Source organism: Dendrobates tinctorius, unplaced genomic scaffold (assembly GCF_039654945.1).
Source record: "Dendrobates tinctorius isolate UK_male_01 unplaced genomic scaffold, ASM3965494v1 ptg000192l, whole genome shotgun sequence".
Taxonomy (NCBI): Eukaryota; Metazoa; Chordata; class Amphibia; order Anura; family Dendrobatidae; genus Dendrobates; species Dendrobates tinctorius.
This window is the reverse complement of record NW_027361859.1, coordinates 12,822,691-12,966,869: the sequence shown is the minus strand read 5'-3', so window position 1 is coordinate 12,966,869 and position 144,179 is coordinate 12,822,691. Positions and strand designations below refer to the sequence as shown.

Sequence of the window (144,179 nt, the reverse complement as noted above, 5' to 3'; positions counted from 1 at the left end):
GGGGCATAATCTATGGAGCATCTTATGGGGCAGCATATAGGGGCATAATCCATGGAGCATCTTATGGTCGCAGCATATGGGGGAATAATCTATGGAGCATCTTATGGGGCAGCATATGGGGGAATAATCTATGGAGTATCTTATGGTGGCATAATCTATGGAACATCTTATGGGGCCATATCCTATATGGAGCATCTTATGGGGTCATTATTAACCTTTGTGCAGCATTATATGGGGTGTATTTTGTATGGAGCATCTTATGGGGCTATCATGAACTGTATGGAGCATTATATGGGGCTCCTGATTCAATATGGATATTCAAAAACATTTATCCTACTGATGGCTCAATTAATTTTACTTTTATTGGTATCTATTTTTATTTTTTAAATTCACAAGTAGCTGCTGCATTTTCCACCCTAGGCTTATACTCGAGTCAATAAGTTTTCCCAGTTCTTTGTGGCAAAATTAGGGGAGTCAGCTTATACTCGAGTATATACAGTATATAATTTCTCGATGGGGTGTAGTTTCCAAAATGTCGTCAATTTTGGGCGATTTCCTCCGTTTAGGCACATTAGGGGCTCTGCAAACACGACATGACGCCCACAGACCATTACATCAAAGTCTGCAAACCAAAACGTCACTCCTTCCCTTCCGAGCCCTGCCGTGCGCCCAAACAGTGGTTTTCCTCCACATATGCGGTATCAGCGTACTCAGGAGAAATTCCACAACAACTTTAGTGGTCCATTTTGTCCTTTAACCCTTGTGAAAATAAAAAAAAATTGTTGCTGAAAGATCATTTATAGGGAAAAAATGTGATTTTTTATTTTCACAGCTCTAAGTTCTAAAGTTCTGTGAAGCACCTTAAAGGGTCTAGTTTCCAAAATGGGGTCACTTGTTGGGGTGGTTAAATGTTTAGGCACATCAGAGGCTCTGCAAACGCGTCATGATGCCTGCAGGACATTGCATCAAATCTGCAATCCAAAACATCACTCTTTCCTTTCCTAGCCATGCCGTGCATTGAAACAGTAGTTTTCCTCCACACATGGGGTATCCGCAAACGCATGAGAAATTGCTCAACAACTTTAGAAGTACATTTTCTCCTTTAACCCTTGGGAAAATAAAAAAAATAATTGTAAAAGATCATTTTTGGGGAAAAAATGGGATTTTTTTATTTTTACGGCTCTACTATATACACTTCTGTGAAGCACCTGGGGGTTCAAAGTGCTCACCACACAACTAGATAAGTTCCTTGAAGGGTCTAGCTTCCATAATGGGGTCACATATGGGGCTTTTCCAATGTTTAGGCACATCAGAGGCTTTTCAAACGCAATATGGCGTCTGCCATCAATTCAAGCCAATTGTGCGTTCCAAAAGTCAAAAGGTGCTCCTTCCCTTCCGATCCCTGCCGTGCACCCAAACAATAGTTTTCCCTCACATATGGAGTATGGGCATACCCAGGAGAAATTGCACAACAACTTTAGTGGTCCATTTTCTCCTTTTACCCTTGTGAAAATAAATCGCTGCTAAAAAATCATTTTGGGGGAAAAAAAAGTGATTTTTTTATTTTCACGGCTCTACGTTATAAACTTCTGTGAAGCACCTGGGGGCTCAAAGTGCTCACCACACAGCTAGATAAGTTTCTTGAAGGGTCTAGTTTCCAAAATGGGGTTTCTTGCGGAGGTTTTCCAATGTATAAGCACATCAGGGACTCTTCAAATGCGACATGGCGTCCGCTCTCAATTCCAGCCAATTTTGCGTTCAAAAAGTAAAAAGGTACTCCTTCCCTTCCTAGCCCTGCCGTGTGCTCAAACAGTGGTTTTCCCCCACATATGGGGTATTAGCGTACTCAGGAGAAATTGCGCAACATCTTTTATAGTCCATTTTTTCCTTTTACCCTTGTAAAAATTAACAAAATCGGGGCTGAAAGATCATTTTTGTGACTAAAATGATAAATGTTCATTTTTTCTTTCCACGTTGCTTCAGGTCCTCTGAAGCACCTGAAGGGTTAATAAGCTTCTTGAATGTGGTTTTGAGCACGGTGCAGTTTTTAGAATGGTGTCACTTTTGGGTACCTTCTATCGTACAGAACCCTCAAAATGCGCCCAAACAGTGGTTTTCCCCCACATATGGGGTATCGGCATATTCAGGAGAAATTGCACAACTTTAGCGGTCCATTTTCTCCTTTCACACTTATGAAAATAAAAAAAAAATCACTGCTACAAGATAGGTTTTTGTGGAAAAATGTGATTTTTTATTTTTTTTATTTTCACGACTCTACGTTATAAACTTCTGTGAAGAACCTGAGGGTTCAAAGTGCTCACCACACAGCTAGATATGTTCCTTGAATAGAATAGTTTCCAAAATGGTGTCAATTGTGTGGATTTTCCAATGTCTAGGCACATCAGGGGCCCTCCAAACGCAACGTGGCGTCCTCTGTCAATCCCAGCCAATTTTGCGTTCAAAAAGTCAAAAGGTGCTCTTTCCCTTCTGAGCCATGCCGTGCCCGCAAACAGTGGTTTTTCCCCACATAGAGGGTATCAGTGTACTCAGGAGAAATTGTGCAACATATTTTATAGTCCATTTTTCCTTTTAGGCTGAGTTCACACGTGGCGTTTTTTTCGCGTTTCCGCGGTGGTTTTAACCGCGCGATTTTGCCACGAAAAATAAGCATCCCATGCATTCCTATGGGATTCCGCAATGCTGTGCTAATGCTGCGGTTTTAACCGCGGCGGAATCGCTTCGCGGTAAAAAACGCAGCATGCTCATTAATTCGCGGAATCGCGGCGATCCCGCACCCATAGGAATGCATTGTTCCGCTTACTTCCCGCATGTGGCTGTGCACACCATGCGGAAAGTAAGCAGAACATTTGCGGATGGTACCCACGGTCCGGAGGAGAGGAGACTGTCCTCCGGGCTTTGGGTACCACATCCCTGTAAAAAATAGAATTTAAAATAAAAAATATTGTTATTCTTACCTTCCGGCGTCCCGCGCAGCATTCCCGCATCGCTCCACGCTCCCGGTCCCAGTAAGCCTTTGCGAAAATGCCCACGATGGCGTCCGTTCTCGCAGGATCGCGAAGTCTCGCGGTCATTCGCGCGACGTCATCGCGAATAACCGCGAGACATCGCGAACCCGCGAGAACGGACGTCATCGCGGGCATTTTCGCAAAGGATTACTGGGAACGGATGCGTGGGACGCCGGAAGGTGAGAATAACACCATTTTTTTTTTTTTTTTTACATTCTATCTTTTACTACTGATGCCGCACAGGCGGCCTCAGTAGTAAAAAGTTGGTCACACTCGTCAAACACTATGTTTGACGAGTGTGACCAACCTGTCAATCAGTTCTCCAAGCGATGCTACAGATCGCTTGGAAAACGCTAGCATTTTGCAAGCTAAATACGCTTGCAAAATGCTAGTTTTTCCGTGGGAAAATCGCGGGAATTTAAAATGCGATTTTCCTGCGGAATGGAATTCCGGAATTCTCGCAGTAATTTCCGTGAGAGTTCCGGTACGTGTGCACTTAGCCTTACCCTTGTGATAATGAAAAAAAATGTGGCTGAAAAATCATTTTTGTGACTAAAAAGTTAAATGTTCATTTTTTCTTTCCACGTTGCTTCAGCTCCTGTGAAGCAGCTGAAGGGTTAATAAACTTCTTGAATGCGCTTTTGAGCACCTTAAGGGGTGCAGTTTTTAGAACGGTGTCACTTTTGGGTATCTTTTATCATATATACCCCTCATAGTGATTTCAAATGTATTGTGCTCCCTAAAAAAAATGGTTTTGTAAAAATTTGTTGAAAAATTGCTGGTCAATAGTGATGGGCGGGCACTAAAATGCTCGGGTGCTCGGGTCGAGTAAATTGGAATGGTCAGGTGCTCAACCCAAGCAACAAGCCCAATGTAAGTCTATGGGAAACCTGAGCATTTTTGGCGCGACCGCCCCCAAGGGTCTTTTTAGGGTCTAAAACCGTTGGAAATCGATGGGAAAAGTACTCAAATGACATGGGAACATCATTGGGAAGACCCCTGGAAGCATTTCTGACTCCTAGGTCACTGCTGTGAACAATGTTGTCAGAGTGTTATGCCACTTTTACAGGCGCACACTAAAACCAAAACAAAACCAAAATGGATTTTCCTGGGAAATATGTTCAGGAACATCCTTTCCAGGGTAATGATTTGTATGTAAGGCAAAATAAACAACCCAAAACGAAAATGTATCTCCGCCACTTGGGCTATGTTCACACATAGCGTTTTTGATGTGTTTTTCAACTTTAACATTGCTTTCAACCTATACAAACAAATGCATTCACTGGAAAATGTAATTTTAACATTTAACAACCTTATCTGGCCATGTGGTGTGTGACACATCATCTGATACATCCTGTTTCATTTATGAAGGAGGGACTCTGAAAGTCACAAAGCCTATTTTTATAGGGCCAACAGTTGTCCCTCACTATTCTTAGAGAGCCACCAGCCGGCTATGCTTTGTTGTTCCCATTATTGAAGAGTGGATGTCTTACATTGTTATTGCGTATGCAGTGAGTGGCAGGGCTGCCCAAAATGTGGAGTCACCACAATAACCCATTGAATAGATGCCCTGTATGGCCACATGAAACCAAAGTTCCAATTATTTATTTGGTACTGCCATACTGTTTTCCTATGCATTGAATGCAAGGCCTGGCCTGTCCCAAAGTTACACGCACCCAAATAACCCTTTTAACCGACGTACTGGATGGCTACATGAAACCAAAGTTCCCATTATTAGGAAGTTGGTACTCCCATACTGTTTGACTATGTAGTGAATTGCAGTGGTGAAGAACCTGCATTGGAGCATTGCAGTGTTGAGGTTAAAGAACACCTGGCAGTGGAGAATTGCAGTGTTGAGGCTAAAGAACACCTGGCAGTTTAAGACTGTTAAGCCCCTCATGACACCACCTTCTCTGCAAAGCCCCTCATCATGTGCCCCTTCTCCACACAGCCCCACTCAAGTAACATCAACTTATTGCAAAATACATCCTCAAGCCCCCTTGTGGCACCCCAGGAGTCCGGTTTCCACAATGGCATTGCCTCCCTCACGGGGTGATGTTAAGCCTGAAGCAAGGAGGGATCTCCTGGTCAGGTATACACAGCATGCAACACAGTTCCTGCTCCTGACCAGCATAGGGAGCTCTGAACCCGACTTGAGGGGAGCAGCTCTCTCTGGTCAGGAGGAGGAAGTTAGTTAGAGTTTCAGTCAGTGCTGGGAGACTGGACGATTGAGGAACTTGTCCCCAGACTGGAGTGCATTCTGAGTCAGAGGAAGAGAAAAGTATACGGAAGCTTGGGAAGAGGAGCTGTGACCACGCTCATCTCAGAGCTCAACACGAGAAATGGACACCGGAGTCCGTGGCTGCAGAGCACTACAGTCTCAGCAGCTAAATCCGGAGGGCAGAAGATTGCAGGTCTTCTGGCCCCATAACACACCTGAAGGCACAGCAGCAGGTTAGAGCCTGGAGACGCCATGAGGAGCGACACCTGTGAAAGGCTCAAGCTGCCTGCCATGCGGGTAACATTTTCTGACAGACATTGAGAGTAACAGAGGACTGAGCAGAGTTTTAGGCAGGAAGGACCTCAAATAGAGCAGCGCCGTAAGGAGGCCTCTAACCCACCTGGCTGAGTGGATCCTGAGTTGCTTCAGGCTGCCCGGACCTCCATTGTCAGTTGTAACCAGTGCTCCGGTCTGCACCTCTATACATCAAGTAAAGGTAAAGTAAACTACAACCCCGCTGTGTCCTCAGATTTGCTTGCTATACCACCTGACCTGCACTACAGCCACCATCATCATTTTATCACTTACACAAACAGTTGCCCTGAGGCCCAGCTTTACCTGTGGAGAGCTGTAACAACTCTGCTGCATTACCATCTACCCCAGCGGACTCTGAAGCAGCATCGGCTAACACCTTATTTGCCAAATACCACAGGTGGCGTCACAAACTAATTCCCTTTTAAATCATCCTCTATAAACTTTATTCAACATTTTCATTGGACGCACAAGACCATGGGCCGGGTCACCGCTGTAGTGACACTTCCCCTTTAAGAACTGCCCGGTACCGAGTACCCCACGGCCCTGGTGGGTGCTCCATCCTTAGTCCACAATGCTCCCCTTCTCCACAAAGCCCCCCATCGTGTCGCCCATGTTAAAAAAGACCCTCATCATGCCACCATCTCAAAGACCCTCATCGTGCCCCATTCTCCACAAAGCCCCTCACCGTGCCGCTAATATCCAAAAAGCCCCTCATCATGCCACCTTCTCCGCAGAGCCCCACTCTAGTAACATCAACTTATTGCAAAATACATCCTCGAGCACTCACACTGAGTCCTATTTCCCATCTATACACGGACCATAGTATTTCCCTCCTTTCCAGCAGCCTCAGCACAACGCTGCTTCCCACCATTGTGCCTTCACTGGGCTGAAGGAGGCCCCGCCCCTTCCAGTGGCATCATTACCTCAAGAAATCAACTCCGTTCTCATCGCTACCCAGCACCTTCAATTTAGTCACTTCAGTACTGCACCGACTACATCGAAGTTGTTAAAATGAGGATCACAAAAAATCAGCTCCGATCTAGATGCAACCCATGTATGGCTATTCTGTGTGCAAAGGACCTGTGATGAGGTCATAGAATCAGAATGGTAGAGTTGGAAGAGACCTCCTGGGTCATTTGGTCCAACCCCCTGCTCAAAGCAGGATTCACTAAATGATCCCAGACAGATGTCTGTCCACCCTGTGTTTGAAGACTTCTATTTAAGGAGAACTCACCACCTCTCCTGGCAGCCTGTTCCACTCATTGATCACACTCACTGTGAAGAAGTTTTTGACAAATATCTCAAGGGCTGACACATTGTAGAAGGATCATCTTTATTCTCATTTGCACAAGGAAAGACTAGAAGCAATGGGATGAAACTGAATGGGAGGAGACAAAGATTAGATATTAGAAAAAACTTTATGACAGTTAGAGTGATCAATGAGTGGAACAGGCTGCCACGAGAAGTGGTGAGTTCTCCTTCAATGGAAGTCTTCAAACAGAGGCTGGACAGACATCTGACTGGGATGATTTAGTGAATCATGCTTTGAGTAGGGGGTTGGACCAGATGGCCCAGGAGGTCCCTTCCATCTCTACGATTCTATGATTCTATCCTTTTAAGAAAAAAAACCCCACGGTGACTGGAGAGGTGGAAGGTCGTATAAGTGCCTTACCCGGACTCTGGAAGGGGTTAAATAAATGAGATTTTGTTATTTTAGCTCCTGGTCTGGAGTCGATAGCACAATCATATGCCGCCATATAGTAGCCGTCCGGTAACTGGTGATAATTCCCTCATGTGTGGGGTCTATTTGTCCCCAGAGAAATCACACGTTACGTTCCACACATAACACTGTGTAGAAAAGGCGGCGCGGGGTAATTGTGCCAGTAGTGAGGGGGAATAATGGCGGGAATGTCACTGACTGAGGAGAAGTCTCCATGTAGCGTCTGCACTCCGGATATCATGTGACCCCTGACTCCTCCCCTCCTGTGACCTCATCACTGGTCCAGTGCGCACAGAGCAGCCATATATGTGGAGTGCGGCTCTGCGGGTGGAGGTAGGTGCTGGAGACTCCCCATTACTGGGTGCGGGGGACATTAACCCCTTCAGCACTGAGACGCTTTTGGGGTCTTTGTTTATAAGAATCATAATGTTTCTGTTCTGTTTCCTGTAATAGATACATACGACCCAACTATGGAGACAGGAAGGGAGAAACGGATTGTTCTCATAGTACAGGACCCCATTCTTGGCCCCACACAGTGTAATGCCCCCATTATGCCCCTTATGCAGTATATAGGATGCCCCCCACACAGTGTAACGCCCCCATTATGCCCCTTATGCAGTATATAGGATGCCCCCCACACAGTGTAATGCTCCCATTTTGCCCCTGTAAGCAGGTGACCGGATGCAACACACAGACAAGCCGGAAGTAACCGATATAATTATTTATTTCCCCGATAATGGGAATTGTGATCACTATGGCAACAGTGAATAATGCAAAACAGGGTGATTACGAGGTGAAATCTACAATATCAGATAGACAATGAATTCTCCGGCTCACTCTCACTGTAATAACAGCCTGTAACCATATGTTACTTTAGCTATTGACAAGGGTGATTTTTCTGATACACATGGTGGACAGCACTGTCTCTTCTGTGAACACAGGCCATAGCGGGGTCTCCGCCTTTTCCCGTTAGGCCATAAGTCCTCCTAACAAAGTCTATCCTTCACTTCAACCAGCTTTCACCCTGTCTGTTGTACTACCCTGGACCAACACCTGTACTGACATCAGTGCTGGAAGCAATGGTCTGGCTCACTCGCTCCTCCTGCTCTTCACTGCAGGCGTATACTACTGAGCGGAATCCCCTCACAGATCATTGGCACATCCGTCACTTGAACCAGAAGTAGTAAAAGCTGGGACTCTGCTCTTCCCTGGCATAGCCTGAACTCTGAGTCTTGACCAGCGTAGGACTTGTTCTTGGGCCTTGGCTGGCGTAGTCTCCACTCTGGGACTCGTCTGATGCTGCCTGGGTTCCGCCACCACAACCAGCTGCCTCGGGCACTTTACCATTGCCTGGTACCTCAGATTCTTCACTGGCACCTGTTTTTTTTTGCTTGGCGTCAAATCTGTTCTGGCCTTGGAGCTATGGCCCTTATAATAACAGTAAACTGCGTCATCAAGGTCATTTGACCTGGTGTAGCATCTAGACTCTTCCTGGAACTCTCCCTCTTCCCAGTGATTCCATAGAGTCCCATTTGGACGGCATATGGCAGTCTTTTTGTACAAATGCCGCACAGCTCTGAGGATTCATCCTTATGACACACCTTTGTACACCCCTTATGCAGTGTATATGATGCTCCTCACACTGTATAAAGTTTCTACAGTACTGGCATCTCTCACACAAAAGATATTTCCACAATGTCGCTATACCCCCACACATAGTATAATCATCTCACAGTACCACTATCCCACCCCACACAGTATAATCTTCTTACAGTAGCGCCATTCTCTATACACAGTATGTTGTTTCCATAGTATCATCATCCCACCACACACAGTGTAATGTTCCCAAAGTACCACCATCCCCCTACAGAGTATAATGTTCCCACAATAGCAGCTTCCCATTCACACAGGATAATGTTTCCACAGGACTGGCATCCCCCTCACACACAGTATAATGTTTCAACAGTACTGCCTTCCCCCCACTTTCTAATGTTCCCACAGTACTGCCCTCTACATGCACAATATGGTACCATCCACCCCACCGACAACCTCACAGCTAATTAAGAAATACTCAGCCTCATTCTTGGTACAGATACTAATGAACCCAGGATCTATGAGATATTTACCATATGATAGTTGGATAGACAGAAGCATATCATCCATAAAGGCAGCCCACTCAGTCGCTATGATGCTCATGAATTGAGAGGGCTTGTGGGGTTTGGTATTGGTCACCCTCTCCTTTCCATCATAACAATTTCAGAGATATCCACATTCCCATGACGGTGAACAGAATAGTAAATCAGAGAGTCAAAAGCTCCTGATCCAACATTCAGCCTTTACCTGTTAGTCTGACACTTTGTGCACTGCAGGCACAATGACGTCACTACATCACTCCTGTAGTACGGAGCCTCAGTACTCACACTGCACAGACTGGAGCAGCGCACCTCGGGAACAGGGTTAGGTGAGTAGTGTGTGCTTATTTTTAAATATCAGGCATTGTTGGAGCATCATAATAAGAGAAGAGCTGATTGTCTCTCATACTGAGTGTATGGCTGGTAGGAGCCATTAGACTGAGTAAGGGGCTGTGGTGGTCTGTTAATGCCTCCATACTTAGTGGCGGTCCTTATTTTCTGTAGCAGGTTGTGGTGGCCATAATACTGTGTGAGGTGCTGTGGAGGCCATCATACTGTGTGGGAGACCTCATTCTGAGCTACACAGGAGAACAAATTCCTTGAAAGCAAAGATATAATGGCAGTGAGAATCTGGATTGCAGGCAGAGACAATAGTGGAAACAAAAAGCAGGGCGAGGTTTTTAGCTCAGGTTTGCTAGACTATTTGGCTTATAACAAAAGTTATGTAGCGCCACATGTCACTGGAAAGTTTCTGACTCTGCATAATGCAGAACAAGCATTCATAAAGTGTTATGCCTGCTGTCTGATGTACAGTGGGTACGGAAAGTATTCAGACCCCTTTAAATTTTTCACTCTTTTTCATTGCAGCCATTTGGTAAATTCAAAATAGTTAATTTTTTTCCCTCATTAATGTGCACTCTGCACCCCATTTTGACTGAAAAAAACAGAAATGTAGAAATTTTTGCAAATTTATTAAAAAAGAAAAACTAAAATATCACATACACATATCACATATGTATATACAGTGGGAACGGAAAGTATTCAGACCCCTTCAAATTTTTCACTCTTTGTTTCATTTCAGCCATTTGGTAAATTTAAAAAAAAGTTCATTTTTTTTCCTCATTAATGTACACTCTGCAACCCATCTTGACTGAAAAAAAGCAGAAATGTAGAAATTTTTGCAAATTTATTAAAAAAGAAAAACTGAAATATCACATGGTCATAAGTATTCAGACCCTTTGCTCAGACACTCATATTTACGTCACATGCAGTCCATTTTCTTGTGATCCTCCTTGAGATGGTTCTGCTCCTTCATTGGAGTCCAGCTGTGTTTAATTAAACTGATAGGACTTGATTTGTAAAGGTACACAACTTTCTATATAAGACCTCACATTTCACAGTGCATGTCAGGCCAAATGAGAATCATGAAGTCAAAGGAACTGGCCAAGGAGCTCAGAGACAGAAAGAATTGTGGCAAGGCACAGATCTGGCCAAGGTTACAAAAGAATTTCTGCTGTTCTCAAGGTTCCTAAGAGCACAGTGGCCTCCATAATCCTTAAATGGAAGAAGCTCGGGACCACCAGAAGTTTTACTAGACCTTGCCATCCAGCAAAACTGAGCAATCGTGGGAGAAGAGCCTTGGTGAGAGAGGTAAAGAAGAATCCCAAGATCAATGAGTCGGGAAGGAATTTTTTCCCCAATGTGAAGCTTACTGTTTGCCACATGGGTTTTTTTGCCTTCTTCTGGATCAACATGTTAGGGCAAGTTAGGCTAGGTGTCACGCCCACCACCGATACTCACCTGCAAGGTCCTGTGCACACCTCCCGGCGCGCACCCGCTCCCCGGCGCGTCCCCTCTCCTGACCTCCGGCCTCCCCTACGTCGGTTCCACGCTCCTGTGGCCGGCGCTCTGACCACACCATGTGACGCGGTGGCTCCGCCCCCAACATGGCGGCGCCCATCGTCTATTTCTGGCCGGCGTCTCCCCAGGTAAGACGCCTGTGTATCGTTCCGGGTCGCTGTCCTTTTGGCCAGCGCTCAGTACGCTCTCAGGCCCTGCATATTCCCTTTGCATTGCTTTGTTAGTGTTTCTGCTGTCTCTCTCTGTGTGCACCATCCCGGCGGTCCTGTTTCCCCCTCGCCTCTGGTACCTTCACCTCTCTTTGTCCCTGCCGTCATTTCTGTGTGCTTGCTCCCCTGTGACCCTCTTGTCCGTGTACTCTCTTACCCCTTTTCTCTCTTGCAGCCTCCAGCCACTACCAGCTCCGAACCCTCCAAGTCTCTGCGTTTCTCTGGCTCCTTCCCGCTGTCTCCCGTACCGCTGCTCCGCTGACTCTCCACCCTAGTTCCCCTGGTGCTCACCCAGTCGCCCCTTTGGCTCTGGCTGTCACGGTTCCATCCCTTGTGGGCCTGCCCCTAACACTCCCTGTATAGGAGGTGGCTCCACCTGGTCCAGCTCGCCCGCAGGGGCTCTGGAGCCATGACCCAGAGGGTCCACTCCGGGTTACTCTCTTTATTTTGCCATCCTAAGCACATTCCGTAACACTAGGATATAGGTTGAACTAGATGGGCTTAAAGTCTTTCTTCAACCTTAATAACTATGTTACTGTGGCTGAGCTCCACAGATGCAGTACGGAGATGGGAGAAAGTTCCACAAAGTCAACTATCACTGCAGCCCTCCACCAGTTGGGCCTTTATGGCAGAGTGGCACAATGTTTGCCTCTCCTCAGTGCAAAACATATGAAAGCCCGCATAGAGTTTGCTAAAAAACACATGACGAACTCGCAGACTATGAGAAATAAGATTCTCTGGTCTGATGAGATGAAGATAGACCTTTTTGGTGATAATTCTAAGTGGAATGTGTGAAGAAAACCAGGCACTGCTCATCACCTGCCCAAAACAATCCCAACAGTGAAACATGGTGGTTGCAGCATCATGCTATGAAGGTGTTTTTCAGCTGCAGGGACAGGACAAATGGTTGCAATTGAAGGAAACATGAATGCGGCCAAGTACAGAGATATCCTGGATGAAAACCTATTGCAGAGTGCTCTGGACCTCAGACTTGGCCGAACCTTCCAACAAGACAATGACCCTAAGCACACAGCTAAAATAGCAAAGGAGTGGCTTCAGAAGAACTCTGTGACCATTCTTGACTGGCTCAGGCAGAGCCCTGACCTAAACCCAATTGAGCATTTCTGGAAAGACCTGAAAATGGTTGTCCACCAACGTTCATCATCCAACCTGATGGAACTGGAGAGGATCCCCAAATCCAGGTGTGAAAAACTTATTGCATCATTCCCAAGGAGACTCATAGCTGTACTAGCTCAAAGGGATACTTCTACTCAATACCGAGCAAAGTGTCTGAATACTTATGACCTTGTGATATTTCAGTATTTCTTTTGTAATAAATTTGCAAAAATTTCAACATGTTTTTTTCAGTCAAGATGGGGTGCAGAGTGTACATTAATGAGAAAAAATGAACTTTTTTGAATTTACCAAATGGCTCCAATGAAACAGTGAAAAATGTAAAAGGGTCTGAATACTTTCCATACCCACTGTGTGTGTGTGTGTATATATATATATATACTGTATATATATATATATATATATATATATATATATATATATATGTATTATCTATTCTATTCTAACATGTCAGTGTAATTTTACTGTATGCAGCACATGAATTGCCAGCTTTTCATGGTCCGAGTGCTGTGCGATTTTTTTTTTTTTTCTCGCACCCATAGGATTGCATTGGCGAGTCTCGGCCGAGTCACGATGACAATCACAGCATGCTGCGATTTTACGCGCACGCCGAATACGGCTGAGAAAATAAATGCTGATGGGAGCTTGTCCCATAGATTAACTCTTGATATAACTTCCCTTTACACAGTTATTGAGCATGAAAAGGGATGTAAATCTGCGGAATTTTTTATGTCAAGAGCCAATATTTTACCTAGTGATCAAATCACTTTTATTATTGATTGTATTGATTTTATACTCACTCACAATTATTTTCGGTATGGAGCGAACTACTACTCCCAGCAGTGGGGGACTGCAATGGGTACCAGGTTCGTGCCCAGTTATGCAAATTTGTATGTTGGCATGTGGGAGCATGAAACCATCTTCCCTGATGGCAATCTGCTCGCGAATCTGGTTCTATGGCACCGCTTCATAGACGATGTTGTTTTTATTTGGTCTGGGGGCCCCACCCTTCTTATGGATTTTATTAATGAATTAAATAAAAATTGTTATTTTTTAAAATTTAATGCGACTACTAGTCCTACGGAAATTAATTTTTTGGATTTGAGGATTTTCATTAAGGATGACTCCATTCAGATGAAATTATTCCATAAACCTACTGACTCGAACAATTATATTTCACTAGAAAGTTGTCATCTTCCCAGTTGGCTTCTGAACATTCCGAAGAGCCAATTTGTACGGGCTCACAGGAACTGTTCCAGGCCACAAGATTATATTACTGAGGTGGACACCCTTATTAATAAATTTGGCCAAAAAGGGTACGATATCCAATCTTTGAGAGAAACTACAGAATGTATTGGGAATATACCACGGGGACAACTCCTTAGACATAAAATAAAAAATAAGGAAAATTCTATCATGGAGGAAGTTCCCATTGTGACTCAGTATAATTCTAATAGTCAAATCCTCAAAAAAATTGTGAACAGGTACTGGAGAATTCTGAGGAATGACAAGGTTATTGGTACAGTTTTGCCAGCACGCCCAAGATTTGTCTTTAGAAGGGCAAATAACTTGGGGAATTTAATAGCCCCCTCCATCTCGAGACCTATAACGGGGGATAATCTTCAGTCACAACAGCAGTTAAAAGGTTTTTTTCCTTGCAGAAAGTGTGCACCTTGTAGGAAATTAGGCATTAGGAAACAATTTACAATCATGAATAAATCTACAGAGATTCAAATTCATGATTTTATTACGCGTGACACGAAGGGTGTGATATATGGCATCACGTGTCCCTGTGGCAAATTATATATAGGAAGAACAATACGTCCATTAAATGTCCGGATCAGTGAACACCAACGTAATATCTGCAAAACATTTACAGGTCACCCCCTTTCTAATCATTATTTGATACATCATGGGGGTTCGATAAAGAACACTATAATTACATTCAAGTAATTAAAAAGAGTTGGAGGAAGGGAAATTTTTTTCATCAAATGTCCAGGACCGAAAGTAAATGGATTTTTGTACTAGACACTCTGATTCCCAATGGTCTCAATAGTGTTGTAGAAATTTATATGGGTAGATTTACCCCTGTGCGTACTGTGGCCTGCCCAAATTAGACAGAGTCTTATTGAGCGCTCAACTGGAAGAAAAGAACTGTACACAGAGACAGCAATCGATTCTTTCAATGCTCTGTAGATTTATTAAGCATACTTATATTTATGGATACATGTAGGAAAGGGAGGTTATCTGATTAACATAAAGGCTGAACTGCAACTCTTTTGTGCTGCCAGTAAACTGACATAAGCTTAACACATACATCCTCCACTGGAGCCAACCCTGAAGAAGGAATCCGAGAATTCCGTAACGCGTAGGATTTTTGCCTGTTTCTGGCTCTCACAGTGCTCCATAGCTATCTGCTGCCTGTCACGTGATACATCACGTGACTGTGACGTCACGCAAGGTCCTGTAGCGTTTTTGGACCTTGCAGGCTTGCCCCTTATGCGGCATCTAGTAGCTGAATAGATCGGCGCTTCACATCTCCAGCTGCACGCTAGTCTCCGGCCGGGACAGCGAGATGCAGGGAGAGTAGACCCTCTTGCTTTTCATCAGAGATAATTGTTCATCTCAGAGTGACGGACTATAAGTGGAAAGGACCTTTTCCTTGAATTTGCTTCTGAAGATTCTCTTCCTCGGTATTACTCCTCGCTTGCCAACCAAAGTTTTATACAAGGTAACTCGCCCTCTCATTGGAATATTGGACTAATTTTAAAAAATAGCATGAGGTCCCCCCATTTTTGACAACCAGCCTTGGGGGCTGGAATTCTCAGGCTGGTAAGGGGTCATGGATATTGGCCCCCCCAGCCTAAAAATAGCAGCCAGCAGCCACCCAGAAAAGGCAGATCTATTAGATGCGCCAATTCTGGCACTTTGCCTGGCTCTTCCCACTTGCCCTGTAGTGGTGGCAATTGGGGTTCATATTTGTGGGGTTGATATCACCTTTGTATTGTCAGGTGACATCAAGCCCACGGCTTAGTAATTTAGAAGTGTCTATAAGACACTCATCCATTACTAATCCTATAGTTGTATGGGAAATAAAGACACAGCCAGAATAAAGTCCTTTATTAGAAATAAAACAAAACACAGTTTTTCATTTTATTTAAAAAATAACAAACGCAGTTATACTCACCTAGCGCCTATTCCACCGAAACCCTCATTCTCCTACAATAAAACTAAAATAAAAAAACAAATATACCATACCTGACCGTCCTGTCCCATGCTGTAATCTATGCCTGGGGGATTAATAGTTTTCAGCCTGGATGGTGCCAAGATGCGACCGTCCAGGCTGAGAACCACTGGTGAATGAGCTGCTGCGAGCGCAGCCTCAGTGACTAGCGGTGACGTCATCGAGGTTACGTCCGGTCACTGAGGCTGCATTCCCAGCAGGGCTGAACTGCCGTGACCTCTGCACCATGGGAAAAAGTCAGTGATGAGGTTACCACAGTTCAATCTCAGTGACATCACCGCAGATTACGGTGAGAAATTCTAACGGTGATCTGCTGTGAAGCCACTGAGCTTGAACTAAGGTGAACTCAGTAACTTTTTCCCACGGTGCTAGAGGGGATCTTACTGAGGTCACAGCAGTTAGCCCAGCTAGGAACGCTGCATCAGTGACTGGCCGTAACCTCTATGACCTCACCGCCAGTCACTGAGGCTGCAGTTTATTCCCTAGTGGTTCTCAGCCTGGACGGTCGCATCTTGGCACCGTCCAGGTTGAAAACTATTAATCCACCTGACATGGATTACGGTGTGGGACAGAACGATGGACAGGTGAGGGATATTGTTGTTTTATATTTTTGTTTTATTACAGTAGACGAGGGATTCAGTGGAATTAGGCACTACGTGAGTATACCTGTGTTTGTTATTTTTAAATAAGATGGAAAACTGTGTTTTATTTTATTTCTAATAAAGGACTTTAGTCTGGCCGTGTCTTTATCTCCCATACAACTATAGGATTAGTAATGGATAAGTGTCTTATAGATGCCTTTCCATTACTAATCCCTGGGCTTGATGTCACCTGACAATACAAAGATGACATCAATCCCACAAATATGAACCCCACTTGCCATTGCTACAAGGCAAGTGGGAAAAGCCAGGCGAAGTGCCAGAATTGATAGATGTGCCTTTTCTGGGCAGCTGCGGGCTGCTATTTTTAGGCTGGGGGGGCAATATCCATGGCTTCTTAAAGTGTGCGATCCTGGTGATTGGCAGACAGTAGTAATATTTCTGGGACTAATCGCCTGTGTATTCGGTGAGTGGTGGCAGCGTGTATGAAGCGTGGTGTGTTGTCTGTGTCGGGGTGTGATTTCTGCTCCCGTTACAGCATAGGGCAGAGGTTGAATGCTGGACTGAGTGAGAGGAGATAGATTAACACTTGCAGGCGCAACCCCAAGTGACGTGCTGAGAAGTGGGTATGTGACAATTAATATCAATACATGATAATTATATTATTAATTGTATCACTTAATATTGAGCAGAATTAAGTATGCTGACATTCTCCTAAATATCGTTTGAACCTAAGTACAGCCCCTTCTGTATATCATATGAGCCTCCCCTTATATACTGCAAGAGCCCCCACACAGCCTCCCTACATATACTGCATCAGCCCCACACATCCTCCCTATATATACACTGCAAGAGCCCCACACAGCCTCCCTATATAGAGCATGAGCCCCACACAGCCTCCCTTTATATACTGCATGAGTCCCACACAGCCTCCATATATATATTGCATGAGCCCCACAGCCTCCCCATATACTGCATGAGCCCCACACACAGCCTCTCTATATAGAGCATGAGCCCCACACACAGCCTCCCTATATACGCTACATGAGCCCCACACAGCCTCTCTATATACGCTGCATGAGCCCCACACAGCCTCCCTATGTACGATGCACAAACCCCACACAGCCTTCCTATATACGCTGCATGAGCCCCACACAGCCTCCCTATATACGCTGCATGAGCCCCACACAGCTTCTGTATATATGCTGCACGAGCCCCACAAAGCCTCCATATATATATATATATATATATTTATATATACACACATGCACCCCACAGTCTCCCTATATATACTGCATGTGTAGGGAGATGGTCCAGGCTAGTGGTACCCCTCTCGTATCAGGACCGGAACTATTGGAGCTGTCACCATGGTTGCCGGGGGAGGACTTTCTGACCTGGACAAACCTTTGCACTTGATTACAGGGGACGGGTTTGTTATAAAAGGTAGGGAGCTTGCCAAAACGCTCTCTTTGGCGGGAAGACAGCCTGAGCAGCAGGAGAAGGTTGACTCGCTCCCCACAGCCCGACACCAGGAGACCAGACCGCTTTGCCGACGGACAACACGCGCAGCCAGACTGTGAGCAGCCCGTGACTGTGGGCTCTTTCACCTCCGACACTGGGGAGATGTCCCTTACCATACCACTCCCTGATGATGGTGCGCGCTGTAGGCCTGACCGGGGTAAACGCGCAGAGACTGCCAGGATATTCCCGGTCCCCACCACTGATCTCCATCCTTCTGCACCAGCGCCACAGACGCCTCCTCCACGGTCACTTTGCCCTGGTACCACAAGATTATGCCTAGGAGAGCCAGGATACGTAATGGCTGTCAGGAGACAGTACCTGACATTCCTCCGGGACCAAGCGAGAGACTTCACGCCTCTCCTACGATGCCACCACGAGATCCCAAGCCTCCATCCTCTGGAAACATCAGACTGATAAGTTTACCCATTATATCAACACTTGTTCTCTTGATGAACCGTAACCCCCATACCTCCCTTATTCTCTCCCTGCGTGGCGTATTCTCTGTATTAAACACCGGTTAACTCTTGATCTGCCTCCTGCTCATCACTGCATCCCGCGTTCCTGCTGTACCTTACACTTGGCATAGTCGGCAGGATGCAGTCTAACAGCACAGAGGCGGCAGATCAAGCAGTTGGGGGCGGCTCTAGGTCCAGTATTTCCCTGGGGGAAATGTTGAACAATCTCCCTAAGTTCGTGGGGAACAATACCATGTTATGGAGCTGCACTGAACGCATAAGGGAGATGATGAGAATGCTCCCCATGACCCCTGCATTAGAAGCCGAGGTGGCCATAATGGCGTTAGATGGAGAAGCTAGAGTCTCAGTTCTGCTACTACCCCCCCAGAGAACGGGACACCTTTAATAAGGTGCTGCAAATTTTGGAAGAGACCCATGGGGACCCCACGGACGTAGGGGATCTGTTGATGCATCTGTTTAGTTGAATGCAGAGGGAGGGGGGAGACTATAACACAGTATATGAATGCTCTTCAGGAGTTACACACTGCCATTGTTAGAAAAGATGGTATAGGCATAGGCCCTACTGACGTAATGCTGCAGGATCAGTTGGTGATGGGCTTGCGGGACGTACTGATGAAACAGGCCCTATGGGAGCGCTTGCGGGTGAACCCGCCCCTGGCTTTTTCTGAGGTGGGAAGTGAAGCCCACACACGGGAACAAGAGCAGGGGGTGACAGTCCCGGTAGGAGGTATCTGTAAACAAGATCACCGAACCCCAAAGGGTGGAAGAATTGCGGAGAGAACTTCAAGATATTAGAGGGGAGTTGGCTGAGGTAAAGAAGTCTGGGGGAGCCCAAAATCCGCCAGGTGGCAGACATGACCCGGACCTTTGACGGGAATCCAGAATGTTCCACAGACAGAGGCCCCTCACCTGCTTTAATTGTGGAGAGACTGGACATTTGACTAGAGTGTCCATGTAGAGGGAGACCCAAGCCACGCTAAACTAGAAGGCTCCGAGCCTGGGGGACGCCGCCTGGAGCCTGAACAGTCACGAAGGAGTAGTAGAAGTCCCACAAATCTAGTCTCAACGTGCCCTTTGGTCTGGGCTGAAATGGACGGACATGCGGTATGTTTCCTGGTGAATACTGGCTCGCAGGTGACTGCGATGCCTGAAACCTATTTCCAGCGACATTTTCCTGTAGTAGTGCGGCCTGAGAGGGGTCTGATGATAAAGTTGACAGCTGCCAATCACTTGCCCATTCCGGTCTCAGGAGTGGTGTGGATGCATATAACCCTTTCTGGCATGGAACTGGGGCCCAAGAGTGTGGTGCTGACCCATAGAGAAGTAGGTAGTGGGCATGCTGTCACCCTGGGGATGAATGTCCTAAAGGAGTACGGGAGCCTGCTAATCAGTGAGCCCTCTGATGCAATTCTGAAGCAGTGGAGCCCGCACACCCCCCAGAGGAGGGTGTTCCAACAGTTGATCTGTGTAGCTCAGGTTCAAGAGTCCAGTGACGGGGGTACGTTGGGAAAAGTGATCGTTCCAGCCTCAACTAAACTTGTTCTGCCACCAGGGCAGACTGTGCTTACCCTGCCCATCCGGGTTCGCACACCGATTAAAGGGGTAGATATCCAAATTGAGCCTTCTATTCTGGAGCAACTACCTCCCAGGCTCCTGGTGGCCCATTCGCTAGCTATTGTTCATGATGGAATGGTCCAAGTGCGCTGTATCAACTTAGGAGAGCAAGACATCAGGAGTGAAGTATTTCGGATTAGGGGTATGCCCGAAGAAGTGATACCACCTCAGACTGTGCAACTGACGGTAAAGCAGGGAGATCCTTGGACAGTGGTGGTGGATTCTTCTCTGGCACCAGAGCCCCAGCATATACGGGAAGTACGGCAGATATTAGAACAGATGCGGACTGTGCTATCCGATCTTACTTCATCGCAGGTCCAGAAGGTGGAGGCTCTACTAGGACGATATCGGGACGAATTTGCCCGTCATGAGGATGATTTTGGCTGCACTACTGCCATCGCACATGAGATACCTACAGGAAACACTGCACCCATAAGAGAGCAATACTGTCAAATTCCTCCACAACTGTACCAAGAGGTGAAAAGTATTCTTAGCCAGATGCTGCAGAAGGGTGTCATAAGGGAGAATCAGAGTCTGTGGGCTGCCCCTATAGTGCTAGTGAAGAAAAAGGGTGGCATACTACGTTTTTGTGTGGATTATTGTAAGCTTAATGCCTGCACTGTGAAAGATGCGTATCCGCTTGTCATGATCCCAGTGCAGGTTTTTGAGCTGCACGTCAGGGGTTAATGTCTGGCGCTCAGTGCAGGTTTTGACCTGCACACATGGGGTTAATGATGGTGGCCTCTTTCTGGTTCTGGGAGAGCTTTTTAAACCCCTGGGAAGCTTCAATCCCTGCCAGTTATACTTTTGCCTTTGGCCTAGTGTGCTGACCTCTGTGTGCCTGTGCCTGTTTGTTGTTATAGCTTGTTTATATGGTTCTGACCCGGTTCTGTTTCCCGTTGTGTTTGCCTGTTGATTCTGTACTGCGTTATTATCTCTGTGTATGACTCATTGCCTGTGACCTGACTACTCTCTGCTCGCCCCTCTTGTACCTTGCAGCTATCTCTGTGTGTGACTCATTGGCTATGTCCTGACTATTCTCCCTGTCTATGCCCCTTGGTAACTTTGTCTCGCAGTTACCCTGCTAGGAGTTCTCTTGCTGCTCCTAGCTTCCTGGAGTTTAGGCCATGCCCCTAGCAGTCACGTGCTTCAGGTCCTGCTGTTCTGAAGTACGCACCTATTTGGCTGCTGCCCGCTCCACAGGTATCATTGAGCACAGTTCGTTTTACTCAGGACACGTGCACTGGCTCAGTGAGCAAGTTCAGTGCGGTATTCCTGACACCGCTACCCAGAATTGAGGAATCTTTGTCGGCGTTGGGGAAAGCCAAATTCTTTTCAGCGTTGGACATGGCCAACGGATACTGGCAAGTGCCAATGTCAGAGCAGGATTGGCCCAAGACAGGCTTTATACTCCCAATGGGCCTGTATGAATTCAAAAAATAAAGTATCCAGCTCACCTGCTTTCTTGGCTAATAGTGGTGCGTGGAAGCTCAGATATTCGTAAAGCCACACGCGGAGTAGATCAAAAAAGAAAAAGTTTCCAGCTTCCAAATACGCAAAAAATGTATTCAAGGCATAAGAACAGAGATAAACGGACATGCCCCATCATAGCGGAAAGACAAAGCAACGCGTTTCGAACAATACGTTCTTTTTCAAGCTGCTTTAGGGTGAACATCATGGGAGATATATACTACCGCCCACAAATCAAATTACAACACACATGGTGTATAATCACAATAAAATTACATACCAAAAAACAAGAAATTAAAAACAATTCAATACAAGATGTATTACCAGATATGACAAAATATATACATAAACAATTCCAATGTACAACAAAGAGAGAAAAAATTATACATATCAATACTGAAACATAATCTCTTTGCGTGCATTCAATCCATTTGTAACACAGGTTTTAAGCTGAAACATCCAGAAAGCTTCTCTCATCATAAGGCTAGGATGTGATGTTATTTCTTTGTACACATCCATACCGCAACATATCATGATTGAGGCCGTTCAATTTGATCTGGATAAATATAGTGATTATTCCAAGGATTTAAGTGACTATATCATTTTGGCAATTTGTTTTATTTCAAAGCACAATTATTTTTTGTTCAATCATCATTATTGTCTCCAGTGTAAGGGAGTATCAATGGGGGGAAAACACTCACCTTCCATCGTCAGTTTGGTTATGGCATATTGGGAAGAAAGATTTTTATACACTGTAGAGAATGTTTGTGCCCGACATTTTCTGGTATGGCAGATACATTGATGACGCCCTCTTTATTTGGGGGGACGATGTGTCTGCCATACCGGAATTTGTTGGGTATTTAAACAATAATGATTGTAACTTGCGCTTTACTTATCAGTTAGATTCCACGTGTATTTCATTTTTAGATTTGAAATTAAAAAGTATTCCAGGCTCTCCCATCATTACTTCTACACATTGTAAGCCACTTCTGGGGAATAATATTTTACATGCCAGGAGTGGTCATCCCCAGCACACTATATAAGCAATTCCGGTGGGGGAGCTCACGAGAATTACCCGAAACTGTAGTGACACACTGATGCTGACACAAGAAATTCATTCTTGTTGTAATAGACTCAAAAAAAGAGGTTATCCTCATTGGGCATTGGATCGGGCTAAAAAAATTGTGATCAATAAAAACGGAGAGGATTTATTGAATTTGCAAAAAATATTTGGTCACAATAGTATGGATAATTCAAAAAATAAAAAATTGGTGTGTTCCATTAATTTTAGTCCACAATTTAATGCCATCAAACGAATTATTTGTAAAAATATAGGAATTTTACATGAGGATGATACCCTGTCAGCTATTTTGTCAGAGGGTTGCCATATAGTGGCTAAAAAAGCAGCCACATTAGGTGATGTAATTTTTCCCAGTTTTTCAGACTTCCAAAGTAATAAACGCACCTGGCTACAACATGAAGGATTTTACCGATGTGGTGAAGCCAGATGCAGGACCTGTACACATTCTCAGGTAATGAAATTTTTTTCAGACAGTAAAAATGTGCAGCAATTTAAAATTCGTCAGTTTATCAACTGCAATACTAAGGCTACTTTCAAACTTGCGTTTTTTTGCGCTGCGCACCATGCGCAGTGCAAACGCACATAAAAGCGCATCATGCGTTTTTTGCGGTTTTGCTCACGCGTTTTTTTTTTTAAAAAAGCACATGCTTTTTTGCGCTGACGTGCGCATTAACATGTGCACGTCAGCGCACCCATAGACTAAAATGGGTGGTTGGGTGAAAAAAAACCGCATTGCATGCGCATGCGTTTTTTGGGGGGCAAGTCGGACGCTCAAAAAATGCAACAGAATGCATTTTGTGCGCCCGAGTGCACACTACAAAAAAAGCATGTGTATGCATACCCATGTTAAGAATAGGAAAAAAAACTCATGCGTTTTTTTGCGCAAAAAAAGCACAAAAAAACGTAAGTGTGAAACCAGCCTAAGAATGTTGTATATATGATCATGTGCACAGATTGCAAACTGAATTATGTGGGTTGTACCACGAGAAAGTTAAAAATAAGAATCTCGGAACACATAACTGACATAATTTTTCTTGGCAGCTCCAATCGGAATATGTCTTTTGCCTCCAAACATTTTATTTTCCAACATCAAAAAAATATATCTTCGTTTCAAGTGATGGGAATTGAGAAAGTATGTGTTCCGTCGAGAGGCGGTGATCTTAAAAGACGCCTTATGATGAGAGAAGCTTTCTGGATGTTTCAACTTAAAACCTGTGTTCCAAATGGATTGAATGCACGCAAAGAGATTATGTTTCAGTATTGATATGTATAATTTTTTCTCTCTTTGTTGTACATTGGAATTGTTTATGTATATATTTTGTCATATCTAGTAATACATCTTGTATTGAATTGTTTTTAATTGCTTGTTTTTTGGTATGTAATTTTATTGTGATTATACACCGTGTGTTGTAATTTGATTGGTGGGCGGTAGTATATATCTCCCATGATGTTCACCCTAAAGCAGCTTGAAAAAGAACGCATTGTTCGAAACGCGTTGCTTTGTCTTTCTGCTATGATGGGGCATGTCTGTTTATCTCTGTTCTTATGACTTGAATAAAAAATTTTTGTACATTTGGAAGCTGGAAACTTTTTCTTTTTTGATCTGTATGAATTCAACTGGACGCCATTTGGGTTAGCCACTGCCCCTGGAACATTCCAACAGTTAATGAAAAGGTGTTTAGGTGACTTAAATTTCAAAGCCACGCTCATCTATCTGGATGACATTATCATTTATGCCGCTTCTTTCGAGGACCATCTACAAAGAATGCAACAGGTGCTACGCTGCCTTCAGAGACACGGACTAAAGGTGAAACCTCAGAAATGTCATTTGTTCCGCACCAAATTGAGTACATGAGCCATGTTGTCTCTGCTGAAAGAGTAAAGCCATCCCAAGAAAAAATTGCTGTGGTGCAGGACTGGCCCACACTGGAGGCGGTGAAAGACGTCCGAGCCTTCTTGGGACTGACCGGGAATTACCAGCGTTTCATGAAAAATTTTGCCCGCATAGTGAACCCTCTGCTGGAACTCTTGAAAGGAGTGCCCTCAGGTGCAAAGAATCAAACCATCTGTTGGGGAGAAAAACAGGAAAAAGCCTTTCAGGATCTGAAGAGGGCACTGACAGAGGCCCCGGTATTGGCCTACGTGGACTTTTCTCAACCGTTGATTCTCCACACTGACGGGTGCCTACATGGGCTTGGGGCTGTGTTGTCTCAGTTAAAGGATGGGAGAGAGAAGGTGATCACTTATGCAAGTCGGTCCCTTCATGATTCCGAATGAAATCCGGACAATTACAGTTCCTTTAAAATAGAGCTGCTGGCGTTGGTGTGGGCTATGACGGAGAGGTTCGCGGAGTACTTGTCTGGGTCTGAAGTATTGGTGCGTACTGGAAACAACCCACTGGCACATCTGGAAAATGCGAAGCTGGGAGCTCTGGCACAACGTTGGGTCTCTAGAATGGCAACGTTTCGGTATAACATCGCCTACAAACGAGGAGCTGAGAATACTCATGCTGACGCCTTATCCAGGGTGAAACATGCAAAACCTGGTCGAAGTAGGGATGAGGAATTAGAAGGCGAGGAAACACCCAAATACCAGGATTATGTCAGGACGGTGGTGGCTACGCAGGAACAGGTGAAAGTACTGGCTCAAAAAGGTATCTTGGGGCGAACTTGTGATGAGTGGGTCCTTTTACAACATGAAAATGGAGAAATAGCCCTAATGAGACAGTGGGTGACATCAAAGAGACTTGCTAGTCTATAAAAAAGAAATGCTCTCAACGGATTCTTCGGCAGTGGGAACGTCTCCAGATGAAGAATGGCTTGTTGTACAGAAAAGTTAAATTACAGAAAGAGTTAGGAGTCACCTGGCAGGTGGTAATTCCCTAGACACTACTGCTAAAGGTGGCCACCCATGAAAGGGGAGCAAATTTTGGTCAGGAGAAGAAGACCTTCCAGTGATTGCAACGGTTTGTTTACCATCTGTGGCTAAAGGTTGTAGTGGAAGAGACTTGTTGGCTCTGCAGAACTTGTGAGCTAGCCAAACCACCGGAACAGAGAGCCCCCATACAAACTATAGTGTCATCTGCCCCTCTGGAACTATTAATGATAGACTATCTGACCATCAGGCCAGCTCATCAGGGGTACGAATATTGTCTGGTAATGGTGGACCACTTCACAAAGTTGCCGTCATGACCCCGACTCAAGATCAAACTGTGGAATCTGCCGCACATGCCATCTGCAAAAACGTCATTCAGGTCTATGGGTGTCCGAAGCATATCCATTCGGACCAGGGGGCCTGCTTCCTAGGGAAAATGATGGAAGATCTCCACTGAATGTACCAAATTGAGAAGTATCGCACCACGCCGTACCACCCTAAGGGTAATGGAGCCTGTGATCGGTTCAACCACACGTTAATTCAGATGCTGGGGACTTTGGAGGAAGGCCCGGTGGCCTGAGTACATAGCCGAATTAGTCTGGGTGTACAACAACCGGGTACACTGGACCACTGGGTTTACTCCATATACTTTGCTGTTTGGTCATGCAGGAAAAGAGATCACCAGTTGGAGTTGGACCCAGAGGAGACTACCCACAGACGGGGGGGTGTCTACCTGGATCCGAGAACATCATCATCGTTTACAGACTTTGCATCGCCTAGTGCAGACCAAACTTCAACAGATAGAGCATGCAGAATGAGCTCAGCTACAGGAGACAGATCTCCAAGTTGGTGACCATATATTAGTGCAAGAAAAACGCCCCGGCGATAAACTGGAGAACTGGTGGGAGACAAATCTGTATCGGATAAAACAGTGAATCGATTCTGAAGGTCCTGTGTATGAAATTCAGCCCGAGGGAGGGGAGGGTCTCGCTACTCGGGGGTCCACCGGAATATGCTTAGTGTCTGTCTGTTCAACAGGAAGGGATTCCAGGTGCTCCTGAAATATCCCCACTAGGTGTAGTAGAATATGAAAAGGAAGATGACTCTGAACAGCCACCTGAAGATTTACGGGAGGAACAAGCTCCTGAAGTTCTCGAAGAAATTGCTCCGGTAGGAGCCAACACCTCATCACCCGCTCTTATGCAATCGGACTCGACCACTCTAGGGGACTCAACTGTAATGTGCTGCTGCAGTGCAGTATAGCGCAACCTCCACCAGGGGGTGCTGGTGAGGGAAGAGAGGTTACACAGACACACACAGCATAGTAACAGAGCAGCAGCACAGGTAACTAAAGAGTGGTCAGACAAGCCAAAGTCAGCAAAAAAAGATGAAGTAACAGAGGTAACAGAAAAGTACGTAGTCAGGGACAAGCAAGAAGTCAGAGCCTAGCGGGAATGTAGTATCCAAAGCGTAAGACGTAAGACGTAGTCGGGGTACAAGCCAGAGTCAAAGCCAGTCGGGGAGCGTGGTATCAGAGACAGAAAACAAGAGGCGGAGTCTAGAGATCAGGTCGAGTCACACACAGATGTACAGGTAGTCCAAGGCAGAAGGATCTCTAAGGTATACAGGTCAGCGGCTCTAGCCTGGAAGCTTGGACTATAGCTGACACTGGCCCGGAGGCTGCAGAGGACTGAAATAGCCCAGCCAACTCCAAAATGAGGCAGAGGGGATTTAACCCCCACATGACCAGTCCTGACAGCAGAAAACAAACTCTGGACTGGATTGTGACAGTACCCCCCTCTCAATGGGGGGCCACCGAACTCCCAGGCTTCCCTGGATAGCGAGAGTGAAAGGCCCGGACCAACCGATCCGCATGGACCAAACGAGCCGGCACCCACGACCAGTCCTCTGGACCATAACCTTTCCAATGGACCAAGTACTGCAGTGAACAGCAGAGCATACGAGAATCCACCACCCGTTCCACTTCATACTCGGTCTGGCCATCCACCAAAACAGGCGGCGGGTGCAAGGGAGACCCCTGAGGAAGGCACCAATGGCTTCAGAAGCACCTTATGGAATAAATTGGGGATCCGCAATGATGGACTTAAGCGCAGGCGAAAGGCCACAGGATTAACCACCTCTAAAATTTCATAAGGGCCAATAAACTTGGGACCCAACTTAGCAGAGGGAATCCGCAATCTAATATTCTTGGCGGATAACCGTACCTTATCTCCCACACCTGGTAAGCTGGCCCCACAGAACGTCGTTTATCCGCAAAAAATTTATACTTACCCTAAGCCTCGTCAATGTTTCTCTTAACCTCCCTCCAGATCTCCCCAAACCACAGAAAGGCAGAGTCAGCCCTTGGACATCCCAAATCCAGCCGAGAAAACTCACCAAAGTGATGGTGAAACCCATAGTTGCAGAAGAATGGGCAAGTACCAGTGGACTGATTGACATGCTTATTGAAAGCAAATTCTGCCATGGGTACCACAGAGAACCAAACATCCTGTGGTCGTAATATGACACCGCAATATCTGCTCCAAAGACTGATTAGTCCTTTCAGTCTGACAGTTCTTCTCAGGATGGTAGGCCAAAGAAAAGATCAGACTGATACACAGCCTTTTACAAAAGGCCCTCCAGAATTTTGCCACAAATTACACCCCTCTATCAGACACCACACTGACAGGCACACCATGCAAGCAGACCACATGCTTAATGAACAGTTTTGATAGAGTCTCAGCATTACGCAGACCTGGCAATGGTACAAATGCGCCTGTTTACTGAACCTATCAACAACTACCCAGATAATGGTTTTGCCATTAGAGGGGGGGGGCAGATCGGTGATAAAATCCATGGACAGATGAGTCCACGATCTATTTGGAATTGGCAGTGGCACCAATTCGCCGGCCGGCCACGGGAGGTCTTAGCGTGAGCACAAGTTTCACAGGAAGACACAAATCCAGTGACGTCAGAAGCCAACGAAGGCCACCAAAACAGCCTAGTGATGGCTTTACACATGGCCGAGATTCCAGGATGCCTACTCAGAGCCGAGTCATGGAACTCCCAAAGCACCCTTAACCGATAATGAACAGGCACAAAGAGCTTATTATCAGGTATGGACGAAGATGCAAGAGATTGGGCCTCACAAATCTCTCCTTCCAATGCCGAGGACACCGCAGCCACCACGACTCCGCGCTGAAGAATAGAGGAAGAAGGTTCAGGAGGTGAAACTGGATCCAGGCTACGAGATAAAGCATCCGCCTTCACATTCGTGGACACTGGTCTGAAAGTAACAGAAAACTGAAATCTGGAAAAAAAAGTGACCACTTTGCCTGTCTCGGAGTCAAACATTTGGCTGACTTGATGTAAGACAGGTTCTTGTGATCCGTAATGACAGTGATATGATGGGCAGCCCCCTCTAAAAAATGCCTCCATTCTTCAAATGTCAATTAAATGGCCAATAGCTCCCGGTTACCCACATCATAATTCTTCTCAGCAGAGGAAAATTTTCTCGAAATGAAAGCACAGGGTCTTAAGTTCATCAATGTGGTGGGCCCCTGAGACAGCACACCCCCCACTCCCACCTCCAAGCCATCCACCTCTACAATAAATGGTTTAGAAAAATCAGCTTGAAGCAGTACAGGAGCAGTCATGAAGCAGTTCTTCAAAGAAGAAAACACCGCCAAAACTTGAGATCAGCCCCCTTAAGAGTTAAATCCGTGAGGAGTTTGACCACCTGAGAAAACCCCTTAATGAATTTTCTATAATAATCGTTGAAGCCCAGAAAACGCTGAAGACCCTTGAGATCTCTGGGTTGCACCCAATCCACAATAGCCTGTAGCTTCCTAGGGTCCATACGAAACCCCTTAGCAGACAAAATGACCCCTAGAAAGGACAATTCCTGACCAAAAAATGAACACATCTCTGGTTTAGCAAATAGTGAGTTCTCCCTAAGCCTCAGAAGAGCTGCATAGAGGTAGACTCATGTGACTCTGTTTAGCAGAAGAATATATGAGGATGTCAACCAAATAAATTACCATGAAATGCCCAATAAAATCTGAGAAAACATGATTCATGAAATTCTGAAATACTGCTGGCGCGTTAGCTAGGCCAAAGGGCATAACTAAATTCTCAAACAGATCCTCAGATGTGAGAAATGCAGTTTTCCACTCATCCCCCTCCTCATACGGATGAGATCGTATGTCCCCCTGAGCTTCAACTTAGTGAACTACCTGGCCCCCAACATTTGACTGTACAAATCGGGTATAAGTGGCATGGGTGTAAACCACCATCCTTTTTCTTCATGAAAAGAACCCTGCCGTAACGGGAGAGACAGATGGCCAATGTGTCCTTTACAGAGGCTATCAGAGATAAACTCATTCATAGTGGTCCGCTAAGGGGCGGAAAGATTGTATAGACGGGCTTTGGGCAATTTGGCACCGGGAACAAGATCAACAGCACAATCGAATGGGCGGTGTGGGGGCAGAACCTCAGCCTCCTTTTTGGAGAACACATCCTCAAAGTCCTTCAGGTACTCCGGAATACCCTCCAGACTGACGGATGACACAGATAAAGTAACAAGACATCTCTTAGAACAATTATGACCCCATTTAACAATGTCCCAAGATTCCCAGTTTATCACAGGATTATGTAATTGCAACCAAGGGAACCCCAACACCAGTCCCGCAGGTAGATTGTCCGTAACAAAACATGAAATATGTTCCTGGTGGAAGGAACTCACTTTAAGGAGGAACTCCTCTGAAAACCTTTTGATGACATTCTTAGCCAGTGGTGTCTTGTCAAAGGCAACAACATGAATAGGAGTCTCCAGCCTAACTATCCCTAACTTACACCTGGACATCAAGTCAGAGTTAATAAAATTCATGGACGACCCCCAATCTACGAAGACAGAAGTGGATATGGAGCCACTCCCACAACAAAGTTCCACTTCAAACAAAGTTTTCGAAAATGCAGAAAAAGCTACCTGAGAGTCTGGATGACTTCCATGACAATCACCCAGACTCAGCAGCTTGTTGGTCGGTGGACAGGAGGAGCAGTCTTTTTTCCAATGTCCGGGATCTCGGCAGTAAAAACACAACTTTCCTTCACACCGCCATCTCCTCTCCTTATCGAGGTTGGCGTCCCCTACCTCCATAGGATCAGACGGAGAGGCGAAACAACAGGACAAGCAGAGCGCAAAGGAACCTCTCGCTGTGCTACCCCTCTCTCCCGCAACCTCTGATCCTTGCGGATAGCCGGAGTTATAGCTTCATCAAATATGCTGGGGGGTGGATGGAGAGTCAGAGTGTCCTTCAGGTAATCTGCCAGTCGACTCCTGAATTGACATCTCAGCGCAGAATCATCCCAGGACACTTCAGCGGACCATCGATGGAACTCTGAGCTATACCACTCGGCTGGGCGCTTCTCCTGAACCAGACCCATAATAGTGTCCTCAGCCAACCTGACACCATCCGGTTTGTCATAGATAAGTCCTAGTGCCTCAAAGAACCTATCTACCGACATCCGTTCAGGAGCAGTGGGGTGCAGCGAGAAAGCCCAAAATTGGGGACCCTCCCTAAGTAAGGAGATAATAATCCCTACCCGCTGAGTCTCATTCCCAATTGATCAAAGTATAAGAAAAAACAATAATTTACAACTCTCCCTGAACGTACAAAATTTATCTTTTTCGCCAGAAAAGGTGTGAGCGAGCTTATCCGAGGGTTTGGGAGAGTGAAAACCACCATCTACTGAATCACCAGGTCGACTAACAGCATGAGGGGTAGTTCCCTGCACGGTTTTAACAGTCTCCGTCAGCTTTTTTTTGTAAGTGAGCATGAGACGTGGCAAGAGCCTGATGTTCCATCAAAAAATCCCGCATCATCTGTGTCAAACTGGACACTTCATCCGCCAGGTTACAAAGCGGTTCCATGACCAGAGGAAAAAAATGCAAAATCCCCTTCAAATGTGTGGGTCAGCTATAATGTAATTTGCTGCTGCAGTGCAGTATAGCGCAACCTCCACCAGGGGGTGCTGGTGAAGGAAGAGAGGTTACACACACACACACAGCGTAGTAACACAGAGCAGCAGCACAGGTGTCACAGGTAACGAAAGAGTGGTCAGACAAGCCGAAGTCAGCAACAAACAGGAAGACGAAGTACCAGAGGCAACAGCAAAGCACGTAGTCAGGGACAAGCAAGAAGTCAAAGCCTACCAGGAACATGGTATCCAAAACGTAAGACGTATTCGGGGTACAAACCAGAGTCAAAGTCAGTCGGGGAGAGTGGTATCAGAGACGGCAAACAAGAGGCGGAGTCCAGAGATCAGGTCAAGTCATACACAAGTACTACAGGTATTTAACAAAAAGTGGCAACAAATTATTGTATCAACCATAGAATCATAGAATCATAGAATTGTAGAGTTGGAAGGGACCTCCTGGGCCATCTGGTCCAAACCCCTGCTCAAAAGCAGGATTCGCTAAATCATCCCAGACAGATGTCTGTCCAGCCTCTGTTTGAAGACTTCTATTGAAGGAGAACTCACCACCTCTCGTGGCAGCCTGTTCCACGCATTGATCACTCTGTCAAAAAGTTTTTTCTAATATCTAATCTGTGTCTCCTCCCATTCAGTTTCATCCCATTGCTTCTAGTCATTCCTTGTGCAAATGAGAATAAAGATAATCCTTCTACAATGTGACAGCCCTTGAGATATTTGTAGACAGCTATTAAGTCTCCTCTCAGTCTTCTCTTCTGCAAGCTAAACATTCCCAAATCCTGCAACCTTTCCTCATAAGGTAGGGTTTGCAGACCGGTCACCATTCTGGTCGCTCTTTTCTGAACTTGCTCCAGTTTGTTGATGTCTTTTTTAAAATGTGGCGCCCAAAACTGGACACAGTATTCCAGATGAGGTCTGACCAAAGAGGAGTAGAGGGCAATAATGACTTCACGTGATCTAGACTGTATGCTTCTGTTAATACATCCTAGAATTGCATTTGCCTTTTTTGCAGCTGCATCACACTGTTGACTCATATTCAGTCTGTGATCAATTAGTATACCCAAGTCTTTTTCACATGTGCTGTTGCTTAGCCCTATTCCTCCCATTTTGTATATGATTTTTTCATTTTTATTGCCCAGATGTAGTACTTTGCATTTCTCCCTGTTAAAAACTATTCTGTTAGTTGCTGCCCACTGCTCCAGTTTATTTATATCTTTTTGAATCCTCTCTCTCTTCTCTAGTATTATCTATCCCTCCTAGCTTTGTGTCATCTGCAAATTTAATCAGTTTACCCTCAATTCCTTCATTTAAATCATTGATAAAGATGTTGAACAATACAGGGCCCAGGACAGAGCCCTGTGGTACCCCACTTGAGACATTCTTCCAACTGGATGTGCAGCCATTTTACGACCACTCTTTGGGTCAGATCACTAAGCCAGTTATGAATCCACCTAACAGTTGCCTTGTCCATTCCATACTTAGCCATTTTTTCAATAAGGATTGTGTGAGATACTTTGTCAAATGCTTTGCTGAATTCAAGATATACTACTGTATATCTACAGCATTTCCCTGATCCAGTGATTCAGTGATCCAGTGATCTACAGTGGTTCTGTCATAGAAGGAAATTAAGTCAGTCTAACATGACTTATTAGTTACAAACCCATGCTGACTCTGTTTAATCACTTCATTCTTGTCCAGGTACTTACATACATGTTGTTTAATAATTTGTTCAAAGATCTTTCCTGGTATAGAAGTCAAACTCACTGGCCTATAGTTCCCTGGGTCTACCTTCTTCCCCTTTTTGAAGCTAGGAACAACATTTGCTCTTTTCCAGTCTTCTGGGACTTCTCCTGTTCTCCAAGAATTTTCAAAGATTATGGAGAGGGGTTCAAAAATTTCTTCTGCTATCTCCTTCAGAACTCTGGGGTATAATTCATCTGGACCTGGAGACTTGAATTCATTTAGGTTAGCTAAGTGTTCCCTCACTAACTTTCTGTTTATAGATATCCTGGATTCTTCTATTCCCTTAATAGGACAGTGAAGAACCGTTGATGTTACATTTCCTTTCTGGGAGAAAACAGATGCAAAATAGAAATTTAAAAGTTCAGCCTTCATAACATCCTGTCTTACTATTTCATCATTTTCATCCTGTAAAAATCCTATAGCATCTTTGACTTTTCTTTTACTTTTGACATATCCCCAAAATCCTTTGTTATTGCTTTTGACATCTCTTGCAAGCCTCAATTCATTGTCAGCTTTAGATAATCTGATTTGTGCCCTGCAGGTTCTGCAGACAGCATTATATTCTTCTTTAGATATGCCTCCCTCTTTCCATTTTATAAACATTTCTTTATTCCTTTTTAGCATGTGCTTAAGTTCTGTGTTCATCCATCCTGGTTTCCTTAAACACTTCCTATTCTTCCCTCTTTTCGAAATTGTTAACGATTGTGCTTTGAGAATTTCATTTTTCAAGATTTCCCATCCTTCCTGGACATTTTTGTCCTTAAGGATATCCAGCCATTGGATCCCTCCAATTCTCTTTCTGAATCCCTTAAAATCTGCCTTTCTGAAATCTAACCTTGACGTCTGAGTCTTCACAGGTCTTCCTCCTCTAGTTATCCAAAATTCTAAAATAGCATGGTCGCTTCCTCCTAGGGTCCCCAGCAACTTTTACCTCCTCAACCATTTCCTCCCTGTTTATAAGGATTAGATCCAAGGTAGCAGTTCCCCTTGTTTTCTCCCCTACCTTTTGGAAGATAAAGTTGTCAGCAAGAGAGGATAAGAATTTCCTTGACCTGTTAGTTTTGCCTGAGAGAGATTCCCAACAAATGTCGGGATAGTTGAAATCTCCCATGACAACTATGTCATATTTTTTGGAGATCTTGGCTATTTGATGCATAAAGAGTTCATCCTTAAGCTCGCACAGGCGGCCTGTAGTAAATGCCTACAATGGTGTCCTTTCCATTGTTCTGTCCTTGTATTCTTACCCAAACAGTTTCCACAGAACTCCCAGTCTCTGAAGCTTCATTCTCCGTGCAGATATACGCGTTTCTAACATACAATGCGACACCTCATCCTCGTTTATCAAGTCTGTTTCTTGCAAATAAGTTGTATCCATCTAGCCTTGTATTCCAATCATGTGTATTGTCCCACCAAGTTTCAGTGATTCCAATGATATCATATTTCTTTTCCTGTGTTAGTAGTTCCAATTCTCCTTGTTTGTTGCCCATGCTTTGTGCATTAGTATAGAAACATTTTAGAAACCACCATTTTAGAAACCACAAGGAAGCGAACCAATTTAATATTTAAAATGTTTATTGAAAAAATTAGCATAAATTTAAAATGACCACATATACATAGATCCATAGAAAATTAACCCACAAGAGGGCAGCAGACCACTTCAAATAATTGTTTGCTCAGAGATATAATTAATGTTTAATCAGTCCATACTAGTAAATTTGTATTATGTGCAAAAAAGAGCATCATATAAGCAAACAGCACCCTAAAAAATAGTTTTTATACTAATGCCCTAAACACTTAGCAAAACGCATATTAAAGAATGCCTATGCAAAATTATGCGGGCGGAAAAAATCCTGCTCTTAGTCAGACCGCAGCATTCTATTAGCAAATCGCATGTGAAAAAATGCCTATGCAAAATCAAGCGGGCGGAAATAATCCTGCTCCTAATCAGACTGCAGCATTCTATTAGACAGCTGACCAAGACAAGAGAGGGCATAAAAAGTGTTTACCTAATAAGGTGCTGACAATCCGTGCTCCGTTGCTGACCCCTGACTAGGAGCAGGATTTTTTCCGCCCGCATAATTTTGCATAGGCATTCTTTAATATTTGCTAAGTGTTTAGGGCATTAGTATAAAAACTATTTTTTAGGGTGCTGTTTGCTTATATGATGCTCTTTTTTGCACATAATACAGATTTACTAGTATGGACTGATTAAACATTAATTTAATGTTTAGAAGGATCAACTTTATTCTCATTTGCACAAGGAAAGACTAGAAGCAATGGGATGAAGCTGAATGGGAGGAGACACAGATTAGATATTAGAAAAAACTTTTTGACAGTTAGAGTGATCAATGAGTGGAACAGGCTGCCACGAGAAGTGGTGAGTTCTCCTTCAATGGAAGTCTTCAAACAGAGCCTGGACAGACATCTAACTGGGATGATTTAGCGAATCCTGCTTTGAGCAGGGGGTTGGACCAGATGGCCCAGGAGGTCCCTTCCAACTCTACGATTCTATGATTCTAATTATATCTCTGTTTGAGCAAACAATTATTTGAAGTGGTCTGCTGCTGCCCTCTTGTGGGTTAATTTTCTATGGATATACAGTGGGGAAAAAAAGTATTTAGTCAGTCAGCAATAGTGCAAGTTCCACCACTTAAAAAGATGAGAGGCGTCTGTAATTTACATCATAGGTAGACCTCAACTATGGGAGACAAACTGAGAAAAAAAAATCCAGAAAATCACATTGTCTGTTTTTTTTTCATTTTATTTGCATATTATGGTGGAAAATAAGTATTTGGTCAGAAACAAGCAATCAAGATTTCTGGCTCTCACAGACCTGTAACTTCTTCTTTAAGAGTCTCCTCTTTCCTCCACTCATTACCTGTAGTAATGGCACCTGTTTAAACTTGTTATCAGTATAAAAAGACACCTGTGCACACCCTCAAACAGTCTGACTCCAAACTCCACTATGGTGAAGACCAAAGAGCTGTCAAAGGACACCAGAAACAAAATTGTAGCCCTGCACCAGGCTGGGAAGACTGAATCTGCAATAGCCAACCAGCTTGGAGTGAAGAAATCAACTGTGGGAGCAATAATTAGAAAATGGAAGACATACAAGACCACTGATAATCTCCCTCGATCTGGTGCTCCACGCAAAATCCCACCCCGTGGGGTCAGAATGATCACAAGAACGGTGAGCAAAAATCCCAGAACCACGCGGGGGGACCTAGTGAATGAACTGCAGAGAGCTGGGACCAATGTAACAAGGCCTACCATAAGTAACACACTACGCCACCATGGACTCAGATCCTGCAGTGCCAGACGTGTCCCACTGCTCAAGCCTGTACATGTCCGGGCCCGTCTGAAGTTTGCTAGAGAGCATTTGGATGATCCAGAGGAGTTTTGGGAGAATGTCCTATAGTCTGATGAAACCAAACTGGAACTGTTTGGTAGAAACACAACTTGTCGTGTTTGGAGGAAAAAGAATACTGAGTTGCATCCATCAAACACCATACCTACTGTAAAGCATGGTGGTGGAAACATCATGCTTTGGGGCTGTTTCTCTGCAAAGGGGCCAGGACGACTGATCCGGGTACATGAAAGAATGAATGGGGCCATGTATCGTGAGATTTTGAGTGCAAACCTCCTTCCATCAGCAAGGGCATTAAAGATGAAACGTGGCTGAGTCTTTCAACATGACAATGATCCAAAGCACACCACCAGGGCAATGAAGGAGTGGCTTCGTAAGAAGCATTTCAAGGTCCTGGAGTGGCCTAGCCAGTCTCCAGATCTCAACCCTATAGAAAACCTTTGGAGGGAGTTGAAAGTCCGTGTTGCCAAGCGAAAAGCCAAAAACATCACTGCTCTAGAGGAGATCTGCATGGAGGAATGGGCCAACATACCAACAACAGTGTGTGGCAACCTTGTGAAGACTTACAGAAAACGTTTGACCTCTGTCATTGCCAACAAAGGATATATCACAAAGTATTGAGATGAAATTTTGTTTCTGACCAAATACTTATTTTCCACCATAATATGCAAATAAAATGAAAAAAAAACAGACAATGTGATTTTCTGGATTTTTTTTTCTCAGTTTGTCTCCCATAGTTGAGGTCTACCTATGATGTAAATTACAGACGCCTCTCATCTTTTTAAGTGGTGGAACTTGCACTATTGCTGACTGACTAAATACTTTTTTGCCCCACTGTATGTATATGTGGTCATTTTAAATATATATTAATTTTTTTAATAAAAAGAATATTTTAAATCTATTAAATTGGTTCACTTCCTTGTGGTTGATACAATAATTTGTTGCCACTTTTTGTTAACTATCTATATTGAAGTGCCATATAGCAGTGGTCCCCAACCTTTTATACACCAGGGACCGGTTTCAAGCAAGACCATTCTTCCATGGCCCGGCAGGGCGAGGATGGAGGTGTGTCAGGGGCGGGGCTTTGGTCATAAGGGGGCGTGGCTATGGACGCGGTTGTAGTGTAGCAGTGCATACTTATAATTAAATAACATTTATAATGTGACTCAACTCACCATAGGTTTTGAATGAGTGCTCCATCACCCCCATCCTTGCCTGCTCCATCACCCCATTCTTGCCTGCTCCATCACCCCATCACTCCCTTCTCCCCATCACTGCCATCTCTCCATCAGTGCCTTCACCCCATCACTGCTGTCTCTCCATCATTGCCTTCACGCCATCACTCCCTTCTCCCCATCATTGCCTTCACCCCATCACTGATGTCTCTCCATCACTCCCATCAATGCCTTCTCTCCATCACCCCCATCATAATGGGAGAATTACCCCCTCATGGCCTTCTCCCATCACCCCAGGCATCATGGCCTTCTCTCCTCATCACGGTCTTCTCCTCATGTCCCCATCTCCTCCAGGGCCAGGCTCCACCTACACAAACAAACACAGACAAACACACACACACACACACAGACATACATGTACACACACAGACAGACATACATACACACACCACCTCTCTCCTCTCACCTGTCGCAGCATCGCCCGCGCTTCCTCGCTCTGACACAGCAGCGGCGCGCTCCTCTCTGTCAGTCAGAGACAGGCAGCGCGGGCGGCAGGCAGGAAGCTGGACGGGTCCTTGCAGCTCCGCTCCTGCTATTCCCTATTGCAGGCAGCGGAGCTGCTTGGATCGCTCCCTGGCCGCTACACATGAGGGCAGTTTATGAATTGCTGCGCGAAGCCCCTGCCTCCGCTACGCCACTGACCGCCCCTGGCTCCCCTTGTGTCCGCGGACCGGCAAGGGCACTGCAGCGGCCCGGTGCTGGGCCGCGGACCGGCGGTTGGGGACCCCTGCCATATAGCATTATTTGGACACATGTAAATAAGTACTACAGGTAGTCAGAAGCAGAAGGATCACTTAGGTATACAGGTTAGCGGCTCTAGCCTGGAAGCTTGGACTATAGCTGACACTGGCAGGCTGCAGAGGACTGAAATAGCCCAGCGAGCTCCAAAGCGAGGCAGAGGGGATTTAACCCCCGCATGACCAGTCCAGAGAGAAGACAGCAGAAAACAAACTCTGGGCTGGATCGTGACATCAACTACTTCTGACTTACGACGCTCTGAGCGGGCCACAGCTGGAATACCCCCCAATCTTTACAATCAGGATAAATTTGTTTGGCAGCAGACTGTCCAAAAAGAAAAAGAAAATCAGAGTTATTTTTACCATAACACTCGCCCGTGGAATGGCGAGCAAAAGGAGAGGCGGAGTGTAGGGAGATGGACCAGACTAGTGGTACCCCTCTCATATCAGGGCCGGAACTATTGGGGCTGTCACTATTGTTGGTGGGGGGAGGACTTTGTGACCTGGACAGATCTTTGCACTTGACTACAGGGGGCGGGTCCATTATAAAAGGTACGGAGCGCACCAAAACCCTCTCTTTGGCGGGAAGACAGCGTATGCAGCAGGAGAAGGTTGACTCTCCACAGCGTGACGCCAGGAGACCAGGCCGCTTTGACAACAGACTACACACGTGCAGCCAGACTGCGAGCAGTGCATGACTATTGGCTCTCATCTCCGACACCGGGGAGACATCCCATACCGCTGCCTGACAACGCACTGTAGGCCTGACTGGGGTAAACACGCAGAGACTGCCAGGATATTCCCGGTCCCCACTGCTGATCTCCATTCTTCTGCAGCGGCGCCACAGATGCCTGCTCCATGGACACTTTGCCCCAGTACCGCAAGACTACGCCTAGGAGAGCCAGGATACGTCGTGGCTGTCAGGAGACAGTGCCTCATATTCCTCCGGGACCAGGCCAGAGACTTCACACATCTCCTACGACGCCACCGCGGGATCTCCATGCCTCCATCCTCTGGAAATATCAGACTGATAAGTTTACCCGTTATTTGAAAACTTGTTCTCTTCCTGAACCGTAACCCCCCATACCTCTCCTATTTTCTCCCTGCATGGAGTATTCCCTATATTAAACACCGGTTAATTCTTGATCTGCCTCCTGCTCATCACTGCATCCTGTGTTCCTGCTGTACGTTACGCATGAGCCCCACACAGCCTCCCTGTATACAGCACGAGCCCCACACAGCCTCCCTGTATACAGCACGAGCCGCACACAGCCTCCCCATATACTGCACAAGCCCCCACAGCCTCCCAGTGTGCCGCAGGAGGCCCCCATAGCCTCCCCTTGTGGAGCATGACACCCCTATAGCCTCCCCTTGTAAAGCTCAATACTCCCACAGCCTCCCCTTGTAAAGTTCAACACTCCCATAACCTCCCCTTGTAAAGCTCAACACTCCCATAGCCTCCCCTTGTAAAGCTCAACACCGCATAGCCTCCTTTTGTAAAGCTCAAAACCCCCATAGCCTCCGCTTGTAAAGCTCAACACCTTCATAGCATCCCCATACCCACCCAAACATCCCATACACATGAAAAGAAATGAACACCACATACCTTGGTCCCGTTCCCTGGCGCTCTGCTTGTCTCTGTCTCCAGTGCGCTGACTCTACACACCGCAGCACACAGCTGACGCGAAGAAATGACGTCATCGCGTCAGCTGTTTCACATGCTGACTGGTGGAGGAAGTGGCCAGAGGCCCCTCCTCCATCACTGCAGTCAGCGGCGCCTATGGAGACAGCGAGCAGGCAGGCACGGTGTGGCCCATGGACCACAGGTTTCCAGCCCCTTGGCTGTCTCGGTCCACGGGCTGGACTGAGACAGCGAAAGGGCCGGATGTGGCCCGTGAGTCGCACTTTGCCCAGGTCTGCTATATGTGGTAGTATTGGTCTTGGTATAGTGGAGTGTGTTGTGTATGGCGGTCATCTGTTTTCTCTGATATTAATTAGGAGATTCTTTATTTCCATTAGAGAATAGATACTTGGATCACTGTGTCAGAGATGCACTTAAATGATTTCTCCTGTGAAAAAAGTAATAACCTCTCCACAGGATTAGTGATAACTAGTGTTGAGCATTCCGATACCGCAAGTATCGGGTATCGGCCGATACTTGCTGTATCGGAATTCCGATACGACATCCGATATTTTTTCAATATCGGGCATCGGAATCAGAAGTTCAAAGTTGATTGACAGCCGAAATGACGTCATCATGATGCGCGGTGTGTGCGCATCATGATGCGCCGTCATTTTGGGCCTTCCGGGGGTCTCTGCCGGCCTGCCGGGGGGCTGTGCCGGCCTGCCGGGGGGCTGTGCCGGCCTGCCGGTGGTCTGTGCACCCTGTGGGGGTCTGTACCGGCCTGCCGGGGGGCTGTACCGGCCTGCCGGGGGGCTGTGCACCCTGTGGGGGTCTGTACCGGCCTGCCGGGGGGCTGTGCCAGCCTGCCAGGGGGCTGTGCACCCTGTGGGGGTCTGTACCGGCCTGCCGGGGAGCTGTGCCGGCCTGCCGGGGGCTGTGCTGATGTCCGGGGGTCTGTGCAGGCATCGTCCGATGGGACTACAAGTCCCATCTGGCGATGCCTGCTACCATGACAGTGATTGACACATTAGCCAATGATGGGACAGTAGTAGTCCCATCATCCGGCTAATGTGTTAAATGTTAAAAAAAAAAAAAAAATACTACATACATACTACATGCATGCTACATACATACTACATGCTACATACATACTACATACATACTACATATATACTACATGCATGCTACATACATACTACATGCTACATACATACTACATATATACTACATGCATGCTACATACATACTACATGCTACATACATACTACATACATGCTACATGCATGCTACATACATACTACATGCTACATACATACTACATATATACTACATGCATGCTACATACATACTACATACATACTACATGCATGCTACATACATACTACATGCTACATATATACTACATACATACTACATATATATATACTACATGCATGCTACATACATACTACATATATACTACATACATACTACATATATACTACATGCATGCTACATACATACTACATGCTACATACATACTACATATATACTACATGCATGCTACATACATACTACATGCTACATACATACTACATACATACTACATATATACTACATGCATGCTACATACATACTACATGCTACATACATACTACATGCTACATACATACTACATATATACTACATACATACTACATGCATGCTACATATATACTACATGCTACATACATACTACATACATGCTACATACATACTACATGCATGATACATACAATACATTCATACAATACATACATAGACATACAGTACATATAACAGAGTAACATACTTACCAATACTTGTCACATTGTTCCCCGAAGCCATTGTCTTTTACGGAATAAATATTAACATAACAAACCACAAAAATACTCACCCATGATCCGAAACAGTCCACGAGTGTGTCCCATGACGATCTTGGGTAGAGAACTGCAGCATCAGCTGATGCTGCCGCTCTCTACGGGCTGCAGGAATCCAATGACGGAAGGTAGGTATCCTTCTGCACTGTATTCCTCCGCCACTTAAAAAAAAAAGTCCCTAGTCTCACTTTATGGTAAATTCCCACACAGCTTTTACCATAAAGTGAGACTAGGGACTTTTTTTTAAAGTGGCGGAGGAATACAGTGCGGAAGGATACCTACCTTCCATCATTGGATTCCTGCAGCCCGTAGAGAGCGGCAGCATCAGCTGATGCTGCAGTTCTCTACCCAAGATCGTCGTGGGACACACTCGTGGACTGCTTCGGATCATGGGTGAGTATTTTTGTGGTTTGTTATGTTAATATTTATTCCGTAAAAGACAATGGCTTCGGGGAACAATGTGACAAGTATTGGTAAGTATGTTACTCTATGTTATATGTACTGTATGTCTATGTATGTATTGTATGAATGTATTGTATGTAGCATGTATGTAGTATGTATGTAGCATGTATGTAGTATGTATGTAGCATGTAGTATGTATGTAGCATGTAGTATATATGTAGCATGCATGTAGTATATATGTAGTATGTATGTAGCATGTAGTATGTATGTAGCATGCATGTAGTATATATGTAGTATGTATGTAGTATATATGTAGCATGTAGTATGTATGTAGCATGCATGTAGTATATACAGTATGTAGTATGTATGTAGTATATATGTAGCATGTAGTATGTATGTAGCATGCATGTAGTATATATGTAGTATGTATGTAGTATATATGTAGCATGTAGTATGTATGTAGCATGCATGTAGTATATATGTAGTATGTATGTAGTATGTATGTAGCATGTAGTATGTATGTAGCATGCATGTAGTATATATGTAGTATGTATGTAGCATGCATGTAGTATGTATGTAGTATATATGTGGTATGTATGTAGCATGCATGTAGTATGTATGTAGTATATATGTGGTATGTATGTAGCATGTAGTATGTATGTAGCATGCATGTAGTATATATGTAGTATGTATGTAGCATGTATGTAGCATGCATGTAGTATGTATGTAGTATGTATGTAGCATGTATGTAGCATGTAGTATATATGTAGTATGTATGTAGCATGCATGTAGTATGTATGTAGTATGTATGTAGCATGCATGTAGTATGTATGTAGCATGTAGTATGCATGTAGTATGTATGTAACATGTATGTATGTAGTATGTATGTAGTATGTATGTAGCATGTAGTATGTATGTAGCATGCATGTAGTATATATGTAGTATGTATGTAGCATGCATGTAGTATATATGTAGTATGTATGTAGTATATATGTAGCATGTAGTATGTATGTAGCATGCATGTAGTATATATGTAGTATGTATGTAGCATGCATGTAGTATGTATGTAGTATATATGTGGTATGTATGTAGCATGCATGTAGTATGTATGTAGTATATATGTGGTATGTATGTAGCATGCATGTAGTATGTATGTAGTATATATGTGGTATGTATGTAGCATGTAGTATGTATGTAGCATGCATGTAGTATATATGTATGTATGTAGCATGTAGTATGTATGTAGCATGCATGTAGTATGTATGTAGTATGTATGTAGCATGTATGTAGCATGTAGTATATATGTAGTATGTATGTAGCATGCATGTAGTATGTATGTAGCATGTATGTAGCATGTAGTATATATGTAGTATGTATGTAGCATGCATGTAGTATGTATGTAGTATGTATGTAGCATGTATGTAGCATGTAGTATATATGTAGTATGTATGTAGCATGCATGTAGTATGTATGTAGCATGTAGTATATATGTAGTATGTATGTAGCATGCATGTAGTATGTATGTAGTATGTATGTAGCATGTATGTAGTATGTATGTAGCATGTAGTATGAATGTAGTATGTATGTAGCATGTAATATGTATGTAGTATGTATGTAGTATGTATGTAGCATGTAGTATGTATGTAGCATGCATGTAGCATGTATGTATGTAGTATTTTTTTTTTTTTACATTTAACACATTAGCCGGATGATGGGACTACTACTGTCCCATCATTGGCTAATGTGTCAATCACTGTCATGGTAGCAGGCATAGCCCGATGGGACTTGTAGTCCCATTAGACGATGCCTGCACAGACCCCCGGACATCAGCACAGCCCCCCGGCAGGCCGGTACAGACCCCCACAGGGTGCACAGACCACCGGCAGGCCAGCACAGCTCCCCGGCAGGCCGGTACAGACCCCCACAGGGTGCACAGCCCCCCGGCAGGCCGGCACAGCCCCCCGGCAGGCCGGTACAGACCTCCACAGGGTGCACAGACCACCGGCAGGCCGGCACAGCCCCCCGGCAGGCCGGTACAGACCCCGGGCAGTCCGCACAGCCCACCGGCAGGCCGGCACAGCCCCCCGGCAGGCCGGCAGAGACCCCCGGAAGGCCCGTACAGACCCCCGAGAGGCTGTACAAGGGCAGGAAAGGGTTTTTCCAATTCCGATACCGGAAGTCTCATAGACTTGAATGGGACTTCCGGTATCGGCGATACCGATACTTTTTTTAAAGATCGGCCGATCCATTCCGATCCGATATTTTGAAGTATCGGACGGTATCGCTCAACTCTAGTGATAACATATTGATTGGTGGGGGTCTGACTGCTGGGACCCAGTTGGCAGAATGTGGAATTTTTATCCTCATTAAACTGGAGCTGTATGTCCGATGACCACTGATCCATTCATTCACTCTGTGGCTGCGAGCGCTGCTCTTGTTTTTTTCTGGAAGCCCCAAAGAGAATGACTGGAGCTGCGGTCAGACATCTGAACTGCTGCTGCATTTTAAAATGGGGATAAGTGTCCTGTCATGGATAAAAATTCCCCAAAATTCCAAAATTTCTAATGGTCGGCCCGAAGTGATCACCTATCCTGTGGGGCCCATGGATCGACGGTGATAACTTGTTTTAACCATAGAACTTTTAATGTAAAATACCGTAAATGTACATCCCAGTTATGGGGGCGCACAGGAGATGTGCAGGAGCCGCCTGTGTTTTACAGTCGATGCCCCACTATAATGGGGATAATGGGGATGACTGACAGATATTTGCATATAGCTGTAGGGTGGGCCCCTAGAGTCCATTCCCCTGGTGGGCCCCAGAAACCCCAGTATGACCCTGTACACAGGGCTCTGCTCAATACACCTCATACACGCGTGGCTCCGCTCAGTACATCTCATACACGCATGGCTCCGCTCCATACACACACGGCTCTGCTCCGTACACCTCGTACACACGCGGCTCTGCTCCATACACCTCGTACACACGGCTCCGCTCCGTACACCTCGTACACACAGGGCTCCGTACACCTCGTACACACGCGGCTCCATACAGCTCGTACACACGGCTCCGCTCCGTACACCTCGTACACACAGGGCTCTGCTCCGTACACCTCGTACACACAGGGCTCCGCTCTGTACATACACTGCTTCGCTCCGTACACACACTGCTCCGCACACCTCGTACACACACGGCTCCGCTCCGTACATCTCGTACACACACGGCTCCGCTCCGTACATCTCGTACACACACGGCTCCGCTCCGTACATCTCATACACACACGGCTCCGCTCCGTACATCTCGTACACACACTGCTCCGCTCCGTACACCTTGTACACACACAACTCCGCTCTGTATACCTTGTAGGCATAACCGACATTGCCGGCAAACCTCTTCTACGACGGACTCCTCCAACCGGGGGCAGTACACGTGCCGCTGCAACCACTGGTAGGTCTTTGTGGACCCGAAGTGGGCTCCGAATTCGTGGGCATCTTTAGCCACTTCTTGGGCCTCCTGGGATGACCACCTGCCACCTTACTTCAGTATCTTTTGGCTGTTGCCTCTTGCGATATAGCACCGATTCTCGTACCTCTAGCCTATCCCACTGGTGTAAGACACTCTTCATCTCAGCGTCCAGACTATCTCTCTCTTGTTTGCCTGGCTTCCACTTCTGCGCTACCCAGCATTTCATCTGTCTCAGCCCTCTGTCTTCATCTTGAACATTTCCCCACTCTTCATTGGTTCTCCCCAGAGATCGGGGTAGTGCGCAGGCCCCCTACTCGACTGGACTGAAATCACTGGGGTCTTGAATTTACGGAAGTCTGGGGTTTCTTCCTCTTCGAGTTGTTCATTGAGATCCCCCACTGGAGTTTCCACCGTCACTTGTGACAGGCCATCGGCATTTGCATTTTCAGTAGCAGAGCGATAACGGATGGTAAAGTCAAACTTGGCCAGGCGAGCCACCCACCGTTGTTCTAAGGCCCCTAATTTGGCATTCTCAAGATGGGCCAGGGGATTATTGTCCATTCGAACTTGAATCTTGGTCCCTGCCAGGAAGCCCGCAAACTTCTCTGTCATGGCCCACACGAGAGCCAAGACCTCTAACCGGAAAGAGCTGTAATTTTGGGGGTTTCTTTCACTGTCTCGCAGGCATCTAGTGGCATACCCGATGACTCTCTCTTGTCCATCCTGTATTTGGGAAAGTACTGCACCGAGTCCATGAAGGCTACCCTCTGTGTACAACAGGAGCGGTTGATTGAAATCTGCGTAGGCCAAAATCAGGGCTGAATAGCATTCTTTATAGCCTGGAAGGCCTCATCTCACCTCTGGTCCCAGGGGATGCACTGGGTCTTCGGCACTCCGGCGGTCCCCCTCAGCAGTTCATTCAGAGGACCCGCCACCTTTTGCGAAATCTTTGACAAACTGTCGGTAGTACCCGGTGAGTCCAAGGAAGGCCTGGAGTTCCCGCACGGTGCGAGGGACTGGCCACTTCTGGATAGCGGCCACTTTTTCTGGTGAAGGCAGAACTCCATCTTGACACTATGTGGCCCAGGTACTCGATCTCTCTTGAAGAGGTGGCACTTCTTTGGCTTCACCTTCAGGTTATGAGCCTGCAATCTTCCGAGTACCTGTCCAAGCCGGGCAAGATGGTTTTCGAATGAGGCAGAGAACACAATGATGTCATCCAGGTAGATCAGGGTAGCCTCAAAGGTTGTCTCCCAAACACTTTTCCATCAGCCGTTGAAACGTGCCTGGAGCATTGGAGAGGCCGAAGGGCATCCGGTTAAACTCAAACAATCCCATAGGGAGGATGAAGGCAGTTTTTTCCTCGTCTTTCTCGGCCACGGCCACTTGCCAGTATCCGCTTGCTAGGTCCAAGGTGGAGAAGTACTTGGCTGTCCCTAACGCTGTCAAGGATTACTCGATGTGGGGTAACGGATATGAGTCTTGCACAGTGCAGGCATTGAGTTTCCTGTAATCTACACAGAACCGGATGGTCCCATCCTTCTTGACGAGCACCACCGTTGCCGCCCAAGGGCTCTGACTACTCTGCACTACTCCTGAATCCAGCATCTGCCTCAGTCTTCACCTCTTGGTACATCTTGGGTGGGATTTGCCGGTATCGTTCTCGAATTGGATGAGCGTCCCCGGTCGGTATTTCGTGTGTGATCGCTTCGGGTGCAGGCAAAATCTTCGGTGTGACGGGCGAATGCGGCCTGACTTTCCCACAGCATAGCTTCTATCGCCCGCACACGCTCAGGACCAAGAGCCATCACATCCACTTCCATTTGGTCAAGGATGATTCGCCCATTCCACTCTGGGGATGGCTTCTCTTCGGACCCTGCAGCGACTGCAAGGGTCCACCCCGTACCTTCGATCGGCAATAAAGACATCTCTTTCTGACTCACTTCACCCTTGTGTAGGTACACCGGGGCCAGATCTGTCCCCTGCGGCAAGGTGACTTTCCCAGGGCCCACGTTTAAAGCTTGTATGGGGACGTGTCCTCACTGGACCACAGCTATCGTACGAGCTGTCATGACTTCTTGGTCCACTCCTCCGCCTACCACAGGCTGAACTATCACCTCCAGCCCATCAAGGTTGCAATGAGTCCTCCACTGGAAGGTGTAATATACTTTCTCGCTCTGGAGGCAGGATTACAGACTCCTTCCCAGGGGTCCTGATGACCCCTACCACCTGATAAGATGGCACACTCTTCTGCGTCCCACAGACGTGGATCAATCGCTGAAAGGCTTCTTGAGTAAGCTTGTGTGTTGCAGCCTTCTTCCAGTAACTGGGTCCCCATTTGGTGAACATTATCTGATCGAGTTCTTGTAGGATATTCATTCCCAGTACTACAGGCACATTTTCTTTGATGGGCTCAGGGACTAGCAAGATCCCTTTCTTTCCTACTTCTTGCCCGCAAATTCGAATATTCATCCACACAACCCCTGTGACCAGGATCGGCTGTTGATTGGCAGCAAACAACCGGATCAATGTGTCCTTCTCTGGCTTAGCCAGGGCCAGAAATGCTGTTTGAAATATGATTCTGGCATCGTTGTCACTTGTGAACCGGTATCTATCAAGCAATCCACTGGAACGCCCTCAAATTCAGCACGCAGGATGGGACTCCCAGCATTCAAGTGTTCATTATGATAAGGAGTGGCCTCTCTTCTTGCTTTCCCCACAGAATGCCGCATTACTGTAGGGGTTGGCAGTTTAACGGCGGCTGTTGCTGGCTTTGAGCATATTTCCAACAGTCCCTGGCAAGGTGCCCTTGTCCTCCACTTTCCCAGCATTGGATGCCTCCTCTTCGCCGAGGGGCACCCCGAGCCTGTCTTAAAGGTCGGGCTGAAGGATGGTTATATGAGTGTATTGAGTCAGACTGTTGTTCTCCCATTCTTTGCTCCATCCGGGTTAATTTATCTTGCATACTGACAAGAGACCACTGCAAGTCGTGCACTATCTGGACCAGCGCCTCCTGATGATTTGGGTCTCCTCTGGTATTTGCACCCTGGACACGCATCACACCAGACGCGTAACTGTCTTCCTTGCTTTGGGCCACTGCTTCTGCCAGGATTTGATGGAATGAAAGAGTCGGATCTACACGGACCCATTCTTACAGCGCTCTCCTCAAGGATGTGCTATGCAGTCCCAGAATGAATTGTTCCCGGAATATCCTGTCTGTGGAGCCCATGCCACCAAGCCCATCTGTCTCTTTCCTTTGCACTTCTGCCAACACTTCTTGCAGTGCTGTTGCATACTGAGAGATCCCTTCTTCTTCCTGCTGCAGTCTAGAGAAAAATTTGGCGCGGAGGTGTCCCACGCTAGCAGTCTCGCTGTAGATCTCTTCCAGGAATTTCACTAGCTCCTTCAGGGTATTACGAGTGAGTTCTGGCTGTGGACACTTTTACGGGCCTCTCCCTCCAAGGCAGTCAACACAATGTTCACTTCAAGGTCTGTGCTGATGTTATAAATCTTCAGGGTGCTTGGACACCCAATCAGACAGGGGCATATTATTGCCATCAAATTTCGGAAGCACACTAAATATGGTGCTCATAGGGAGTGTCCTTGCAGGGGTTCCACCAATGCCCACAGCATCCCCACTAACATTAGCATTCTTGCCGCCTTCTGCCTGCATCTTGGTGATAGTCACCCTGCTTACAGCGCCACTTGAAGCGATGGCCGGGGGACCACCACAATGCAGGGAGACTACAGTACATAAGATGAGGTGCAAACAACAAAGGATTAATTTATTTACAGGCAAGGAATGCAGTGTTAGGAAAGTGTAAACAGGGGTATGCAATGTCATAAAACAATGTACAAAAGTGATATTCTCTAGCTGGGCCGCACAAATGGCACGGAGCACCAAGTATTACAGATCAGTATATTTTGCAAAGGGCAAAACAATACAATAAAGCACAGTATGCTGCTACAACACTTTCCTGACTGGCTACTCCAGCCGCACGGCTACCGTGCTTTGTCTATTGCAGCCTATCCTAAGCCCTAAACATGTGCGCACACGGGGTTAACACTCAAGGTAAAGTTGGTATCTGAGTTTCTTCCTGGGGGCCCCCTGCAGTTCTCTGCAAGATGATGCGATGTCCTCCCTTGAAGCTCTGTGCAACGTGGTCTTGTCCTTGTGTGAAGATTCCAAGCCTGTTCCTTTCTTGTCTTTTCTTCGTGGCCTCTGGCAGCAAGACAGGAAAGCCACCTTTTTATCCCCAGAATGGTTTACAAAGGCTAAACTTTTTCCTCACAGCTCAGGCAGGCCCGTCTGCTTCCTGCAGAAATCTCCTCCAGTCCACACAGAAAAGCAGCCCCTCCCCTCTGTAGTCAGGCAGATGAAACCAAAACAGCCTTTACAGCAGGGAAGTGCAGAACGTCCCACTGCTCTAAAAGGTGTACGGAGCAGAGCAGTGTGTGTACGAGGTGTACAGAGAGGAGCCATGTATGTGTAAGGGGGTGCTGTCTCTTAAAGGGGCAGTGTTATGATTGAGTCACCGTAGGAGGCAAAAACAGAAATGCTAGCTAAGTCCAGAAAACCAGAGAAGTTGGCAGCTATCGGATTGCAGACCCCTGAACTAGCAGTAGCCGTGGTGGGTTCCTACGATGCCCTAGACCCCTCGATCACAGCCGGAGAATTAAATAGGCCTAAAGAAAGAAAGGGGAAGACGAGGCCAGGCTAACTAGATAGGAAAGGACAGGAAGGCTGCTGTCTGCAATCCGTGAAATACCCTATGAAAATACGAGCCAACAGACTGACAGTGAAAAAGGCCCTGAAGACGCTAGGCTTCAAAAAAGCTATGTCAGTACTCAGGAATATTCTGAAGACAAAGCAACCGGCAAAAGGAGATTCAGCTCACCCCAGCAGGGAATGGCAGAATCCAGAAAAGCAAGGAAAACAAAAACAAAACACAAATGCTAACAGGCAACGCAGAAAACTTAGCTTTAGAGGAGCAGGAATCAGACTGGTGTCCTATGAGTCCACAGAGAAGTCACCCGCAGGGCAGAAGGGCGTCGGCAGCCTTATATCCAGTCCGTGACTCCACTCAGCCAGTCATCCTCATTAGGATGAGGATGTCTCCTGACATCACGCCAGCCTTTCTAGAAAACACTGGCGATTGTCTAAACGCTGTGTCTAATATCATGTCCTCACTATATCTGAAACTGAACCTGTCAAAGACTGAACTCCTTGTGTTTCCTCCCGCTACTAATGTACCTACACCCGACATTGCCATTTCCGTCTGTGGTTCCACTATTACTCCCCAGCAACATGCCCGCTGTCTTGGGGTCATACTTGATTCCGAGCTTTCCTTTGCCCCCCACATTCGATCACTGGCTCGCTCTTGTCATCTGCACCTCAAAAACATTTCTAGAATTCGACCTTTTCTTACTTTTGACTCTGCAAAAACTCTTACTGTTTCTCTTATTCATTCTCGTCTCGACTATTGTAACTCTCTTCTAATCGGTCTCCCTCTTACCAAACTCTCCCCTCTCCAATCTGTCTTGAATGCTGCAGCCAGGATCATATTCCTCACCAATCGTTACACCGATGCCTCTACCTTGTGCCAGTCATTACACTGGCTACCCATCCACTCCAGAATTCAGTATAAACTTATTACCCTCACCCACAAAGCCCTCCATGGCTCAGCACCACCCTACATCTCCTCCCTTGTTTCAGTATACCACCCTACCCGTGCCCTCCGTTCTGCTGATGACCTGAGGTTAGTATCCTCAATAGTCAGAACCTCCCACTCCCGTCTCCAAGACTTTACACGTGCCGCGCCAATTCTTTGGAATGCACTTCCCAGGTCAATACGATTAGTCCCCAATCCCCACAATTTTAAGCGTGTCCTGAAAACGCATTTATTCAGACTGGCCTATCGCCTCAACACATTAACCTAACCTATCCCTGTGTGGCAGAGCCAAAAGTTTTACCATAACCAGGTTCCCAGCATCATGTTCCCACATGCTTTATGCATCCATTAGCCCTCTGTGTCTGTACTGTTACACACTTAACATTATGGCTGGTCCATACAATCAGGGCAACTGTTACCACCCACCTTTCGTGTCTACCTCTTTCCTCATAGACTGTAAGCTTGCGAGCAGGGCCCTCATTCCTCTTGTTATTTGTTATAATCTACTGTAGGTGATTATTGTTATGCTGTAATGTCTATTGTCTGTACAAATCCCCTCTGAAATGTAAAGTGCTGCGGAATATGTCGGCGCTATAAAAATAAAATTTATTATTATTTATTATTATTAGGATCAGGTGCCTGATAATCAGGCTCATTACCTTCCTTTACCAGAATAGGGAGTTCACCAGACCTCAGTGACGAAGGGGAGAATGAACTCACAACAGGGCAGCTTGTCTCTACTGTCCATAGCAATGCCACCCCCTTAAACACACACAGCTCCTCTCCGTACACCTCGTACACACACGGCTCTGCTCCGTACACCTTGTACACACGCGGCTCCCCTCCGTACACCTCGCACACACACAGCTCCTCTCCGTACACCTCGTACACACACGGCTCCGCTCCGTACACCTCGTACACACACTGCTCCGCTCCGTACACTTCGTACACACACGGCTCCTCTCCGTACACCTCGTACACACACTGCTCCGCTCCGTACACCTCGTACACACACGGCTCCGCTCCGTACACCTCGTACACACACGGCTCCGCTCCGTACACCTCGTACACACACTGCTCCGCTCCGTACACTTCGTACACACACGGCTCCTCTCCGTACACCTCGTACACACACTGCTCCGCTCCGTACACCTCGTACACACACGGCTCCGCTCCGTACACCTCGTACACACACGGCTCCGCTCCGTACACCTCGTACACACACTGCTCTGCTCCGTACACCTCGTACACACACGGCTCCGCTCCGTACACCTCGTACACACACTGCTCCGCTCCGTACACTTCGTACACACACGGCTCCTCTCCGTACACCTCGTACACACACTGCTCCGCTCCGTACACCTCGTACACACACGGCTCCGCTCCGTACACCTCGTACACACACGGCTCCGCTCCGTACACCTCGCACACACACGGCTCCGCTCCGTACACCTCGTACACACACGGCTCCGCTCCGTACACCTCGTACACACACGGCTCCGCTCCGTACACCTCGTACACACACTGCTCCGCTCCGTACACTTCGTACACACACGGCTCCTCTCCGTACACCTCGTACACACACTGCTCCGCTCCGTACACCTCGTACACACACGACTCCGCTCCGTACACCTCGTACACACACGGCTCCGCTCCGTACACCTCGCACACACACGGCTCCGCTCCGTACACCTCGTACACACACGGCTCCGCTCCGTACACCTCGTACACACACGGCTCCGCTCCGTACACCTCGTACACACACGGCTCCGCTCCGTACACCTCGTACACACACGGCTCCGCTCCGTACACCTCGTACACACACTGCTCCGCTCCGTACACTTCGTACACACACGGCTCCTCTCCGTACACCTCGTACACACACTGCTCCGCTCCGTACACCTCGTACACACACGGCTCCGCTCCGTACACCTCGTACACACACGGCTCCGCTCCGTACACCTCGTACACACACTGCTCCGCTCCGTACACTTCGTACACACACGGCTCCTCTCCGTACACCTCGTACACACACTGCTCCGCTCCGTACACCTCGTACACACACGGCTCCGCTCCGTACACCTCGTACACACACGGCTCCGCTCCGTACACCTCGTACACACACTGCTCTGCTCCGTACACCTCGTACACACACGGCTCCGCTCCGTACACCTCGTACACACACTGCTCCGCTCCGTACACTTCGTACACACACGGCTCCTCTCCGTACACCTCGTACACACACTGCTCCGCTCCGTACACCTCGTACACACACGGCTCCGCTCCGTACACCTCGTACACACACGGCTCCGCTCCGTACACCTCGCACACACACGGCTCCGCTCCGTACACCTCGTACACACACGGCTCCGCTCCGTACACCTCGTACACACACGGCTCCGCTCCGTACACCTCGTACACACACGGCTCCGCTCCGTACACCTCGTACACACACGGCTCCGCTCCGTAAACCTCGTACACACACGGCTCCGCTCCGTACACACACGGCTCCGCTCCGTACACACACGGCTCCGCTCCGTACACACACGGCTCCGCTCCGTACACCTCGAACACACGCGGCTCTGCTACATCCACCCTGTAAACCCCTCCTGACCCCACACAGAAACTTCCCCTCATCCAGCACCATGACAACCAGCACAGCAGAGTCCTGCATACACTGAGGCCCCTGATCATGTGACCCCTGACTCCTCCCCTCCTGTGACCTCATCACAGGTCCTGTGCGCACAGAGCAGCCATATATGTGGAGTGCGGCTCTGCGGGTGGAGGTCGGTGCTGGAGATTCACCATTACTGGGCGCGTGGGACATTAACCCCTTCAGCACTGAGGAGACTCTTTTGGGTTCCCTGTGTGGAGTGAACAGTGAGGTAACAGCTGTGGACAGAGGGGTCGCACTGGTTACACACCGTGGTCTATTGGAGCTTTCCGGTAAGCAGCGTTTCCCCTCATATATGGAGATTTTGGGGTCACTGCCCTAGAACAAGCAGCATATAGTTCCCTGTGTGACATCTGCCCCCAGACTCCTGTCGGTGATTGACTTTGTGCTTTGTTTCTGCTCATAGTAAATACAGGTCGGATTGGGGGCTGCAGACGCCTATAATGGGGGACGTGTCGCTGGGTAACGAGGGGGGAGACGCGGGATGGAAACATTTCCCCCTTAGTTTCCCATAAGAATAGTGGCCCCAATAACATTGGGCTGAGACTCGGACACACGACCTTGCGCCGTTACACAATTTGTGGTGAAGGTTCCTCAGTAACATTATTATTATTTATATAGCACCATTGATTCCATGGTGCTGTACATGAGAAGGGGTTACATACAAATTACAGATATCATTTACAGCAAACAAACTAACAATCACAGACTGATACAGAGGGGAGAGGACCCTGCCCTTTCGGGCTTACATGCAGGATGGTGGGGAAGGAGACAGTAGGTTGGGGGGTTGCAGCAGCTCCAGTGATGGTAAGGCTGTAGCTCCAGTAGTGGTGAGGAGGCAGCGGGGATCATTGCAGGCTGTATGCTTTCCTGAAGAGGTGGGTTTTCAGTTTCCGTCTGAAGGATCCGAGTGTGGTTGATAGCCGGATGTGTTGGGGCAAAGAATTCCAGAGGATTGGGGCTATTCGGGAGAAGTCTTGGAGACGGTTGGGTGAGGAGCGAATAAGTGTGGAGGAGAGAAGGAGGTCTTGGGAGGACCGGAGATTACGTGAGGGAAGGTATCGGGAGATTAGTTCAGAGATGTATGAAGGAGACAGGTTGTAGATGGCCTTGTAGGTCAGTATTAGTAATTTGAACTGGATACGCTGAGTGAGTGGGAGCCAGTGAAGAGATTTTCAGAGGGGAGAGGCGGAGGAGTAGCGAGGAGAGAGATTAATTAGTCGGGTGGCAGAATTGAGGATGGACTGGAGAGGTGCAAGGGTGTTCGCAGAGAGGCCACAGAAAAGGATGTTGCAATAGTCGAGGCGGGAGATGATGAGGGCATGCACAAGCATTTTAGTAGATAGAGGGTTGAGGAAGGGACGGATTCTGGAAATATTTTTGAGTTGGAGGTGACAGGAGGTGGAGAGAGCTTGGATGTGCGGTTTGAAGGACAGGGCAGAGTCAAGGGTTACTCCGAGGCAGCGGACCTCCGGTACGGGGGAAAGCGTGATGTTGTCAATTGTTATAGATAGGTCGGGTAAGGAAGATCTGTGAGATGGGGGAAAGATGATCAGTTCAGATTTGTCCACATTGAGTTTGAGGAAGCGAGTGGAGAAGAAGGAGGATATGGCTGATAGACACTCTGGGATTCTGGAGAGCAGAGAGGTGATGTCTGGGCCAGAGAGGTAGATCTGAGTATCATCGGCATAAAGGTGGTACTGGAATCCATGGGACTTTATGAGTTGCCCCAGGCCAAGTGTATAGATTGAGAATAGTAGGGGTCCTAGAACAGAGCCTTGGGGACTCCCAACAGAGAGAGGGTGGGATGAGGAGGTAGTGTGGGAGACGCTGAATGTGCGGTTGGAAAGGTATGAGGAGATCCAGGATAGGGCAAGGTCTTTGATGCCAAAGGAGAGGATCTGTAGTAGGAGGCAGTGGTCAACTGTGTCAAAAGTAGATGACAGGTCTCAGAAGGAGGAGTATAGAGTATTGTCCGTTAGCTTTGGCTGTATGTAGGTCGTTGGTAATTTTGGTCAGGGCTGTCTCAGTGGAATGATGGGGGTGGAAGCCAGATTGTAGATTGTCAAAGAGCAAATTAGATGAGAGGTGGGAGGAAAGTTCAGTGTGGACATGCTGCTCCAGGAGTTTAGAAGCGATTGGAAGCAGCGATATTGGGCGATAGCTGGACGTGGCTGTTGGATCGAGGTTTGGCTTTTTAAGGATAGGCGTGATCGTGGCATGTTTGAAAGCAGAAGGGAAGGTACCAGAAGTTAGTGATAGGTTGAAGAGGTGGGTTAAGGATGAGATGAGTGGTGGTGATGTTGGGGAGGAGGTGGGATGGGATAGGGTCAAGTGCACAAGTGGTGAGGTGTGATTTGGAGAGAAGATGAGCAGCTCCCCTTCAGTGATGTTAGATAAGGAGGTTATGGTGTTTGGGCATTGGTCTGGTATACAAAGGGGTTGTGGTGGTTGGGCAATAAAGACTTGCCGTGTTTGGTCTATTTTGTTTTTGAAGTGTGCGGCAAAGTCCTCGGCAGAGATTAGGGAAGTCAGAGGGGTCAGTGGTGGGCGGAGGAGGGAGTTAAAAGTATTGAACAACTGTTTGGGGTTGTGGGATAAGGAAGATACAAGGGATGTAAAGAAGGCCTGTTTAGCAGAGGTGAGAGCTGATTTGAATGCAAGTGTTGCTTGTTTGAGTGCAGTGAAGTCGTCTTGCGAATGCGTTTTCTTCCAGCGCCATTCTGCAATTATGGATGCTTGCCGAAGCTTTTTAGTGGTGTTGTTGTGCCAGGGTTGTCTATTGATTCGTCGCACTCTGTTATGCATGACAGGGGCGACTGAGTCGATGGCTGATGCAAGAGTGGCATTGTAGAAACTAGTGTCGTGGAGTGAAGCTATGGAGGACAGTGGTAGAATAGATGAGAAAATGGAAACGGTCTTAGGAGCGCAGGAAAGAGACTCAGACAAGAGATGTGGTTAAACCACACCGCATTTCGACGGAGGATCCGTCTTCATCAGGTGGAAACTTCCCTCTTTCCTGCGCTCCTAAGACCGTTTCCATTTTCTCATTGCTCCTATCCTCCATTGGAGGTTTTCGGCTGGAGCTGCGGTGGAGACCTGACATTTTTGTCTGCCCCTGGGTTGCTTCCTAAGCGCTCCTCTATGACCGCTTATCACTGACTCTTAGTGGTAGAATAGAGTCAGAGAGTGAGCGAGTGTCTAGATGTGCGAGGTTTCTGCAGGGGTGCGCTTGCTGCTGGACATGGGTGACAGGTGAGGAGGACAGGGATAAGAAAGTGAGTAGATGGTGGTCAGATAGAGGGAGAGGGGAGGTGGTGAAGTTAGCTAGAGAGCAGAGGCGGGTGAAGACCAGGTCTAGTGTATGTCCATCTGTGTGGGTGGCTGAGGAGGACCACTGAGTAAGTCCAAAGGATGAAGTAAGGGACAGGAGTTTGGAGGCTGCCGACTGGTGGGTGTCAGTGGGGATGTTGAAGTCACCCATGATGATGGTGGGAATGTCAGCAGAGAGAAAGTGAAGGAGCCAGGTAGAGAATTGGTCGATGAAGGCAGTGGTTGGGCCCGGAGATTGGTATATAATCGCCACTTGGAGGGAGAATAGATGCGGACGGAGTGGACTTCAAAAGAGGGGAGGACAAGGGAGGGAAGAGATGGGATTGGGTTGAAGGTGCAGTTGGAAGAAAGTAGAAGTCCCACTCCTCCGCCATGTTTGTTGCCAGGGCGAGGAGTGTGGGTGAAGTGGAGGCCGCCGTAACATAGCGCAGCCAGTGGAGGCGGTGTCGGAGGGTGTCAGCCATGTTTCGGTGAGGCCAAGGAAGGAAAAGTTGCGAGAGGTAAAGAGGTTGTGAATCACATGGAGTTTATTGCCGACGGAGCGACCATTCCAGAGTGATCCAGAGAGTGGGAGCAGGGTGGTGGTAGTCAAGGGCACGGATTTGAGTTGGGGAAAAATTTCTGGTGTTTGTGTTGGTTTGGGAACGATAGAAGGGGGTAGTAATGGAAGGTATGAGCTGTGGGGGTCCAGGGTTGGGAGATATGTCGCCAGCAGTGAGGAGAAGCAGAGAGAGGGAGAGCATGTGGGAGATGGAGAGTGGGAGGCTTGTTTTGTATTTCATTAGGAGAGCTCTGAAGTTGAGGAGCAGGTCAGCAGAGGAGGTCAGGTGGGGAAGAAAGAGGGAAGGAGAGATTATTATTTGGTTAGCGGGTGCTGGGGTTTGCGGATAGCGAAGGAGAGTGAGGGTTAAAGGAGCCAAAACTGTAAGAGCGTATGTCAGCATGGTGAGAGTAATTTAGAAGGCAAAAGAAATTTAGTACATCTAAACGCAGTGGTTAGTCGTACCTTCTGGTCACTTCAGGCTCATTTCAGGCATTATTTCAGATATTATCCTTCGAAGACAATTATCCTTCGAAGACATCCTTGGAATGACAGCCAGGCCTAGGTCAGACAGACCTCTCAGTCTGAATTTATAAGAAGTCAATTGCACATCAAACAAGCCAAGTGTGATCAGAAGGAGGGAGGAGCAGTAGGGAGACTGGCAGACACAGGAGACCATTAATTAGAACTTAGAAAAAAAAACCTCAAATGCAAATGGTCAGATCTAAAAGGACAGATAAAGCATTGATAGGAAACAGATACAGGGGTGATTGATTGGGGTTCAGGAGAGATGGGTGATGAAGGTATTGCAGGCAGGACACATACCTGAGGAAGAAGCAGATCGATTGTCAGATTGATAGTAATAGTGAAGCATAATAATAATGAAGCATCTATAGCAGGGAGTTATCTTTCAGGCATTATTTCAGATATTATCCTTCGAAGACATCCTTGGAATGACATTATCGGAGCTCCTATCCTTATAGTGAGCCCCTACAGTGACATCCAGGAGACCCCACAGAATTCAGGAACTTCAATGGGGATATTCTGGGTTTTCACTCTCCATGACTGAAGCAATGGATGCGTATAGGTGCTTCTCACAAAATTAGAATATCATCAAAAAGTGAATTTATTTTAGTTCTTCAATACAAAAAGTGAAACTCCTATATTATATAGAGTCACTACAAACAGAGTGATCTATTTCAAGTGTTTATTTCTGTTAATGTTGATGATTATGGTTTACAGCCAATGAAAACCCAAAAGTCAATATCTCAGTAAATTAGAATACTTTATAACACCAGCTTGAAAAATGATTTTAAAATCCAAAATGTTGGCCTACTGAAATGTATATTCAGTAAATACTCAGTACTTGGTCGGGGCTCCTTTTGCAACAATTACTGCATCAATTGGGCGTGGCATGGAGGCGATCAGTCTGTGACACTGTTGAGGTGTTATGGAAGCCCAGGTTGCTTTGATAGCAGCCTTCAGCTCATCTGCATTATTGGGTCTGGTGTCTCTCATCTTCCTCTTGACAATACTCCATAGATTCCCTATGGGGTTATGGTCAGGCGGGTTTGCTCCCAATCAAACACAGTGATACTTTTGTTTGTAAACCGGGTATTGGTACTTTTTGCTGTGTGGACGGGTGTCAAGTCCCGCTAGAGAAGGAAATTTCCATCTTCAAAAAGCTTGTCCACAGAAGGAAACATGAAGTGCTTTAAAATTTCCTGGTGGACTACTGCGCTGACTTTGGTCTTGATAAAACACAGAGGACCTACACCAGCAGATGACATGGCTCCCCAAACCATCACTGACTGTGAAAACTTCACACTAGACCTCAAGCAGCTTGGATTGTGGCCTCTCCACTCTTCCTCCAGACTCTGGGACCTTGATTTCCAAATGAAATGCAAAATGTACTTTAATCTGAAAGCAACACCTTGGACCACAGAGCAACAGTCCAGTTCTTTTTCTCCTTGGCCCAGGTAAGACCCTTCTGTCCTTGTCTATTGGTCATGAGGGGCTTGACACAAGGAATGCGACACTTGTAGCCCATGTCCTGGATACGTCTGTGTGTGGTTGCTCTTGAAGCAATGACTCCAGCAGCAGTCCACTCCTTGTGAATCTCCCCCAAATTTTTGAATGGCCTTTTCTTAACAATCCTTTCAAGGCTGCGGTTACCCGGTTGCTTGTGCACCATTTTCTGCCACACTTTTTCCTTCCACATAATTTTCCATTAATATGGTTGGATACAGAAATCTATGAGCAGCCAGCTTCTTTAGCAATGGCCTTTTGTGGCTTACCCTCCTTGTGGAGTGTGTCAGTGACTGCCTTCTGTACATCTGTCAAGTCAGCAGTCTTCCGCATGATTGTGGAGCCTACTGAAACAGACTAAGGGACTTTGCAGGTGTTTTATGTTAATTATTCTAATTTACTAAGATAATGACTTTTGGGGGTTTCATTGGATGTAAGCCATAATCATCTACATTACCAGAAATAAACACTTGAAATAGATCACTCTGTTTGTAATGACTCTATATAATATGAGTTTCACTTTTTGTATTGAAGAACTGAAATATATTCACTTTTTGATGATATTCTAATTTTGTGAGAAGCACCTGTAGGTGACAATACTAATATATGGGGGCACATGGTGACATTACAAATATATTTTTTAGTTTATTTTTTTTCCTCTTGAGGTTGAGACCCATTTCCAGCTATTGCTGTCGGACCTGTGATTTCTATCTGCACCACTGTGTATAGGATAATATAGTATAATAAAGTTGTTATGGACGTGACGTGACTAACATTGTTCAGTGACTCTGTTTTTCCTATAGTGATGGATATTTCTGGTTGTTAAGTGTGATTTTTTTTTTTTTTTTGCTAAACCTTTTTTAAACAACTCTGATCAGTGCGATCATACAACATACAAGCCTCTGATGGCTCCGGTGGTGCACTGTGCTACTGTAGTGCCGTGTATCATCACTGCCTGTCAGTGTAATACTAACGGCTCTATACACATGAGATAAGTATTGGCTGAACGGTCATTTGGCAGATGGCTATCTCTCCCGACTCCCCCATACACACAAATATTCCAGCTTTCCTGTGGTCTGTATGAGAGAGTCGCCTCCAGACTCCTCTAGAGGAGGATTATCTACAGGAAGAACTAACGGATTATCCTCTGAAATTCAGGATGCCAGATCCTTCTCTGCCCTGATATCATCTGTCAGGAGGCCCCGAAATACATTATATGGTCGACCAACCCCCCCCTCCACACACACACGAAATCAGTGCTTTCATGTAACTTTACTCTAATGTGTATGGGGGCTTTAAAGGGTAACTTATTGGATGCTGCCTCTGGCCCGGCCTAATAGACCTTCATACATTGCAGGCCCAGACACCATTATTAAGCCGTGTTGTAACGTGGCACTACTGGTATGGTGCTCAAGTAGGGTCCCAAAACAAATACTGTGATAAAGAAACTTGGCACTCAACTTTTGAAGATATGAGGTAATTTTAATGCAGTCAAAACTGTAGTACAGTACCCAGACGTTTCGGTCAGTGACCTTTATCAGTGTAATAACTGTTATGAATGAGTCACCGGAGGAGGGAAAAACAAAAATACAAGCTAAGTCCAGAAAACCAGAGAGGTTGGTAGCTAGCGGATTGCAGACCCCTGATCCTATTCACAGCAACTAACAGTAGCCGTGGGGTGTTCCTACGGTGGTCCTAGACACCTCGTTCACAGCCGGAGAACTAAATAAACCTAAAGAAAGGGGAAATCTAAACTGCCCCAGAGCAGACCCCAAAGCAATAGATAGCCCCCAACATGTATTGACGGTAGAAACAGATGAAAACACAAACACAGACAGAAAGACAGGCGGAGCAAACGATGGCGCCCTCACTAACTAGATAGGACAGGAAAGAAAAGCAACTGTCTGCAATCACGCAAAAACCCTGCCAAAAATAATGTCCAACACGTCTGATAGAAAAGGCCCTGAAGTCACTAGACTTCAAAATCACTATATCAGCACTCAGGTATATTCTGAAAACAGAGCAAAGAGATCAACTGATCAGAGACAAAAATGGAGTTCAGCCAGTCCCAACCAGGGCTGGCTGAACACAAACACTAAGTAAACCAGACAAAATCTCATGGAACAAAAGCAGAGCAAAAACTTAGCTTTAGTAGACAGGACTAAACTGGAGGCCAGAGCTCAGAGCAGAGAGTATCACCAGCAACCCAGCAGGGCGTCGGCGGCCTTATATCCACTCAGAGATTCCGGATGTCCAATCACACTCCACCTGTTCAGATGACAGGTTTTTCCCATCCAAATCAATTTCACTACCTCCTTTCACCAGCAGAGAGAGTTCATCGGACATCAAAGGTGAAGAAGAAAATGAACTCATAACAAATAACAATGGAAACAAAGAAATAATAATGAAATCAAACATAATAAAATATAACAATAAAGAACATAAGAAAAAATGTGATCTTGGAAGTCACACGGAAAGTGGTAATCCCTCAAAACATCTCAATACTAGAATGATAAACAGAGAATAATACTACATATTTATATCTGGAGAACACGTTATTCTGAAGAGGAAGTAGTATAGTAAAGAAAAGAACCTACCCGACTGCAGTTTGGTGCGGTGTATTAATCAAGGGGAATGAGACCCCGTGTCTCTTTGCATCCTGTTAAAAAAATAAGGTGGTGTAAGTGGCAGATTGGTTTTATTAGGAGTGATTATTCTGAGACACCCACCTATGAGGTTATCACTGGCTTTGCAGAATTAGGTGACCGGTTGGTCTTTTTGTAAAAGGGATATGGTCTACGATATAATAGAGAGAATTCATGATTATTGATGAACAAGTATACTCGTTGCTCGGGTTTTCCCAAGCATGCTTCGGGTGTCCTCCGAGTATTTTGGCGTGCTCGGAGTTTTAGTTTTCGTCGTCTCAGCTGCATGATTTGCAGCTGCCGGACAGGCTGAATACATGTGGGGAATGCCTGTTTGTTAGGGAATCTCCACATGTATTCAGGCTGGCCAGCAGCCGCAAATCATGCAGCTGAGGCGATGAAAACTAAATCTCTGAGCACCCCAAAATACTTGGAGATCACCTGAGCATGCTCCGGAAGACCCGAGCAACGAGTATACTCGCTCATCACTATTCATGATATGATCTCATTATATGTTAGGTAAGGAATATGACCATACATTTACGTCAGAGAGGCACTGTATGCAGTGGGTACCTGCCATATTTCCTATGGTAAATTTTATCTGTAATGATATATGAGTGAGTGACCGATGTGGCTAAGACAGAGGTACGAGTTGAGGTTGATTGTATGAGCTTTAAAAAAGTGTGTCCGTACCTTTTATTCAGAGAGGCACTGTGTGCCATGGCGCATCCATTATGCTCCCTGTTACCACTTGTATCTGTGATGTGAAGATAAGGTAAGTAACTGACGTGTCCGCATTATAGCTGTAGCGCTGGTGTCAGAGGTTCAGAACATACCGGTTTTAGTAGAGTGGAGACTGGTGCGTGGAATAACGAGGTATGCGCCGCTTGTTGTGGACGCATATGTATGTCAGGATGTGACAGTGATAATGGCGATGGGTGGGGATCACCTCCATGTGGTACCTATCGCGTAGGGAGGCTAAAACGGAAGTGAGGTAATCCGGAAGCGTCAGTGCATTCCAATGGACGGAAATGCTCAGTTAGTGCGTTGAATGGGTATGGATTCGGCCGCATATGCGTTCCAGAGCCCAATTTGGAAAGTGAGACCGGAATTGTTTTTTTGTTTTTTTTTTTTAGAGAAGGTTGAAAAAGGTTACAGGCATGTTCTATTCCGTGGAGGTGTGGCAGTCGAGTAGAAGAGGTGGGAAAATATGGAGATGGGGAAATCCAGAGGGAAAAGGCAATGGAACAGGAGATTTTGTTCAATATAAGCGACTCTGTAAGAAGGAGGACATACAGAATTAGTAAATGCAATGAGCCAGATTCATCAAAAAGAAGAGGTAACTCAGAAGGGGTAAACATCAATACATCCATACCTATAAGGTCAGGACATAGAAATAAGAGTATGTATAGTGAATATACAATATAATGGGTACAGAAAAAACATAATGGCAAATCATATAAAGGAAAGTAAATCATATTCCCTATTCAAACCCTTAGGAGAAAGGGTTTGTAGCTCATGGATCCAGAATGCCTCCTTTTGTTTCAGGATGCGTACGTGATCACCCCGCCTCTGTTGGGGGGGGGTACATGCTCAATGACCTGAAATCTTAATTGTGAGATGTGAGACATTGTGCCTTGCAGAGATGAAATGGTGTGGTAAGGGTAAAAGGAGATTTTTACACCTGGTTGTGGACTTGTGTTTCGAAATTCCATCTTTGACAGGTTGTGTAGTTTCTCCTATATATAGTAGGCCACATGGACATTTAATAAGAAAAAAATCACAAAAGATGTGCCACAGGTAGAGAGATATTTAACTCCTTTACCCCCGAGGATGGTTTGCACGTTAATGACCGGGCCAATTTTTACAATTCTGACCACTGTCCCTTTATGAGGTACGCTGGAACGCTTCCATGGATCCCCGTGATTCTGAGATTGTTTTTTTTTTTCGTGACTTATTGTACTTCATGATAGTGTTAAAATTTCTTTGATATAACTTGCGTTTATTTGTGAAAAAAATGGAAATTTGGCGAAAACTTTGAAAATTTTGCAATTTCCCAACTTTGAATTTTTATGCCCTTAAATCACAGAGATATGGCACACAAAAAACTTAATAAATAATATTTCTTACATGTCAACTTTACATCAGCACAATTTTAGAACCAACATTTTTTTATTGGTAGAAAATTATAAAGTAAAACAGCGGTTTATCATTCTTACAACATCATTTTTTTTTTTTTTTTGGGACCACATCACATTTGATGTCACTTTGAGGGGTCTGTATAATAGAAAATACCCAAAAGTGACAGCATTCTAAATACTGCACCCCTCAAGGTGCTCAAAACCACATTCAAGATGTTTATTAACCATTCAGGTGTTTCACAGGAATTTTTGGAATGTTGGAAAAAAATGAACATTTAACTTTTATTCACAAAAAGTTACTTCAGATCCAATTTTTTCTATTTTACCAAGGGTAACAGGAGAAATTGGACACCAAAAGTTATTGTGCAATATATGTCCTGAGTATGCTGATAGCCCATATGTGGGGGTAAATCACTGTTTGGGCGCATGGCAGAGCTCGGAAGAGAAGGAGCGCTGTTTTACTTTTTCAACGCAAAATTGGCTGGAATTAAGATCTTACGCTATGTCGCGTTTGGAGAGCCCCTGATGTGCCTAAACAGTGGAAGCCCCCCACAAGTGATACCATTTTGTAAACTAGACCCCCTAAGGAACTTATCTAGATGTGTGATGAACACTTTGAGCCCCCAAGTGCTTCACAGAAGTTTATAACGTATGTAGAGCCTTAAAAATAAAAAATCATATTTTTTCCAAAAAAATGATATTTTTGCCCCCAATTTTTTATTTTCCCAAGGGTAACAGAAGAACTTGAACCCCAGATGTTATTGTGTAATTTGTCCTGAGTACGCTGATACCCCATATGTGGGGGTAAACCACTGTTTGGGCGCATGGCAGAGCTCAGAAGGGAAGGAGCACCAGATTTTACCGTTATTGTTTGCAGGTGCCATGACGCACTGGGAAAGCCCATGAGGTGAAAAAACAGCAGAACCCCCATAAGTGACCCCATTTTATGAACTATAATCAATTCATCTAGGGGAGCAGTGATCATATTGACACCATGGGTGTGTCACAGAATTTTATACCATTGGGCAGTGAGGGCAAAATAACTACATTTTTACCACCAAAATTTTGGTTTAGTCAAAGATTTTACATTTTCACCCAAGAAGTGGGTAAAAATAGCAACAAAATTTGTCCCACAGTTTCTACTGAACATGGCAATACCTCATATGTGGCTGTATGGTGCTAATTAGCCATGCGGAGAGACTCGGTAAGAACGGAGCACCATTTGGCTATTCAAGTGAATGGGTCTGTTCACATGTCAGTGTGTTTTCACGGATTGTGTGTCTGTGGGCAAAACACGCTGACATGTCCATTTTTTAATGTCAGCATGGGCCACAAAACATCCAGCACACGTGCATACGCATAACACACATGGATGTCATCCATGTGACTCGCATCGTCACCAGGGAAGAAGCGTTACAGTAAATGCTGTTCCCCGGAGCCGGGTGCTGAACACGGCTCTCATCATAAATAATTTTTTAAAAAAACAGCGTGGTGACCCCTCTATTCTTGATAACCAGCTTTGCTGAAGCTGACAGCTGAGGGTTGTGAGTTTTGTCTGGCTGGTTATCAAAAATAGGGGCGAACCCATGCCATTTTTTTTTTTTTAATCTACCGTGTTTATTTACAGCACAGGAGCAGCAGATGAATACTCCCATCCTCCGCTCCTACTGGTATTAACAGTAGCCTGATGGGATTAATAGTCCCATCAGCCGCCACCTGCTGTCTCTTATTACTTAAATGTAACTTTCATCATTCTCCCCTGCTTGTTCCGATCGCTGGCAGAGCAGGGGAGAATGATGAGAGCCATGTTCAGCACTCGGCACCGGGGAACAGCACTTACTGTAATGCTTCTTTCGTGGCACCCGTCCTTGTGGTACTGATGTGGCACACGTGTGCCGCAAGTATTACACACATGGACACTAACATCTCCGGTACCGGAAATATCAGGACGTGTGAAAGAGGCGTTGTAGCGGGTTTTTATGTTTGGCAGCTGTCACACACTAAAAGAAGATTTTTATTGCAAAAAAATAGTTTTTGCATCACCACATTTTGAGAGCTATAATTTTTCCATACTTTGGCCCACAGAGTCATGTGAGGTCTTGTTTTTTTGCGGGACGAGTTGACATTTTTATTGGTACCATTTTAAAACACATGACTTTTTTTGATCATTTTCTATTTTGATTTTTGGGAGGCAGAATGAACAAAAACCAGCATTTCATGAATTTCTTTTGGGTGGGGCGTTTATACCATTCCTCGTGTGGTAAAATTGATAAAGCGGTTTTATTCTTCGGGTCAGTACGATGACAGCGATACCTCATTTATGTCTTTTTTTATGTTTTGGCGCTTTTATACAATAAAAACTATTTTATATAAAAAGTAATTATTTTGCATCGCTTTATTCTGAAAGCTATCATTTTATTAATTTGCTGGTGATGGAGCTGTATGGCAGCTTGTTTTTTTGTGGGACAAGATGATGTTTTCAGCGGTACCATGTTTATTTATATCCGTCTTTTTGATCGCGTGTTATTCCACTTTTTCTTCAGTAGTATGATGATAATGCATTGTTTTTTGCCTTGTTTTATGATGTTCACTAAAGGCGTTAACTAGTGGGACAGTTTTATGTTGGGTTATTACAGATGCGGCGATACCAAGTATGTGTACTTTTATTGTTTAGATTTTTTTTTCATTAAAATATTTATTTAGTGCTAGAATAAATATTGGGTTTTTTTTAAAATATTTTTACAATTATTTAAAAACATTTTTTAACTTTTTTTTCTGACTTTTACACTTTGTCCCACTATGGGACAATAATTTTTTGCAGGCTGATCGCTTCTATAGCATGCAAATGAAACAGCATCTGCATGCTATAGAATATGTCAGCGCTGCACTGACAGTGAGAGACTTCCTTATCATGCACCGCGCATGACCAGGAAGTTTCTTAGCTCTGATGACCTGGATGTCATTATGACAACATCCGGTCACCATGGCAGCAATCGGGACCCCGCGTTACGCCGCGAGGTCTCCGATCCAAAGGTAGAGGGGATGTCAGCCCTCTTCCTGCTCCCGGAATGCTGCAACTGTGTTTGATCGCAGCATTTCGAGGGTTAAAGTGCCGGGAGTGGTCTGTGTCCACTCCTGACATAGTGTCAGCTGTGACAGCTGACACCCGGCGGCGATCGCCCGCGCAACCTATCTCTCGGTCGTACTATTCTATCCATGGGCAAATAGGCCCAGGTCAAATGGACAGAAAACCCCAACCTGTTATCAGCTGTTGGTCTGGGCCTACGGAATAAAACTCTCATGCATTAGAAACATTCATCAGCTTCGCTGATGAATCTTTTCAGACACTCAGACATGACATTGATATGGGTAAATTGCATTTTCCATCTAATCTCACCCCCCACAGATCGACAGGCCTTCGAGTCATTAAAAATGATAAAGATCTTGTCATCAAAGAGGCTAACAAAGGGGGCGACATAGTGGTCATGAACTGAATGGATTATTTACAGGAGGTCTGCAGACAGCTGAAGGACAGCATAGCATACCAAAAATTACATAGGGACCCTACACACCACATTGAGGGCCTGATTACAGAGGTATTAACAAGATTCACCGACCTGGTGTCTTGGATTCACAAACCTGCGACTACCTCACGAAAAACCATCCCATTATACCAGTTTTCTATATTCTGCTAAAAATACAAAAGTCAGCAACACCCACCAGATCGACTCATAGTGGCCTCCACAGAATCCATACCTTCTGCATTATCGATCTTTCTTGAGAAAATCCTCACTCCACTCATGCAAAAAACTGCCTCATTCATACTCGACATCGGAGACTCTCTCCAAACTATCCAAGATTTGGGCTCAGTACCCAAGGAGGCCATTCTGGTCTCCTTTGATGTAGACCGACACAAAGATTCCTCCAGAACCCCAAAACTGGCACATTCCCGTGCCTGCAATGCAATCAATGCAACAATGTTCTTAAAGGTAATGTCATTCACCATCCATACTCTGGGAAGAGATACCCCATTAAAGATTTCTCTACCTGTGGCACATATGTTGTGATTTAATTGATTAAATGTCCATGCGGCCTACTATATATAGGAGAAACTACACAACCTGTCTAAGATAGAATTTCGAAACACAAGTCCACAATCGGGTGTAAAAATCTCCTTTTACTCTTACCACATCATTTCATCTTTGCAAGGCACAATGTCTCACAATTAAGATTTCAGGTCATCGAGCACGTACCCCCCAGACACGGGCGTGATCATGTACGTATCCTGAAATAAAACGAGGCATTCTGGATCCATCTCCTACAAACTTTCTCCTAAGGGTTTGAATAGGGAATATGATTTACTTTCCTTTATATGATTTGCCATTATGTTTTTCTGTACCCATTATATTGTATATTCACTATACATACTCTTATTCCTATGTCATGACCTTATAGGTATGAATCATAGAATCGTAGAGTTGGAAGGGACCTCCTGAGCCATCTGGTCCAACCCCCTGCTCAAAGCAGGATTCGCTAAATCATCCCAGTCAGATGTCTGTCCAGCCTCTGTTTGAAGACTTCCATTGAAGGAGAACTCACCACTTCTCGTGGCAGCTTGTTCCACTCATTGATCACTCTAACTGTCAAAAAGTTTTTTCTAATATCTAATCTGTGTCTCCTCCCATTCAGTTTCATCCCATTGCTTCTAGTCTTTCCTTGTGCAAATGAGAATAAAGTTGATCCTTCTACAATGCGACAGCCCTTTAGATATTTGTAGACAGCTATTAAGTCTCCTCTCAGCCTTCTCTTTTGCAAACTAAACATTCCCAAATCCTGCAACCTTTGGATGTATTGATGTTTACCTCTTCTGAGTTACCTCTTTTTGATGAATCTGGCTCATTGCATTTACTAATTCTGTATGTCCTCCTTCTTAGAGTCGCTTATATTGAACAAAGTCTCCTGTTCCATGGCCTTTTCCTTCTAGACTTCCCCATCTCCATATATTCCCACGTCTCCTGTTCGACTGCCACAACTCCACCGAATAGAACATGCCTGTAACCCGTTTTTTTTTTTTTTTTACCCTTCTCTAAGGAAAACCACTCCGGTCTCACTTTCTGACAAGTAGCATGCATCCAACTTGGGCTCTGGAACGCATATGTGGTCAAATCCATACCCTTGCAACGCACTAACTGAGCATTTCCGCCCACTGGAATGCACTGACGCCTCTGGATTACCTCACTTCCGTTTTAGCCTCCCTACGCGATAGGTACCACATGGGGGTTATCCCCGCCCCTCACCAATATAACTGACACATCCTGACATACATATGCGTCCACAACAAGCGGCAAATACCGCGTTAGACCACGCACCAGCCTCCACTCTACTAAAACCGGTATGTTCTGTACCTCTGACACCATCGCTACAGCTTTAATGCGGACACGTCAGTTACTTACCTTATCATTTTGTGACAGATACAACTTGTAACAGGGAGCACAGCGGATGCTCCATGGCACACAGTGCCTCTCTGACTTAAAGGTACAGACACACTTTTTCTAAGATCATACAATCAACCTCCACTCATACCTCTGTCTTGGCCACATCGGACACTCACTCTGTCTGTGCATTACAGATACAATTTACCATAGGAAATAAGGCGGGTACCCCACTGCATACAGTGCCTCTCTGACGTAAAGGTATGGTCATATTCCTTACCTAACATATAATGAGATCATATCATTAATTCTCCCTATTTTATCGTAGACCACATCCTTTTTACAAAAAACCCAAATGGTCACCTAATTCTGCGAAGCCAGTGATAACCTCATAGGTGGGTGTCTCAGAATAATCACTCCTAATAAAACCAATCTGCCACTTACACCACCTTATTTGTTTAACAGGATACAAAGACACGGTGTCTCATTCCCCTTGATTAATACACCACACCAAACAGCAGTCAGGTAGGTTCTTTTCTTTACTATACTACTTCCTCTCCAGAATAACATGTGTTCTCCTGATATAAATATGGAGTATTATTCTATGTTTATCACTCTATTATTGAGATGTTTCAAGTTTTGAGGGATTACCACTGTCCATGTGACTTACAAGATCACACATTTTTTCTTATTCTCTTTATTGTTATGTTTTATTTTATTATGTTTGATTTCATTATGTACAGTATATACTCGTGTATAAGCCGACCCGTGTATAAGCTGACCCCCCCCCTAATTTTGTCACAAAAAGCTGGGAAAACTTATTGACTCACGTATAAGCCTAGAGTGGAAAATGCCGAAGCTACTGGTAAATTTTAAAAATAACAATAGATACGAATAATGCTGAACAGTGATGAGTGGCCCCTTATAATGCTGCACAGTGATTGGTGGCCCCTTATAATGCTGCACAGTGATTGGTGGCCCCTTATAATGCTGCACAGTGATTGGTGGCCCCTTATAATGCTGCACAGTGATTGGTGGCCCCTTATAATGCTGCACAGTGATGGGTGGCCCCTTATAATGCTGCACAGTGATGGGTGGCCCCTTATAATGCTGCACAGTGATGGGTGGCCCCTTATAATGCTGCACAGTGATGGGTGGCCCCTTATAATGCTGCACAGTGATGGGTGGCCCCTTATAATGCTGCACAGCGATGAGTGGCCCCTTATAATGCTGCACAGCGATGAGTGGCCCCTTAAAATGCTGCACAGCGATGAGTGGCCCCTTATAATGCTGCACAGCGATGAGTGGCCCCTTATAATGCTGCACAGCGATGAGTGGCCCCTTATAATGCTGCACAGTGATGAGTGGTCCCTTATAATGCTGCACAGTGATGAGTGGCCCCTTATAATGCTGCACAGTGATGAGTGGCCCCTTATAATGCTGCACAGTGATGAGTGGCCCCTTATAATGCTGCACAGTGATGAGTGGCCCTTTATAATGCTGCTGCCGCTGGCTCAATTAAAAAAAAAACCTATATACTCACCTCGTCGCTGCTGCTGCTCATCAGCGTTGCCGGCTCTGCAGTGACTGTTCAGGTAGAGGGCGCGTGTTAACTACGTCATGGCGCCCTCTGACCTGAACGTCACTGCCAGTGGAAGCAAGACAGCAGAGCGACGCGCAGCGGTGGAACGGGGGACAGGTGAATATGGCTCCCCCGTCATACTTGCCTCTCCTGGCATGTCTCTGCAGCCCCCTGTGCTTGTTCCATCTTCTCGGCGCTGTTCTTCCTGCTTTCTGCGGTCACGTGGTACCGCTCATTACTCTCATGTATATGTGCATATTCATGAGGGTAATGAGCGGTACCACGTGACCGCTGAAAGCAGGAAGAACAGCGCCAAGAAGATGGAATAAGCACGGGGGGCTGCAGAGACATGCCAGGAGAGGTGAGTATGATCTCCGACACCCCCGCTCCCCCTCCCTGGCCGACCCCCCCCCGGTATATGACTCGCGTATAAGCCGAGAGGGGGACTTTCAGCCCCAAAAAATGGGCTGAAAATCTCAGCTTATACGCGAGTATATAAGGTATTTTGTTTGCATTGTTTGTTTCCATTGTTATTACACTGATGAAGGTCACTGTTTGACCAAAACGTCTGGATACCGTACTACAGTTTTGACTGCATTAAAATTACCTCATATCTTCAAAAGTTGAGTGCCAAGTTTCTTTATCACATCACCATTATTAGGCATGTAAGTATCGTAGTAACTAGGCCGCCCCATACAATCGAGTACTTGGGGGCAGAGGGCATTCAGCCGAACTCTGTCACACCTTCTTAGATGATATGTTTGCAGCAAGTGGTTAAACTTCCAGGGTTTTTGTTACAGCCGCACCTGTGCCGTCCCTGCGATGTACATCTGTGTTCTGGGGCACAAGAGTTAATTTTTTTAAAAAAATTGTTTATTGTGTGAAAAAATAAAGTGTGTCTTCTGCTTTTTTAGTTTTTTTTTCTTTTTACAAGAATTGTTGGAGACTATTTTCTTCAGAAAAATTTTTCAATCTGCTTTTTTTTTCTGGTGTTTTTCTTGTAATATAGGAAAGCCTGAGGCCAGAAATAATCCCCTTAAAACACTGTACATGGAGACTTTGGGATCAGATCATTTCTGTCCTCGGTGTTTGTGGAAACAAAAAATCTTTTAAAAAATCCTCAAACTTCTGTGTGTGACTCAGACATGAGATCTAATGTGATAGAAGATTACAATGCGAGGAAGACGGGAAACCTTCATATAGACGGCCGGTGGGGATGGAGTCAGTGACGGACTCTGGCCAAATATGTTTCTAGAGCCGTAGTAGAAGATGAAGATGTCGTCCTCGTCATGAAGTAGTTATTTCTCCTGTCCTCGTGAGACGAGAATTAGCGTTATGGAAGATGAGTCTATGAGAAACGTATTCAGCTGCCGACTCCGAGGGAGAAACTGCTTGTTGTCTGTGGCCTAAATATATAGGTTTTATTATTAGATGTAAAGAAGGAAACTAAATACTGTAAAATAAGAAATCTCCTCATATGTTTCCCTTATTATCTCCAGTAATTGTATTATTACACAGGATTTTTATGATGTTACATCGGCTCATCTTCTCATTCAGGTCTCTACAATATCGGATCCTCTCAGTGAAGATCTTCTACATAAGAAAACTTTCCTGATTTACCGATCAAGGATGGATATGGACAGAGACAAGATGGCAGAGAGGATATTACACCTCGCCCTAGAGATCCTCTCCCGGCTTACTGGAGAGGTGAGAAATTCTGATGACGTCACATTACATCATTCTTATCTATGGTGTGATGCAGTGACCCCTGTGACAGCTAGGGGGAGCTGTATGGGCTGCCCGGGACATGCATGCAGGCATTCCCTTTGTTGTGATTGGAAAATGGTGAGCGGCTGGATTATAAATGGCCGATATGTATCACCGGGATGGGTGCCCTGTGATGGAAGCTTGAACGTGTGTTGATCAGCAGATAATACTTCTGAGGGTTTGTTACTGTGTATCAGGGAAGCTTCCAGGTGACTTGGTGAGATGGGTGGGACCAGTCACCTACAAACCCACCCAGGGGCATGTGTCTGAACGCCCAATGTAAAGCCTGTGTGTGTATGGCTGGGTGTGTTGAAAGGACCTGCAATGAGGTATTGAGCCATGTGATCCATACCTCACCTGTGGGTGTGGCTACGGACTATGTAATGTGCCTGAGGTCTGGTCACATGGGAGAGAGTGTGTACCTGAATGGTTCAGGGTGCAAGGTCCTGGAGGGTCAGTGTTGGGAGATTCTGGGAGAAGGATCGGATCCCGGGAGCACATGCTGCGACCTTGGACCTGGTGAGGCGTGAGTGTTGGACGGTCTCAGGAGGGGACGGACATCCTGAATAGCACCCGCTGAGGCCCTGGACCTGGTGGCTGGTGTGTTGGGAGACACTGGGAGGAGGGATGAATCCCTGAATAGCATCCAGTGAGGCCTGTGTGTTGAACGGTTCCAAAGTGGGGACGGACGTCCTGAATAGCACACAAACAGGCCACGTGTGTTGGCAGAGTCAGTGACGGCACTGCATTGGGGAAGCTCCCGTCCGTCTGTGGATCTGGACTGTCAGGTGGTCTGGTGAGCAAGGCGTTGTCCGGGACGGTGATCCCAATTCGGCAGCTTCCCTGGGAAAGAGAGGACTGACAAAGAGTCGGCATCTGGACCCGGAGCTCCTGTGAGGTAACCCCGGACATGGGGATATAACTGTTGGTGCCTGTGATATTCTATGGACATTAATGAAGTGTACGGCGTGCGGTCGCCCATGGTAACAGGACAAAGAGGTCCAGCATGTTTAGTGACCGCGTATTCAAGCCATGTACTATGAAATGAAATGTTATGGACCATGTGTGAGCCTGTGAAGTATGACATGGGTTACGGTGCGGTTTATTTATTTTTTTATTTTTTTTCTCAATTATTTTTATTGAGGTTGAACAAGAAAACAAGTCAAAACGATGACAACCATAGAACAGGCATTAGTGGCATCGATAGAACTATGTGTAACAGCAAGTACACATAATAAGTCTCTGAAGAAAAATATATATATCTTCCTTACTTACTTTCAAGTAAGTGCACGGTTGAGAATTAAAAAGTAAAAGCAATGTTGAATTGAGGATAAAATAAATCTTGTTTTAATTGTTCATTCAAAAAGTGATTACAAAAATGAAGAAAAGTAAGTTCATGACATGCAATAATTATTTGGAGAGGGAAACGAGCATTGTTCTTACATATAGTCTTGAGCAGCTGTGATCCGGGTGTTCGAGAGTCTCAAGGGATATGAGATCTCCTGAACAAGAGTTAGGTCGGCTTTATATACTATTTTGACCTATAAACTACAACCAGATATGGTGGCTTGCCTCTATGTTCATAACTTCTTCCATATTAAGTGAACCCTAGTTATTTTAACAATATGCATACAGTTATTTATGCATTACCTTAGTCTGAGATATTTAAGCCTAAAGCCTGAGATCTTTAGAACCATTCATTATTTCTAAATAGTCACATTTTGACAGCTTTGACAAGTAACCTTTACGCTTTGACAAGTAAGAAACAGCTGTACGAGGCAAGGCACTCAGAATAACTCAGTCACTTCTCTAAAGTAAGCAGAGCCTGTTAGCTAGACTCTGTATGTGAGAATTAATCTATATATTTTTTTATTATAGAAATACTGATATTTTAAAGTCCCCCCTGATTATGATTTGAGACATATCATAATCAATCCTAACTCATTCTCTCACCATTCGTATCACATTCATTCTTTATTCTGAAAACCTTGTATCAACATCTGCCCTGAATGTCATCTGAATTTTCAAACCTATTGTAAAACAAAAATTAGATCAGAGAGTTATATTTTTTCGTTTTAACATCTCTCTTAAAATATCATCTTCCTTTTTCATTTCTATCTTTATATTCTTATAAATTCTCCTAATTTTACACATAATAACTATTTGATATATTATACACAGCAAAACTATGATAAATAAAATAACGATCGGATTAGACAATACATTTCCTGCTGCCATTTTCGCTGAAGACTGTGACCTAGTTACAGATTTTCCTAAATTTCTCCACCAAGATGACTCTGACATACTCGTCCATTCATGTTCAATATCATTTAGATTACCTTGTTCATGTCTAAATACAATTTCAGCTTCTTTTAATTGTTTTGTCAGCAGATTTAATAAACCCTTGTCTTTCTTTATTTCATTTGTCCACAAATCCCAAGGGAATTTATTGACTTGTGACAAATTGAACTGGATCGGAAGGATTTTCAGACGTCTTGAGCTTATTGACGTAATATTAATATTTCCTTCCTTCTTTGTGAGAGTTTTAACATTTCCCTCAATACAATATAAACCCATTGTCAGATTTTCGACATGTACACAAGATGAGAAGAATGCAGAAACTGCTTCTTTTCCTGACATGACTTGGAAACAAGTTTTGTTAGCGCTTACTGGTGTCACCAAGTCATGTATCGTGTGGACATTCTCAACTCTGGCATGACAAGAAGTATGATTATGGAAACATGAATGATAAATGACTTTATCCTGTCCAGGTAGACACATTACCTTGGAAACAAAATTTAAGCATGACGAAATGTCTAATTGTTCAATGTTTGTACCATCAAATGCAAAATCTGTGTACTGTAATTGATAATATAACAATTGTGTAGGGCTGACAGGAATTCCCAGAACACCTATAGGAACCAGGGTTTCTTCTCTTCCTGACACTGGAATCAGTGATGTTCCTACACAAATGTTCTGTTCACATCCTAACCACTTATTTACCCACAAATCTGTATGGTTTAATGCAAAGTTATATTCTATAGGCAAATCTCTCATTAGTCCTAGAGGTGTAATTCCACTTTGTAAGGCTTGTGCAATCATTTTCAGATTGGTGGAATATTCAATCTGAATTTCTAGACATGTTTTGGCCACTTGAGATTCCTGTTCACTTTCCATTAAAGCTAAAGTAGCATCTTGTAGATGTGATACAGAAGATCCCAATACAGCAGCAGTGTTCAAAACCATCTTTTCAAGGACTTGATTCAAGCTTTTCTGAATCTTTACCCCCTTTTCCTCCAATATACCCAATATTTTCCAGATCTGATTTAAGTGTATGAATGTCCATAGTGTTAATTAAACTTCCTACTGTTCCTAATCCCCCCAAAATACCTTCTAACACTCCCCTCTTACGTCTAGCCTGTGTTGAAGTTCTTTTCCCAAACCATTGTTCTATTCCCATCTCCATGTTAGTGAGATGTGGTTGACACTGGGGATATTTTGTAGAAATCTTCCAGTTGAACATATTAAAATTCCATATCATAGTCAGAAATACTCCATCTCGTAATAGAGGTTTAGTTTGGAACTGATTGATCTGAAAAGGAGTAGATGGTTGAAATCTTGTCTGTGTGCATACATTATCTACTGCTGACCATATATTTACCTTTACATCTCTACATTGTTTGTAGTTATATTTCGTTAAAATGCAACATTGGTAAAGTCCAGAATCCTTAGGAGATGGATTATCTACAGAAAAAATAAAATCCTTATTTAACCATCTCACATTACCGGATTGACCTCTGTGTATAACATTTGTTGGACCATTTGAAAAACTTCCCAAAAATGATTTATCTTTGGTCCATATTAACAGAGATTCTGAAGGTAGCTCTAACCTCGTGCTGCATTTTAGTAATAAAGGAGACATATTTTCTTGACTATATACTGCTTGTGGTGTAACCCTTACTTCTGGAGCTATAGTATTTGAAACTGTAAAAACTACAGATACCTGTACTTGTACTGGTTCTCTGGTTATCTGAAAGTTCCATGTTTTTACCCAATCCTCGTCTCCTTCTGTAATAGAAAGAAATGCAGGATCTAAAACTTTCCCAAATAGTTGTGTCCTTAACCAAGCATCTGTCTTGGATGTTTCAACATTCCCTTTTGCGATCATCTCATTTGTAATATCTCCTGACCACACAGCTTTCTCTTCACCTCTTATCTCTATATTCCAGAATAACACATCTGTAGGACTGCATTCCCATGTGCCTGTCTTATTATTGTGTATATAATCTCCTTGTAACTGTGTGAACTTCGTCTTAGGTCCTGTGGCTGCATGTAATATTATGTTAGTGTCATGTATGAAGTGTAGCTCAATACAGCATTTTGCACCAAAACCCATGCAAATGTTTCCAGTAATATCTACTGAATCGTCCGGTATGTCCTCATCTATTAAGTTTTGTAGATTCGTTCCTCTTGGTTTCCTTGGATGTAAAGTTCCTTTGAAAAGTTCCTTCACTTCACTAGTATTTGTTCCATGGTGTGAAATATCTTCAGCGTAGATCACAGTTGAAACAGTACAAAACAGCAGAAATGTGATTCCCATCAGATAGTAGCTTTTCCTGGGAAATTTCTTTTTCTCCTGAAGGATTGATGTTGAATCCCTTCCATCAAGGACATGGAGTTTCGTATTCCAGTTCATCTTGGAATCCATTTCTTCCTAAAAGAAATGCAGTATCATTATTTTGCAATATACAGTTTGCATTGATCAACATGTACCCACAATTTTTGTTGTCTGCGGGTATTTTTAACCACCTTAGATGCTCGTTGCACAAGAATCATCACTTGTCCCATGGTTTCGATAATTTCAAAGGGACCTTCCCAATTACTTTCCCATGGTCCATTCTTCCTGAAAGTTTTAATCATCACTAGAGCCCCTTTCTTGAATTTGGATACATATGGTGGCTCCATTCTCTGCATTCTTGATGCAGCATGTGGAAGAATCGTTTTCAAATTTTCCTGCAACAATTGCAACCATTTGGACCTTGCAACAGCATCTTTTTGTGGTGTAGACAAAAATGGTTCATGAGGAAAAATCAATGGCATTTTTCTTCCTGTCATCAGTTCAAAAGGAGTAAACTGAGTTGTGGCAGAGGTTGTTCCTCTTACACTCAACAGTACAAAAGGTACTGCATCAACCCAAGTATTGCCTTTGTCCAATAACATCTTGGCAATTCTTGATTTTATTGTTCTATTCATCCTTTCCACAATACCAGCAGACTGTGGATGGTAGGGTACATGAAACTGCTGTCATACCCCTAGAATAGCACAAACGGCTTGCATGATTTTTCCTGTAAAGTGACTTCCTCGATCAGAAGTGATCATTCTTGGGATCCCCCAAGTACAAAAGACATGATTAACTAATGCTCTAGCTGTAGACAAAGCATCATCTTTCCTGACAGGTAAAATTTCAACCCACTTAGAAAAAACATCTACTACAACCAATGCATACCTGAGACCATTTTTACCTGATGGTAACGGTCCAATGTAGTCGATTTGTAACGTAGACCATGGACCATCTGCAGGTGCGATTCGGAGTAGTGGCGGTTTCTGTCCTTTTGGTCTTGGATTAATTTGGGCACAAATGAGACATGATTGAACAACACTTTGCACTGTCTCTTCCATCTTTTCCCAGTAAAATTTCTCTCTGAGAATGCCTAACAATTTTTGTTGGCCCAAATGACCCAAACTTTCATGATTGTATTTTGTGAACTCAACCTGTAGATGTCTTGGGACAACAGGACGCAACTCCCCGTTTAAGTCATGACACAAAACCCCGTTTTCACAAACAAAGGGAGGTTTTGGATCAACCCGGGAAGCAACAAGAGATGAGTCTTTTCCTTGTTCTTCCGCAAAAGAAGGGTTATGCGTGTCTGTTCTTTGAACTGCTGAAACCTCGAGAGGTTCAGGTTCAAACACCTCTTCTCCTGTCAGGGCTGCCTCTTTGGCTAGCATATCTGCGGTTGCATTTCCAACAGATACCGTATTTTTCGCTTTATAAGACGCTCCGGATTATAAGACGCACCACAATTTTTGAGGAGAAAAATAAGAAAAAAATATTTTTTAATAAAATGGTGGTACCTCTTATAATCCTTGCATCTTATTGCTTACCGGGGTTGGTGGCTGCGGTGTAGAGGGGTCCCAGGCTCGCTGCTGGAGGAGGCAGGCGTGGAGTGATGCTGCAGGCCGCATTCAGGGATGAGGGGGGGCTCCGATGTGTGCTGTTGCTGCTGCAGAGTCTTGTGCTGGTGTCAGGTTTCTCCACTTGTCCGGCGGTTGGAGGCCGGTGCTGCGGGTGCTCCGGTGCGGCGTTGTGTGCCAATCGATGCCCGGGGCTCTGCCGACATTGTTCGACAGACCAGAGCCCCAGCATTTCCTCGGTTCCCTGTATATGTGCGCTGAAGTGCCGGTAAAAAAAAAATGGCCGCCGGCGCGTGCGCAGATGGGATCTCGGGACCAGTTCTCGAGAGATGAGATCTGAAATCTCATCTCTCGAGAGCTGGGTCCCGAGATCCCATCTGCGCACGCGCGGCGGCCATTTTTTTGCAGGCACCACCGCGCGCACACAGGGAACCCAGGGAAAATGGCCGCCGGCGCGTGCGCAGATGGGATCTCGGGACCCACCTCTCGAGAGATGAGATTTCAAATCTCATCTCTCGAGAACTGGGTCCCGAGATCCCATCTGCGCATGCGCCGGCACACAGGGAACTGAGGAAATGCCGGGGCTCTGGCCTGTCGCACAATGTTGGCAGAGCCCCGGGCATCGACGGGCACACAACGCGGCACCGGACACACCCGCAGCAGCGGCCAGCAACCGCCGGACGCCCCCGATCACAGCCTAGGTAAGGCATGTCCGCTTTGTAAGACGCACCCCTGTTTTCCCCCCAAATTTTGGGGAAAAAAAGTGCGTCTTACAAAGCGGAAAATACGGTAATTCATCATCAGATTTTTTATGGGCCGGAACCTTGACAATAGCAAAACCATTAGGGTTTTTTGATGCTATCCTGAAAATTGTCTTCAGTGTGTCACTGTGAACAAGAGTCTTATTAGAGGAGTCTACATAGCCTCTTTTTTCCCAAACTGACAAGTAATCTGTCAGTGATCTTACAACATAAGAGCTATCACTGTAGATTGTAATGGGACACTGATCATCTGCTTCATTCAGCTGTAGTACCATTTTTACTGCTTCTATCTCTGCTCTTTGAGCTGAAAAATGACTCGGTAATTTGTGCTTCACAACCTGTCCTCTTTTGGGATAAAAAATGGCATATCCTGAATAATAGTGCCCATCTGAATAGAATCTGGAACCATCTACAAAAATTGGTTCGTCTGTTACCTCTGCCTTCCATCTGAAAAGTGATGGACTTGGATCCTGAAAAGACTGTAAACAATCATGAGTTTGTCCTTCATATTGCATCAGCTGAGGAAGAACATATTTGGCCTTGTAATCTACCTCAATTTGTTTGGGAGACAATGACAGTAACCAATGAGCAAATCTCTGATGTGACACACCTGGGATATTATTCTCAAAGAGAAGTTTTAGTGTAGAATGAGGAGTTTGCAAAATGATTTTGTTGAACCCGACAATGTTTGGTTGCTTTGACTGCAAAGTACACACCTACCAAGTGTCTTGCACAGGTCTCAAAACCTTTTTCAACAGGTGAGAGAAGCTTTGAAAAATAGCCCAAAATTCTCCACTCTTCTCCCTGTAATTGCAGCAACACAGCAGATACAGATGTCTCTGATGTGTGCACTTGCAAAGCAAATGGAACCGAAGGATCTACTGTGGACAAAGCAGGTGCATTTTGTAAATTCATTTTCAATTGTTCAAATGAGGTTTGCTGTTCATCACCCCAAGGACCAAAGTAATCACTGTTTTCACCTTTCAAAAGATCATATAAAGGTCTGGCCTTATCTGCAAAATTCTCAATGAAATCCCTTGAATAATTCATAAGACCTAAAAAATGTCTCAATGCCTTGTGTGATGTCGGAATTGGTAGGGAAGCAATTGCCTCAATTCTTTCCTGCAGCGGCTGCCTTTTTCCTGGACTCAACAGCACCCCTAAAAATCTGACCTCAGTCTGCATCAATTTGACCTTTTTGGTGTTCAATTTCAACCCTGCATAAAATCTGTGCCAAGTATATTTTCAGAATCACGACAATACCAGATGTCAATTTCTGTTTTGAAAGAACTAGGTATTTCCAATATCACATTGGGAACTAAGGTTGCTTTAGTTCCACCTTTTCCACTGAAACCGACAATTGTACAAACTGGTGAATCTGGGTTTAGCTTCAAATCAAGGTTTGTAACACTTAACTGAGCTCCTGTGTCAATGAGAAATACAGCATTCTGGCCTGCTAAACTTACTTTGATAAATGGTCTTCCACAATCATCCAATGTAACTCGAGTCACAAATTCCAGTGGATGTGGTTCAGGAATAGTCTGTGATTGTCAGAAAGATGAAGGAGATGGGAGAAGACCTGTGTCCTTTTGAAAAGACCTTGGAATTCTATTCCTTGACTCTGTTTCCTTCACTGTCATTTCTCTGATCTGTCTGATTAATGGTGCATATGGTGACTGTGTTTGTCTGTTGGCAGTATGAGCAGGTGCAGATGATTGTAATGCAGGTGCGGAAGGTGTGGTGTATGATTTTGGCATGAGTCCGTTTTCCCTTCCAAGCTTACCTGTTCCTTGTGTACCTATCTCTGATTCTGCTCTCAAAAATTTCCTGCACTGCCACTTCAAATGTCCAGGTATACCACAAAAATAACAATGGATATTGTTCCTTTGTGTAGTATTTTTACCTCTATGCTCAATGTAATCCCTGCTCTTGGAGAATACTGTGGCTCTAGGTTTCAGTTGACTGTCTTCTTTCTCATGAACTACCGCTATTTTAGCCTTGACCTGGTTTTGTTTCATGGATCTCCTTATTTTGTCAATAAAAACTGTTGCTTCTTGCAATGATGGCTGAGTGTTAGCCAATTGCACTGAGGCAGGATCTAAGTACTTGAACTTCTTTACAAAAAATTTGATCATGGATGCTGGCTCTTCGTGAGGCCCGAGCTCCATTACCATTCGGTAGGCCTGTTCAAATTTTACCAAAAAAGAGAACGGATCTTCAGAAATATTTGTTTGTAAACTCCCTAAAATATCAACTGTAGGCATGTCTTCTCCAGTTGTAAACAATACTAATTGTCTAAGTCTGTCTTCTTTTGTACTATGTGCCATTTCATTCTCATCATTTAATCTGGGTGTGGTCTGTAATCTTTTTCCCATATGTGAAGGTAACCAAACTTTGAATATTTTATTCTTTTGCTCATCATTCAGATTGTATTTGTCTGTGTTTGATTCAAAAATGTCAGCATTATAAAAGGCATCCATCTTATCGTTGTAATTTGGAATGTCTTTTACAATTTTCATTAACTGATCGTGTATTTTCAGATTAATGCGTGCTGCTCTGTCATGTAATTTTTTCCGTTGTAATTCTACTGCCTCTAATTCCTCTACTGAAGCATCTGGATCCTGCATGTTTGGTACAAATGATGAGGCAGCAACACTCTCCTCCTGTTTACCTGTTGATCTTGTGTTAGCAGAAACCCTTTTTATGTCTTGTCGTAATTTAGACAATAACTCTGTCCGAGTATCTATTTGATCTTCCAATTGTTCAATATGCTCTGACAAAATCGGGCAATTCGGACAATCAAAGTAATCCCCGTCAGACTCTTGTGTATCACATGGTGTGTCAGTGTGATTAATGTCTTGTGTGACAATGCATGTTTTATAGGTGTTAGGTTCAGTTTTCTCAAAGACTAAGCTATTATACACATGGACAAGCTGCATAACATTCTGAAGTTTCCTTTGTAATTTTCTTACTGAGAAAAACCTTTTGTCAATTTTAACATTTTCTGCCTCACATTGATTTTACAAACTAGACCATAATTGGGCATCTGTATGATTAGGAACAAACTTGAAATTTATGTTACTTTTCTTAGCATAATCATGTATAAAATTCATTTTTTTTTTCTCACCTATGGAGCGTCTTTCCCGTCAATGGATGGTCCTCTGTGTCCTTATGCAATCCTCAGATCTCCGTCTGGATGGGACGTATGCAGCTCTGTACGATCCTCACCCGCCGTCTCCAGGTTCAGTCTGATCCTTGTGCAGTGAAATAGTGGATTTCCTGAGGAGGCTTGTACAACAGGTGTTTTTAGCAGAGTTCTCGTGCTCCCCCCTTGTACAATCGAGGAAGGAATGCCAACCAAAATTAGCACAAAAGATCAGGCTGGCTAAGGCTCGCCAAAATGAAGAAAAATATATATATCTTCCTTACTTACTTTCAAGTAAGTGCACGGTTGAGAATTAAAAAGTAAAAGCAATGTTGAATTGAGGATAAAATAAATCTTGTTTTAATTGTTCATTCAAAAAGTGATTACAAAAATGAAGAAAAGTAAGTTCATGACATGCAATAATTATTTGGAGAGGGAAACAAGCATTGTTCTTACATATAGTCTTGAGCAGCTGTGATCCGGGTGTTCGAGAGTCTCAAGGGATATGAGATCTCCTGAACAAGAGTTAGGTCGGCTTTATATACTATTCTGACCTATAAACTACAACCACATATGGTGGCTTGCCTCTATGTTCATAACTTCTTCCATATTAAGTGAACCCTAGTTATTTTAACAATATGCATACAGTTATTTATGCATTACCTTAGTCTGAGATATTTAAGCCTAAAGCCTGAGATCTTTAGAACCATTCATTATTTCTAAATAGTCACATTTTGACAGCTTTGACAAGTAACCTTTACGCTTTGACAAGTAAGAAACAGCTGTACGAGGCAAGGAACTCAGAATAACTCAGTCACTTCTCTAAAGTAAGCAGAGCCTGTTAGCTAGACTCTGTATGTGAGAATTAATCTATATATTTTTTTATTATAGAAATACTGATATTTTACAGTCTCAGTGTTCTGCAGTACAGTAATATATTCCAAAAAGGAAAGAAAACAAACAACATCCAATATCTAATATCCGGCATCTTCATTATATACGGCTAAGCAGGCTGGAGCGGGGCAACCGCGGAGTGTCTACTATGTATCCAGGGGTGCCAAATATTCTGTCTTTTTATTATGGCGGACATCGAGTGAGCTAGTGCTAGTTCAAGCTGGCAGTGAGTGTTAATTCTATCAATTAGTCCTGCAACCTCTGGGGGGGTGGGATCTTTCCATCTAGCCGCTGTCAACACTCTAGCTATCAAAATATGTGACAGCGTACCTCTAAGAATATGAGGAATTTTGTTCAGGCCAATGTGTAAAATGGCCTGGCTTGGGGTCAGAATCATCTGGATACCCAAGACTTGTGAGATCAATAAATCAACACCCCTCCACCAAGGCTGGAGCACCGGACAGGACCACCAAGTATGCTCAAGAGTACCCCTCATCCCACATCCTCTCCAGCATTCACCAGACCCACCAGCTCCAAAATATGCCGTTCGGACCGGGAACTGGTACCATCTCAGGTGCGTCTTTTTCAACTGCTCCAGATGGTTCACACATGAAGAGACCCGTACAACTTCACACAATCCTTCCTCCCAGTCAACAGGTTCGGAGAGAAAACCCAGATCCCGCTCCCACCTGATCATATAGGGCAGTTTTGTATTATCCGGCGGGTCATTCAGGGCTCTATATAATAATGAGATACCTCTCGGGCCAGAATCAGGCAGCAGAAAATAACCGTTAACTGTGTTATTTAGTTGTGAATTGAAAAAAACCGAGTCCGGTGAATTATGCAACATATGACGTATTTGTAGGTATTGGTAAAAACACCTCCGGGTGACCGGAAACACAGCAGCCAGTTGGTCAAACGGGATTAACCCACCACTCCCCACTGGGTCTCCCAGACTCACAATTCCGGCAGCATCCCATGACTGAAGATTAAGGTATGGAATATGCATCTCAAGGGCCTTTAACGATATGGAGTAGTGTGATAGTTTAATAAGAGATGGGACCACTGTCCTCCAATGATGTAGCGCAGCTTTCATAGTTGGCAAAAGTGGGGAATATTTAGTAGTTTTAATAGCTTCAGCCTCCAAAATATATCAGGTAGACTTGGTGGTAGCATAATAATTTTCTATTTGAAGCCATTTATGGTCTCTGTCCGCTTGTCACCAGTCTCTCAGTCCCGTCATTATAGCGGCTTTATGATACTTTAACAAGTTTGGTACCCTCAGTCCCTCTTTTTTATACGGGAAATACATTAGGGCCCTGGAGATCCTAGACTTTTTATATGACCAAATATAACTATATGCCATAGTTTGTAATCTTAGAATTCTTTTTTTAGGGATTATCATTGGTATGCACCGGAGTAGGTACAATATTTTAGGTAGGACAATCATCTTAAAGGCATTAATCCTTGCAGATCTGGACAGCATGAAGCTGCTCCAATTGTTTCTTAAGCTGTATTTCCAAATTAGTAAAGTTCCTATCCACAATCTGCTCAGAACCCGTCAGTGTAATGCCCAAATATGGAATACCCTCTCTCATCCACTTAAACGGAAAAATGGCCTCCAGCCTTGTCTTTGCCGCACAAGGAACCGCCACCGGAAACAGCAGGGATTTTGTGGGGTTCATTTTATAGTATGAGACCTTGCTAAATTCCCCAAGTTCATAAATAATCGCAGAAAACGAAGATTCTAAATTTACACAGGATAGAATGACATCATCGGCGTATGCACCGACTTTGTGCTCCACCTGTCCAACCCTAATCCCAGAAATGCCCGCCGACATTCTAATGCGCTCGGCAAGCGACTCCATGCACAGCGCAAAAATAACAGGCGAGAGCGGGCACCCCTGTCTCGTACCGTTCGTGATCTGGAACGGGCCGGACAAGAAGCCAGACGTCAAAACCCTGGCGCAGGGGGTCGAGTACATGGCACAGATTGCGGATAATATAGGGCCCGACAGTCCAAATTTCTTCAGGACTGCTCTTAAATATCCCCAGTGCACCCTGTCAAAAGCTTTTTCAGCATCAAGTGACAGGAATGCACTGGGTTGGCCAGACAGCTCAGATATTTTAATCAAATTCAACATACATCGTATGCCATCCTTCGTCTCCCGTCCTGCAACAAAGCCCACCTGATCTGGTGACACTATAGTCGGTATAATTAGTTTCAGCCTAGATGATATGATTTTAGTAAACAGTTTGACATCTCAATTTAACAAAGCAATGGGTCTGAAATCTCCGGGATGTGTGAGTGATTTCCCCGGTTTTGGTATAGTGGAAATAGTGGCCTCTAAATTAGGGGCCATCACAGTACCAGCGTCTCTCCAGTGTGTGAACAGATGCTGTAGATATGGTGTTAATTGCCGAGAAAAGGTCCTATAATAATCATTCGTTAAGCCATCCGGGCCAGGGGCTTTATGAAGTTTAGTCTGTTGAATCGCCTGCTGAATTTCTGCAGCCGCGAAGGGGGCGTTTAAATAATTTAATTGGTCAATGGTAATACATGGCAAATTAACAGAATCTAAGTATGCATCAATAGATGCTTGGTCAGGTTGAGGGGTGGAGGCAACATCTTTTAAATTATAGAGGGCAGTGTAATATTGAGCAAAGGCTTGCACTATGTCCCGTGGGTTCCTAAGGGCTCTACCTTGCTCATCCAATATGTGGTCAATTCGTGACATGACCTCCCGTTTACGAACTCTGCGAGCTAGAAGCGCTCCCGCCCTGTCCCCGGTAGCATATAAGTTAGTTTTAAGTTTCCTCATATTGTATGCATATTTGTATAGGAAATTTTCCCTTAATTTAAATCTAATTTGGGAGATCTCCTCAGAGACGGAGGGCGTATGTGCAGCCTTATTAATAGCATCTAAATAATGTAAACGGGAGAGCAGAGCCTCTCTACTGGCTTCTCTTTTCTTCTTTAAATATGAAGCTTGTTGTAGGAGAACCCCCCTAACCACCACTTTGTGAGCAGACCAAAGGGTCTCATCAGAGACCTCCCCATTATCGTTTATTTGAAACTAGCCCTCCAGCTCTGAGGAAACCCTATCAACCACCTCCCCCCTCAGCAGCAATGAGTCATGAAGACGCCACCTGAACGCAGGGTCAGCCTGGTGGGCAAGGGTCAGACAGACAGGAGCGTGGTCAGACCAGGCGATTAGGCCAATAGTGGCATTTAGACACCTGCTTAGGGTCGCACTATCTATTAAGAAATAGTCGATACGGGAGTATGTGGAGTGCCTAGGAGAATAAAAAGTATAATCCCTTTCCGATGCATGTGAGTATCTCCAAAAATCATGCAGGTGAAATTCATGGGATAGGAGGTTCAAACCCCTCCTAGTTCTCTTCCTTCCTGAAGAGCAGTCAAGGTCTGCATTCATGGGGAGATTGAAATCACCACATATGATATTGCTACCCTTCGCTTTTAAAGAGATATCAGTAAAGGTAGTTCTCAAAAATTTGTGTTGGCCTTCATTGGGAGCATATACATTTGTCAACGTGTGCACCTCTCGATTTAGCAGGCAAGTGACTGTCAAGCATCTACCTACGGAGTCAGCATATTGTGATAAAAATTGAAATGCTATTGTACGTTTCACCATAATGCACACACCAGCCTTTTTGGTCTGACCATTAGCAAAATCATGTGGGGGAAGTGAGGGTGTCGAAGCCTGAAATTATCGGCTTCCAATAGATGTGTTTCTTGAAGGCAAACAACATCCGCCCGTGACCTCCCCACCTCCCTCCACATCATAGAGCGTTTTTCAGGGGAATTTAGGCCCCTAACATTCAAGGATAAGATTTGTATACTCATAATACTGATATGAGAAGTTCACAGTGCTGCCGGCAGAATGGTACTGCACACTTAATATAGTCACATATAGCATGTTAGAACCAACACATCTACAAATACACTGAGAGTCCATTGTAGCACATAGATGCCTGGGTATTTGGGAGGAAAAAACCTGGAAGAAAAAATGGTAGCAGATATACTTACAGACGGGCCAGAGTATTGACCCGAAAGGATGCCAAAAAGAAAATAAAAAGAACAGGCAAAAAAAGAAAGGAAAAGTAAAAAAGAAAAAGATAAGAAACCAAAACATAGTCAAATATACGAGAGCCACTCGTATAAACATCCAGAACAGTTCGGACGATCCGCAGATCAAGGATCTACGAGGGGGGTGGAAGTGAAAAGTTCACGAACCAAGGCCCACTAGGAAGCGTAGCAGGAGAGTCCAGTTATCCAGACTCTTACCATGCAGTGCAGTCAGGCTACAGACCACCCCGAAGCCACCTTCTGACCCGTGTCAGCTTGTCTCGGTGAAAAAAGGATCTTCCAGCTCGTGAGCTTCTCCTCCGCTTGCTTAGGAGAGGAACAGACGACTGTACTTCCGTCATGAGTGATGAAGAGCCTCACAGGATTGAAACCCCACCGATATTTCACGGAGACCTCCCTCAAGGCTCTGCAGACGTGGGCATATTCCCGCCTCTTAGACAGTGTAGCAGCCGACAGATCTGGGAAAACTTACAGTGCCTGAAACTCAGAAGGAAGCTCAGGAGGATTTCTTATTTGTCTCAGAAAGGTCTCTTTAGTAGTATACAGGTGTATCCTTGCAAGAGTGTCCCTGGGGAGAGACGAATCCAAGTGCTTGGGTTTGGGCATCCTGTGGACCCTGTCAACTAACAGGTCCCTTGGGGAGAGCGATGGCAGGACAGCTTGCATATAGTTTTGGAGGAAGGGGGCCAGATCTTTATCTCCTATAGTCTCTGGGATGCCTCTTATACGAAGATTATTTCTTCTAGATCTGTCCTCCAGATTGTGTATTTTATCAAATGCCCCTGCCAATCTACCTTTCATGGCTTGATTCTCATCCACAAGAGCGTTGATAACAGAAACATACTCAGACACCTTGTTTTCTAAGTGGTCTGTACGTACTCCTAAAGAGTTAACTTCTCCTCTTATCTCCTTTAACATGTCCTGCATGTCCTCCCTTAAAGAAGTGCGTATAGATGCCAGGAAATCCCTCATGTCCCCCCTAGTCATAGGTGCAGAGTTACTGTGATGTGTATCTGCTGAGGTCTCACCTCTCTCTGAGCCGTGGGAGGAACGAGATGATCCTGTGGGAGGGGAAGCTGCTGCCATTTTCCCTGCTGCTTGTGCAGTCTGAGTCCTCAGAAAGAAGTCAGGCAGGCGCAGAGGAGAAGCCTTTCTCTGTGTTCTACCACGGGTCATCATGTGCCCGGGGGTGTTAGGAAGCCGGTGGTGCACTGCACGGCGGTCGAGGAAGCCGCTGAATGCCGATATGAGCCAATGTAAGTCTGGAGTCACTGGAGTTTTGGAATCACACTCCCTCCATCTTCAGCGCCCAGACCCCGCCCCCCACGGTGCGGTTTATGATGGCACAATAAACTGCATTGGACTGTTTTAAGGGAAAGTGTTCCTGTGTGCATCATTATCGCAGCCAAGTGAGTGTCCCCCAATGCACTCAGTGAGCGCTACCTTACAATGGGAATATAATAGATAGACAGAATTGGAGAGGTGAGGACTCTGGAAATGTCTGTAGTGAGATTTATTAATGTGTCTCTCCATAACCAGGATTACACAGTAGTGAAGAAGACCTCTAGTGAGCGCTGTCAGGACCCTGTGTCTGAGGGATGGGGAAGACCCCTAAGCCCAATCACGGGGCCTCCACCTCACCCCCTGATACATGAGGACATCAATGACCAGAAGATCCTAGAACTCACCTACAAGATGATTGAGCTGCTGACTGGAGAGGTGACGCTGCTGGGAATGCTGGGACATTATACAGTAACGCTGTGAAGGGATCGGGGGGATGACGGTATCATTGTATGTGTCAGGTTCCTATAAGGTGTCAGGATGTCGCCGTCTATTTCTCCATGGAGGAGTGGGAGTATTTAGAAGAACACAAAGATCTGTACAAGGACATCATGATGGAGGTTCCCCAGCCCCTCACATCACCAGGTAACAGACAGGACTAAATACACACGGCCTATAATTATCTGTATGTAAAGAATGAATTCAGTCCCTGTATGTGTTTCCTCCAGATCTATCTAGTAAGAGGAGAACACCAGAGAGATGTCCCCGTCCTCTTCTTCCACAGGACTGTAAACAAGAAGATCCCAATGTTCCTCAGGATCATCAGGTAGATGGAGAGAAGGTGTCATGAGATCTCCCCTATGATGTGTAGACGGCTGTGAAGGTCTTGTGCTCAGTCTTGTTTTATCCACCAGTATTATATGTTTTATACTTGTGTAATGAGAACAGTGGAGATGGCAGGATTAGAGCTGATCATAGATGTGACTTCTCCATCTGTCTGTGACTTTTACAATATTTGTTTCAGGGTGAAGATCTGACCCATATTAATACTACAGAGACATATGTGAGGGGTGATGAGCGATGGAAAGAGGAGATTCCTACATATGACTACCCAGGTGAGTAGTAACCACTAAATGCAGAGAAGTCACAGATTGTTCTCAGTCAGCGGCTGGTGCTGTTTTATCGGTGGTGTAGTCCGGCCATATTGATCACGATTTGCCTCTAGACCACAACATTCTCCTCCACCCCAAACTGTTCAAATGACTTTTGGCATTGAAAGCCCTTTTCTATAGAACTTACGACCTGTAGGATCCACCTACCTCCTGGGATTAGGAGACGCTGACTTTACCTGCCCAGGTCTGTAAACTACAAAGCCAAATGACAGCCTACATACGAGAATGTGCTGACAAGTTAGAAAATCACTTGCAGAAAAATATTATGATGGTCCTGTAAGAGAAAGTGGAGGGTAATGATGCTGTTGGCTTCCTAGATCCCTGATATCTTATTGGCTGAATCTCCCTTCTCTCCCTTCTGTGCTGCTGAATGTGCTCATATGGTCCCTACAAGACCAGGTCCAGTCTTTCTGGCCAAACTTCACTTTTGTATTTGATAACATTGAATGTGCAGTGAGGCCAAGTGTGAATTTCTGTACAATAACAGCAGAGTTTCCCTTTATCCTGACTTTTCAATTTGTATTAAAACTAACTAATTTCAAGGAGAATTGTGATAAACTACAGGAAAACCATTACCCCTGCCCCATGATTTATCTCTAAGCTGTGTGTGGCTGACGGCTGTAATATACAGTTATTCACCCCTGCAGGAGATGTGTTGGCATGGCTCCAGCCCTGGTTTCATAGAATCACTCCAAGTCAAAAATTATATTATGTTTTCGATCCTAAAGAATTCAGATTACTGCACAATGTCTCCTGAAATGGGGAGGAATTATTATTTTCTCTAATCTTCTGGTCAGGACTCATAGTAGCTCCAATGGTCCACCATAAATGAGTGCAACTCTGATTAAGTGTTGGAGATCTCCCCTCGTACATACGTTGTTGTTGGGGATGTAACCGAATAAAATATGTATGATAGTTTGATTGTGGTGGGATTGTCCTGCCTCACTTTTATGAGTCTAACTCGCTGATAGTCTTAAAAAAAAACAAAAACTCTCCATCACCTCTTCCAAATGCCTAAGATCTAAATTTAAGTTGAACCTGTCAGCAGGATCAGGGACGTTTTTAGTTGGGGGCGGGGGGTGCGATCGCCCGGGGCGCCACCCAAGCCAGGGGGCGCCTGCCTAGTGCATCCCGTCACACACACCCGCTCAGTGTGAGCTGTGCACAGTGTGTGACCCTGACAGCCGTGTACTGCAGGACTCCTCATCACCTATCAGTAGCCCATACATACACACAGCACCTCCAGCTCCCTCAGCACTGCAGCACACTGACTCCTCCCACACATGTGACCGGTACATATCGTGATGTCATGTAAGGTCCTTCCGCACACCAGGAACTGTCCCTCCTGAGGTAGGACATGTGAGTGCAGCGTGCACCGTCAGTGATGGATCCCGGGGCACAGAGACGCGTTGGGGAGTGTCGTCTTCTGTACTGTGTGCCTCTAGTGGAACTACAAGTCCCAGGATCATAGGCAGCATAGGGATTGCAGCACCATGAATCCCCAGTGACTTGTGTGTTCTGTAAGATCCTCTCATGTATGAAGACTTGTAGCAGTGATCACCTGAGGTGAATGAATGGGAAAGTGTGATCCAGCAGTGCATGTGCTGCAGAGGCTCCCTCCTGTGTGCTGGGAAGGGAATAAGTTGCAATGTGTTCTCACAATAGAAGCGATAATATACAGTGATATAGCGAGAACGCCCCGTATACAGGCTGGGGAAGGACCATACAGTGACGACCCTTCTGTCTCCTTAAACACTTATTCCCCACATCTGGAGCTTTTCCTACACCTGTGTTGTGCTGTTGCTCTGTTATTCCTCCTGGCAATTTATGAATAAATTGCCAATTGGGTGTTACCATCCCCCTTGTTGAAGGCCTGTGTCTAAGGGCACTTTCAGATGTCAGTGTGTCCCGCTTGTGTGATGATGGTTTTCACACGTACCGGCGACGCTTACACATGGTCTGTGCACATGTCAGTGTGTTTCCATGGACCGAGTGACTGAGGGCAAAACCCGCTGACGTCCATTTTTTAGCAGCAGCACAGGCTGAAAATCATCCTGCACCCATGCACGCGGATGACGTCACATGCACGGTGTGACATGTACCGGCACCTGGGAAGCAGCGGTACTGTTCTCACTTATCCCTGGCGCTGGGTGCTAAGGACGACTGTCACTGTCCCCTTCTCTCCCTGAGATCAGCGCTAGCACGGGACCATGTTGAGAGTTGTAGTCTGCCCTCGGTTTCTACATCAAGTGTAAAATTAAGAATAAAATAAAAATGTCGCACAAGCTCTGAGGTGAGTATAATGTGATTTTTATTTTAATCTTATTCTTAATTGTACACTTGATGTAGACAGCGGGGGCAGACTACAACTCTCAACAATGTCCCCTGCTCATGGTGATCTCAGGGAGAGCAAGGGACAGTGATGTGAATCGTGTTCAGCACCCGGTGCCTGAGAACAGCGCGAACTGTGCCGGCTCCTCTCAGGCGCCAGTACATGTGATACTGATGTGGCACACGTATGAAACACACAGACACAGACATCTCCAGGACTGGTTTTTCCATTACCGATAATATCAGGACGTGTGAAAGAGCCCTTACACAGTCCAAAGGTTCCTTCTTTCCACATTCAGGTTTTCTGATGCATTCTTGAAGCCGTACCTAAGAATGTATCAGACATCTGGGAGAGACACGTCTCATTATTTGCTTTCACTCCCAGATTTTTCAAAATTGTATCTAAAACTTTGACCATGTGAACACAACCCTAAGTCTACATTCCCAGATCATCCTCATTGCTTCCGTTTTTTTTCTCACCCCATTGTTTTCACTGGAGCAGACTGTGAACTTTTTGTATCCATTGACTCCCAATGATGAATCCTTAAAAAACGGATGAAACCTGGATGGGAGACTGTGGTGCAAAGCCTGTCTCCAGTGTCCTCTGTTTTACACGGATCCACTTGGACTTTAGCGGCCAAGTCTGATCTGCAAAATGGATGAGAATAGGCCGTGTTCTGAGTTGTGGTGATTGGAGACACAGATCTATATTGAAACTGATGCTTGTTTGGCTCAGTGACACTGCCAGCAGTGAGGACAGGATGTGATCACATCAATGCGTCCCATTGCACTGGGGTGTAAGGGTGACACCGGGTGAAATCTGGCTGCCATGTAGCCCTAACTGCCTCATGGGGGATGGTTTATAGATGAATAAATGCCATGATCATTCAGTGAAAGCTGTTTTCCAGGCCAGCCATGAATTTCTCACTGTCAGGATTCCGCTCCGTTTGCTTGCTGGATCAGTGATCACACTTGCAATTTACATACTTGTGGTCATATGCTGACTTGCTTGTTTTCCTACTTTTCTCAAAGATCCATTGGAAAAAGCACCCATGAGAAGTCACGTGACGCCCTCCATGGCGGCAAACAGCAGAATCCTGACAGTGTGCATATTGCACATTGTAAGGGCTTGTTCACACATCGGTATTTTGCATCAGTGTTTGTATGCCAAAACCAGGCAAGGAACTTCTAATTGAAAGACTGACACTCGTTCTGTGTTTTGGAGTCACTCCTGCTTTTGGCGTACAAATACCGAAGAAATAACTATTACAAATACTGGTAAGTGAATAGCAGAAAGGCTAAGGTCACTCGAGTGTGTAAAGAATCGTCAGATTTTCATTCGGAATATTTGGGCGATTTTTCTGTCACTTGCCATCCGTGTGCTGTCTGTGTCCAATCTGTTTTTTTAATAGCAGCTATTAATTATTTACAGGACCATGTACAGCTTCCTATATTACAGAACTGCAATGTATCTGTGTCGGATGCTGTACACATGGAATCTGTTTTGTTGTTGAGCATTCATAGACTACAATGGGCAATTTTCACACAACACATGGAAGTAAGGAGTGCATACTGCGATTTTTTTTAATATTTTTTTCGCACTACTCTTCAGTTGATGGGAAAAATGCTTTTCTGCAGTGCCCGATTGAATAACATTGGTTCATGTCCTGTCCAGTTTTTCACAGACAGCACTTGGGCCGAAAATACTGTCATGTGGACCTACCCTTAGGATTCACCAAGCTGCAGTCAGATGCCCCGGCACTGACATGATTGACCTGGCTCTAATGATCAGTCTGTTGTCTGTGCCGGGGGTGCGGATACAGCCGTCTTTCTCTGTGCACCGAGCGTGACTGAAACTGTGTTGGTGCCACTCCTGCAGCAGGAAGTCGAACCCTTCCGGGGGAATATAGTTAATTTCCTCCTGGCAGCGGTGCTTTCAATCAGAACCCTATTAACCTGAAGATTAATACCATGGGGAACCTGTCACCAGGAATAACGCTGGTAATCTGCGGGTTAACAGCGTTATGCTGCTGTCCAGCGCCTGCACACAGCCAAATGTAGATGGGAGAAAATGATCTTTATTCTCCCCGTCAGCATTCAGTCATAGGGGTGGGGCGCCGCCGGTTCTGTCACCTCTCTGAGAATACAGAGCGGCGCTGTAAGTGCGCCCCTAGATACAGCAGCTGCTCTGTATACTGTGGTGACTGAACCAGCACCGGCGCTGCCCCCGTAACTGAATACCGAATGCTGGTAGGGAGAATAAAGATCATTTTCTTCCCTCCACATTCGGCAAGCGCCAGACAGCATAATAACACTGTTAACCTTCAGATTAACCCCATATCTGCAGGTTAACAGCATTATTCCTGGTGACAACATTAACCCATTCATTACCTTGGATGTATCAATAAGTCCAGCCTGGCTAATGGTTACCAACCTTAGACGTATGGATGCTTGTAGGAGATTTTGAGCGCACAAAGGCTGATTCTGACAGCTGACACCTATCTCTCAGTGCCAGGTGCAGCGCCCTCACCGCTCCCGGCACTTTAAACACCATCGCATCATTTCGCGAGCAGTCAGATGGAAGAAAAGCCCCTCTGCCCTTGGATCGGCACTCCTGCAACGTCATAGCGGGGGCCCGATCATTGCCATGGTGACCCCATGTCGTCATGACGACATCTGGGTCACCAGGCACTAGCTTGTGTCTGCAGGGCTGACAGGCTATAAGGTATAGCAATGCTGCTGCAATGATATACCTTCTAACAGCGATCGGACTGCAGAACGTGAAAGTCCGTTAGTGGGACTAGGTGAAAAAAGTTGTAAAAACATTTTTTAAAAAACTCACAAAATAATAGAAAAAATATATTGTACCCATAAATAATTATTATTGTGAAAAGTAAAATAATAAAAGTACACACATTGGTATTGCTGCGTACGAAACGACCTATAAAACTGTGTTACTAGTTAACCCCTTTAGTGAACACCATAAAAAACGAGTTAAAAGACAATGCTTTATCATCATACTGCCAAACAAAAAGTGGAATAAAATGCGATGTAAAAGACGAATGTAAAAAAATAGTATTACTGAAAACATCTTCTCCAGACACGTTTATCTAAAGTATTCAGCATGTTAATATTCGGGGGGGGGGGATGCTTTTTCGATGTTGCCCGGTTGGCAAAATTCCCTAGAAACTGCCCTGTTCATTTTATTTATATATATACATACATACATACATACATACATACATACATACATACATACATACACACACTCACTCACTGGCCACTTTATTAGGCACACCTGTCCAACTGTGTGTTAAGACTTAATTTCTAATCAGCCAATCACATGGCGGCAACTCAGTGCATTTAGGCATGTAGACATGGTCAAGACAATCTCCTGCAGTTCAAACCGAGCATCAGTATGGGGAAGAAAGGTGATTTGAGTGCCTTTGAACGTGGCATGATTGTTGGTGCCAGAAGGGCTGGTCTGAGTATTTCAGAAACTGCTGATCTACTGGGATTTTCACGCACAACCATCTCTAGGGTTTACAGAGAATGGTCCGAAAAAGAAAAAAAATCCAGTGAGCGGCAGTTCTGTGGCCGGAAATGCCTTGTTGATGCCAGAGGTCAGAGGAGAATGGGCATACTGGTTCGAGCTGATAGAAAGGCAACAGTGACTCAAATTGCCACCCGTTACAACCAAGGTAGGCAGAAGAGCATCTCTGAACGCACAGTGCGTCGAACTTTGAGGCAGATGGGCTACAGCAGCAGAAGACCACACTGGGTACCACTCCTCTCAGCTAAGAACAGGCATCTGATGGCTACTTTCAGCAGGATAATGCGCCATGTCATAAAGCTCGAATCATCTCAGATTGGTTTCTTGAACATGACAATGAGTTCACTGTACTCAAATGGCCTCCTCAGTCACCAGATCTCAATCCAATAGAGCATCTTTGGGATGTGGTGGAACGGGAGATTCGCATCAGGGATGTGCAGCCGACAAATCTGCGCCAACTGTGTGATGCCATCATGTCAATATGGTCCAAAATCTCTGAGGAATGCTTCCAGCACCTTGTTGAATCTCTGCCACGAAGAATTGAGGCAGTTCTGAAGGCAAAAGGGGGTCCAACCCGTTACTAGCATGGTGTACCTAATAAAGTGGCCAGTGAGTGTACATACATACATACATTACAGACCAAAAGTTTGGACACACCTTCTCATTCAAAAGTTTTCTTTATTTTCATGACTATGAAAATTGTAGATTCACTCTGAAGGCATCAAAACTATGAATTAATACATGTGGAATTATATAATTAACAAAAAAGTGTGCAACAACTGAAAATATGTCTTATATTCTAGGTTCTTCAAAGTAAGAGATGCTACGGTGTCATTTTGCTGGATGTAAAAAAAATTTCTAAGCCTCAGAATAGCCACAATATTATAGGCAACAATAATATCAACCCTATTATATGCATTATGTAAAAATGGGGGGCAGATCACTGAGGGATCAGTGACCTGTCATAAGCCAATACAGATGAATATGTAATCAGAGCACCACATAAAGCACCGCCCACAGCACCACCTTGAAGCACGAGAATGTAATTAATGTATATACTCAAGTATAAGCCGACCTGAGTATAAGCCGACCCCCCCCCTAATTTTGCCACAAAAAACTGGGAAAACTTATTGACTCGCATATAAGCCTAGGGTGGAAAATGCAGCAGCTACTGGTAAATTTCAAAAATAAAAAAAGATACCAATAAAAGTAAAATTAATTGAGACATCAGTAGGTTAAATGTTTTTGAATATCCATATTGAATCAGAAGCCCCATATAATGCTCCATACAGTTCATAATGGCCCCATAAGATGCTCCATAGAAAATACACCCCATATAATGCTGCACAAAGGTTTATTATGTCCCCATAAGATGCTCCGTAGAATATGCCCCATATGCTGCTCCATAAAGGCTATGGCCCCATAAGATGTTCCATAGATTATGCCCCATATGCTGCTCCATAGATTATGTCCCATATGCTGCTCCATAGATTATGCCCCCATAAGATGCTCCACAGATTATGCCCCCATAAGATGTTCCATAGAATAGGCCCCATATGCTGCTGCAAATAAAAAAAAAAAAAAAAAGACTTACTCACCTCTCGATGCTGGGGGTCAGGTGCCGGTGTCCTGAGAAGGCGGTGACACCGGCGTGCTATGGGGGACAGGTGCTGATGTCGTCGCTGGCTCAGGGCCCCGACACCTGAGAGATTCACCTGTCCCCGTTCCACCGCTGCGCACCGCTCTGTCTTCTGGGCCCTCTTGTCTGTGACTGTTCAGGCTATGTCATCACGCTCTCTGACCTGAACGTCACAGACAGAGGACGCAGAGGACAGAGCGGTGTGCAGCGGTTGAATGGGGAAAGGTGAATATCGCATATACTTACCACCTTCTGGCGCGGTCTCTGCAGCCCCGCTTCTCCCACGGTCTCCACTAGCAGCTCTTCCTTCATCGGTCACATGGTACCACTCATTAAAGTCATTAATATTCATGACTTTTTGTTTTGTTTTTTAAATTCCTTTATTAAACCATTTTACAATACACACATTTAGTACAAGACACCAAGCTTGATACAAATTATATATATATATGTTCAGACAGTATGAAAACATGAGGCATAATATGTGCATCAATTGTGTTTAAATAAAGCAGACATAATATCAATTGAATCACAATAGTGTTGTGTTACTGTATCGGTAATAAAACCTGCCTGGCTTCCAAACCCTACGTACATCTACCAAAACATAAACTATCCCGCAGCCTACTTCTATATAATGAGTCGTTTACTGTGCGACATCTCCGCTCTGCAAAGTAAGGTGAGAGGTGTTCCACCTCTCCCAAATCTTATGGAATTTACCCGGGCATCCTCTATTCTGATACAGTGTACGTTCATATTGGATAATCGAATTTACCAAAGTGATCCAGGACCCAAGAGAAGGAGGTGAGTTCCCCATCCACCATAATGCAAGTATCTTCCGTGCCATGAACAGCGTCTCCCGTAGAAAAATCCCAACATAATGATCCCACACCTCCTCATCCCACACTCCAAACAAACAAATCAGTGGCTCAAGGGGAACTGGGGTTTGTACTAAAGATGTTAATAATGACGTCACCTCCCTCCAGTATTGCGCAACAACAGGACAGCACCGGATCATATGAATAAAATCTGCATCTATTGAATGACCTCTCAAACATTCCGATGACTGGTATCTGCCCATCTTAAAGAGTCGAATTGGAGTCAAATATGATTGATTAATAATATACAGTTGTATCATCCTGTTGTTGGCAGACGGAGATACCCAGATTGGTGGCTACAGGATTTCTTCCCATTCTTCACCCTGTGCATCTAGGATGAGCCTCTCCCATTTCTTCCTAATGGAATCTAAGGAACATTCTGTCCCCACTGACAACAAATATGTATATAGAGAGGAGATGAGACCCTGAGGGCCCTGTGATTGGAGAATCCCTATCAGGGGTAGAGACGAAATGGCATTCTCCATACCCATACATCTCATGTGCGATTGAAAAGCTGATCTTAGTTGTAGATAACGGAAAAACTAGGATCTCGGGACACTGCGACTGACCTGTAATTGCTCAAAGGATACCAATGTTCCACGATCATATACTGTAGATCACCTATCGTAGAGACACTATACTGAACCCAGAACTCGGCGGATGGATGTTCACGTAGCACCGGGAGGTAGTCATTATTCCATAGTGGCATTTCAGCTATAATATCCCCGAATTTAATCACCCCCTTAATCTGTCTCCATATCGATCGTGCCAGACGAAGCAGAGGTAACAGTCTCGAGACATTTATTTTCCTCACTTCCAAAAAACCCAGTGGGCAACCAGTCCCTGCAGCATGAAGTAGATGACTCTCAGAATTCGGGAGGTGACCTCCAGGCATCCAGTACTTATGGCCTTGGCCTGTCCAGCTAAATAATATAAAAAGAAATCTGGTAACGCTGCCCCTCCTGGGCCTCTGCAATGTGGTTAGTTTAAGTTTGGGCATGGCTTTCCCCCAAATAAAGGATGTGATTTGGGAATTTAGATTAGCAAAAAAGGATTTGGGCGCCACCACCGCACTATGCTGAAGAAAGTAGCTAAGCTTGGGGAGTAATATCATTTTAATTAAATTAATACGTCCGGCTACAGACAGTGGGAGCTTACCCCAAATCGTGAGTTTATCTTTGACCGTCTCCAGCAATGGTTGTATGTTGAGTTGTAGATCAAATTTACTACCCTTAGAGAGATAAGCACCCAAATATTTAAAATTGGTTACAATGAGTAGTGAGGAGAGAGTCTCAAGTCGTGGCATTGGAGCATGGGAAAGAGGCATCAAAGCAGATTTCTCCCACTTTATGTATAGGCCAGAATATTTACTAAACTTATTTATAGTAGTGATCACTCTTGTTAGGGTCTCTTCCGCTTTGTCAATAAATATCACCATATCGTCAGCATATAGGCCTATGGTATCCATCTGACCTGCTATTTCTATACCAGCAATATCAGGGGAGGATCTTATACGAATTGCCAGCGCCTCAATAGCAAGCGCAAAAAGGGCCGGGGAACGGGGACACCCCTGATGAGTTCCCCTATGCAATGAAAATGACTCGGATATGGAGTTATTTAGGATGACCCGAGCCTTGGGTTTCATGTATAAGACATTAATCCATTTTGAAATCTAACACCAAATCCATACCTCTGCAAACATGCACGGAGAAAAGGCCACTCAAGCGAGTCAAAGGCCTTGGCCATATCCAGCGATGCCAATGCCCATTCATTATCCGGTACCAGGGAGCTATATTGGACCACTGATTGGACACGTCTGATGTTTATGGAAGTGCTCTTACCCGGCATAAAACCCATCTGATCAGGGTGCACAATATCTATTATAACTGAGTTTACTCTTTTGGCCAAAATTTTTGTAAAAATGTTATAATCCACATTTACTAGTGATATAGGCCTGTAAGATCCACAATCTAAAGGGTCCTTCCCCTCCTTTTTAAGAACTATTATATTGGCCTCATAAAAGGACTCCGGCATGCATCCCCCCTCCCAAATCCCACGAAACACTGTCAACAAGAGGAGCGCTAGTATATCCTGATATTTCCTATGTAACGCCACAGGAAATCCATCCGGCCCAGGGGCCTTCCCGGAGGCCATGTCTTTTATGGCGTCCTCTACCTCCTCCAGAGTAAATTCAGCATCCATAAAGGCCTGTTGGGTAGGATTCAGCATAGGAAATTCTGTGTCTAACAAATAATTTAAACACTCCGGGCCATCCACATCCATCTTAGAATTGTACAATGAACCATAATAATCAGAAAAGCATTTTAGTATCTTCTCAGTTGAGGAAACCAAAGTACCACCTGAATCACGAATTTGTAGAACTGTGTTAGTTGCATTTTGCTGTCGTACCAAGTAGGCCAGAAATCTACTTGCCTGATTCCCCATTTCAAAATAAGACTGCCGGGCAAAGAATTTACGTTTCGATTTGGTGTCAGTGTATTGAACATATAACCTTTGAGCGGTCAGCCATTCTACCCTATTACTGTTAGTTTGATCCGATATATAGTTTGCCTTCGAGTCTTTCAGACGTCGCTCCATCTCGCCATCCTTCTCTGATGTCACCCGCTTAATGTGAGAAATCGTGTAGGATAGACAACCCCGCAAATAGGCTTTGAGAGGATCCCAAAATACATTAATAATGCGGGGTTCGGGGTGGGACGAGACGAAGCAACGTAGCTGATCTATCATTCTATCAGGGGGTGTTATCAACTTCAGCCAGAACGGATTCAGCTTCCATGCTATCCTATTAGTCAATGGCCCATACTTAAGCTTGAGAATAATTGGACTATGATCTGAAATCCCCCTGCTTCCATGTTTAATATCATCCACCCACGCCGCCAAACTGCTGGACCCAAAAATGTAGTCTATGCGAGACAGAGAGCGCCTAGTGGAGGAGTGGCAAGTATATTACCTCGTCACTGGATGGTGCACTCTCCATAGATCTAGCCACCCACTACCCGCCATGAATTGTGACAGTTGGGATGTGCCCGGAGGGGGGACCCCACCCTGTATTCCATCGCCCAGTCTCAATTTATCAAGATGGCTATTCATGACCAAATTGAAATCTCCCATACAGATGACATGTGCGTCTGGGTAATTTAGAGCAAAGCTCAGTGCCTTCTGAACAATTGATATATTTGCCGGAGGGGGATTATAAATACAAAGAATTACATATTTCTGAGAGTTAATCAGCGCATGTACGAACACAAATCTTCCCTCGGGGTCTTTCCGGGCCTCCCCAGCCTCCAACCGAACATCCTTATGAATTAACAGTGACACTCCCCTTGAGTAGCTAGTGTGAAAAGCATGTATAAACCATTGCACCCACGGTTTCTGTACCCACCGAACCGTATCCCTGGCTCTACCAGAGCCACAATGTGAGGACGGTGATGTCTCATCTGTGATAACACCTTAATTTTCTTCCGAGGGGTTTTTATGCCTCTTACATTCCAGGTCATACAAATCAGCTCAGAACCCATTCCCCCGTATCTGGATATGGTACATAATGGTGCCCGATCCCGGTGCAGAGAGCCCACACAGATAACAGAATTTGGCGTCGGCTGCAGCCTCCATCTAAACATCTATAAAAATTAAAACTTTTGAAAAAGAAAAAACAAAACCGGAACCTAATAACATAGGCGTACAGTCCTACGCCCTCATCAAAAATTAAGGGGATACCATCACTGAGTACAGCGTCCGGTATAGCTAGCATCTGGGAACTCGCCAGGAGAGCTCCAATTAGACCGTCAATTGAGGAAATCTGAAGTAACAGCCGCCACATTAGGACTCCTTCGTAGGGGATCCCCCATGGGACCGCAGCCACTCAGTCGCCTCCGCCGGATCTGTAAAAAATATGGAGGAACCCTCATGGACAAATATTCTTGACTTTAATGAGCAGTACCATGTGACTGCTGAAGAAAGGCGCCGGAGACCGTGGGAGAAGCAGGGGGTCTACAGAGACACGCCAAGGGGGGTAAGTATGATCTGACACCCCCGATCCCCCTGGCGTATATGACTCAAGTATAAGCCGAGAGGGGGACTTTCACCCTTAAAAAATGGGCTGAAAATCTCAGCTTATACTCGAGTATGTATGATAACTGAAAACTACAAATAAAGATTAAACAACAACCACAAGATGGATTTCATCACCAGGTATCAATGTTACCAGTATAACAGCGTTGACCTGACACTGTGTGTAGGTTACTGTGCACAATCCTGCTCAGGGCAGTTTCTAGGGAATTTTGCCAACAGGGCTAACATCGAAAAAGCGCCCCCCCCCCCCCCCCCGAACATTAACATGCTGAATACTTTAGATAGACGTGTCTGGAGAAGATGTTTTTAATGTTTTCAGTAATACTATTTTTTTACATTCGTCTTTTACATAGCATTTTATTTCACTTTTTGTTTGGCAGTATGATGATAAAGCATTGTCTTTTGCCTCGTTTTTTATGGTGTTCACTAAAGGGGTTAACTAGTAACACAGTTTTATAGGTCGTTTCGTACGCAGCAATACCAAATGTGTGTACTTTTATTATTTTACTTTTCACAATAATAATTATTTATGGGTACAATATATTTTTTTTATTTTGTGAGTTTTTTAAAAATGTTTTTACAACTTTTTTCCACTTAGTCCCACTAAGGGACTTTCATGTTCTGCAGTCCGATTGCTGTTAGAAGGTATATCATTGCAGCAGCATTGCTATACCTTATAGCCTGTCAGCCCTGCAGACACAAGTTAGTGCCTGGTGACCCAGATGTCGTCATGACGACATGGGGTCACCATGGCAATGATCGGGGCCCAGCTATGACGTTGCAGGAGTGCCGATCCAAGGGCAGAGGGGCTTTTCTTCCATCTGACTGCTCGCGAAATGATGCGATGGTGTTTAAAGTGCCAGGAGCGGTGAGGGAGCTGCACCTGGCACTGAGAGATAGGTGTCAGCTGTCAGAATCAGCCTTTGTGCGCTCAAAATCTCCTACAAGCATCCATACGTCTAAGGTTGGTAACCACTAGCCAGGCTGTTAACCTGCAGGTATGGGGTTAATCTGAAGGTTAACAGTGTTATTATGCTGTCTGGCGCTTGCCGAATGTGGAGGGAAGAAAATGATCTTTATTCTCCCTACCAGCATTCGGTATTCAGTTACGGGGGCAGCGCCGGTGCTGGTTCAGTCACCACAGTATACAGAGCAGCTGCTGTATCTAAGGGCGCGCTTACAGCGCCGCTCTGTATTCTCAGAGAGGTGACAGAACCGGCGGCGCCCCACCCCTATGACAATGCTGACGGGGAGAATAAAGATCATTTTCTCCCATCTACATTTGGCTGTGTGCAGGCGCTGGACAGCAGCATAACGCTGTTAACCCGCAGATTACCAGCGTTATTCCTGGTGACAGGTTCCCCATGGTATTAATCTTCAGGTAAATAGGGTTCTGATTGAAAGCACCGCTGCCAGGAGGAAATTAACTATATTCCCCCGGAAGGGTTCGACTTCCTGCTGCAGGAGTGGCACCAACACCGTTTCAGTCACGCTCGGTGCACAGAGAAAGACGGCTGTATCCGCACCCCCGGCACAGACAACAGACTGATCATTAGAGCCAGGTCAATCATGTCAGTGCCGGGGCATCTGACTGCAGCTTGGTGAATCCTAAGGGTAGGTCCACATGACAGTATTTTCGGCCCAAGTGCTGTCTGTGAAAAACTGGACAGGACATGAACCAATGTTATTCAATCGGGCACTGCAGAAAAGCATTTTTCCCATCAACTGAAGAGTAGTGCGAAAAAAATATTAAAAAAATCGCAGTATGCACTCCTTACTTCCATGTGTTGTGTGAAAATTGCCCATTGTAGTCTATGAATGCTCAACAACAAAAAACAGATTCCATGTGTACAGCATCCGACACAGATACATTGCAGTTCTGTAATATAGGAAGCTGTACATGGTCCTGTAAATAATTAATAGCTGCTATTAAAAAACAGATTGGACACAGACAGCACACGGATGGCAAGTGACAGAAAAATCGCCCAAATATTCCGAATGAAAATCTGACGATTCTTTACACAGTCGAGTGGCCTTAGCCTTTCTGCTATTCACTTACCAGTATTTGTAATAGTTATTTCTTCGGTATTTGTACGCCAAAAGCAGGAGTGACTCCAAAACACAGAACGAGTGTCAGTCTTTCAATTAGAAGTTCCTTGCCTGGTTTTGGCATACAAACACTGATGCAAAATACCGATGTGTGAACAAGCCCTTACAATGTGCAATATGCACACTGTCAGGATTCTGCTGTTTGCCGCCATGGAGGGCGTCACATGACTTCTCATGGGTGCTTTTTCCAATGGATCTTTGAGAAAAGTAGGAAAACAAGCAAGTCAGCATATGACCACAAGTATGTAAATTGCAAGTGTGATCACTGATCCAGCAAGCAAACGGAGCGGAATCCTGACAGTGAGAAATTATGGCTGGCCTGGAAAACAGCTTTCACTGAATGATCATGGCATTTATTCATCTATAAACCATCCCCCATGAGGCAGTTAGGGCTACATGGCAGCCAGATTTCACCCGGTGTCACCCTTACACCCCAGTGCAATGGAACGCATTGATGTGATCACATCCTGTCCTCACTGCTGGCAGTGTCACTGAGCCAAACAAGCATCAGTTTCAATATAGATCTGTGTCTCCAATCACCACAACTCAGAACACTGCCCATTCTCATCCATTTTGCAGATCAGACTTGGCCGCTAAAGTCCAAGTGGATCCGTGTAAAACAGAGGACACTGGAGACAGGCTTTGCACCACAGTCTCCCATCCAGGTTTCATCCGTTTTTTAAGGATTCATCATTGGGAGTCAATGGATACAAAAAGTTCACAGTCTGCTCCAGTGAAAACAATGGGGTGAGAAAAGAACCGGAAGCAATGAGGATGATCTGGGAATGTAGACTTAGGGCTGTGTTCACATGGTCATAGTTTTAGATACAATTTTGAAAAATCTGGGAGTGAAAGCAAATATGAGACGTGTCTCTCCCAGATGTCTGATACATTCTTAGGTACGGCTTCAAGAATGCATCAGAAAACCTGAATGTGGAAAGAAGGAACCTTTGGACTGTGTAAGGGCTCTTTCACACGTCCTGATATTATCGGTAATGGAAAAACCAGTCCTGGAGATGTCTGTGTCTGTGTGTTTCATACGTGTGCCACATCAGTATCACATGTACTGGCGCCTGAGAGGAGCCGGCACAGTTCGCGCTGTTCTCAGGCGCCGGGTGCTGAACACGATTCACATCACTGTCCCTTGCTCTCCCTGAGATCACCATGAGCAGGGGACATTGTTGAGAGTTGTGGTCTGCCCCCGCTGTCTACATCAAGTGTACAATTAAGAATAAGATTAAAATAAAAATCACATTATACTCACCTCAAAGCTTGTGCGACATTTTTATTTTATTCTTAATTTTACACTTGATGTAGAAACCGAGGGCAGACTATAACTCTCAACATGGTCCCGTGCTAGCGCTGATCTCAGGGAGAGAAGGGGACAGTGATGGGAGTCGTCCTTAGCACCCAGCACCAGGGATAAGTGAGAACAGTACCGCTGCTTCCCAGGTGCCGGTACATGTCACACCGTGCATGTGACGTCATCCGCGTGCATGGGTGCAGGATGATTTTCAGCCTGTGCTGCTGCTAAAAAATGGACGTCAGCGGGTTTTGCCCTCAGTCACTCGGTCCATGGAAACACACTGACATGTGCACAGACCATGTGTAAGCGTCGCTGGTACGTGTGAAAACCATCATCACACAAGCGGGACACACTGACATCTGAAAGTGCCCTTAGACACAGGCCTTCAACAAGGGGGATGGTAACACCCAATTGGCAATTTATTCATAAATTGCCAGGAGGAATAACAGAGCAACAGCACAACACAGGTGTAGGAAAAGCTCCAGATGTGGGGAATAAGTGTTTAAGGAAACAGAAGGGTCGTCACTGTATGGTCCTTCCCCAGCCTGTATACGGAGCGCTCTCGCTATATCACTGTATATTATCGCTTCAATTGTGAGAACACATTGCAACTTATTCCCTTCCCAGCACACAGGAGGGAGTCTCTGCAGCACATTTCCCAAAATTTTGCCCTTTTTTACTGAACTTCTGGTGAAAAGTCAGGGTAAATTTGACATTTTCCTTCCATCAATGGTGAGTTCAGGATGATCCCTGAAATTGCGCAGTATGACGTCCCGGTCCTTATCGTGCAGCAGTTTCATTAAAATTGGCCATGGAGGAGCTGAGGGCGATACAGCCTTTGTTGGGACCCTGCGAGCCCTTTCTATGGCAAAAAAGGGCGACAGTGTATCTTTGCCAAACTTTTCCAGTAGCCATCCTTCAAAAACATCAGCAGTATTTCGCCCCTCAGCCTTTTCCAGGACTCCCACCAGTCTTGTAATATTTCACCTTAACCTAGTTTGTAGGTCATCAGTCTTATGGAGGAGCGTTTGGATGTTCTCTCTGCATAGGGGATACACAGTCTTCCACAGTGCTGACTCTCTCCTCCAGCTCATTCACTCTGCCTTTAGTTTTTTGCATGTCTTGTTGTATGAGGGCAATATCCTCTCTGACTCCCCCCATATGATCGCTCATAGTGATCAGCGTGGAACTGCAGGATTTTACTGCACATAAACATCTTGTTTTGTGGGCACAGTCTCAGAGTCTCCACACATAAGTGACTCCTCCGTTTCCACATCAGGCATATTTCTATGGTTATTGCTCTGCTGCTGTCCCTGAGGGAGCTGTGTCATTTTGCCTGCATGTGACTCCTGCCGAATATCCTTTCCCACTGTTTCATTATGGGTACCGTTACACATAACGATGTCCCAGCGATCCCACCAGCGATCTGACGTGGATGGGATCTCTGGGACATTGTTAGCTGATCGCTGGTGAGCTGTCACATAGACAGCCCCTCCAGCGATCAGGACCAGCGAGCACGCTGGTTACCAACATAAACATCGGGTTTCTAAGGCTGTGTGCACACGCTGCGGAAAAGGTGCGGATTCATCCACGCGGATTTTGTACAATCCGCAGGTGACACCGCAGGTCAAAAGACCTGCGGTTTTACCTGCGGATTGCTCTGCGGTTTTGCCCTGCGGTTTTTCATCTCCTCAATGGAGGAGATGGCAAACCGCAGGGGAATCCGCATAAAGAATTGACATGTCAATTCTTTCTGCGGATTGAAAACCGCAGATAATCCGCGCGGAAAATTCTGCACCGTCTGCACTGCGGTTTTTGATTCCCATAGGGAATCATTGTACTGTACACCGCAGCAGAAACTGCTGCGGGTCCGCAGCGGCCAAAACCGCTGCGGAACCGCAGCAAAATCCGCAGCGTGTGCACACAGCCTTAGGGCCGCAGCCCTTAGAAACCCGATGTTTACGTTGGTAACCAGCGTGCAGCGTCGCTCATCGCTGGCTCCCGCTGCCACACGCAGCGATGCGCGTTGGCCAGCGGGAGACCAGCGAAGAAAAAACGGGCCAGGACGATCCAGCACGATTTGCGATACCCGGCGGGGGGGCCGATTGCTGCTGCATGTCACACACACAGCGATCTCGCTGGAGAGATCGCTAATGTGTCACAAAATCAGCGATCTCGCCAGGGAGATCGCTGTTTGGAACGGGCCCTTAAGAGGTACCTGCTTAGTATGTAAATCCTCCTCTGTCTCTGATGTGTCCAGCGTCAGCCTATCAAATCTTCCCAGCTTTATTGCTGCTTCTTCAGCTGCATGCTGTCTGACTGGCGTGGGAGGAGCAGGGGCCATATTGGAAGGGCCGCCATCTCTGCTCTGTTCCTTTGCATGCTTAGGCCTGTTTCACACTTCAGTTTTTTTCACGTCAGTCAAAATCTGTCGTTTTTAGAAAAAAAAGGATCCGTTTTTTTTTTTTTGTTTTGACGGATCCGTTTTTTCCCATAAACTTACATTTCCGTTGCATTCATTTTTTGACAGATCCGTTAAAATGTTGGCGTCCGCTGTCTTGAGTGACAATTAAACGTTTTTTAGCTGCGTTGAGATGGCAGATAGCAACGGATCCGTCGCTGTCCGCCATGCATTATAATGGACGCCCATTGGTGACAAATCCGTTGCTAACCGTTAATTGACGGAATCCGCCAACGGATCCGCCTTTTTTATACTGAGCATGCCCGGAGGAATTTACTTTCATGATATTAACCCCAAAACCCATTCTCTCTCTCTCTCATTCTATTTTATAAATTAATTCACTGAGGGTTATAATCTATAGGAGAAGTGAATATTTTGACTTCACAGCCACTTTCTGGAAATTAGCACGCAGTGGATGTTGGAGAGTTAAAATTACACATTTGCCATTTTATCACCCAACACATAGTGCCCAGATTGTGCTCCAGGAGACACACACCGCAAATTAAGTGGATTCTTCTCACTATAATATTGCTAAATACAGGAATCCTAAATGTTGTCTGAGCACACTGAAAAACTCAGACGTGAAAGCGAATTTTGCTGGATTGGTTTATAGAAACCTTATTGCTTTTCAACAGCCTTTGAGCCACTAATAGTGTGGGAACCTCTGTTTTTCCATTGGCAGATGATGGACCTGAGTGGGGACTTGTTTTTTGTGAGATGAGAATTGGTATTATTTTCACCTACGTAAGATTGATTGGTTTCTTTTTATTCTATATTTTGGAGGCAGAATGAACAAACAGTTGAACACCACGCTCTACTGGTTCATCCAATAAGGTTTTCTTTTAGACTGTGAACTGTCATTGTATTGGTAAATAATTAAAGTTTTTTACATAACTTGCCATTTTTACGCACAGTTTAAGTAGAAATGTTCAAAAATATAAAACTCAAGAATATTTTATTAAAAAATAGTTTTTTTTATCTTAGCAGATGACTGTACCAGGAGATCAGAGGGGCAGCTGACTTCTTCAATTTTTAAATCAGATGATCTTGAGATCATGCAAGATACAACTGAAGAGATTGCTGTTACTCCAGATATACCATCATCCATTCACAGCAAAGATCTGTCATATGATCCTATGGAACAGGTCCTGTCTTCTGATTCATTACCGACTACTAAGGAAAATCAAAGTCACAAAAGAGGCATTAAAAAACAAACTGCTCCTAAAGCAAAGAAGTCATTTTCCTGTTCAGAATGTGGGAAATGTTTTAACAATAAATCAGATTGTGTTAAGCACCAGAGAACTCACACAGGGGAGAAGCCTTTTTCATGTTCAGAATGTGGAAAATGCTATAAGCAGAAAGCGCATCTTGATAGCCACCAGAGAATTCACACAGGGGAGAAGCCTTTTTCCTGTTCAGAATGTGGGAAATGTTTTAACCAGAAAGGGAATCTTGTTTCACACCAAATAACTCACTCAGGAGAGAAGCCTTTTTCCTGTTCAGAATGTGGGAAATGTTTTAACAGTAAATCCGCTTGTGTTAAGCACCAGAGAAGTCACACAGGGGAGAAGCTTTTTTTCTGTTCAGAATGTGGGAAATATTTTATCAAGAAATACAGTCTTGTTATACACCAGAGAACTCACACAGGGGAGAAGCCTTTCTCCTGTTCAGAATGTGGACAATGTTTTTACCATAAAGCACTTCTTGTTAGTCACCAGAAAACTCACACAGGGGAGAAGCCATTTTCGTGTTCAGAATGTGGGAAATGTTTTAGCAATAAATCAGATTGTGTTAAGCACCAGAGAACTCACACAGGGGAGAAGCCTTTTTCATGTTCAGAATGTGGGAAATGCTATAAGCAGAAAGCGCATCTTGATAGACACCAGAGAACCCACACGGGGAAGAAGCCTTTTTCCTGTTCAGAATGTGGGAAATGTTTTAACCAGAAAGGGAATCTGGTTTCACACCAAATAACTCACACAGGAGAGAAGCATTTTTCCTGTTCAGAATGTGGGAAATGTTTTAACAGTAAATCAGCTTGTGTTAAGCACCAGAGAAGTCACACAGGAGAGAAGCCTTTTTCCTGTTCAGAATGTGGGAAATGTTTTAACAGTAAATCAGCTTGTGTTAAGCACCAGAGAACTCACACAGGGGAGAAGCCTTTCTCCTGTTCTGAATGTGGGAAATGTTTTATACGGAAAGCCGATCTTGATAAGCACCAGAGAACTCACACAGGGGAGAAGCCTTTCTCCTGTTCAGAATGTGGACAATGTTTTTACCAGAAAGCACATCTTTTTAGTCACCAGAAAACTCACACAGGGGAGAAGCCATTTTCATGTTCAGAATGTGGGAAATGTTTTGCACATGTATCTGCTTTTGTTAACCACCAGAGAATTCACACAGGGGAGAAGCCTTTTTCCTGATTAGAATGTGGGAAATAGTTTTACCAGAAATCACATCTTGTTAGTCACCAGAAAACTCACACAGGGGAGAAGCCTTTTTCCTGTTCAAAATGTGTGAAATATTTTACTTGGAAATCAGCTGTTAATAAACATCAGAGATGTCACATAGGGGAGAAGCCCTTTATATGTTCATAATGTTGGAATAGTTTTAACCAAAATTGGATCTTCTTAAAGGGGTTGTCTCTTGTCATTCCTCATGTTTGCTGACAAAAGGATAAAACTAAACTTTATTAATTCCAAATATAAAACTATACCCATAATTCACCCCCTTGAAGTTTAGTCGGAAGGTGACTAAAAGAAAAAATATATGCCCCACATTTCAGTATATAGGGTGACGTGAGTCACCCCCTATAAGAGAAAAAACACAATTATTATACTGTATTTACACATACTTTCTATTCTGTTGTGGCTTATAAAGTATATAGTTTGAAGTCTGGGATCTGCCAATATGTGGCTAGTTTTCTGACTGTTTTGGATAACATGATACATGATTTTAGGGTTTTCTTCATCTAGTCTCACTTGAATATAGGTCAATATTAAATAATGTCTCCTGACAAGTCGCCTTTGGTGAGGACTATGAAACCCGTAGAAATGAGAGGCTTTGAGAATGAGTGTGTATACGTCACCTCACCCTATGTACTGAGACGTGGGGCATATATTTTTTCTTTTAGAATGTGACTAACCTTCAGGAGGTGAATTGTGGGTATCGTTTTACATTTGGAATTAATAAAGTTGAGTTTTATCCTTTTGTCAGTGAATCTTATAATCAAGGGATAATTATATACATTATATTTTTTGTCTCAGTTAAATAATTCTTCATGTTTGGCCTCATTAAAATTAAAACACTCATACTTCACTGGTGTACAGTTTCTGCTTTAGTGGTGCCAAGACTCACTGTCGCGGGGCTTATGTGAGGTTGTCACATCACACGATCTCTGCGCCCTATCAGCGGCAGCTTCACTGTTCCCACCTTCGGACGTATTGAACAACAGTAGGGTGCCAGGACTGCGGCTGCTCTCTGACTGCCTCATGATGCTCAATTTGTCCGCAAGTGGGGAAGTGACGCCAGCGCTGATTGGGCACAGGGCTCACATGATGTAAAAACCTCAAGAGACCCAAGAATGCAAGTGCCGGCACCGCTGAAACGGTGCCAGCATGGGAGGTTTGTATAAGTGTTTTTATTTCAACACGACCAAACATGAGGAATGAGAAGGGGTTTTCCAACTAGTGGACGACCTTTTTAAACATCAAAAATCCCACACAGAGAGAAGTCATTATCATACCTAGAGTGTGAGAAATTAATTACAGGAAAATTGCATTTCGTTGACCATCAAAAATAACTGACGGGGAGAACCTTTATATATTAATGACAAATTGTACAAAAACATGATGCACGCGGCGTGCGTTCAAGGATGGAATATTATATGGGAGTTTTATAGAATAAATTCAAGGTGAGAATATTATGTGGGAATTTAATAGGATAAACCAAATACCAACAGAAAATAAACGACCCCAAACAAACATTTATCAGTGAAAACAAGTCATCTTTGTTAGGTAAAGTATAAAAGAATTGCACCGTTTTCAGATACCTGTCTCATCTCCATTTTTCATGATCTCTGGTTGGGTGAGGGCTAATTTTTGCCTTGCCGAGTTGACGTTTTTAATGAATACCATTTTAATGTAGATACAATCTATTGAATTTTATTGCAATATTGCAGCGACCAAAAAAGCGTAATTCTGGTGTTTTGACTTTTTTTTTAGAGTTCGGGTTAATTCTTTTTTTTTTTAATTGATGGGGTGATTCTGAATACGGCGATACTAAGTATGTGTATGTTTGATTTTTTTTATTGTTTTATTTTGAATGTGGCGAAAGGGGGGTGATTTTAACTCTTATTTTTTTTTCAATATTTTAAACACTTTTTTGTACTTTTGGCATTGTGAAGACATACAGCATTGTATATTAGTTACTCAATGAGTATTTTTAGCAAACTAAGAATAATAAAGTTATCTGTATGTTGGCTTTCAAATTTAAATGTTGATTTCTGGTTGGTCATGAAAACCGACTTTTGTTTGTATAAGTCGGTAATATTGACTTTTTGTTCGCTTATCTTTGATCACTAGTGATGTTTGCTGATATGTTAATTATGCACTGTGTTATGGAGCCAGCTTGTTGACTTCAAAAGCAGAGAGGGAAAAACTATGCAAATACTGTAGTTTTAAATAATCAAGTAATGCTACTTGATCTCATCTCCATTCTTACCATTTATGTAAATACTGAATGAGGGACACTTGTTAAGTCTAAAAAAAGGTTACATGTCTCTGTATAAAGAGACTGAGAGAGAGATTCTGCCAGGACATCCATACATCCCAAAAGTACCAGAGACAGGACAGCAGCAATGACATCATGGCTCCATCGCGAGGGACACGGATCTATCATTCTATAGAAAAACTACCTAGGGGTTTTCAGCCTTAGTTGGAAGATTACAGATCTGCACACTGACCACCACTGAACCATGGATACGTTTGGAGAAGCCAGGCTGTGATCCTTGGATTAACTGTACTTGTACCTTGTATGGACTCAATGGACTGTCCTCTTCGTACGCTTCTCGTTACCGCTTCTTTGTGTGCGTGACTCTGGGAGCTCTGAAGTCATAGCTGCTATTATCCTGGCGAGTCAGCGGACGGGAGAAACTCTGTAATGTGCACCATCTTGGGTATTTTGCTGGGACTGTTCTATGGGTTATCTGGTTGTTTGGCAGTTCAATAAAGCATTGCCACACTGTTTTACCCTGTTGTCTGAGTAGCGTTTTGCCCATGTTAAAAGGAGAGCGGGAGTTCGGCAGGACGATCCCTGGCCCCAGCTGTAAGTTTCGTCTGGTTGGTTCATAAAATGAGGGGGACCCCACGTTTGGTTTTCATTCATTCCTCTCTCCTGCTGGCAGAGCAGGAGAGAAGAATCACAGCTGCGGTCAGCACCAGCAGCCGGGAACAGCGCTTACTGTTGCGCTTCGTCCCGGCGCCATCCGTGTGGTCCTGATGCGGCTCACGTGCGGCACAAGGTTGCCACACGGAGGTACCATGTGTCCACACGGATAGCTCCGGTACCGTTTTTTTCAGTACCGGAATTATCTGGATGTGTGAAACTGGCCTTATTGAGGGTGTCTTGATAATTGCCAATAATTTCCATCTGTTGTCTATTCGATTTGCACAACAGCGTGTGAAATTGATTGTCAATCAGTGTTGCTTCCTAAGTGGACAGTTTGATTTCACAGAAGTTTGATTTACTTGGTGTTATATTCTGTTGTTTAAGTGTTCACTTTATTTTTTGAGCAGTGTATATATAATTTGTGTAAACCATGTGTAGATATAAAAATTCATGCAAATGTCAAATGTTGCAGCGCCATCTAGTGACTATGTGCAAAAGTGCCATCATCGAGTAAAATGCATCCTAAGAGAGTGTCACTATCAAGGTGGAAATGAGATTAAGTGCACCGTATTTATTGAGTATAAGATAAATACATACATAGATATGTATAATTGAATTGTAGATATATCACTTGATATCAGTGCATAAGGTCAATAGATACTGTAAACTTATAAATAAGTAGCTTATATAATGAGAGGACACAAAGCAAATTGTATAAATAGTAAGAAAATAAAGAGCTAACATTGCATTACATTTCTGGAATAAAAATAGGAGATATAAAGTGCAGCAAGTGCTATATGGAATATTCCATGAATATATTACAGCCCATATACCCTATATACTCGTATATAAGACGAGATTTTCAGCCCATTTTTTTGGGCTGAACGTCCCCCTCTCAGCTTATACATGAGCCATATACCGGGGGTCGGAGAGGGAGCGGAGGTGTCAGAGATCATACTGACCCCCTGGCGTGGTCTATGCAGCCCCCTGCTTCTCCACTGTCTCCCTTCCTGCCTTCACGGGTCATGTGATACCGCTCTTTAAACATGAATATGCGCATATTCATGAGTAGCGGTACCACGTGACCGCTGAAGGCAGGAAGGGAGACCGTGGAGAAGCGGGGCTGCAGAAACCGCGCCGGGAGGAGGTAAGATAGCGATATTCACCTGTCCCCCGGTCCATCGCTGCTCACTGCTGTCTGCTGCGTCCTGTGTCAGTGACGTTTAGCCAGCAGAGGGCGCGATGACATGGTTAGTGTGCGCTGTGTCCTCTGCTGCCTGAACGTCACTGAAAGACGACGTGGCAGACAGCGATGAACAGCAATGGACGGTGAATATCTCAGGTGCTGGGTCCTGAGCAGGAGAGATGAGTATGGCACTTTTTCTTTTTTGCAGCAGCAGCAGCATATGGCATAATATATGGAGCATCTTATGGGGGCAGCATATGGGGGCATATTCTATGGAGCAGCATATGGGGGCATATTCTATGGAGCAGCATGTGGGGGCATAATCTATGGGGCAGTATATGGGACATATTCTATGGGGCAGTATATGGGACATATTCTATGGGGCAGCATATGGGGGCATAGTCTATGGAGCAGCATATGGGGCGGAATATGAGGGTATATTCTATGGAGCAGCATATGGGGCATATTCTATGGGGCAGTATATGAGGGCATAATCTATGGGGCATAATCTATAGGGCATTTTATGGGGGCATAATCTATAGAGCATCTTATGGGAGAATAATCTATGGAGCATTTTATGGGGGCATAATCTATGGAGCACTATATGGGGCATATTATTCTATGGAGCATCTTATGGGGGCATTATTAACCTTTGTGCAGCATTATATGGGGTGTATTTTGTATGGAGCATCTTACGGGGCCCATCATGAACTTTATGGAGCATTATATGGGGCTCCTGATTCAATATGGATATTCAAAAACATTTAACCTACTGATTTCTCAATTAATTTTACTTTTATTGGTATCTATTTTAATTTTTGAAATTTACCAGTAGCTGCTGCATTTTCCACCCTAGGCTTATACGCGAGTCAATAAGTTTTCCCAGTTTTTTGTGGCGAAATTAGGGGGTCGGCTTATACACGGGTCGGCTTATACACGAGTATATATGGTAGTTTAAAGGAGTAAACATCCTAACAAGTGATGGAGATTACAAATCCTATATACGGCATGCAAGTAGTATTCAGATAAAGATGAAATATTTATCATTATTCCTTTTTACGTGCGTTTCGCCACGTCAGCTTCCTCAGAGGGTATGGATAAGTGTTTCCAGAGGTGTATTTATATGGGTTTCCAACAATCCAAGCTCCTGCACTAATGAAGGCAAGGAGTGTAACTCTGGGACAAAGTGGGAGTGTTTCTAAAGGAATTGGGGCTGTTCCCCGGTCATATCTATGGAACACATGATTGAGTCTGCTAATGTAAACCAATCACATTGGTGGTTATTGTGTCTGTAGGAAAAAGCAATTAGTTCCAGCTGCGTGTAAAAAATTTCTTCTTTATTTCAACATTAAAATTATGTCATCTTCATAGTAAATGCCATACACACGGACACGGCAACGCGTTTCGATCTGTAAGATCTTTGTCAGAGCCATAGAGATACACTGATCTCAGCTGCATATATACTACATTTGATCCAATGACATGCACAAATACAATCACATGACAATTAACTCATTAAAATTACATAGCAATGTACAAAATAAATTAAAACACATGTTGCAAAAGAGAAATATTTATCTTTTCAACAATAATGAAGCATTAGGTCATTTCGTTTATTTAAACCATTCGGGGATCGGACATCTAGGTGATAAATCCAAAAAGCCTCTCTTGTTAACAGGCGTCGCTTTGAATCTCCGCCGCGGAAAGGAATTTTAACCTGTTCTATTCCTTGCACTTTAAAACTCGAGGTATTTCTAGCATGGTGCCTAATGAAATGCTGCGACACAGCTGATATATTACGATTCATGTTATTCGTATTCTCAATATCATGTAGATGTTCCCTAATGCGCATCTTCATTTTTCTAGATGTGCACCCTATATATGATAATTTGCAAATAGTGCAATCTATCTTGTATATTACATTAGTTGAATTACAATTGATATATTGTTTTATGGTATATTGCACTTTATTTGCCGCATCAGAAAATTTTTTTGTGACATTTGCATATCTACATGTTTTGCATTTTGTAGCTCCACATCTGAAAAAACCATTACAGGTTAACCAGGTTTTATTAGTTTTATTATTGAGAGAAAATAAATTAGGTGATAATTTGTCTCCCAATGTAGGAGCTCTTCTCGATACTATATTAATACCTGGCTTTAATATATCTGCCAATTTACTATCTTCATATAAAATGGGCAAATATCTATTAATGATTCCCTTGACTTGTGGAAATTGGCGACTAAACTGAAAACAAATATACGTTTTTTTTCCAATAACTGTCTCATTTGCATTGCCACCAGAAAAAATCATTTTATTACGTTTTTTATTTTTTACTATTTGTTGTGCTCGATTTAAAGACCAATCTGGATACATGCGATTTTTTAATTTTTTCTTTACATGTTCCAGTTCACTATCTAGATTACTCTCTTCACTACAATTACGTTTAACCCTTGTGAGTTCTCCTACTGGTATTGCTTTGAGGGTATGTTTATTGTGACTGCTAGTCGCATGTAAGATGGTATTCCCACTATAGGGTTTATGATGTGTTTTCGTAGAGATTATTTCCCCCTCAACACCAAATAAATCCAAATCCAAAAAAGATATATGTTCCATATTATGTTCATGCGTAAATTTAATATTGTATTGGTTAGAGTTTAGATATAGCATAAAGGCAGGTATGGCAGATACATCTCCATCCCAAATTAATAGGGTATCATCGATATATCTGCCATACCATGCCACCTGTCCATAAAAAGGATTGGAATCTGAGAAAATAAATTCATATTCCCAATACGACATAACCAGATTTGCAAGGGACGGTGAAAATTTGGCTCCCATGGCTACTCCCTTCAACTGTAAATAATAACACTGGTTGAAGGAGAAAAAATTATGTGACATCAAAAATATTACTACTTGCAAAATATAATTAATTAGATCCATAGAGTAGTTACTAAACCTTTTTAAATGAAATTGCAAAGCTCTTATTGCTAAATCATGAGGGATACATGTATATAATGATACTACATCACAACTAAGCCATGAATATGATGACAGCCACATCTTGTTAGAAAACATTTGTAACACCTGTTTGGAATCTCTAATATAGCCAGGCATCCTCTGTACAAGGGGTTGCAACAAAGTGTCAACCCATTGTGACAAATGCTCATGTGCTGAACCGATGCCCGAGACAATCGGTCGCATAGGAGGAATGCCACAGCCTTTGTGTATTTTGGGTACTCCATATATAATTGGAAGCACCGGTTTTTTCACTTGCAGATATTCTGCCTGTTTTTTAGTAATGACTCCTAACTCCAAACCTTCCATGATAATTTGATTAGTTTTATCCCTAAATTGTTCTAAAGGGTTATAATCCAGTTTCCTGTATGTCAGCTGCATATATACTACATTTGATCCAATGACATGCACAAATACAATCACATGACAATTAACTCATTAAAATTAACTCATTAAAATCGGAGTGTATGGACCGATTCCAAGATATAGTGGAAAAGGAATTGCAAATTTTGTTTAATCAAAAAAATAGTAAATTTAAAAATCTATCTGGCAAGCAATTTATAGCCCTAAGAGAATTAAAATCAATGACAGATATTGTTATAAAAATGTCAGATAAAGGTGGGGTAGTTGTGGTTCTAGATTCTAAAGATTATTATGATAAAATGATTTAGAACAATTTAGGGATAAAACTAATCAAATTATCATGGAAGGTTTGGAGTTAGGAGTCATTACTAAAAAACAGGCAGAATATCTGCAAGTGAAAAAACCGGTGCTTCCAATTATGTATGGAGTACCCAAAATACACAAAGGCTGCGGCATTCCTCCTATGCGACCGATTGTCTCGGGCATCGGTTCAGCACATGAGCATTTGTCACAATGGGTTGACACATTGTTGCAACCCCTTGTACAGAGGATGCCTGGCTATATTAGAGATTCCAAACAGGTGTTACAAATGTTTTCTAACAAGATGTGGCTGTCATCATATTCATGGCTTAGTTGTGATGTAGTATCATTATATACATGTATCCCTCATGATTTAGCAATAAGAGCTTTGCAATTTCATTTAAAAAGGTTTAGTAACTACTCTATGGATCTAATTAATTATATTTTGCAAGTAGTAATATTTTTGATGATGTCACATAATTTTTTCTCCTTCAACCAGTGTTATTATTTACAGTTGAAGGGAGTAGCCATGGGAGCCAAATTTTCACCGTCCCTTGCAAATCTGGTTATGTCGTATTGGGAATATGAATTTATTTTCTCAGATTCCAATCCTTTTTATGGACAGGTGGCATGGTATGGCAGATATATCGATGATACCCTATTAATTTGGGATGGAGATGTATCTGCCATACCTGCCTTTATGCTATATCTAAACTCTAACCAATACAATATTAAATTTACGCATGAACATAATATGGAACATATATCTTTTTTGGATTTGGATTTATTTGGTGTTGAGGGGGAAATAATCTCTACGAAAACACATCATAAACCCTATAGTGGGAATACCATCTTACATGCGACTAGCAGTCACAATAAACATACCCTCAAAGCAATACCAGTAGGAGAACTCACAAGGGTTAAACGTAATTGTAGTGAAGAGAGTAATCTAGATAGTGAACTGGAACATGTAAAGAAAAAATTAAAAAATCGCATGTATCCGGATTGGTCTTTAAATCGAGCACAACAAATAGTAAAAAACAAAAAACGTAATAAAATGATTTTTTCTGGTGGCAATGCAAATGAGACAGTTATTGGAAAAAAACCGTATATTTGTTTTCAGTTTAGTCGCCAATTTCCACAAATCAAGGGAATCATTAATAGATATTTGCCCATTTTATATGAAGATAGTAAATTGGCAGATATATTAAAGCCAGGTATTAATATAGTATCGAGAAGAGCTCCTACATTGGGAGACAAATTATCACCTAATTTATTTTCTCTCAATAATAAAACTAATAAAACCTGGTTAACCTGCAATGGTTTTTTCAGATGTGGAGCTACAAAATGCAAAACATGTAGATATGCAAATGTCACAAAAAAATTTTCTGATGCGGCAAATAAAGTGCAATATACCATAAAACAATATATCAATTGTAATTCAACTAATGTAATATACAAGATAGATTGCACTATTTGCAAATTATCATATATAGGGTGCACATCTAGAAAAATGAAGATGCGCATTAGGGAACATCTACATGATATTGAGAATACGAATAACATGAATCGTAATATATCAGCTGTGTCGCAGCATTTCATTAGGCACCATGCTAGAAATACCTCGAGTTTTAAAGTGCAAGGAATAGAACAGGTTAAAATTCCTTTCCGCGGTGGAGATTCAAAGCGACGCCTGTTAACAAGAGAGGCTTTTTGGATTTATCACCTAGATGTCCGATCCCCGAATGGTTTAAATAAACGAAATGACCTAATGCTTCATTATTGTTGAAAAGATAAATATTTCTCTTTTGCAACATGTGTTTTAATTTATTTTGTACATTGCTATGTAATTTTAATGAGTTAATTGTCATGTGATTGTATTTGTGCATGTCATTGGATCAAATGTAGCATATATGCAGCTGAGATCAGTGTATCTCTATGGCTCTGACAAAGATCTTACAGATAGAAACGCGTTGCCGTGTCCGTGTGTATGGCATTTACTATGAAGATGACATAATTTTAATGTTGAAATAAAGAAGAAATTTTTTACACGCAGCTGGAACTAATTGCTTTTTCCTATTGATTACACGTCAGTCCAGACGGAGCTCCGAGGTCTGCGGTGAACACTTGGTGAGCTGGCTTTTGTTTGTTTTCAGGTTATTGTGTCTACCACCCCCAGGGCCGGTGTTAGCAGCAGGCAGACTAGGCAGCTAATCCAACATATAAATCCAGCTCACCAGACGTAGCATTCCAACATCGGAGCACGGGACCGCTGTGTCCAAGCGTCCAATCCAAAGTAATAAAGATAAATGTCCAGCTCCACGATATAGTGAAAGTGCAATTCTTTATTCACTTAATCCATACAAGTGAGGTTAAAAGCCAGCATGAGGTAACAAGGCTTGCGTTCTACGCATTTCAAGTGACTAAGCACTCTTAATCATGATACGCAGCTTTGTTGTAAATAGATCTTATATACTCTATCCGGTCTACACACCGGTAAAATAATTAGTTTAACTGCAGCCATTCACGATTTTACATCAATATTTCGTTACATATGAATTTTTTATAACGAAAAAGAAGCATAATTATATACTCTTATTTCCCCTTTGTGCACCAAATATGCAAACAGCCATTCTGCAGCCATTCTATGATGTACAATCGTGAATGGCTGCAGTTTTTTGATTGCTTCCGATTAACTTCTTTCATCGTTGCTTGATATAAATTTTTGTGTATGATGATTAAAGTATGCTGTTTTTCTCTAGGCAAATAGCTTTACGCAATGAACAACAACAGAAAAATAAGAATTAAGAAATAAAAAGAGAACAAAATTAAAAATGACAATATTGTGTTTTAGAAAAATCTTTAATGACATCAAATGACTTAATTGCACATCCTGTCATATCTAATTGTGATATTCTGTAAAGAAAATCTTTTTTATTCTGTTTGTTTTACATGTCTTTTTCTTTTAATTATTAAACTAATTATTTTACCGGTGTGTAGACCAGATAGAGTATATAAGATCTATTTACAACAAAGCTGCGTATCATGATTAAGAGTGCTTAGTCACTTGAAACGCGTAGAACGCAAGCCTTGTCACCTCATGTTGGCTTTTAACCTCACTTGTATGGATTAAGTGAATAAAGAATTGCACTTTCACTATATCGTGGAGCTGGACATTTATCTTTATTACTTTAGACTAGGCAGCTACCTAGGGCCCCCGCTCCCCCAGGGGCCCCCAGCCAGTGGCATGCAGCTAATAGTGGCACACCATGCAGCCGTCACTACGCCGATACAGTTGAAAGCAATGATGGAGGAGAGAGCATCAGATGACGCTTCCTCTCCCATCATTCCCCTCTAACACTGCGGGTGCGCAATGATGTCACTTCATCACGCACCCACTGTGCGCCGGGCAGTGCAGCTGCTGAGACCAGAGCCGAGCTGGGAGCAACGCCGGGAATGAGGAGGAGAGGTGAGGATTGTGTGTGGTTTTTTTTTAAATATATCAGTGAGTGCGTTCTGGACTGTGGGGCTGAGTTATATTCTCTGGGGTGGGGGGCTCCTTTATATTCTGAGGGGGTTGCATCATACACTATGAGGGAGCTACATTTTTATGATGAGGCGGGCTGTATTATATTCTATGGGGGCTACATTATATTCTATGGGGGGCTGTATTATATTCTATGAGGGGCTACATTATAATGTAAGGGGTGGCTATATTATACTGTATGAGGGGGCTACATTGTATTCTATGGGGTCTGTATTATACTATATGAGGGGGGCTGCATTATATTCTGTGGGGGGCTGAATTATACTCTGAGGGGGCTACATTATAATCAATGGGAGCTGCATTATACCTTATAAGGGGATTACATTATCATCTATATGGGGCTGCTTTATACTCTATGGAAGGGCTGAATTATACTATATGAGGGGGGCTGCATTATATTCTATGGGGGGCTACATTATTTTGTATGGCAGGGCTGCATTATATTCTCTTGGGTGGCTGCATTATACTATATGTGGCTGCTTTATACTGTATTGAGGACTATGGGGAATACATTATACTATATGAAAACCTATGGAGTGCATTATACTATGGGAAGTGAATTGTACTACATGGAGGACTATTGGGGTGCATTATACTATATGAAACACTGAGTCATGTATTATACTATATGGAGCACTATGAGGAGTATATTATACTATATGGAGGACTGAGGAGTGTATTATACTATATGGAGGACTATGGAGAGTATATAATACTATATTGAGAACTATGAAGATTGTATTATACTATATAGAGGACTGGACTGAGGATTGTATTATACTATATGGAGGACTGAGGAGTGTATTTTACTATAAGGAGGACTATAGGGAGTGTATTATGCTATATGGAGGACTATAGGGAGTGTACTATACTATATGGAGGACTATGGGGAACATTATATTATATGGAGGACTGTGGTGCCCATTATACTACAGTATATGGAGGACTATGAGTTGTATAATAGTAAACAAGCAAAATACTGCATATTCATCGAGTGTTTGGATTATTTATGCCGGAACCGAAATTGTTCTTAGCAGCACATCGGCCGATGTAAGCTGCAAATGTTCCGCTGATAACATGATACTGTATGGGGGCAGATTGATCTATTAGTGATTGTTCTGTCCCATCATTATTCCTCAGCCAGTGGAAAGAGGCCGGGAAACGAGATGAACGACTTCACTCATTTAGCAGCCTGAACTCAGCACATGTAACTACAAACAAAATGCTTATGTGAGCATTTGGGGCCCAATTTTAAACTTTTTCCTAGGGCCCCCACTTTGCCCAAAACTGGCCATGACCACCCCTTTCCTATCCAGGTTCATGTTATTGGTGTGACACCTAATAGTGGTTGGGACATACCTCTGATGGCTTATACGTGTAAACTGAATGACCTGGGGCAAATGCCAATCAGAGCTCACAGGCAGTGAGTATACCCCAGTGGTGTGTCATGTGCATGATCCAGGAAACAGCATCACATGCCTTCCCGGGTAACTCCGCCTCCTGATTGGACAGCGAGGGGGAATGACCAGAATGACGCTGGATGGATGTGTCGCCATGAAGACTGGACGGCCCCACACCACGCGAGCGTTCAGCATCCCCAGTGAAACAGGAGGTTCAGGATGAAAACCTGTTTGTAAGGCCAAGATGAATAATGCTGCGCAGAGCTGTCTGCTAGTGCTCAATCAGGTAAAGTGCTAGTGAGAGGTGTCAGGAAACAAACAATGCATGTGAAAAGTGCCAAATGTGACACCACCAAGTGACCAGTGAAAGTGCAAATGTGCAACGGATGAGAAATGCATAATAAAAAGTGATATGTTAAAGTTTATAAATATAAAAGCAGCTTAAAAAAATAGTGATGGATAATTTGAAAAAATATATATAATAAAATTTATATGGAAAAGTGTTTGAGTGTTTGTTATGAAGTGTATACACTTTTAAAAAAGATGTTTTCTTTACCCCTTCATGAATGGAGGTATTTTCATATTTCTGTCAATATGGCCATGTGAGGGCTTGTTTTTTGTGGGCCGAGTTGTACTTTTGAACAATACCACTGGTTTTAACATATCATGCGCTGGAAAGCAGGAAAAAAAATCCAAGTGCGGTGAAATTGCAAAAAAGTGCAATCCCACAGTTGTTTTTTGTTTGGCTTTTTTATTTTGTTCACTAAATGCTAAAACTGACCTGCCATTAAGATTCTCCAGGTCATTACGAGTTCATCGATACCAAACATGTCTAGGTTCTTTTTTATCTAAGCAAGTAAAAAAGGACTGAAATTCCTCAAAAAATCTTCAAAACCCAGCAGAATGAAGGCAGCTATGTTTACTTGCCCAGGCCTCCAGACAAATGCAATCATTTGGTAGGCCAAGAATGGTTGTTTCATCAGTGTTGTTGCACCTGTGTTACCGCCATCTTAAATACATGGGTCTGCTAAACATCGCTGCCTTCTTTCTTCTCTTTTTTAGCTAAGTGGTGAAAAAAATTTCCAAAATTTTGTTAAAAAAAAAAAAAAAATGGCACCATTTTCCGATACCCGTAGTTTCTCCATTTTTCGTGATCTCGGGTTGGATAAGGGCTTATTTTTTGCTCGCCGAGCTGACGTTTTTAATAATACCATTTTGGTGCAGGTACGCTCTTTTGATTGCTCGTTATTGCAATGTCGTGGCGACCAAAAACCGTAGTTCTGGTGTTTTGGCTTTTTTTCTCGCTACGCCGTTTAGAAATCGGGTTAATCTTTTTTTGTATTGATAGATCGGGCGATTCTAAACGTGGCGATGGCAAATATGTGTATGTTTGATTTTATTTTTATTGTTTTATTTTGAATGGGGCAAAAGGGGGGTGATTTCAACTTTTATATTTTTAAAAACATTTTTTTAACATTTTTTGGCATACTTCAATAGTCTCTATGGGAGACTAGAAGCTGCCATAACTCGATCGGCTGTACTATATACAGGCGATAATCAGATCGTCTGTATGTAGCAGATTTGCTCACTTGCTATGAGCGTCGTCCACTGGGCGGCACTTATAGCAATCAGGTACTGACAACCATAGAGGTCTGTAGGAGATCTCTGGTTGTCATGCCGACCCATCTGTGACTCACGATCACGTGACGGGGTCACCGATTGCTGGGATTTCTGGCCCGGTGGCCAGAAGCGTGAGTTAAATGCCTCTGTCAGTTTGACAGCGGCATTTAACAGGTTAACAGCCACTGGTGGATCGTGATTTCACCTGTGGCTGTTAGAGACACATGTCAGGTGTTCAAAACAGCTGACAAGCGCCAGAAAAGGTGTTGGCTCACCGCCGGAGCCCACATCAAAAGCAGGGTGTCCGACATCGGCGTACTATTATGCCAGATGTCGGAAAGGGATTAAAATATAGAAATATTAATATATCAGTATTAGAATGTGTTAAAAAGAGAAATATCTTATTTTAAGACTGTTTTGGCACTTTTGAGACTGAAGAAAATGCAGTGGAGAATTTCAATGTTGAGGCTGATGACTTGGCAGTGGAGAATTGCAGTGTTGAGGCTAAAAATTACCTGGCAGTGGAGCATTTCACTGATGAGACTGAAGAAAATGCAGTGGAGAATTCCTGTGTTGAGGATGAAGACCCGGCACTGGAGAATTGCAGTGGTGAGCCTGAAGAACCTGGAGTAGAGAATTGCAGTGGTGAGCCTGAAGAACCTGGAGTGGAGAATTGCAGTGTTGAGGCTGAAGAACCTGCTTTGGTGAACTGCAGTGGTGAGCCTGAAGAACCTGACAGTGGAGAATTGCAGTGTTGAGGCTAAAGACCTGGCAATGGAGATTTGCAGTATTGAGCCTGAAGAACCTGCATTGGAACATTGCAGTGTTGAGGATGAAGAACACCTGGCAGTGGAGCATTTCAGTGTTGAGACTGACGAAACTGAAGTGGAGAATTGCAGTGTTGAGGATGAAGTCCCAAAAGGGGAGAGTTGCATTGTGGAAGCAGCTGACCAACCCCTACAGCTCCCATTAGTAGGAACTGGGTCTCCCATACTGTTTGAATGTGCAGTGAATGCAAGGCCTGCCCCAAATTTGCAAGCACCCCAATCCCCCTTGGAAGAAACGTGGAGGAGAGCTTCATAAAAAAAGTTCCCATTAGAAATGGTCAGGTCTACTATACTTGTAATGCCCATACACTAAGTACACATCAACATACTGTGTAAACATTTTTTATGGGCATCATAAACACCCTTGAAAACAAAACAATAATGTGGGTGTTGCATCACAGAACACGGCCACCCTGGTGATCTAGTGGTGGTGGATGATGAGGAGAAGGACAACAGCAAATAGGCCACATCAGAAAGCGTGTACCCATGGGTGAGTGTGAAGACGTGCATAGGAACAGAACTCCCAAAAAAGACACTGGATTGGACTTTATGTTATGCTGCTATTAATCGGTGGTGTAGAGAAGTCTGGCCCAATCCAGCCCTTGTTCATTTTTATAAGTATCAGCCTGTCAGCATTTTCAGTTGACAGGCGGATGCACTTATCAGTTATAATTCCACCAGCGACACTAAATACCCGCTCTGACAAAATGCTAGCGGCAGGGCAAGCCAGGACCTCCAAGCCGTAGAGAGCCAGTTCATGCCACGTGTCCAGCTTGGATACCCAATAATTAAAAGGCAAAGAGGAATCACGGAGGACGTTGGTACAGTCAGCAAGGTACTCCCTCAGCATCTTTCAAAACTTTGCACTCCTTGTGAGAGTTCCCCGCGCCTCAGGGCCAGTTCGATGGGACGGTCTGAGAAAACTCCCAGAACTTTGCCAGTGTTCCCCTGCCTCTGCTGGATTGGAGTTGTGTCTCTCTCGTCTGCACTCCTTGGTTTTCCAATGAACTGTGACCTCTGCCTCCAGCATTTTCAGATGGGATTTTTTTTTAATAATTCTGCAACAAGGGCCCTCTGGTACTGCACCATTTTAGTACACCAGTTTGCCTCTGGAATAAGAGATATAAAGTTCTTGTAGCGTGGGTCTAGCAGTGTCACCAACCAGTAATGACTGTCACCCAAAATTTTGATAACACGAGGATCACAGGAAAGGCAGCGTAACAAACTCAGCCATGCGTGCCAGACTGCTAACAGGCAAGACTTCCATGTCCTCACCAAGAGGACGAATGACCACGCTCTCCTCATCCTCCTCCCTTTCATCAGGCCATCCACGCTGAACAGACGGTATGACAGTTGTGCTTGTATTACCGTCTATAGCGCATGAAACGAGATCCTGTTCTTCTCCTCTTCTTCATTGTCACCCAATCCACTTGGGATAAGATGAGGCTGGGCTGTGTGTAATCACCTTGTATGGTTCCTTGCTCCGTCTCATCATGCTCCACCTGCATTGCATCTTCTTCGTGAGCAGAGAGCATTTCAGAACACAGAGAAGCGGGATGGTGATGCCAATTGTGGTGTCATCGCCGCTCACCATCATGGTGGAGTCTTCAAAGTTTTAGAGGATGGTACATATGTCTAACGTCCATGTCCACTCCTGAGGTCTTATGTGTGGGGTCTGAGCTGAATACCGATGGCCTTGTTGATGCTGGTAGTCAACAACTGCCCTCTTCTGCTCACAAATCCTTTCCAACAACTGCATTGTAGAGTTCCAATATGTGGGGACATCACACAACCGTCGGTGAGCTGGAAGCTAAAAAAAACGCTGCTGAAGCAAGGCAAGGGCGACTGAAGCTGTAGCTGACTTTCTAAAATGGGCACACAGATGGTGTACTTTGACAAGCCGATCCGGCAGCTCCAGGTAGCTTTTGAGAAACTGTTGAACAACGAGGTTAAGCACATGGGCCAGGCATGGTACGTGTGTGAGCTCGCCTTGCCTCAGAACCACCACCAGGTTCCGTGGTGTCAGCCACACATTTGCCTGCTCTTTCAGAGCTGTCTACAAATCTTCAGCATTGTGCAGTTTGTCACCTAAGCATATTAGCTTCAGCACAGCCTGTTGCTGCTTGGCTGAGGCAGTGCTGCAGTGCTTTCAGCTTGTGACTGATGTGCTCATTTCGGAGATGGAGGCTGAAGAGGAGGAAGAGGAGATGCAGGAACTGTAGACTGTGGGGGCAACCCTGATTGACGTAGGGCCAGCAATCCTCGGTTCGGGAGGACATGTTCCATCCCAAGCTCCGACTGGGTTCCGGCTTCCACTATGTTAACCCAGTGTGCCATCAGCGAGATGTACCATCCCTGCCCACAAGCACTTGTCCACGTGTCCATGGTTAGCTGGACTTTCCCAGTAACTGCATTGTTGAGGACACGACTAATGTTGTAGGACACGTGCTTGTGTAATGCAAGGAGAAATAGTGGCGGCTGGGGACCAAGTACCAAGGCCATCAGGTTGCGGAAAGCTTCCATCTCCACGAGCCTAAAAGGCAACATTTCGAGCACAAGTAGACAAGAAATGTGTGAATTTGGTAGTGTGGCCTGTGGGGCGTTGGATGCGTATTTGCACTTGCGTTCCAAGGACTGGGATATGAACAGCTGAACGCTGCGCTGGGACAAGGACGTGCTTGATGATGGTGGTAGTTGAGTATGGGCAATGACAGATGCAAGGCAGGAGGCATCTTCACATGCACAATGGACAGGGGATTGGCTTGCACGCACAACAGTGGAAGAAACAGTAGTGCCACCTGCAGACACTGTTACTGGACCCTGGGGTTTGGCCAACAAAGTCGGGTGCTTTGCTACCATGTACCTGATCATGGTGGTTGTGGTCAGGCTGGAAGGTGGTGCAAATGGCCTGTTTGGAGTTATGGACAGAGTCTTTAAAAAACAACCAGACTCGAGAAGACCTAACATTTGTACTGGCAATTTCCATCATGTTCGTGTTACAAGGAACGGTTGCCCGCCTTCTGTCTGCAGCCACCACACTGCTTCTTCCTGCCTGTTGGGGTGCTATGCCTCCTTTCCCCTGTGTGCTGCTGTCCTCGCTCTGCATGTCCTCCTGCTAGACTGGGTCAGTTACTATATCATCCAGCACCTCGTCTTCCACTTCCACACCCTGGTCCTTCTGACTTTCTGGCAATTGCGTCTCATCATCGACAACCTCTTGTGACACGTTCCCACCATCACCTTCATGTGACCGTGGCTGCTCAAATATTTGGGCATCGCTACATGCGATCTCCTCTTGCCCAGATTCAAGTGGACCGGGCGAAAGGCCCGAATATATAAATGGAAAAGTGAACAGCTCTTCGGAGTGTCCAAGTGTGGGATCAGTTGTCTCCAGGCATTCGGCATGGTGGGAGGAAGGAGGATTAGGTTGAGGAATATGCTGTTCAGACTCACGGCTACTCAGACTTGACCGTGTGGAAGACAGGGTGGTGGTGGTGGCATACTGACTGAAAGCATTATCCGCTATCCAACCAACAACCTTTTGACACTTCTGGGATCAATAGTGGTGTGCTGCTGCAGTCCCCTATTAATTGGGGCAGGAAGGTCGAGCGAGAAGATGTGGGTGTTGTGGCCCAATTTCAGCTTGCCCACCGCCTCGGCCTCTGCATGCACCATCACCATCACGTCCACCTCCCTGTCCCTTCCCACGCGCCTTGCCCATTTGAAATGAATGGAGTACAATATTTTCCACTTTCACTACAAATGGCTGAATTTGAAGCAAACTTACATGTGATCAGTGTGCGTGAAAACAACAGTTTAAAAATAGCTGGCCTGTAGGTAACAATTTTTTTTTTTTAAGCAAACTGGTGTGAATAACTAGGCTAAGATACAGCAAAAACAATTCAATGGGGCCCCAAAAATTCCACAATTTTTAGCCAACAGATAGATGAGGCGTGTGATGAAGGTACCCCGCTTTCTAATATCTGGCCTGTATTTTTTTTATAAAACAGCAAACTTGTGTCCATAAGTAGAGCCATAAAAAATCATATTTTTTTCATAAAAATGATCTTTTTGATCACAATTTTTTATTTTCCCAAGGGTAACAGGAGAAATTGGACCCCAAACATTGTTGTGCAATTTGTCCTGAGTACGCTGATACCCCATATGTGGGGGTAAACCACTGTTTGGGCACATGACAGAGCTCAGAAGGGAAGGATTGCCAGATTTTACTGTTATGGTTTGCAGGTGCCATGACCCACTGGGAGAGCCCATGAAGTGCCAAAACAGCAGAACCCCCTATAAATGACCCCTTTACGAACTACACCTCTCAATGAATTCATCTAGGAGAGCAGTAATCATATTGACACCATGGGTGTGTCACATAATTTTATACCATTGACCAGTGAGGATAAAATAACTACATTTTTACCACCAAAATTTTGTTTTAGTCAAAGATTTTACATTTTCACACAAGAAGTGGGTAAAAATGGCAACAAAATTTGTCCCATAATTTCTATTGTACCTGTCAATACCCCATATGTGGCTGTACAGTACTACTTAACCATGCGGAGAGACTCGGGAGGAACGGAGCGCTATTTGCCTATTCAAGTGAATGGGACTGTGCCCATGTCTGTGTGTTTCCACAGACCGTGTGTCCTTTGGCCAAACACACTGACATGTCTGTTTTTTAATGTCAACACGGGCCACAAAACATCCAGCACACATGCATACGCATAACACACATGGATGTCATCCATGTGACACGCATCGGCCCCTGGGAAGAAGCGTTACAGTAAGCGCTGTTCCCTGGCGCCGGGTGCTGAACATGGTTCTCATCATTCTCCCCTGCTCTGCCGGCGATCGGTGCAATCAGGGGAGAATGATGAGAGTTACATTTAAGTAATAAAAGAGAAATCAGGCGGTGGCTGATACCACTATACTCCCATCAGCCTACCCCTGCCGCTAATAGTGACAGCAGGAGCGACGGATGGGAGTATTCATCTGCCACTCCTGCGCTATAAATACGGTATATAAGAAAAAAAAGGCATGGGTTCCCCCCTATTTTTCATAACCAGCCAGACAAAATTCACAGCTGGGAGCTGCAACCCTCAACTGTCAGCTTCAGCAAGGCTGGTTATCAGGAATAGAGGGGTCCCAATGCTGTTTTTTAATTATTTAAATAAATAATTTTAAAAAATTGGCATGTGGTCCCCCCCATTTTTGACAACCAGCATTGCTACAGCTCACAGCTGGGGGCTAGTATTCCCAAGCTGGTAAGTTGGTGGTGGGCTTGATGTCACTGGAAAATACAAAGGTGACATCAATCCCACAAATATGAGCCCCACTTGCCATTGCTACAGGGCAAGTAGGAAAAGCCGGGCGAAGTGCCAGAATTGGCGTATCTAATAGATGTGCCTTTTCTGGGCAGCAGCGGGCTGCTATTTTTAGGTTGGTGGGGTCAATATCCATGGCCCCTTACCAGCCTGCAGGGGTAGGCTGATGGGAGTAATAGTCCCATCAGCCGCCGCTTGCTGTCTCTTTTATTACTTAAATGTAACTCTCATCATTTTCCCCTGCTTGTGCCGATCTCCGACAGAGCAGGGGAGAATGATGAGAGCCGTGTACACCACCCGGCGCCGGGGAACAGCGCTTACTGTAACGCTTCTTCCCTGGTGCCCGTCCTTGTGGTATTGATACGGCACACGCATGCCACACGTGTGCCGCAAGTATTTGCACGCACGGACACTGACATCTCTGGCACCGGAAATATTAGGACGTGTAAAAGAGGCGTTATAGCGGGTTTTAATGTTTGACTGCTGTCACACACTAAAAGACGCTTTTTATTGCAAAAAATAGTTTTTGCATCACCACATTTTGAGAGCTATAATTTTTCCATATTTTGGACCACAGAGTCATGTGAGATCTTGTTTTTTTCTGGAACCAGTTGTCGTTTTTATTGGTACCATTTTCAGGCACATTATATTTTTTGATCGCTTTTTATTCCGATTTTTGGGAGACAGAATGAACAAAAACCAGCAATTCATGAATTTCTTTTGGAGTGGAGTGTTTATACTATTCTGCGTGTGATAAAATTGATAAAGCAGTTTTATTCTTCGGGTTAATACAATTACAGCGATACCTCATTTATATTTTTTTATGTTTTGGCGCTTTTATACAGTAAAAACTATTTTATATAAAAAAATAATTATTTTTGCATCACTTTATCCTGAGAGCTATTACTTTTTTATTTTTCCGGTGATGGAGCTGTATGGGGACTTGTTTTTGCGGGACAAGGTGACATTTTCAGCAGTATCATGTTTATTTATATACGTCTTTTTGATCGCGTATTATTCCACTTTTTGTTCAGCGGTATGATCATAAAGCACTGTTTTTTGCCTTGCTTTCTTTCTTTATGGTATTCACTAAAGGGGTTAACTAGTGGGACAGTTTTATAGATCGGATCATTACAGACACGGCGATAATAAATATGTATACTTTTATTGTTTAGATTTTTTTTCATTCAAATATTTATTTAGTAATAGAATAAATATTGATTTTTTTTATTATTATTATTTAAAAAAAATATTTTTACAATTATTTAACATTTTTTCCACCTTATTCTATCTTTTACACTTTTTCCCACTATGGGACAATCATTTTTTGCAGGCTGATCACTTCTATACCATGCAGATGAAGCAGCATCTACATGCTATAGAAGCTGGCAGGAATCTGGACCCCACGTCATGCTGCGGGGGTCTCCAATCCAAAGGCAGAGGGACTGTCAGCCCTCTGCCTGCTCTCGGAATGCTGCGATCGTGTTCGATCGCAGCATTTCGGGGGTTAAAGTGCCAGGTGTCAGCTGTGAGAATCAGCTGACACCCAGCCGTGATCGGCAACACACCACCCGTGTGTGCGGCCGATTGCTGAGACGTACTATTCCGTTCATGGGCAAATAGGCCCAGAGCACATGGACGGAATAGTATGTCTGATAAGGGATGAGCTACTTTGCCAATTTTAGGGTCGAGTCGGGTTTCATGAAACCCGACTTTCTCAAAAGTCGAGTTGAACGAAATTGGCCGACTATCGGGAAAAGTCAGAGGTCCGACTGAAACACGAAACCCAATGCAAGTCAATGGTTAAGCAAAGTCGGCAGGGAGTGGAGGACAGTAAACACACCTACATGCCGGACCGCTTTTTTAAAGTTTTTCGCTGGCATGAATTTTAACCCTAGAGGTGGCGGAAACTCTCTCTCCCCAGACGCTGCACATGTCATCTCATTGCCCACAGTGTACGTCCTTGCTCATTAGCTGAAAAAAAGTCACATGCAGGCATTCTGGGAAAACCGACTTTGGCACTCGGGTCGACGACCGCATGGCTGACCTCACACTATGGTCGGGTTTCGTATCGCGAAACCCGACTTTGCCATAAGTCGGCGACTTATGAATCTGGCCGACCTGTTTCGCTCAACTCTACGCCTGATGTCAGAGAGGGGTTAAAATATCTGGCCTATTTTTTTTTGCAGCAAAATAGTATTAATAACTAGACTAACACACAACAACAAAAAATTAAATGGCACAATTTTGAGCACAATGATAGGCGATCCATGTGACGGACAAAACACTTGTGTAAAATATCTGCCTTGTAGGTAAATATTTTTTTTAAGCAAACTGGTGTCAAGAACTTGTATAAGACACTCCAAAAAATGTTACACTACCACAAAAATGGCAGAATTGTATGCGCACTCAGATGTGATCGCTGCGACAGCCAAACCCCTGTTTAAAATAGCTGTATTTTAACGCTGTACTATGGAAAGGATCTGGCTGTATTCTGCAGTGCCAACAAGCAAATGGAAAAAAAAACATGTGCTCTGGATTGCTTTTAAATAAAATAATCAGGATTAAGATGCAAATGCAGGCAGTATATGTGTGTATATAGATATTTCTGCTAGTCAGGCAGGCAATGTATGTGGCATAATTTATTCCATTACTGTCTGCTGCTGCCTATTACAGATATTGACTGTATTTTTATACATAGCCCCATGTATCAGTGGCCAGGAAAATATATATATATATATATCTATGTATCAGTGGCCACTGATATATATAGCCACATACACTGCCTGCCTACCTATCTTTGATATCTATATAACCCATAATTAGTCCTTAGAAGGACTGTTGGTTTAGCTGGATTTGTGGATTCTACTAGTGATGGGCGAGCACTAAAATGCTTGGGTGCTCGTTGTTCGGGTCAAACAAATTGGAATACTCGGGTACTCGGACAGAACAACGAGCCCAATGTAAGTCTACGGGAGACCCGAGCATTTTTGCCACGATCCCCCACGGGGGTCCTTTAAAGGTCTAAAAACATCTGAAAATGATGGAAACACTGCTCAAATCACACGGGGACATCATGGGGATTGCCCCTGGAAGCATTCCTGACTCCTAGTTCACAGCTTTAAACAATTTTTTCAGCGTTTCATGCCATTTTTACCTGTGCACAAAAAAACAGACCAAAACGGACTTTGCTGGGAAATATGTTAAGGTACATCATTTCTAGGTTAATGACTTGTATAAAAGGCAAAATAATTAACCCCAGACCAAAATGTTCCTCCCCCACTTGGGCTATGTTCATACGCAGCGTTTTTGAAGCATTTTTCAACTTTAACATTGCTTTCAAACAATACAAATGCATTCACTGGGAAATGTCATTGTAACATTTAACAACCCTAGCTGGCCATGTGGTGTGTGACACATAAGCAGACACATCTTGTTTCATTTAGGAAGGAGGGACTCTTAAAGTCACAGAGCCTTTTTTTTACAGGGGCATCAGGTGGCATTAATCTTCTTAAAGGGCCATTATTAAACAGTGGGTCTCCTAAACTGTTATTGCCTATGCAGTGAGAAGATGGGCTGCCAAGAATTACGACACACCACAATACCCCTTTCACGAGAGGTACAGGAGGGCTTCCTGAAAAAATGTTGCATTGAATGCAAGGCCTGGCCTGCCCTAAAGATACATGCACCCCAATAAGCTTTTCAAGCCCACGTACTGGATGTCCACCGGAAAATCCACCTCACATCAGCTTCTATGAGGATGTAAGCTCTCAAATGGACCAAGGAGAATCATTGGATGCCATTTATCTCGACTTCTCTAAAGCATTTGACACTGTCCCACATAAAAGATTGGTAAGTAAGATGAGAAAGCTTGGGCTAGGGGAAAATGTGTGTAGATGGGAAGGTAGCTGGCTTAGTGATAGAAAACAAAGAGTGGTTATTAATGGTGCATACTCAGATTGGGCCAGGGTTACTAGTGGGGTACCACAGGGTTCTGTATTGGGCCCCCTACTATTTAATATACTTATTAATGATCTAGTGGATGGCTTACACAGTAAAATATCAGTATTTGCAGATGATGCAAAACTATGTAAGGTAGTTAACACAAAGGAGGACAGTTTGCAACTACAGACAGATTTGAGTAAATTGGAGAATTGGGCTGAAAAATGGCAAATGAGGTTTAACACAGAGAAGTGTAAGGTTATACACATGGGAAGGAGAAATAGATGCTACAATTACTTACTAAATGGGAAACTGCTGGGTAAATCAGACATGGAAAAAGACTTAGGCATCTTAGTCAATAAGAAGCTAAATTGGAGTGCCCAGTGTCAGGCAGCTGCCACCAAAGCAAATAGGGTCATGGGATACATTAGAAGAGGTCTGGGGACACGAGATGAAAACATAATTCTCCCTCTGTACAAATCACTCGTCAGACCACACTTGGAGTATTGTATGCAAATTTGGATGCCGGTGCTCAAGAAAGACATTACTGAACTTGAAAGGGCTCAAAGGCGGGCTACTAAAATGATAAATGGAGTTGGTTCACTACAATACCCAGAAAGGTTATCAAAGTTAGGTCTATTTACTCTAGAAAAGAGAAGACTTAGGGGAGACCTAATATATATATACAAGTATATCAGAGGGCAATACAGAGATCTCTCCAATGAACTATTTGTACCAAGGACTGTGACAAGAACAAGGGGGCATTCTCTTCGTTTGGAGGAAAGACAATTTCTGCACCAGCATAGAAGAGTGTTCTTCACGGTAAGAGCAGTGAGGCTCTGGAATTCTCTTCCTGAGGTAGTGGTGATGGCCAACTCACTGAATGAATTTAAGAAAGTAATGGATGCTTTTCTTGTGAGTAACAGTATAGAAGGTTACGAATAGCAAAATATTATAGGTAGATGGTTGACCCAGCTTAGGGGAAGGAATTTTTTTCCCTATGGAGAAAATTGGCTTCTACTCTGTGGGTTTCTTGCCTTGCCTTCTTGCCTTGCCGTTACCTCTCCATTCACTCCCTTCTAGACCCTTCACAGTCCGGCTACCGCCCCCTACATTCGACTGAAACTGCACTCATCAAAGTGACCAATGACCTTCTGACAGCAAAACGTAACGGTGACCACTCTCTGCTCATTCTTCTTGACCTATCTGCAGCTTTCGATACTGTTGACCACCATCTCCTACTCTCTAGGCTCCAGTCACTAGGCATTAAGGACACTGCACTCTCCTGGTTCTCTTCCTATCTCTCTGACCGCTCCTTCAGTGTTTTCTTCTCTGGCTCCACGTCATCTCCTCTTCCTCTTGCTGTCGGGGTACCTCAGGGCTCAGTCCTTGGCCCCCTTCTTTTCTCTCTCTACACGGCCCCAATTGGACCGACCATCAGCAGATTTGGCTTTCAGTACCATCTTTATGCTGATGACACACAACTATACACGTCTTCCCCTGACCTTACCCCCGCTGTACTACAGAACGCCAGTGACTGTCTGTCCGCAGTCTCCAATATCATGTCCGCTCTCTATCTGAAACTCAACCTCTCCAAAACTGAACTTCTTCTGCTCCCGCCGTCTACTAACCTCCCTAAATCTGACATTTCCTTCTCCGTGGGTGGTACCACAATAACGCCCCGGCAGCAGGTGCGCTGTCTGGGTGTTATGTTTGACACCAATCTCTCCTTTACATCCCATATACAATCCCTTGCCCGCTCTTGCCGCTTACACCTAAAGAACATCTCTAGAATCCGCCCTTTTCTCACTATGGAAACAACAAAAACCCTCACTGTTGCATTGATCCACTCTCGCCTGGATTACTGCAACGCTCTATTAATTGGCCTCCCCGTCACTCGACTATCCCCTCTCCAGTCCATACTCAATGCAGCAGCCAGGATCGTCCATCTGGGTAATCGGTACTCGGACGCGTCCGCTCTTCGCCAGTCCTTACATTGGCTGCCCATTCATTATAGGATCCAATTCAAAGTACTTGTTCTCACCCACAAAGCTCTCCACAGTGCGGCACCCCCTTACATCTCTTCTCTCATTTCTGTCTATCGGCCTAGCCGATCGCTGCGCTCTGCAAACGACTTTCGACTAACCTCTGCACTAATCCGTACCTCCCACTCCCGACTCCAAGACTTCTCCCGTGCTGCTCCTATCCTCTGGAATGCTCTACCCCAAGAAATCAGGACTATCCACAATTTGCATAGTTTTAGGCGCTCCCTCAAAACACACCTGTTCAGAGCGGCCTAACACATTCACTAATCAAAGTCATTCTCTGTGTAAGTGTGCGTGCGTAGCCCATTCACTATCTCCATCCATCCTTCACTCCTGCAAGATGGCTGGACCTTCATTGTAAATACACACCTGTACTCTGTATCTCCCTCACCTCATTGTAGATTGTACGCTCTCACGAGCAGGGTCGTCTTATTTCGTCTTATTTTGCTTTAATTATTGTATTGTTAGCGTTGTTACTTATGACTTGTGTTTTGAAACTGTTAAACTGTAAAGCGCTGCGGAATATGTTGGCACTATATAAATAAAGATTATTATTATTATTATTATTCCCCAGGATCAACAATGCAGAACAGCTGCACTAAAAATAGGCTGAACTAGATGGACATAAGGTCTTCCTTCAGCCTTCAAAACTATGTTACTATGTTACATTATTCATTTCGTAATCCCAAACTATTTTCTTATGCATTGTCTGCAAGGCCTGCCCTGCTGCCAAGTTATCTGCACCCCAATATGCCATTGAAACCACATACTGGATGGGCACAGGAAAATCCACTTCACATTATTCATTTTGTACTCCCATTATGTTTTCTTATGCATAGACTGCAAGGCCTGCCCTGCTACCAAGTCATATGCACCCCAATAACCCCAATCCCCCCTCGGAAGAAACATGTAGGAGGGCATATTAACAAAAATATCCCATTAAAAAGGAGCAGGTCTCCTAGACTTGTAATGCCCATACACTAAGTGTGTTGGCTGTGAAACATTTTCCCCTGTGGCGTACACCTAAACTTTTTCCATAACAAGTATTTTACGCCCAGCAAAACCACCCACCCTTGTTCGGAATTAGAACCTGGCTGTAGCAGCACGGAACACGTTAACGCTGGTGATTTAGTGGCGGCGGATGATGAGACGTGGAGGAAGGCCTGATTTAAAACTATGACCAATTTAAAGGAGCGGGTCTCCTACAGTTGAAGTGCCCATACACTTAGTGTATGGGCTGGCAAACATTTCTCCTGTGGGGTACACCTCAACCTTTGACAGAACAAGTATTTGACACACAGCCTAACCACCCACCCTTGTTAAAAATTTGACACTGGCTGTAGCTGCAAGGAACACGTAAACCCTTTTGATCTAGTGGGGGTGCATGATGAGACTTGGAGGAAGGCCTGATTAAAAACTAGGCTCAATTTAAAGGAGTGGGTCTCCTACACTTGGAATGCCCATACACTTAGTGTATGGGCTGGCAAACATTTCCCCTGTGGGGTCCACCTCAACCTTTGGCAGAACAAGTATTTTACGCCCAGCAAAACCACCCACACTTGTTCGGAATTCGACCCTGGCTGTAGAAGCATGCAACACGTTAACACTGGTGATCTAGTGGCGGTGGATGATGAGATGTGGAGGAAGGCCTGATTTAAACTATGCCCAATTTAAAGGAGCAGGTCTCCTACACTTGGAATGCCTATACACTTAGTGTATGGGCTGGCAAACATTTCCCCTGAGGGGTACACCTCAGGCTTTGGCAGAACAAGTATTTGACATCCAGCAAAACCACCCACCCTTGTTCAGAATTCGACCCTGGCTGTAGCAGCACGGAACACGTAAACCCTTTTGATCTATTGGCGGTGGATGATGAGACTTGGAGGAAGGCCTGATTAAAAAAATAGGCCCAATTTCTACGAGCGGGTGTCCTCGACTTGAAATGCCCATACACTTAGTGTATGGGCTGGCAAACATTTCCCCTTGGGGGGGGGGGAAATATTTTTTAAATTTTGGTGATGGCCATCATGACACCCTTGCAAAAACATAGAGTGGCCGGAGCATGATTGAATACATTCACCCTGGTGTTCAAGTGGTGGTGGATGGTGAGGATGAGGAGAAGGAGGAGCAGGACACCAAATAGCAAAAAACATGAAGCGTATATCCATGTTTGGTTGTGAAGAGGTGCATGTGAATACACCTCTCAAAAAAACACTACATTGGAGTTTATGCTTCGCTGTCATCATTTCGTGGCGTCGCGAAGTCTGGCCCAATCCATCCCTTGTTCATTTTTATAAGAGTCCACCTGTCTGCATTTTTCGTAGAAAGGTGAATGCGCTTATCTGTGATAATGCCACCAGCAGCACTAAAAACCCGCTCAGACAAAACGCTAGCAGCAGGGCAGGCCAGGACCTCCAAGGCGTAGAGAGCCAGCTCATGCCACGTGTCCAGCTTGGATACCCAATAATTAAAAGGCACAGAGGAATCACGGAGGACATTGGTACGGTCAGCAAGGTACTCCCTCAGCATCTTAGAAAAAAATTGCATTCCTTGTGAGATTACCCCATGCCTCAGTGCATGGGCGATGGGAGGGTCTTAGAAAACTTTCCCAGAACTTTACCACTGTTCCCCTGCCTTTGCTGGAGTGGACTTGTGTCTGTGCTGCCTGTCCTGCTTGGTTGGCCAGCGAAATGTTATGTCTGCCACCTGTGTTTTGAGAAGGGAATTTTTTTAATAACTCTGCAATAATGGTACTGCACCATTTTGGTAGACCTGTCTGCCTCTGGAGCAAGAGATTGAAAGTTATCCTTGTAGCTGTAGCGTGGGTCTAAAAGTGTCACTAGCCAGTAATGACTGTTACCAAATATTTTCACAATACGAGGGTCACGGAAAAGGCAGCGCAACATAAAGTCAGCCATGCATGCCAGACTGGTAACAGGCAAGCCTTCCGTGTCCTCACCAACAGGACGACTGACCAAGGTGTCCTCCTCCTCCTCTCTGTCCTCAGGCCATCAACGCTGAACAGACGGTATGACAGTTGTGGTTGTAGTCCCATCTATAGCGCATGAAAGTAATTATGGCGTCATCGCTACTCACCATCTTGGTAGACTCCTCAAAGTTTTGGAGGATGCTACATATGTTTGACATCCATGTCCACTCCTGAGGTCTTATGTGTGGTGTCAAACCTGAAACATGACGGACTTATTGATGCTGGTATTCAACAACTGCCCACTTCTGCTCACAAATGCTTTCCAATATATGGAGTGCAGAGTTCCAACGGGTGGGGACATCACACATCAGTCGGTGACCCAGAATCTGCAATCACTGCTGAAGCACAGCAAGGGTTTCTGAATCTGTAGCTGACTTTCTAAAATGTGCAAATAATTGTATAGACAAGGCGTGCACTCTGTAGGTAGGAAGCAGGTGCAGGCTGAACCTGAAGCTAGTTCAGAAAAGTCATACAATAATAAGAAAACAGCCGCACACAAAATTTTTTTTGCTTTTCCAATGCAAGTAAAAAAGTTTATTGAAGTCACCACAGAAGTAATAGATGTATATCTTTGTACCGTGTACTTCACAGAAGTAATAGCGTGTTGAGGTAACGTTTCAACCCTGTGTCGGGTCTTTCTCAAACCTCACTAGAAAAGATACATACAAAACAGATGATAGGCTATATACACAATAGTGATGCAGGAACAAGTACTGTATGGACTCAGTAGAGAATATATACATATATACATACTGTACTTACACTATATGCAAAAATAATATACAGAATATGCACATGAAATACAGGAATATAATAGTACGCATTATTACATGCAGTCACAGAGCAAGGCCACGGCGAGGCTGGCATGCTATAAGAAATGAGACAATCTGACACAATATGATCATTAAGGCAGTATTAACATGAAAACTGACCTTAAGGCAGAACACGAAGTAGAAAACAGGAGAGGCCACAGCGGAATGAATATACAGGAAGGGCTGAAAATAGGATCAGAAGCAGTTTAGTGAGGTGCTGAAGGGTCATAGACCGACAGAGCTAAAGAACAGAACCAATATGAGGAAAGGAGAGGCATACCTAAAAGTCATACATGAAAATCCAGCAGGGCAAAGGACCAGGCAGGAGTCCTGAAAATAAGCTGGGGGCACACACAGTGTATGGGTTAAACATGTGAGCGCTGCATGGGTCAGTTTTCATGTTAACACTGCCTCAACGAATATAATTGTATTTGCCTTTTTTGTTACTGCATCACACTGTTGACTCATGTTCAGTCTGTGATCTATTAGTATACCCAAGTCTTTTTCACATGTGCTGTTGCTTAGCCCTATTTCTCCCATTCTGTATATGCTTTTTTCATTTTTATTTCCCAGATGTAGAACTTTGCATTTTTCCCTGTTAAAAACCATTCTGTTAGTTGCTGCCTCCAGTCTATTTATATCTTTTTGAATCCTCTTTTCTCTAGTATTAGCTATCCCTCCTAGCTTTGTGTCATCAGCAAATTTAATCAGTTTACCCTCAATTCCTTCATGTCAATCAGTGATAAAGATGTTGAACATTACAGGGCCCAGGACAGAGCCCTGTGGTACCCCACTTGAGACATTTTTCCAACTGGATGTGCAGCCATTTACGACCACTCTTTGGGTCTGATCACTAAGCCAGTTATGAATCCACCTAACAGTTGCCTTGTCCCATAATTTGTCATTTTTTCAATAAGGATTGTGTGAGATACTTTGTCAAATGCTTTGCTGAAGTCAAGATATACTATATCTACAGCATTTCCCTGATCCACCCAGTGATTCTGTCATAGAAGGAATTTAAGTTAGTCTGACATGACTTATTAGTTACAAACCCATGCTGACTCTGTTTAATTACTTCATTCTTATCCAGGTACTTATATGCATGTTGTTTAATAATTTGTTCAAAGATCTTTCATGGCATAGAAGTCAGACTCACTGGTCTATAGTTCCCTGGGTCCACCTTCTTCCCCTTTTTGAAGATAGAAACAACATTTGCTCTTCTCCAGTCTTCTGGGACTTCTGTTCTCCAAAACTTTTCAAAGATTATGGAAAGTGGTTCAAACATTTCTTCTGCTATCTCCTTCAGTACTCTGTGGTGTAATTCATCTGGACCTGGAGACTTGAATTAATTTAGGTTAGCTAAGTGTTTCCTCACTATCTTTCTGTATATAGATATCCTGGATTCTTCTATTCCCTTAATAGGACATTGAAGATCAGTTGATGTTACATTTCCTTTCTGAGAGAAAACAGATGCAAAATAGGAATTTAAAAGTTCTGTCTTCTCAACATCCTGTCTTACCATTTCCTCCTTTTCATCCTGTAAAAATACTATAGCGTCTTTGACTTTTCCTTTACTTTTGACATATCCCTAAAATCCTTTTATATTGCTTTTGACATCTCTTCCAAGCCTTAATTCATTGTCAACTTTAGATAATCTGATTCATGGCCTGCAGGTTCTGCAGACAGCATTATATTCTTCTTTAGATATCCATTCTGGTTTCCTTAAATGC

At 44.3% G+C, this 144,179-nt stretch overlaps 1 protein-coding gene across 5 annotated transcripts; it reads left to right on the top strand.

Moving 5' to 3' along the window:
- The first annotated feature begins 54,342 nt into the window (after positions 1–54,342).
- On the top strand, positions 54,343–114,927 carry LOC141055897 (uncharacterized). Of its 5 annotated transcripts, XM_073552610.1 has the most exons (8): positions 54,380–54,495; positions 70,870–70,929; positions 73,544–73,693; positions 90,399–90,578; positions 90,662–90,785; positions 90,869–90,966; positions 91,165–91,255; positions 110,663–114,927. In XM_073552610.1, the coding sequence occupies exons 3-8, from the start codon at positions 73,616–73,618 to the stop codon at positions 112,099–112,101; spliced, it is 2,010 nt and encodes a 669-aa protein (XP_073408711.1). In that variant the 5' UTR covers positions 54,380–54,495; positions 70,870–70,929; positions 73,544–73,615; the 3' UTR covers positions 112,102–114,927. The 5 variants fall into 5 exon arrangements, with proteins under 5 accessions (XP_073408708.1, XP_073408707.1, XP_073408709.1 ...); XM_073552607.1 differs by lacking the exon at positions 70,870–70,929 and having other exon boundaries at positions 54,343–54,495; positions 110,666–114,927; XM_073552606.1 differs by lacking the exon at positions 70,870–70,929 and having other exon boundaries at positions 54,343–54,495.
- The last annotated feature ends 29,252 nt before the right edge of the window (positions 114,928–144,179 follow it).

Bases quoted from the DNA above. Each gene is read 5' to 3' on its own strand.
- LOC141055897 (XM_073552606.1), top strand. From the start codon at position 54,370: ATGTGGAGTGCGGCTCTGCGGGTGGAGGTCGGTGCTGGAGATTCACCA. The intron at 90,967-91,164 runs GTAGATGGAGAG...TATTTGTTTCAG, and splicing joins ATGTTCCTCAGGATCATCAG to GGTGAAGATCTGACCCATAT. The intron at 91,256-110,662 runs GTGAGTAGTAAC...TTTTTATCTTAG, and splicing joins TCCTACATATGACTACCCAG to CAGATGACTGTACCAGGAGA.